The following is a 144,179-nucleotide window of genomic DNA, read 5'->3' on the forward strand; positions in this document are numbered from 1 at the left end:
TCTTGCTTTAAAATATACCATTGGAACAAAGGTAATGATTCACAACAGTTTATGCTGATAGCTAAATAAAATATGACAATATACAGTAGGCTTCATGTATGTGCAAGAGATTGTTATAACTGCAGTTATGCAATCTGTAACTGATAAAAATGCTTTTGTAAAGTTATGTGTACAAGTTTTAATTTTTTTTTTTTTGCTTATACTTCACTTTTGTAGGAGTTGTAAAGTTCTTTTGCATCTCATTGCTTTTATATAAATAAAAGTCTTTATTATGTGGAAACTCAAGTATGTGAATTGACATTCTAACTGTGGAGGTGAAAATAGAGTATTTGCTCCCATTAAGCTGCAGTTTCTGGGCTGTTAAGGGAAGAAGAGACTTTTTCGGAGTGTTCAAGCACAAAATCCACTAATCAAAATGAAAAAAATAACAACAAACAGAAACAATCAGCCAAATAACTGGAGCTAATACTGATAGGAAAAGATTTGTTTGTTTGTTTGTTTGTTTTTTCACACGTGAAGATGTATTTTTAAGTATGTTACATTTCATTTATTTTCATTACTCGCTTTAAAACGTAAAGAATGTAGTTGCTCTTTAACGCTGTTGTCAGTGACATGGACAGGGATATTCTCCATACCGTTTGTCTTTTCCTCCTACCCAAATTGTATGTATGGTTGGGTAGATTTTGGAGAATATAAGAATTTCCATGGTGATAGATTTTTTTTTTTTATTTCTGATATCTGATGAATGGTGGTGGTGGTTTTTAGTGTTTTTGAAAGACTCTAGACTTTGAAGTTCATTCTTTTTTAATCTGAAACCAAATAATTTGTTCAGAACCTGGTGCAAAGCTCACCTCTTTGCTTTTGGGGAGGGGAAATAAAGTTAGAAAAAGGTATGTATGGGTGAGGGGTGGAGCCCCGCAGGTTCACTAGGATATTTTCTTTTGGTTTTGGGAATGCTGTCAACAATTATGGCATTTTTATAAACTGAGATTACTCTTGCCAAATCTCATGTGTTTGTTTACTGGTGGTATTTGTGTGAACATTCTATCAACAACACAAATAGATAATACTTTCTCTGCTACAATCTTACAATTTTTATAAATATAAAAAAGTACTTATTTGATTGTACAGTGTTTCTTTGAAAGTCACAAAGAAATAGTCAGTTCTACCTACAAATAAACTTCAAATGACTTTTTAAATCTCACACGTGGATTGAAGACTAGACAAAGACGGTAGTGTAAAAGTTCTTCATGAATCACTCTAGAGTGAAATGATTGAGAGTCACTTGTAGAACAGTTTGAATGTATCTCAAACGTTTGCTTTCCCTTATGTGGTAATGCCTTCATTAAACTGAACCTGTATTTTCAAGAGGTTATCATTTTTATCAAATGATGATTGGCTTTGGTTATGCAGAAGGTAAGATCATACTTCTATCACCAAGCTCAATTGGAAAAGAAATTAGCAGGAAGTGACACATTCTTAGGGAATTTCCTATCCACGAAAGGCATCTACTCACAAGGCAAGGCGCTGAGTGTCTTTAATCTCCTTTTGAGTCAAATGTTTTGAGATGCTCTCTTCCAAACAGTCAGAACTGATTAAACTTCTGCTGATCTTCACTTTGCTGTCAGGAGTGCTCAGGAAAAAACTAAAGACAGAGTGTAATAGGTGCTATTTACCATTCTTTTGGGAAATTGAAGAATTTTAATAGGTGAAGAAAACAGCATTCATCAAAAAGAAAGAGGAAAATGAGATGGTCTGTGGGTATTGCTCTGGAAGTCAAATTTTCTTATCCCATGCAAGAAAGAAAATCATGGAGACTTTGAAACCATAACCAACGTAGGGCTGGCAGCTGACACGAAGAGTCTTTCTCAGGCACACAGCTTTACTGTAAAACCTCACTCTGTGGGTAAATGCTTCTGTAATTCAACGAAACACCCACCCTGTGGCCCCTGCTATCCCCAGCCAAAGGATTTCTGCCTTGGTGTTCGCCACAGGGCAAATCTAATTGCTTGTAGTGTTAATTAGGGTGTGCTTGTAGATGATCTGCTTCCGCAGCCCACCTGGGAAGTCGATGGTGAGCTGTGGATTCACCTGCACAAGGAGCAGTCCATGGAAGGTCACAGAAGCAGCAGCCAGGTGGGCTCAGGAGGTGCCAGGGCTGGGAAGCCCCCCAGCCCTGCCAGCTGGGGCAGCAGAGGTGGAGTGGGGGCTATGAGCTTTTATATGTGCATGGATAGTTTTGAGTTGGTACGAGTTTTTTAGGTCTTTCATACTGTTCGTCTCCAGCAGCTGAAAGTGGAGAATTTTAGGAGATACCTCACTGCTGAAGGGAATTGTCTCTTCTGGACTCTTCCCTTGTGCTCTCAATGACTGGTATTCAATTAAACTGACAGAAAATAATTGTTTTTAAAAAATATGAATAGTTTTCTGCTGATCTAGTTAGCATTTTTAGGACATTGAAAACGCATAGTGGCCCTTCTTTAGGTGTTAGATATGACTTCACTGGAGGTAGATCAGCAGCATATTTGTTTTGTTTTAGTACTTTCCTTCTCCCTTCCCACCACATTCCTTAGTGATGGTTTGCTTTAGTCACATGCCCCAGTTCCTGTTCCACAGGAACGTCCCCCATTTGGAACTTCCCCTGTTCCAAAAAGCATGGCTGTACCCGATCCGTACCAGGAACTACAGCTTTTGACTGACCGTGTAATCAGTCGGTTTCTTAGCTGATGACTATTAATGCAGCTAGAGTTAAAGGAGTTTCTCAGGTAAAATATTGCATGGCTTCTGATCTGGCTTTCGTGTTTCTGAAGAGACTCCATCAGATCAAAATAATAAAATCTAAATTAGTTTCAGAAACTGAACAGCAGTCATGCTTCCCTGGCAACTGATTTGGTTTTATAATAATTTCCTTTTTTTTTTTTTTTTTTTTTTTTCAAATGTACTTTTTGTTTGTTATGGAGTGGGAAGTCCCTCAGGGAGAAAATGACAGTCTGAAGAAAATACGAGTATCATTCATTTTATGACTAACTGTTCCTTAGGTAAAGTATGTTTGAAAGATGAATTTTGGATTTTTTTTTTCCCCTTACCATTTATAACCTCATACTAATATGAGGTATTTCACAATAAACTTTCTCTACCCCAAAATTTATAGGGGAAACAGCCAAGGAGTGAAGTAACAATGCTACAGCTGAGCATGTTATGATGAATCAGATTTATGCAGAAGTGATGAAGAAAGAAATTAAGGTGAAAACAATTTGTAATCAGTATTTTGTTATTTTCAAGTTATAAACATCATATATAATCAAAACTTGCTTTTCACAATTCCCTTTTCAAGGCAGGAGAGGTGTCTCAGTATACAATATTCTGGTGTAATGCATACTGGAGCTTTCCTTGGGGTATTTTTTTAACATTTTTTTTTCTGAATTAACTTTTCTGTTTATGGGTTACTGTTCATTTTCTTGAAGGTTGTACATCTTTAGTGAAGAGGTTATATTTTTTCCTTTCTGTCCTGTGAAGATAAACTGTTGCATGAGGAAAAAATATAAAACTAAGTTCCTCCCCTCTCCTCTTCTCCCCTTCCCTCCCCTCCCCTCCCCTCCTCTCCCCTCTCTTCTGATTTTTCCCCTCATTCACTCTATTTTAAATATCTGATGTAGCTCCTAGTTTGAGAAAACACCTTGTTATATCAATGCTTGGAAGTGGCAATTCCTTCAAACAAAGTGCAGAGTTTTGGGTTTAAACTAGCCCTGCTCTTTTCTGTTCTGCTTCTTGAGAACTGCGGAGGCAGAAATCAGATATACAGAATTTTTAGGGATTCTGGTATCAGAAACCACCTGTGTGTCCTGGAATGGGAAAATAAATAGTTCAAACAGGAGGTTTGCCTGGTATTGCACAGGTTTGTCCTTTATGCTCTGGGCATCCAGAAGGAACTTGGAAATGTGTTTCTGTATTGCCAGCTCTGCTTTCCAGCAGCTACAGGAGGCCAAGGGCTTCTGCAGGGGTTGAATTGCTAGGGGATGCCCAGCACTGGTTGCTTTTAGAAGCCCCATCAGAGAGGAAATGCTGATGGCATGGCCCTGCCTCCCCTGTATCGGCTGTGGTAGGATGTAGTCTGTCTTTCCTACTGCCCCAACCAACAGTGCACCAACAGTGCAGGGATCACAACTGATTCTTGGCTGTTCCTGCACTCACAGTTTAACAAATAACCAGGATTAATATCAAATGTTGTAGTATTTGTTTTTCTAGACAAAAGCCTTGACTCACTGAGGCTCAGTGCTGAGGATATGTGCTCTTCGCCAGCAGTCCTGGTTTAAGTTATTTATGTTCTTCTGCTGCTCATTTACCCAGTTTCATTGAAGTCTACGGAAAGGGTCTTGTTTAATTCAATATGGTTAATCTTTGAGTCGTTGTTTTTTTTTTTTTTTTTTTTTTTTTTTTTTTAATGTACTTTCCAACATCTGATTTATATAAAAAGTTACCAAAAAAAAAATCAGAATAATTTTGTCTGCATTACATAAACACTGAAGTTCAAGACTGAAATGGAAAAGAGAAATGATAGCAGAAAAACTTTGATGTACTCCATACTGCCTGCTTCTACAGTTTCAGTTCCAGAAAGACACCTCTGACGCTTCAGCCTGATCTGCCTAAAAATACCCAAATCACTTAAATCACACAAAATAACTCTTTGTTCTGAATAAGTTTTCGAGCTGAATTATTTCCTTGTATAGTTTAGAGTGTGGTTCAACACCCTCACTTCAGCTGAAGGATTGAGATGTCACACCCCAAGAAAGCAGATGTAGTAGTATCTTAAGCCAGCATTGTTGCTGATAAGTTTTCAAAACTTCCTGTTTTTCGGGCCTGCATTGCATCACTTTGTTGATATTGCTGCTCTGTCAATCTTTCCAGACTCCTCCATATCACTGTCATCTGCTGCTCCATGTTTTTCAATGCAAGATGTTTCCCAGATTTTGCGAGAAAAGAAAAATATGATGAGAAGCAGCTTTCCTTCTTTCTGTAACTCACCTCATTTTTATTTCTTCTGTGGTCCTGATGTTAATGCAGCCTAAAAGCAGAGATCCTACCTTGCTGACCTCAGCTAAAATTTTGATAACTGGGAAGGAGTTTTTATTTCAGTCCTTCCACTTTAAGGGTTACTTTCTGTTCTAGAAGCTAGAAGCTTCTTCTGTCCTCATGTGAAGCATCTCTCTGTGTATATTATGACCCAATACTTCAATAACTATTTTATTCATAATCTAATTCATCGATCTCATACCTAATCACAGAGTATCTTTTTACAGAGTATCTTTTTACAGAATAATCACAGAGTATCTCTTTATAACCTCCAGTCTGTCACAACAATGATGCAGTAGGACTTTAAAGGCAAGTTGTAATCTACTCATGGACATTTCAGAGCACAAGGGAATTTTGGAGTTAACCACCTCCCCAGCTTCCCTCCCCACCTTCCAAAACAAAACAAAACACCAAAATTCAAACCAAACCAGAAAAAAAAAACAGGATCACCAGCATGAAGTAGATTTTTTTTTTTTAAATAATCCCAGAAGATTTTTGCTGAGTGTTTTCAATGAAAGCAGCACAACTGAAAAATTTTAGTATCTGGTGAGGTGGAGAACTGAGAGGTTTTGATATAATTGGATCCAACATAGTTCTCTACAGATGCACTTGGGTCTGTTGATTCATGAGTGTCACTCATTGCAATTGCTTGCACTGGGGAGGGTATACTATTCAAATCTTAGTGCCTGCAAGACTTGTTGGCAGGTAGGATTTTGTGCATTTGAGAACAAGAGGGCAGGACTTCAGCCTATGTGCTTCCTAAATCTGTGAATCTTAAATGCACTGGAGCTGTTTAGGTAAGGACTACTTCTAACTTCCTCAATAGCCATATTCTTTCAAGCAGACATATATGAAGAATATTTGTGGGCATGCAGAAAACCACAATCAGATAAAATTAAAAATTTATATTGCTAAAATCAAAGCAACAAAGTATTTCAAGTACTTAGTTACATGCAGAGCTCTGGGCTGGTGAAAAAAAAAAAAAAAAAGAATGATATTATGGGAATTTCATTCCTAAGAACTCACCTTCAAATGCTCTTTCCATGTCATCTAATTTTTGTCTGTTAGGAAACTTGGTTGATATGAGCACATGGTAAACTCAGGACATTGTATTGTATATTTTCAGTGTGGCTTTATTTACATTTCAATTTTATAACATAATATAGATGTCAAAATAAGAGATAACAAAGTCAGTGTATCTATCTGAACTCAAGTAAGGTAATATCTATTTGGGTTTTTAGACAGTTCAACACAGATCTGATGAAATTGATTCATCACAATGTTTATACCCTTCCCTACCTATCATTCATTAGTCAGCAGCCTCAGAATCCAGGCAAAAATATTTTGCATCAAATCTGAAAAATTCTCTCTCTATCTTTTAGTACATTGGTATCAATGTAACTAGTGAGGCTGAATAAGTAGATAAATGTAGTCCCTCCACAGAAATCAGAGGAAACTTTCCAGTACTGCATTCATTCATTGCTGCTTGGATTATGGTTGCTATGTTAAACATAGTTTGGTATTTGTTTGGTATTTCGGATTGGAAGGACTGATGGTGAGGGGCTGCTGAGAAATTCCAATGGTCCTGTGTGGAAAACAGAAGGTACATGTGCCCAAAGGAGCAGAAGAGAGAGAAAGTGGTTTAGCCCTTCATCACCATCCCGTGGTAGCTGCTGGGAAGCCAAAGTCTAACGGGCTAGATGTAGGATATGTCTTCACCTGTTTGGAAAGGTATCTTGGAAGGTCAATGTTAGTAAACGAGTGTTGCTTTAAACACCTACGCACCTTACAGAAGAATTTTCTAATTTGTTTTATGTGAATAAATTCATCTCCTTACTGTTCTGTGGGAAAACCGTGGTATTGAAGACCACGTATGTAAAATATATTATGCCCAGCTTGATTTAGAAGTAAAATTTTGCAACTGGAGCCTGAAAAGTGGAAGAACTCAGTCCTGTCCTTTGGTATAACTTTTTGTATTTTGATGTGGGTAGATGGAACCCTAAGGAAAATAAAATAAGAAGTATCTCCATCAGAGCAAAATACTGGTAGTTCTAATCATAGTCAATGTAGGCAGATGTATATATACGGCAACAGACCTTTGAGTGGCGACTGACCTCATGGTCTCTGTGTTTCTTCCAGGGCCACAGAATACAATCTATGCCCTCTTGAAATGATTTGATGTATTTGGGACTCTTGTTTGCAGGTGGTGTAGTTAACTCCACAAAGGCAGCAGCTGAAGGGTGACAATTTTGTCTGTCCAAGGCTTTGGGATCACAATTCCATCTCTTTCTGTGGCAAAAACAGCATAGTTCCTCATGCTCAAGGTGGAAAAATCAGTTTTGTCTGTGCTCTGAGATACTTTGAACTAACTTGGGTACAGTCACAATGGAACAAACTCAGACAAACTCAGAGAATCAGACACACGACACAGAGCAGGTATTTGCCTGGAGGCTAGCAGAAAGAGATGACAGTAAATATGTATTTACACTGGAAAAAACTTGGCACTGTATAAGTGCAACATGTAATTTTGTATTAAAGGAGTCACATGTAAAGACAGTATTAATAATGATGTGGAGCCTTGATTAATCAGGTGTTGCATATCAGGTTGAATTGAATGGATAAGTACAGAGTTAGCAATAATGGTCAAATTTCTGCTTAATTTTCAGCAGTTAAGCAGTTAGATGATGTTACACAACAACCAAGTCACTATCTGTGGCTCATGATTTGTCTTATACACTTGCAGAAGCCAATGTCAGTGTCCCTGTTATACACAACGAGAAATGGAAGTTCTTTGCTTTTTCTCTAGAAGGGAAGATACATTGTGCCTGGGAAGCACACAGAACTGAAAGAGTTCCTTTGAAACAACAGATCATATGTAGGCAATACAGTGTGCTATATAGTATTTAAAATTAGCTTGAGCTTGCTTCGTAGTCATGATATTACTGCAAGCGCAGGAACACCCAGCAAAAGAAAGATGTGGACCTGTTAGAGTAGGTCATGGCATCCTTTCTTACAGTCAAGAACAAAGAGGTATCTTCATTTCTTACCATCCAAGACTGATATAAAAAGAGAATTTGTATTATGATCGCATAAATATAAGCCCTTGGAAGTTACTAACTGTATGAATGTTAGACTAGAAAGTTATGCGCACTGTTTCTGCACAAAGCCACCGAAAGTATGAACCAACAATCACTTAGTCAGAAGAACATGTTTTTTCCATGGAATATTTAGCTGGCCTTATAACACACATTAAGAGCTCTGGTATATGGGGTCTCACTCCAGACAATGCTGCCAGTAGATATGTTCACCTTGCCAGAGGTGATTATTCACAGATTATTCCCATACTGTTACACCCTTATAAAGACAGCCCAAATCTGAGTTGGATTCAGAAAACTTAGCACCTCATCACATCAAATATAGTCAGATACATTCTGTTGTTTTACTGTCTGTCTTCACTCCTGCAAGAGAATATGTGTAAGCAAAATCTACTATTTGAGATATACTGGTAATGTGCATCTTATCGTGGTATTGGAAAGTACGGAAATGTTAATCTTCAAGACACGTCATTTACCCCCAGGGCCTTTCAGAAAGGTGAGGTAGATTCATTAGTCATTCAGCTATTTAACTCTAGCATTGAAGCATAATTTGCATAACTAAAGAGTTTGGCCTTAAAGATGCATTCCTTTTCGCCGTATGAGAAAAGGATGAAATTTTCTGGTTTTCATAATGAGCTTCTTCTATTAACTTGCACATATTCCATGGCTGTTGTAACTTTTACAATGCATGTGAGGTGGATCAGCTAATGGATCATAATCATAACCTAAGTTTTATTTCAAAAGTGCATACATACTTTTTTTTTGCTTACTTTTCTAAAAGCTATGCTGCTTATGTGTACTAAGGCTGAAAATAGCTGCATCCTCTGACGGCGTGGCCTTTGTTTTTAAATTTTTAGAATAAGAGGTTCCCTGCCACTGAAGGATATTGCTTGAATGACTGATATTCCACGTGTAGCAAATAACTGGTACTGCAAGGAAAAAAGTATTTTCATTTTGTACTTGGGGAGCTAATTTAAAGATGTCTTATCTTATTGATATCACATGCAAAAGAAGATCTGTGATACGTGAATATGCATAACAACTACACAGAGCAGTGAAAAAATCAAACAATTTAAAGGGGTACGTACTGCACTGTAAGCGTAATTTATGGAGTATATACCTTTACGTGAGGCTTGTCCAAAGTTCCATACTCTATCAATCAGCTGACTGGATTATTAAAGCAGCTGATGTTTTTTAAAGCTTTAGGCAGAGCCACCAGTGCTGATTTTGTACCATTAAAAGGTTTTGCTGTATAGGGAGAATATGTTCCTGCTAAGTTTTCATTGTTGGTGAAGTGGAAAATGATCACAGTGTGTAGGATGATCTTAGGAGATATATACAGTCTTAAAAACAAATGAACAAGCAAACAAAAAAACACAGCAAAGCAAACCAAGAAAGCCTCTCTTTTTTTTTTTTTTTTTTTTTTTTTTTTTTTTTTTCCTGGAAAAAAAAAAGGCAGAAAAAGAAGCTTCTAATCAGAATAATAGGTTGTTTCACTGGACTTCCCCAGAGTCTAATTTCCTCCTTTCCAGTAGGGGGATCGTTGTTAACTATAAAAACAAAGATTATGCAACAGTTCAGAAAGTATGGGCACGGATTTACTGTCTTCTAAATGTGCAAGACCACCCATACAGAAGATTTTAAGTGAACGTTATTATTATTATTTTTTTTAAAAGTCATGTGGATGTCATTCTCTCTCTTAAAATGTATTCCAAAGGGCTGAATGTTTGATGATATGATCAAGAGGAACTTGGCAGGGTTTCAGGTTTAGAGATTGATATAGTTCAGACAAAAGCTAGAGTAAGGAGGCCAGTGTCGCTGCCCAAACTGAATATGTTTTCCCTGCTAGTCTAAGAGTTAGTCAAAGGATTGATTTGCCAGTGTTCCATTTCCAGAGGGCAAGTAGGCAGAGGAATTCCTTTAGAGTTATTGAGGTATTGATTAGATTTAATGAAACAGAACTGAGAATAACGTGATTTATTTTTGAAACTTCTAGAATAGAGCAGCTTCTGTATTCTTCAAATGGGTTGTTTAAATGCCAGCAGTAGAATACCACAGGAGGCTGAAGAAAAAAGCAACAAGAGAGATGTGCACACAGATAAAGGTATTTTTATTGAGAAATATTATATTTTGTAGCCAAGGCATAGCTTGCAATTAATATATTTTTGAGGGACAAATACTGTTTTTTTTTTTTTTTTTTTTCCCACTGATGAAACTAAAATGGTTGCAATTTGAATTTATTGCTATCACAGCTGCTTACACAGTTGTACACACTTATAATAATTATAGTATAGTTGCAGTGATATACTGAAAATTGTAGTGATGGAGGAAGAAGTATCAGAAAAGTCTAGTGAGGGTCCCGAATTCCTGTTGTAATTTGCATCTCATTTTTGAAACAAAGAAAGTTGAATACATTTAGTTTGTCTAGTGCATCTAGTCCATTCTTTTGCAATCCATTGGGTCATTTTTCTGATGAGAGAAGACAAGAATTATGGGAACAATATAACTTACCTACTGCTGGCATGTACTGGAGTAAGTCATACTGCTTTATAACATAATGTAGTTGCACAGGTTGCCCTTGGCCTAATTCTATTCCTGCCTTTTGTGTGGCTTCAGTCTTCTTAAAAGCTTATATGTAAAAATGCCTCCCAACTAAGCAAAGTATTCTTTAGAAAGCTTGAGGAATGAAACTTGCTTCCACTGACAGCAGCACAAACCCTTGCCATCAGCTCCAGTTCAGTTAGATCAGGGATGAAGGCTGGGTATTTTAGAGCTGGATAAGCACAGAGACTTGGTGTTTATGCATTTAATCAACTGTACATGGCATCGGTTTATGACCTGGCACTTTCCACAAGATAATGAATCGATTACACATACCTGGGTACTGTGAGGTGAAGGCTTGTGTTTTGGATATAACCAGGATATAACTGTGCTGTTCAAGGATTTTTCAAATTTTCTGGGAAAAGGGGATCGGTGGCAGGTTACTGATATAGTAGATGTCCAGGGAACTGCAGAAATAAAATAAAAATCTACTCAGGAGAGAGGAATATTGATCCAGTGAAGGTCAGGATGGATATCTGAAGAGGTATTTATCAGAAGAAAATTATGAGAAAGAGAGTTTGAACTCCAGTCCTGCCATAATCAAGCGCATATTGAGCTCTTCAATGTTGGATTGCCAGGACAAATTTATATTAATGTTTTCCTAGTGCTAGGCAATCCTGTCTTTCAGTGGATGGTCAGGAAGGGTTTGGCAACTGTGAAGACTGGCTTACGTCAGCAAAATTAGAAACGTGCACAGATAATATATTCTTAATCTAATCGAGCTTCACTGAGTCAGGAAGAGCTGAGTGGATTTTTCACTATTTACAAAAGCTATTTTTATGCACTAGATATAGTCTGTAGTCAATATTGTCAATATATATGCCTCAAGACATCCAACGTGTGAAGAATGGTAAACATTTGTCATGTGTCAAGTGTCATTTTCAGGGTGAAGGATGGGAGTGTGTGGGTATCCCAATTTTTGTCTCAAGTTTGGTGTTGATTCTGTTTTGTATATGGCACTCTCCTTGTGACTTTCAAATTATATACCTGCTTAAACAAATTGTTGAAAGATGCTGTGAACATCACTTTTTAAATGTTTATTTTGAAGGTTCTGAATGCTTTAATGAGAAGAAGGTTGAAGAGCTTCTGGAATACTAGTAGACATTGCTTGTCTTGTGAGTGATAACTTACCTTGGGCAGATGGTGTTAGCAATTCTGTGCAGCATTTGCTACATTTCTGTGTGCATGGGTTGCACAGAAATGCACTCAGAGGACCCCTGGGGCACAGAATTTTTCTTGTTTCTTTTGTGCCGAAGACATTTACAGAGTAGCTGGCTGTTCTGCCATACTCAGTGAAAAGAAATTAATTACTTGATCATTACTATTCTCTTGTTCAGTAAGTTTTCACTGCTGACGCTAACTGCTTTAAATTCAAGTCCTGGCTAGAAATAAGATTAGGACAATGAATAGGACTTTACATGGCAAATGTTTATAAAAGCAAAACAAAACAAAAAAGCATAAAGAGAGATTTTGACTGTTTTTAATCATGTTGAAATTGTTGGTATACAAACTATATATTAAATTTGTGTTGCTGCCATTGTTCCCTTGGGATTTACAGGAGGGGTCTTCTTTCTGAGTATATTACCAAGTATACCATAACAATGTGTCTTTTATGGCAGTTTGCCAAGACCAGGAAGAAGTGAGCTGACTTGTTGCCATCTAAAATTTTATAGTGGAAGATTTCATGTGCTATTGAGGTTCTCGGAGTGCTATATGATACATGCATAGCAAATGCATTATTTGGAGGTTTTGTGCATGCAGCTGAGGCATGTAGGGAAAAAAAGTTAAGTGTAGAAACTACTGTTAACCAGGGATAGATCAAAGTAAGAGGCTTACGCCCCTGCTGGAAATGAGGAGCATAACATTTATCCAGGCTAATGGTGAGTGTAGAGTTTGTTTCCCTTTATATTGGATAAACCCTTTTAGGATAACGTGTTTCACCAGATAAAAAGTAATTTAAGCATCTGTAATTTGGCTTCTGTTGCAACAGTTCAAAAAGATCCATCTGAAAGTCGGCGTTTCTCAAGAGTCTAGAAGAAATAGGTGCTGTTCTGCCCCAAAACCTTGCTCTAAAAGCATGTTTAATGCACTGTTTGGATCAGGTCCCATTTTAAAAGTGTCTGTATCTGCTTTAAATGAAGTGCCGATGGCCATGTATAAGTCTGAGGATTACAGCACTCATCTGAGAGGAGGAATACTTGGAGCCAGTGTTGTTCTCACCTTGGAGGGGTTTTTAAATTTCTGTCTCCTGTCTCCAGACGGTCAGTCCTTTTATGACTAGGCTGAATCGTATGCCACCATGGAAGTGTGTATGTATCTGGTCTCTGCTTTGACACTATTTGTGTGTGATTTTGTATTAATCTAGTCACTATTAAAGCAAAATGCCCTGCCTTTGTTTTTACTTCCATTGTTTAAGTGCCTGAAGGGGAAGATATATTTTCCTTTAAGAGACAAACTGTGGGAACAAAGTGTATCTTTACAGCCATCATCTCTTGAGGTGGCAAAGGGTTTAAACACACCATCCTAGCATTTGCCGATAGACTAGCTCTAGGCAGTTCTGTTCAGGATGCTTGCAGGATTTGAACACTCTTCTCAACCTTTACACTCTCCATACAATAGAAAAGGAGCCCTGGTATCTAACTCAATTTATTATTCCTTTCTGAGGAAAATGTGCCTAAACTGCAGCTTAAGCAGCTACAACATTGAAAGTCTAAGAGCACTCACTACGGGTAGGCTGCTGTCATCCAAGCATATTATGCCTCTCTATAACAAGTACTTTCAAGCTGTAGAATTCAACTGACATGAGGTTTCATGATTCCTTTTTCCTCTTTGAAGGTACGCAGAATAAGCAGAAGATGCCATGTTTTGTATCTGGATGGGGAGAAGTGGGTACAAGGAGAAATACTACATTAGTCACAGGAGGGGCTTGCTTGTTTTTATAGGGAAGCCACAGCACTGGACACAATACCCTGGTTAGTAGTTTAGCCTGGAAGTAAATCACTTCTTAACTAGGCTAGTTAAGACTTAACTGGTGCTACCCTCCACTCAGTACCTGCCCTGGCTGTGCAGACTCACTCAGGGTAGGAGATAAACTGTAAAACTGCAGCTCCCAAGCAGCTCTGAATTACTGTGAATATTTTGTTGTGATGACAGTAACACCCAACCCAGCTCTATTCCAAAGCTTGCTTAACATGTCAAGAAGCTGTTAAGTTATAAACACTCAGCTGTCTTGTGGTTGGTGCAAGCGGCCCTGAGGCGAGGTGTCTGTGGCCTGGTGCAGGCAGTGTGACTGCACACCAAGTTCAAAGGGAAGCCATGGGACTCTGCAGGCCACGGCCCTTGATCTCAGGACAGCTGGAATAATAAGAAGATATGTGTGCCTGTGCTGGTGAGACATGAAAGTATGCAGTGCTGTACCACAGGATACTCTTGCAAAATGTAGCGTGAATGTAGCTATTGTGCCCCGAAGAAGGCTGGGACTTCTCCAGTGTGGATATGACAGGGACATGCCTCCCAGCGCAGGCGCCTAGGCACTGACATATTCAGCTCAACAATGTCAGTACATACGTAGCCAAAGTAGAAGTCTATGTAGATTTCTGTGCCTAAACTCCTACAAAAAAAAAGTCACAAGATCCATGCATGGATGCTTGGATATGTCTGGTGATGTGTCTATCCTAATATTTATTTCCAGATAATGCTGCTTGAACACACTTGAGCAATGGTAGTCTCCTGAAACAGACCCAGTGTGTAGCATGCAAAATTTGTAAAGCCAGAGAGGAATTAGGAAGAGGGAACCTGAGCTGATGGTTCACAGATGAAGCCTGACACGAGAGAATGCAGAATGGAAAATACTGGACTTTGCTCTACACTCCAGCATCTACCTCTGCATTTTATTAAAAACCAAAGCAAACCAAACCAACCAAGACTGAACAGCCAGACTGCCATTCTGAAATGTGCAAGGTCTGCACACAAGCTCTATATGGACTGAGAAGTGTTTAGATTTTGTCTTTTCTATATCCTTGACTAGTGCTCTATTGCCAAAGTGCAAACAAACACACTTCCTATTAAAGTTTCTCTCTCTTTTTTTTCCCTTCCTTCCTTCCTTCCTTCCTTCCTTCCTTCCTTCCTTCCTTCCTTCCTTCCTTCCTTCCTTCCTTCCTTCCTTCCTTCCTTCCTTCCTTCCTTCCTTCCTTCCTTCCTTCCTTCCTTCCTTCCTTCCTTCCTTCCTTCCTTCCTTCCTTCCTTCCTTCCTTCCTTCCTCTTCTCCATCTTTCTTCTCTCTTTCTCTCTTTCTCTCTTTCTCTCTTTCTCTCTTTCTCTCCTTTCTCTCTTTCTCTCTTTCTCTCTTTCTCTTTTTCATTTTTAAGGCTGAGGGAAAGCTGGTAGAAGCAGGACAGAATATTATTTGCTATTATGTGTTCTTCAGTGATGAAGTAATAAAAGTCATAAACACAAGACAAATGTTGACTAAAATGTAGGTAAGGTATAGTGAAGAACAAAGAATAACAGAAAATTGTTATCAAGAAACTTTCTGAGAATCATTATGGACAGTCAAAGTCTCATTTGAGCAGGGAGAAAATAGGTAGTGCCCATATAGATTTCACATGCATAGGTGCTTCTACATAAGTGACAGTTTAAAAAAAAAGCACACATGGTATGGGTCTATTATACTGCCCAACATTTAGTGAGAATATTAGCCTAATGGATTTCAGCAACCTGACATAATAAAACCAGTGAATGAACACTGTAATTCCAGGCTACAAATTATGTAAGAATGGAAAAGTAAATTGTGCCAGTTGAAGCATGGTTTTAAAAAACTATCAAATAAAGTAAATAACAACAAGGTTGTTGCCTGCTGAACCTAGTAGTGGCTATTACAGAAACTTTTGGGATTGAAAGAGAATACTGTCAGAGCAGTGCTACCGACTGCTTTACTCATATGGTGACAGAGGTGTGTTAAGAAACATCAGAGAGAGTAAGAGAGGAGAAAACTTTAATAATAGAGACATCAGTCTTTTCTATGGAAACTGAAGGACTGTTACCTCAAGGCTTGATACAGGAACTTAATTTGTAAACACTATAAATGACTGTTGTTTGGAGCAAGTAATCACAGACCCCATAGGAAGAGAAAGAACTCCTGGTCACTTTCCAAGCAACGACTCAAAAAAACACTCTTCAATAGTGGCACAAGTTCAACATCCAAAAAAATGTGCTATGCTAATCTATAAGGAAAAAAGAAACTATATAAAATGAACAAGTCTCAAAAAGGAAATTAAAAGGAGCAATTGAAAGGGTATAAGCTTTCTAGGCACAAGAAACTTGTTTAAAAGTAATACAGTGAAAACTCAGAAGAGATAAAAAGGTATTCCCTCAAACTCCACCCATAAGAGGACATCTTTTAGCAGCTCTCAGGGTTATATGTCTATCCCATCTATCTATCTATCTATCTATCTATCTATCTATCTATCTATCTATCTATCCATCCATCCATCCATCCATCCATCCATCTATATTTATGCATATACAGGTCTCAATAGTTCTGAGAAAGGTAAATACCATCATTTTTTAACCAGAGGTGAGAGGGAAGACCCCCTAAAAAGACTATAGAGCTTACTTAGTAACGGAGATATGAAAGGACACCTTATGCTCAAGACATTTAATAACAATAAAAAATGAAGCTGGTTGATTACAGGGAAACTTACTGAAGTTGGAGGAAATGTCTCACAATCAAACAGTATTCTACAAGGTCCCATAAATTGCAGTGGAAATTGAAGTTGCAAAACTATTAACGGTGGTGTGTGCTGAACTGACTTGTCTGCAGTAGACATGCTGGTAAATGTCTAAGGGAGAGGCAAAATGGATTTTTGGTGGAGGGAAATTGTGCTGTTGATGATTCAGTCAACATCAGTCTGCTATTGTATAAATGATCTTCAGTCTGGTCACTCCTTGAATATTGTGTGCAGGACCTTACAAAAATCTTACAAAAGCATATAGTGAAAATGCAGAGGCATATTCTTCATCTTGAAAAAAAGAGGGCAGGAGGGAATATTAGAAATCAACAAAAACATGATAGTCTCGGCAAAGGTGAGATGACAATGAATATTCTCCGTTACTTCCAATGCAAGAATAAGGGGGGAGCTCATCTGAAGTATTTGGAAGCAGCTGTAACTCAAAACAAAGCAAACAAACATAGTTTAATTGTGTAACTCATTGCCACAGGATGTTTTGAAAACCAAAAAGATAAATAGATGCAAAGTGTTATTGTACAAATTCATGTAAGAAAGACCCAGAAATAACTTAAAAATAGTGACAGGCACATGGCTTTCAGTTTAAGAAATCCATAAGCTGTGGGTCACTGGAATTTGGTAACATTTATGTTACCAAATGTATATGTATTATTAAAGTAATCCATGGAAGCAATGTATTTAACTTCTTTCTTACTTTGTCTAAGCATATGCTATGATCCTCCTTGTCACAGGAGAGTAGACTGGGTGGATCTTTGATTTGATGTATGACAAAATTTATTATTTTTTTAACCAAAATAAATTAATGACAATTTGTTCAGTACTGTGACAGCATTCATCTTCCAAAAATAAAGTGTCATTGGAAAATTGACATTCTGGACTCACATGACACTATCTAAAATACAAGTATAGTAGATACATTGGCAGAATAGACATTGTCTTCTACCTGTTTCTTAAAAGAAATATTGGTAAAGCTACACCCTTGCAGATGGTGTTAATTGTACATTCCATACTGTAAATGAAACAAAAGGTTCAACTTCAGCGCTGAGGACTTTGGTTGTGGCACTGATCTGCTGGAAGATCTCTCTCTCATTTTTGAGCAAGCCTTCTATAGAGGAATTCTTCTCTGCTCCACATAACACACCATGTAGCCTCTATATGAACTAGAGAGTGTGGTTTTCAGAGTACTTCTTCCTTGTGATTGGTACTGTTTAAGGTAGCTCCAAGGAATGCATTCCTGATCTAAGTAGTATTGAGGTGCTGTAGCCCTCATACCTTGATTCCAGAGCTGGAGGCACTCTGCTTTTTTGGCAAAGCACTATACTTCCCAAGCATGATGAAAATCCAAGAACTGGAGATAGAATAGAGAATGGAGATAAACAAGAGGCTTCTGTTGATAAAATCAAATAATAAAAAATAAATTCACAACAGATTTCTGGGATAAAGGAGCTGGTTTTCTTGCTGAAGAGAAAGAAGAAACCAATCTTCCATGAATACTGACCTAAACACAGATATGTTTTTATTTTTATTTATTTTTATTTCTATCTTTATTTTTATGTATTTATTTTTTAAAATTCATTTGGTGCATTAGAAAACCAGGAAGATAAACAAGCATAATAATGCATTTGGATTCCAGTGAACCTGTCTGCTACATCACTACTGGAAACAAAATTCTCATTTATATATGGAATTTCCAAAAAAAAAAAAAATGAAAAAGAAATTTACTAAAACTCATCCAAACCAGTCATGATGAAAAACAGAAGGAAAAGGCTTTTATTGTGATTGTCAGAAATTCATATTTCCCACTTTTCATTAAGGAACACAAGAAATGAGTTGAACATGATTTTTATTTCCCACAACTAGCAATTTTCTGTCTTTGAAAAAAGTTTTAATGGGGAGGAGCTCAGAGGTATTGTGGGAGGGACTAAAATTCATATTAAAGTTTTGGCATGAGAGAGAGAATTGTCAGAGTAGAAGACTTCTTCTGAGGTTTTGATTTTATTTCTTTCTTTTTTTTTTTTTTTTCAATTTAGGATGATAAATATTCATGTTCAGATTCTTCTAATAATTCTTTTGTGGAATTCTGATTGTCAAATTATTCCCAGGATTGAAGAATGTGGACTTTCATGTTCTCAGGTAATCTCTTACTTGTTCCTATTTGTTATTGTTTAATATAATAGATGTATGCTGCTAAAATAATTGTAAGCAGAGAAGGAAAGCAAAAACAGAAAAAGCCTTTCAACTATCCTGGCCATTTGATTTATATTCCTGTCATTCTCAATTAACTATATAAAGTGGCAAAGATGACTGTTAGTAAGGGAATAAGAAAATGCATTTCACACAATTTCCAGCTGCTGTTGTTGTTAGTACCTTTTAAAATCTGTCTTTTGTATTTGAAAAACGGTAATAAAAATTATTTAGTTTATATGAAGTACTTTGAAGATTAAGTTTTTACAATAAGATATGGTGCCAAATAGATGACAGGGAGGAACGGGAGGTTTCAGAAGTTGCTCATTATGTTAGGAATATAGGAAACACTGACTTTTCAGTGAATAAATGAATTAAGCTTGAGAAAGAGTAAAACGTGTTTTTCATTTTGTGGAATGAATGTAACTGGACTATTAAATTTAATGACTTATGTATGTGCATAAAAGTGGAGTGTGAGCCATACCATCTCTTTAATGGCTTTGAATTTTGAATGTTTCCAAATATCCCCACAAAGGGGCAGTATAGAGATATTTTGCTTCTGTTGGCACTCCGGACGTTCAAGATGAGAATATATTGAAAGATAAATAAAAAATAAAATAAAAAGAGTAGGGTGTCTGATATTTTCAGTCTGAGTAGGGGATGATAAGTATGTAGTTACTTTGGGGAAGTGGAATTCATAGCATGAGAGAGTTTGGCTGTATGTACAAAGTCCTGCTTGAAAATGTCACAGTCCCTAGGACAGGCAACCGAGACTTTGTCTACATGTGGTGGTACTACCCAGATACTAAGTTAGTATGTTACAGCATTTTATTCTATATTTGGTGTGTATCCTAAAATGTAATAAAGATGGAACAAAGATGCTTATAAAATACTAGAGTTGAGGGGAAAAAATATTTTAAAAGTTTTTTATATTTCTGAATTCAAATTCTTCACAGTCTCTCCCCACTTAGATAATGATTTTAAAATAATAACATGTAGTAATGAGAGATTAATCTCTTGATGTACCCAAGCACTCTTCAGCAACAGTTATGTACTGTTTATGAGTGCAATAACATAAGCATTTTAAGTAATTTATTCACCTTGCAATGCTGCAATGGGTCTCCTTGATCTGCTGCATTGGGTGTTTAAAATAGATCTCTTTTACCTTTCTAATTTATTTCTCTGGAGAGTGGTTAAGTCTCAGACTCAGAATGTAAAATGCAAGAACAGCTTCTAAGGTGGGTCCAGTCTAGGGGACAGGTTTTACCTCTGTGGACCTTGAAAGGCACAATTCTCTGTTGTGTCTTAGGTATGTATGTTAGGTAGACAGATTCACGAGTTGCCTAAGATGTTGGCAGAGTTGTGAGGTTAGGGAGATTGGATCCCTTTCTTTGCTTTCAAGATACTATCTTACAACTTTTTCAGCAGTGAAGGCTGGATAAGTAAGAAATATTTTTTTGTTGTTGTTTTAAATTTTCAGGGGAAATGCATTATTTCCAGTATAATAGAATGAAGTATCAATATAATTTCTGATTGTAAAAGACAGAATACAGTTTATGTTCTGTATGTAATATTTCTGCTAGATGTATTCAGTGGAATCTTGAATGCATTAATGACTTTTTAAGACAAAAATGTTTTCTCACTGGAAACAATAATGATCTCAACAGGGCAAATTACTGCCAGCTTAGGATTTTCAATCCAGTGTAAAGCATTTTAGCCACATGAATGTTAGAGTCTCATGACTAGGTTCTTAAAGAAAACTCCTTCCTTTTCCATTGGAAGTAACCTCAGTTTTCCTACATAACCCATCACAATCCCATGGCCTTAATCCCATTCCTACCTGAGCTACCTTAAAAGGGAGCAGTTTACCTTCATAATTCACAACTAAATGTTCTTTATAGGGGCACTAACCAGAAGTTACAACTTAGCTCTCAGTGTACGCACAATATATCACAGAATCACAGAATCATAGAATTTCTAGGTTGGAAGAGACCTCAAGATCATCGAGTCCAACCTCTGACCTAACGCTAGCAGTCCCCACTAAACCATATCCCTAAGCTCTACATCTAAACGTCTTTTGAAGACCTCCAGGGATGGTGACTCCACCACTTCCCTGGGCAGCCTGTTCCAATGCCTTACAACCCTTTCAGTAAAGAAGTTCTTCCTAACATCTAACCTAAAACTCCCCTGGCGCAACTTTAGCCCATTCCCCCTCGTCCTGTCACCAGGCACGTGGGAGAACAGACCAACCCCCACCTCGCTACAGCCTCCCTTGAGGTACCTATAGAGAGCGATAAGGTCGCCCCTGAGCCTCCTCTTCTCCAGGCTGAACAAGCCCAGCTCCCTCAGCTGCTTCTCGTAGGACTTGTTCTCCAGGCCCCTCACCAGCTTCGTCGCCCTTCTCTGCACCCGCTCAAGCACCTCCATGTCCTTCTTGTAGCGAGGGGCCCAAAACTGAACACAGTACTCGAGGTGCGGCCTCACCAGAGCTGAGTACAGGGGGACGATCACCTCCCTAGCCCTGCTGGTCACACTGTTCCTGATACAAGCCAGGATGCTGTTGGCCTTCTTGGCCACCTGAGCACACTGCTGGCTCATATTCAGCCGACTATCCACCATCACTCCCAGGTCCTTCTCTGCCTGGCAGCTCTCCAATCATTCCTCTCCTAGCCTGTAGCTCTGCTTGGGGTTATTGCGCCCCAGCTGCAGGACCCGGCACTTGGCCTTGTTGAACTTCATATGTCTACTGCCTTCTGTTCTAGCATATCAGGTCACAACTTGGAGAATTTAGAGTCAAAGGGATTGTCTTTTCTAGCAATTTACTTAATGAGATAGTGAGATATTGTAATTTTAAAGCCACCAGAAGCTTTCTGTAGCTACTATTATTATAAGTGTATGTTACAGGGTTTTTTCCTTCCTTTATGAAGTTTTCCTGTAAGTCTATATAGTGAGTTTCTGTTGTGCAGAGTCAATCCTGAGGTTGTATGGTTCTTCATAAAAAGAATAGGGAAACTTTTGGATTTTTTTATATTTTTCAAACTCTAGGTGTTGCCAAGGGGGATCTTGAGCACGCTTAGTAGCTGAAAATGTTGAGTTTGATCATCAGACTAGATTTTAAGGTGACTGTGTCCCTTGAGTATTTGTAAGCAACTTCTGGTACTTAGCAGAGTAAAGCATTAGTTGTACGTAATAGGGAAATTGTGACATAACTGTTTTGAGGTATGTGACCTAATAAAACCTTCACACTCAACTGTTTAGATTTTGGATCCTATTACAACTCAATGAATCATTCTTAGTTTACCAGGAGTATTCAGCAAGACATCTTTGCATTGGCTTATAAAATATCCAGGTTTCATTACTCTACCACAAATTACTTTGCTCCTATCCAGTACAGGAAAGGAGAAAACAAAAGATCATTGGATGTTTATGTAAGCATCACATAGCAATTTAAACAGCATGAAAATATACAATTGTGGATTGAATGTCAGCAAAGGAAACACCAAGATTTCATCATGTACTATGTCTTTTTTTTTTTTCTTTTTTTTTTTTTTTTCCCTTCCGTATTTTAATGGCTTAGCTTTAGAACATGTATGGTATTCTGGTATTCAAAGGTTAACTACAATGGGTTTGGTCTCCAGGCCTCATCCAATAGCAAATAGAGTTATCAACCATGCTTCCCTGTAAAAGCATAGGGGAATCCCATACTGCAATTGAAATTGGGTTTGTGCCCTACTCACTTTACAATACACATTGTTTGCAGGCTGTACAGAAAGAAACAGACCTACGCCAAATTTGACTCAACAGCTGGTAAAGATCAAGTGCACTACATTAAAAAAAAGAAAAAAGAAAAAAAAAGAAAAAGAACAACAAAAAAAACCCAAACCTTTCCAGAAAACTATGAAATAGTATTTGTATTGTCTGCCATTAAATGCAGTAACATTTCCAAAGTCTATGAATAAAGAAGAAAACCCTGAACTAAATGTGGTATTCCCCTGCAATTATAAAGATTATTGGCAACAAATTCTTGATATAGCTGCTGCCTGCTCGTGCTATTCGTAGGTGAAGTGTGTAGTGTTTCTTGACTGGATATTTATGCCATGGATCAGACCATTCTGACTGAATACTACTCATTGCAAAACCAGTGTTACAATACAGCTCTCAGGCTGCTAACTCAGCTAACATAAATTGGCATTCGTTTTCTTTATCATGGTAAGCAAGACTTTAAACAATGCACATGAGAATCTAGGTGACATAATTCAGTTTTTCTCTAAAAACTGTTTTTAGACATGGTAAAAAAACCTGTTTTTAGACGTGGTAAATGGAGATCAAGATCAGAGACCTGTTTTTCTCAAAGCGACCAAGTGAGGGAGATACCACTGTGAAGTCCCAGGAAGGGAAGATGGTTTACCACAGGTTTTTTTGTGAATGCCAAGATATACTTAATCACTGGAGGAAATGCATGAAAATGTAAATCATATCCTCTGCTAAAGTTTGCAGTGATGCAGTGCAATCTATGGGAGCCTAAATACAAAGCCTGGGTTTTGCATCCCTGCCTGTCATTGACTTACTTGTGTGGGCCTATTCAAGTAATTTAATCTCTCCAGTTTTCACAAGTACAAAATAGTGCTGACCTTCCTGTGTGATATGTCTTAATTACAGGTTTTAATTAAGTACTTTGAATACTATAATTAAGTATTAAGTTTTCATTAGTCAAAGCAGTCATACTTAAGGGGCTCAATCATCTTGAGTCACTATATTAACCCATTTGCTTAGATATCCTGGCTTGTCTTTTCTGCTGGTAGTCAGGAGAGTTGCAGTTTAGCAAGTTTAGGTGATTTATCTCTAGGTCTTTGTTTTACATGGTCAAAAATAGCTTGGCAATAACATGAGACACATAGCTTTAATGTTTCCTGCTGTGTCCTATGCCATTCATTGGTTGCCGTCCCATTTTGTCACCCCCAACTAAGAAAACAGCCAGTAACAGATACAAATAAAAACTTAAACTCTCCAATGTTCCTCATAGTTACAGCAACTACCACCACTTCTTTCAGGAGAGATGGAGATGGAGAAAGCTCTGCAATTCAGGACTTGCAAAAATTGCAATAGTAGTTCTTGTTTTTTCTTTCCCACTTCCCCCTTCCTCAAGAACTCTGGAAAAAGGTTGCAAGGTCTGGAAAGAAATGAGCCACTGGACTACCAAAAGCCAAGGCACTACAGATAGTCATGCAAGTTGGGGACTAAAAGTCAACCGATGTTGGCACTGGACTTGACAAGGTGTCCTGAAGTTCAAACACAAGGCAGTGTTAGAAGCTTTATCACCATCAGACATCAACACAAGTGTGTGCAATCAGTACCTGTACCAGGAGATAGAAAAAAAAATATATATATATATATATATATAAGTTCCGCAGAAGATGGGAGCAGATGGTCTTTATTATTGGCAGGGAATTCTAGCTCATTAATATATTTGAGTCCTGAGCTTAGGGAGGGAATATATGTTTCAGTTTCATTTGGACTCAAATTTCAATGGGGAATATCAAAATTCAGGAGCAAGCGCTTTCCACATCTGTGTAATATTGCTCATTGAATGACTACTTTGCAGTTGGAAAGCTACTTGTAATTGGTCTAAACTGTACCTTCTAATCACAAAATCGCAGAATGGCTGAGATAAGGAGGGACTTCTGGAGGTCATCTTGTCTAAAACCCCCTGCTCAAGCAGAGTCATCTAGAGGAGGTTGCCCAGGACCACATCCATGTGTCTTTTGAATATCTCCAGGGGAGGAGACAACATAAGCAAGAAAAATTGTGCAGAGAGAGGTAATAATTTGTACTAGACCAGGTGATGTTACCTTGATGGAATTCTTGCAGAAAGGTCTAGAATTGACTTAATTTGTACACCTGCTGGAGCTGGAAATGCTGTACCTACTACTTTGTCTCATGGATTTATACAGTCTCATTCTCCTACTCTTGCCAGAATGCCTCTGCTTGTGGAAGAATCAGGAGTGATCAAAAATGAGAAAGACCAAGAGGATGTTTTAAATAATTTATTTCTAAGGATAGTTTTGGATAGTCTCCTGCCTGTTTGGTGTTTGCCTCAGCATTGAGGATCTGGGCCTCAGTCCCAGATAGGTGGGTAACTTGGACCTAAGGAGGTCCAATGTTTCTATCCCCGACTAAAAATCATTTGAGTTTTGGGAACCAGGAATTATGAGGTGCAATGGCTACCAAGCTGTAAAAAACAGGAACACATTTAAAGTTATATGTACTATGTTACCATCATCCCCATGAGCTGCATACGTTTTATACATCAGCTTTGGCACTGATCAGTCATAGAAGCATAGAACAGCCCAGGATGGCAGGAACCTTGAAAGATCATCAGGTCAATCCTTTGGGAAAGGGAGCCTAAATGAGATCATCTAGTACTCTGTCCAATTGCACATTGAAAACCTTCACTGATGGGGACTCATCATGTCCCTGGGGAGGTTATTGTAGTGACTGATTGTTCTCATTGTGAAGTCTTTCTTATATCAAGGTAAAACCTTTCCTGGTAAAGCTGTACCTGTTGCCCCTTGTTTTCTACATGTGGCTCCTTGTGAAGAGCGAGCCACTCTCCTCTTTGTAACCAACCTTTAAGTACTGGAATACTGTGTTGAGGTCCCCCAGGAGCCCTCTTTTCTCCTGGGCTGACCTAAATCTTTCCTCATGGGATGGTGTCTCCAGCCTTTTGATCATCTTCATAGATGTAGTTTTTGTACTTTTGTACTTTCAGGAAAATATTTTTCTTTGTAAAACTTACCCCCTATTTCCAACACCCAACACCCCCCCCCCCCCCGCTTTTATTAACATTTACTTGTTGCTTTTTGAAAACCATAGTTATCTGCCTTCATAAATAAAACACAAACTGGAAAATGTTCCCAAGCAGTAGTTTGTTACAGAGGAAGTTCCAGAGTAGCTCTGGCTAGGAATTGGTATGCTTTGCTAGGAATGATCCCCAAACCAGTAAATTCATTTATACTCGGATGTGATATGGACACATCACAACCCTGACCCTGCCTTCACAGATATATGAATTTACTGGGCCAGAATTTTGAGAAGTCATGAATGAGCTGGAAAGTCACAGTAACTAATGATGCTGAGCACTAGAATAGATTGCCTGCAGAGTTTATAGAGATCTCTACACATGCTTGAAGAGTATCTCTCAGATATGTCTCAGATAAAAATAATTCCTCCTAAGGCAAAAACTTAGAGTAGATGGCATCTTGAGTTCTTTTCTAACCTTAATATCTCTTCTTTTATGTGTAATTTCCTCTTTTTTGATCTAAAGATAGTCTTTCAAGTCATATTTAACTTACTGCTGCTTTGGAACAGTCAACGGAGCCAAAGACTTGCCTTACTGTATTGGATATGCTGTCCTTTCTGTATGCAAAGTATGGGAAAGTTCCAACTTACTGGAAAACTGTATGAAACTTGCACTTTCATTAAAGAAGCATCTGTGTAAAAATGAGCAGAGTTTAAGTTTTACAAAGCAAATGATCCGTGGCTCTTTCTCCTGCAGAAAAGTGTTTCAGCCTTGTTGCTTTGAATATGTGTGGTAAATTTCAATCACTTCTGGAAAACTGATGGTCTTGGAGTTGCCTCTACTTGTCTGCATATTTTCAGAAAGTATGAATCATATAAACACCATTGTATGGTGCTAGATGTACATTCATTGTCTTTTCTTGGAAAAACATTGAGGAAATAGAATTTATTGCAGTTAATACATTTCACTGTGCTCAGTTTTGTTTTCCCCTTTCATTCCTAAATATGCAAACTTCCTTGATCTTTTTCCCACTTCCTCATCTCCCTGACCTGCTGTTCTTCCTTCCATGACTGCAACGACAGGTCTCTCCACTGCTTTTTAAATGTCGATATTGTTGTACTGTAATTTTCCCTGTTCATAGTTTTTTCTTGCATTTTAGCAATTCTCATTAGAGTATCAAGCTTCATGCTAAGTTTTGGTCAGTAGCATGAGCTCTTTTAATTTTCCCCCTTGTTTTTCATATATTATTTTTCTGTAGGATATAGTATAATAATTTTACAGAGTGTGATCACATTAGTGTTAGCATTCAGTCTGCCTCTAGTTTATTTCTCTCATCCACTTTGGGAAAAAAAAAAAGAATGTTTTTTAGGAGAACGTGTGGCATAGGTGGTTTTTAGTAAGTAAGGGCTATCATTAAAAATGAGACATAGAGTGAAGCAACATATGAAGGTACTGAACACTGATGGGATTATTAAACTGAGGCCGCGCCCAGGAATTATTGCTGCCTCTAGGGACAACTGTGTGATCAGGAGAGTCAGGTGAAACAATGTGGCTGTTGTAAAGTTGGTGGAATCCTGCCTCTTTGGAACCACTTCTTTTGGACCTTTGCCACCTTTAATTGGACCAGTGCTAACTTTAGCAACTACAGTTTGTGAAGATTCAGAAGATAAACCTAAACTAGATGATTATCCCTTAGGTTTTTTTTAGTCCCCCTTCCCTCAAAATTAAGAATTAATAGTTAAAAGAGAAATAGACTATGTAATGACTTTTAAAGTGATTACTTATTATTTTATATTTTATAAGATTTATTCTTCCTTAGAATCTCTAAATTTATTTATAACTAGCTCCTATATTAGTTATCTCGAATTACAGATATTGCAACTAAAATTCATAGATTCATAGTATAGATATTTTCATTAAAGCTTTTCTACACAGCAAATTTATTTGTTTATTTATTTATTTTCATTTTCCGGTACTGACACAGTTTCAGGGGAATATATTTTTGGCTTTTGTTGCTCCTGACAAGAGAGGCATATATGCAGGGGTTCTGGTATAGGTTTCTGATGTAGGATTAAGAATTTCAGATGCCATAAAAATCCAAATATTCGTATTTAGGGAGTAAATCCTTTATCTCCAAGATTTTCAAGTGTAAAACTAAAAAAAAAAAAAAAATGTTTTTCATCTACATGCACTAAGACAATTTTTCTCTCTCTGCTGTTCCTAGAGAAAGAAAAGCAAGCACAACTATAACTACTCATATATTTTAGATGCTGTCAAAAGGGAGCTGGACAAGCTTGACAAGTGGGCCCACGTGAACCTAATCAGGTTCAACAAGGCCAAGTGCAAGGTGATGCACCTGGGTCAGGGCAATCCCAGACATGAGTTCTCTAAGTGGAGAACTCATTGAGAGCAGCCCTGCAGAGAAGGACTTGGGGGTTCTGGTGGACAAAAAGCTCAATATGAGCCAGCAGTGTGTGCTTGCCACCCAGAAGGCCAACTGTGTCCTGGGCTGCATCAACAGAAGAGTGACCAGCAGGTCAAGGGTGCTCTGCCTTTGTGAGGTTCCAGTTTTAGTACTGCATCTGGGTCTGAGGCCCTCAGCACAAGAAGTATGTGGAGCTGTTCAAACAGGTCCAGAGGAGGGTCATGAAGATGATCAGAGGGCTGGAGGAGCTGTCCTATGAAGAAAGTCTGAGAGAACTGGGGATGTTCCGCCTACAGAAGAGAAGGCTTTGGGGACACCTCACTGTGGCCTATCATGACTTGAAGGTTGCTTATAAAAAAGATGGACAATGACTTTTTACACAGCCAGATAATGACAGGTAAAAGGGGAATGGGTTTAAACTAAAAGAGAGATTTAGATTAGAATTTAGGAGGAAATTCTTCACTCAGAGGGTGGTGAAGCACTGGCACAGGTTGCCCAGAGAAACTGTGGATGCCCCATCCCTGGAGGTGTTCAAGACCAGGTTGGATAGGGCTTTGGGCAACCTGACCTAGTGGGTGGCATCCTTGCCCATGGCAGGTAGGTTGGAATTAGATGATCTTTAAGGTCGCTTCCAACCCAAGCCGTTCCATGATCCTATCATGATGATTTTATCATCTTTATCATGAAGTCTTAATGGAAGCAGTTCCTTAACTGATGATATGGCACCAAGGAGGAATGCAGTGGCCTGTCAGGACTGCCGTCTGAGACTACTCTACCACTGCTTCCAGTATGGCCCGAGGGATCATTTGCATGGGCTTACATCCTTACACAACTGCATAACAAGCTAAGGCTAGAATAAAAACAAAATCAACATTTAAAAATACTTTTTAACACTAAGAGCTGTAATCAATAGTATTTCTAATCTTATTTCAATTTAAAATTTTTCTGTGTCTAAGGACAAGAGGGAGAAACACCATTTTTATGAGAGCTGCAACCAACAAAAGCATGTGCTCCTTTGTTTCTCTCCATGACATTGAAGTGTGTCTCAGGCCTGACATATGGCCTCCAAAGTCTCGAAACTTTTACAAGAAATTTTGTCAAGTCTGCTTTCTTGTTCTAAATTTTGATATGACTTTGTGAACCACACTGGCAGGGTTGGGAAGGGATGAGGAAGCTCATTCTTGTTTTTAAGAACTACTCCCCACTCTCCCCAGTTAAGATAAAATAAAAAATAAAAATCAGTATAATATCTGTGCGACATTCTCACATTCTGTGACCCTGTTCTTTTCCTATGGCTCTAGGTTATTAAATGCAGATAAAATGGAGATCATGAGATAGCATTAAACATTTGTCAGGGCAATATGAGAAACCTGCATGCTCAGCGGGGTTCTGCCTCAAGTGAGCCAAGGGAAAAAGTTAAGCGCAAGGTTAGTTTTAACTCAGCTCTCTGGAGCACAGATACCCAAGTTAGAGTAGCATCTGAGAGCCACTCTTCCAAAGTTTTTTTTCCTTATTTTTTTCTTGATGAATGTTTAAAATAAAATGTAAGTAGCCTTTGAAGTAGGAAAAAGATCTCCCATTTCAATGTTGAAAGCACTTGACTTTAAAATCTCATTCTCTATTGCCTGTCCTTCTCTCAGACCATTAGTCTTTCATTTCATCTCTATACAGTATCACTGCTTTGTCAGGAGGCCTGGGAAACTCTCATTTACTGGGCAATATGGTAAAAAGAAAACTTGTGTAGAGTTAGAGCAGCTTCAGGTTAAGGAGGATGTGGCTTCTCCTTGAGGTTTGGACTTGAACAGATAGAGTATAACAGCTGGAACATGCCCTTATTCTGCTTTTCTTTTCTAATGCTCCCATTCTGAAAGGGAAGCTAGTCTTGAGCTTTGCTAGTTTAATCTCCACTACCATGAAATCCCTTCCAGCCACCTGATACACTGGGGGACATGGTTGTCTCACAAGTGGATGTATGCTATCCCAAATAACTGTGGCATGAGGTAGGTGTAATTCCTGCTCTGTATGGGTCTTGAACTAGATACCAAGTCCCAAACATCCAGGTAGTTCTCAGGTCTGAAAGAGAGCTGCCTAATAAGCTTAGGTGCCTCTAGGGTTAGGTGGCAATTAATGGGGTATTATGGATCATGGTGTTTGGCTGAGATAATTACAGCTTGCTTAAATGATGTTTCAGGCATCTAAAGCCTCTTTTAGATTTGGAACACAAAGCTGACTTAATCTCATTTTGCAAATGACTGCAGACCATGGCTTCATTTCACTACCAGTAGTAATGTAAAATCCACAAAGAGAAATTGACTTACTTGGAAATGGTGTTAGTGGCACTTTTCTCATGAGCAGAGTTTTTATAGGCAAAAAGTTTTTATAGGCAAAAAGTTTTTCCCACATTTGGATCTGATCCAAAGTTTATTCAAACGAGTGGAAAGATTTTAACTGACTTTCAAAGGTTTGGAGTTAAAACCAGTCTTCCACAGTTTGTGAATGTGAGGAGGATGACATTTATCATCTATAAAGGCCATAGTGTACTTCAGGGCAGTGTTCTGCTCCTGGAACTGACTCTAAGCACAAGAAAAATGAATAGCTGCCCAGAGCAAAATGGTGAGGGCCTCGCTGTGTATGCCAGAGCACGGGAAAGCCAGGCCTGCAACATATTGCTTCTTTTGCGGAGGAATAGTGCTGGGATGTATGAGAAGACAGTAAGTGGAATATAAAAAATGTTAAGGCCTTCCAAAAGAAATAGCCACTGCCTCCAGCAGCAGCAAGAGGGGCCAATCTAGCCCACGGGGTCTCTTAATAATTTTCAGTTCTTGCTCTTTTCCTTTTCTTTATTTTTTTTTTCATTATTTTATTTCTTTTTCCTTTTCTGTGGAATCTCACTGCCCACTGGTTCCAGTGGCTGCAAGTCACAGTGATGTCTGTGTTGCTGAGGGATCTGTAGTAAACTTTTCTTGTACCTTCTTCTGGGCAGCAGAGATCATTATACCATCCTAACTTCAAAGTACTGGTCACCAACAATTATCTGGAGAGGCTGTGGAACCTATGTCCTTTAGTTTTTCAAGGACTGGTCAAATTCATGCCTAACTTGATCTAGTATTGGCCATAATACTGCTTCTAGTAGGAGGCTAAGCTTAGTGACCTTCAGAGACCTTTTCCACCCGAAATTTCCTTGATTCCATTTTATCGTCCTCTGTATGAGAACTCCAGTCATTCATTGAAATAACCATTAATGCTGTGTTAGAATGTCCCTGTCTCATTGTTAGACTGGAAGTGCTGATTTGGTAGATTAGTTTTCCTTTCAAGTAGCTGAGTGGTCTGAAATTTTTGACACTCTATGTATGCGATGGTGCTGATTTATACCAGCTGAGGGTATGGCATTCAAAGTGCATTTTAATTTTACTTTGTCTATTGTATGCAATTTTGTTTTGTTAACAACTTGTATTAATATTTTAGGAAACATGACATCAAAATGTTTGACTTTATTTATTTATTTATTTATTTATTTTAAAAAATAAGAAGCTAGAGCATGCTGTTGCTCCAGGCAAATCCTGCTTCTAGTCCTGGAGTTGAAGCACACAATAGATCAGGCAGCTTTTATTTCAGACTGTCATAGCTCCCTTTGGTCCAATAATTTTAAAAGCAATTGGTTTGCGTGTAGGCCCTTTTAGTATCACAGCATTATTTTTATGTACAATTCACTTAAACAAAATACAAGGGGGGAACATTCTTCCCAGTTGTGAGACCTCAAAGCAATACCATTCTGACTGGACATTCACTTATAGGATGAATGCATGCCACTGCAAAGAGTTCCCAGAGATACAATTTCTGTGCTGCCAACTCTCACTTGTTCTGTCCTGCAGTAACGGTCAGGGGAAGTTATATTCCGCTTGCAGTCCAGTTAAAATATGGGGAAGTCCAGTTAAAATATAGGAACAAGGTTCTTCTGCATCAATACAATGCAGGAGGAAGTATATGCTGTCTTGAACACACAAATCTCTGTTACACCTGAATAGTAGAAGTTAAACAGACAAAAATCTAAGGAGCCTGAAGGTCTTGTGTTAGTCACATGCTCCTGCATTTCTGAAGTACTGGTAGGCTGTAAGGGAAATGCTGGCCTTCAGTTTTGACAAACAAGAAGTAGTGGGCTCATTGCCCATTTGTGTATACTAGTTAAAGGGCAAACGGTGCAGCATACAAAGATTGGTGAGATGCTATGTCTTAGATCCTTGTAAAGCCTTGACGAGGACTGTCCAGTATTCTTCAATAAACCCAATTATCTCTTCCCTGTTTGTTCATTGCCATCTCAATGTTTATTTGGAAGCATGTCAACATGATGTTAATGCAGGCAGAATTTAACTTGTGCTGTTGGACATGGAACAGCTCTTATCCAAAAGATGTGTGACTTCAATTAGCCCAGTTCTGAGGCTGAGCTCATTATTGCACTTCTCAGTTGTGCTTATCCTCTCAGATTCATCACTGCACCCATGTGATTGGAAGTTTTTTGTTCAGTTTGGTATGCTCGTAGAGAGAGTTGCTGCTCAGAGTCGGAGAACATGTAGTCATGACTCAGATGTTTTGTTTTTAGCATTCTGTAATAAAATCTGGCAACATCCAGGTGGTCTTGTAGAAACAGTAGTCAAAAATAATGCTTTACCTTAACTTCTAGTGCCTGTTTCTTTTCTGCATGTATAACAGTCCAATTGTTTTCTTAGCTGATTCCACTCTATGCCATTGATGTGTATCTGATTACAGTGTCAGTAGAAGCTGAAGAACCACCTTGTTTGCCAGAAAGATAGTTTTTCCTTGGCAATGAAAGTAATTACAGATGACGTCAAAACAATAGAGATGCTCCTTTTGTGAAAAGGTCTTTCAGGGACGGCGTATCAAAACTAACTATGAATCCTTAACAGTTCTAAGCGTTCATATTAAGCATGTTAATTCTTATAATTCCTCTAGTTCTCAGTAAATATCCTCACAATTTAATTCAATTTCCAAGTGTATTTTTTTGGCCTATTATTTTTAAGACTTTTTTTTTTTTTTTTTTTTTTGGGATGGGAACTTTTATATTATCCCTGTGCTTTCTCTTACTGTAAGGGTGATATTTAAACATGACTTAAAATGAAATAAAATAGAATGTCCTCTGAGTCCTCTGAGGTTCCAGTTCTCACCAGCATCAAGGATATGTAAAATGCAAAGTCATTATCTCCTTTGTGTATGAAAATAGCTCTGTGAAAATCTAAAGCATATTAAGTTGTTTCCATTTGTGAAGTTTTCCCCAGATTACTTCTGTATCTGAAAGTCTTTGTAAGAAATTATGGTAATGTGTTGGAAGTCTGAGGAGTTCATGACACAGCTCTGTTTCTATCCAAATTTCTCAGGCTTCATGGATACACAGTACTTTGGCTGTGACTGTCCACCTCTCAAAGACCTTATCTTTATGGAGGTGACAGATCATCTTTGTCTGGTTTTTCACTAAAGGCCGTGAGAAAACATTTGGGACTCTTAAAGCCCAGAACATCTGTAGGATTGTCCTTCCACAAATTGAGTGGGGTAAGCTGATGGACAAAAGCTGATACTGGATTACTTACATGGAAACAGGTCAGCAGCTTTCTGTCAGTATTTCAGGATGGCTACTGATATAACCATATGGTTGTGGTGCTCCTGGTTGACACAAAGAGCTACTTTATAAGGCACCAAATAAACCCTCATGGCCCTCATGGAAACTGTCTTCAGAACTGTACAATGGCTCTGGCCACCCCATTAGGGGAATTGAGTGTAATAGGACGGATAATGGATAGGATAGGATAGAAATAGAGTAGAGTAGAGTAGAGCAGAGCAGAGCAGAGCAGAGCAGAGCAGTTGGAAGGGACCTTCTCAGGTCATTGGGTCCAACTGCCTGGAATCAGGAAATACATGTTAAAATAGAAACAAATGGTGAGGAGGAGGATGGTAAGAAGGAAAGGCTATTTTATTACAATAAAATAATACAATAAATAAGAAAAAAAAAGAGAGAGAGAATAAAATAGTTTGGCTCTTGCAAAACAAAATCTGAGACAAGATGTATTACTGGTTGTGGATCAATGGGAAGTAAATTCCAGGTTAGAAAGCATCTGTTTAAGTGAAAAGGTAATAAACACAATCAGAAGTCAATAAAAACTAACCATTATTACATTTGCCTTTGAAAATAAAAGTTTTGTTGTTGTTAGAGAACAGGGCTTCCAGAAAAGCTTTGGCATTGGAGCAGTACACACAAAAGCCCGTCTTATTTTAAAATGTTTTTGAAAGGTATAGGTGATGTGGCACCTGCAGTTTTCAGGGGACTAGGCCCAATGATCTGAGAGATCCCTTCTAATTCCATGTAGAATAAGATGAATTTGTGCAGAGTATCCCCTCTTGACAGGAAATAATAATAATAATAAACAACTTGACTAGATTTGTCATCTTTATCAGCCTTTTGGCTACTATTTGGGCATTGGTTCTTGCAGACCACACTACATTAAGACAGCTCACTCACTGTGTTGTAAGATGACATACAGCCTCTTGCTTGCTTTTAATGGTGATCAAGGAACACAAGTTGCTGGAATAGAGGGAAACTTCAGAATATGGTCATGTTCTATTTTCTCAGCCCTCTCTGACAATTTGGCTTTAGATAGTAGTGTAGGTAATAGCTTTTTCTGCTGAGGATATCTCAAAAGGGGGAAATTTTTTTCACTTTACATTCACTGACATTAGTGTAGGTATTTTGAATGAATGAATGCTGAGTATCTGTTGTCAACATGGCCCCAAATTATGATCAAAATATATTTTAAGGCATTTTAAGGGATATTACTACTCCTTACAGAATGAACCTATGAATAAGGTACAACACAGCTGGCAGGCAGACTGTGAAACCAAATTTGCCTCAAACTCTTTCCTGGGTTGACAGAACATTCAGGGAATAATTTTCACAATACTGCTTTTGCTTCAATGCCTGGAGGAATAAGAGAAAATGGAAAGTAGGTCTAATCTTTGTTTCTTTCCCTCAGCAATTTAATTTCATGAAAATACCCCCCATGCCCCCAAATCCTAGTCTTCCTCTGTTGGTCTCACTTTCTTCTCTACAGTCTTTAAACAACACAATGTGATATTACAATTGACTTAGATTGAGAAGTTGCTGTGCTAGCTAAAAAGTTGGCACCACACCTTCTATTCAGAATGCTGCACGTTGGTGGTGTCTGTTCAGATAACCTCTGGCTACAGTTGAGTAATACCACAAATGGGGAAAACCCTAGAGAAATAGGAAAATCCCTAACTGTTTGTACATTGTGTAAGTATATTTTGCTTAGGCTCATTGCCAAAGCAGATATGAATCAAAGATGCTCTCTGTATTGAACTAAAATGTACTATCATGTTCAGGATCTCATTTTTGCATGAAAAAACACCCACAGCATTTGTGAAAGGGGAAGAAAATTTCCATTCTGGGTTTAGTGTGTTATGTTTTTCTATTGCATTCATCACTGAAAATTCCTGAAAACAAAAGATATAGAAAGTGGGAGAGGAACTTGTTTAATTTATTTGAGTTCTTCTTTGAGACAAATGGTCTAGTTTGACTATTTTGCAAAATGACTATAAAAGAGAAAAAAAAACAAAACACTATGGTATTGTACAATAAAAAGAAATCACTTATAAAAAAAAAAAAGGAATTGTGCTGTGACCAAATGCTTGCTGTAACTGGCAAGTGTTTGTGCAAATGCTTGATTATTTATGTAAACCTTCCCAACAACTCCGCACCCCGAAAAAGCTTAAGTGCCCAAGATCCATTAAATGTTTCCCTATCAGAATCAAAATCAGTGCTGGATATGTTTATTTTATTTTTTTTATTATTTTTTTTTTAATTTTTTTTGAGAAGATGTGAAAATAAACACTGGATGTTACTGTGTGATCAGAGACCAAGACTGATATGAGCAGCAGTGAAAAACGAGAATTAATTTGGACATACTAGAAGATATAGGAGGTTTTCTTGAACATCCTATGGCCTCACAGAAACTGGTGGTTTGTTTTCTTGTCTGCAACTTAATTGATTTACATATGATTTGCATTTTTAAGGTCAGATCTTACACAGGGGATCTGAAACATTGGTCTTCTTTAAGTGAAGGTTGGATCTTCCAAGTTTTTTGAGATTTATATTGTTTACTGCTATGGAATCTTGATTTTTATCTAATACATTTTTATGATGGTAACCAGAAAGAAGGGTTAAAGAGAAAGTAATAACCAACTATTTCGAAGACAATCTAAGAAATTTTGACTGGCAATTGGGAACTCTCTCAAACCACCTGACTAGAATATTTTCAATAGTCTGGCTGTAAAATGGCAAATTAAAAATATGGAAGTAATTTGCTAAATTATCAACCTCATGAGAGATTAATTCCTTCCAGTGAGCAGTGGCTCAGCAATTAGCTGATCCATTAGTTAGGTTTTCTTACTAAGAAAGCTAGCTCCCTAACTCACTCACTCACTGAATTTTTTTGCATTCAGTTTGTGTGTTTGTCTATTCCATTCCCTAAGGCCACTGAGGACCTCAAGTAAAAGGCACTGAATTCAGATTGTCCTTCTGCATACTTGTGCAGGGTCTGGTTAGAAATAACTCACAATTAGATCTTTGAAACTGCAGTTAAAATTCCAGTGGAGTTTTATATGAGCTGGCATGTTCCACTTTTATTGGATTAGTGTTGAACTGAGTTAGTCAGAAAGCTATAGTCTTCCTTCTACCGATGAATCTGCATCAGAAAAATTAGCAAACTACAAATGAAGCTTTTCTTCAGAAATAATATATAAATGACAAATATTTCTATGAGCTCATTGCAACAGAAATGAGGTCACATCAGTTAAATTTTTCAGCCCTTCAGGGAGAAATGAGGATTCTATGAAACCATTGAAATACCGTTTTAGAACAGTTATGTAAAGAAGTTTGATTTTCTTTAGATTCCCTTCTTTGAGTGTAGATGTAATGTTGTATAGAAGCAGCCAAATAATATTTTTAAGAATATCACAGATAGTTTTTGTAATTTGCAGTTTATAAAAATATGTTCCATCTCTGTCTTATTATAAAAAGTGACCATATTTTATGCCTCTACAACTTTTATGGGTCATAGTGACAAACTGCCAATTATAAAAGATGATAACCTACTCACAGAAGAGATTATTAAATATAAAAGTTCCAAATGAGCAAATGAATAGAAGAGAATGATAACTAATACAGGTTAGATACTGGCCAGTGGTGTTCTAAGGGCTTTCTTTGAAAACAAACTTATTTAGCTAAAAACTCAAATGCAGCCATGAAGGATAGAAGTTTACGTGGAGTGTGCACATTTCAGCTAACCCAGGGTAAGATCATACACATGTGCAGCTGTAATTTCACACCTTCAGAAATAATATGATTTTGCTCTACAGCTGTGTTTATGGGGAGGACAAAACTACCTGTGGATGATGGCCACGTGGAAGACAAAGCAATAGTTATTTTTATGTCATGCTACTACTTACCCAGGCTGCCAACTCTTGTATTTTACTACAACTTGAGAACTTCCCAATGTCCACTAAGAGACTTTTGCTGACTCTAAAACTCGCAGGCTGTTGGCTTATTGACAAGGTTGTGAAATGCTTTAAGAGGACTGAGAGCTTCCTGTCCATTTGAGAGCAGAGGAGTCAAGGTGGTACCTGCTCCTTTTGTGGGTGTGGCAAATGCATCTCTGTGAATGAGACGCTGATTTTTAAAGGAAAGTAATGGGGAATATACTTTATGCCATATAGTAAGGAACACCAGTGTAAGTGTTATGTCAGATGCTTGAATGTCAGAACAGGAGAAAAAAATATTTGTTTAGTTATAGCCTGTATTTAGCACTTAATGCAGAGTATTCAGAATAAGATTTGCTATTTTTATATTCTATAAAATTTTAGTTCGTGGTTGAGTTTTTATTTTACTGGGAATGGTCATAGTTCATCAGAAAGATAGCTGGAAAACTGTTCAAATCTCAGTTTCAGCTCACTTTGCCTCTTACAAAAACACTTGCCCACTTGAACATGGTAAGCACTGTGCCTGAGTAATTTCATTTTCAGGATCCTGAGCCAGATAGTTCTCAGAAATAAAATGACAACTCTTATTCCTTAAATTCATTTGCAGTTGCCATAATAATTCTTTCTATTGGCCTAGTGTGATCTTCTAAGACTTGTCTAACATTCAGAAGAGCTATAGATATCTTCCATTAAACAATCACTTAGCTTCTTTGCCTTGTTGTGAAAAAAAAAAAAAGTCAGTGTAAATGGAAGTGCATGATAAAATTATATCTTTATTTGATAGAACCTGAGACTTGTTATAACAGTTACACCTTGGTTGAAAATACATGAAAATAAGATTAATACTGATCTTGTGTCCCTAAACTTATCAGGCCATCATATGGGGTAGTAGCATGCATTTTTACTGTATTTGTAAATCTTTTTTCATTTCAAAAGTGATTTCTCTTATGGTCTATAAATATGCTTACTTGTTTAAGGTATGTTTATATTTGTTTATAATTATTAAGTAATGTTTATTTTTTTAATTTCCTCAGAACAGCTTTTGTAATACTTTTGTTTCTGTTTGCAGGGGGTTCATTGTAAAAGCAAACCTTCCAGTGAGTATACATCATTCACTTTTTACTACATTTGTTTTCTGAAAATAAAGATAATTTATTGCTAATAATAAGTCTGCTTTCCTGGTCATGTCACATCACTGTGCCATTTGACAGGGTATTTCCTACAAGTTTCCTTGTACAAAACACTGGAAATTGGTAGGCTGCAGTAAATAATAGGTTAATAATTGTGCATCATTGCTTTGTATTTTTCCTTACCATAGCTTTGATAAGGAAAATTTGGGAGATTTTGCTTTGACATTTCACTCACATGTTTTCATTGCTTCTACTTATTATGTTTGGCTACAGTAATAATGTAGGCTCTTGAATTTCCTAAACTGTGGAGCCTCCATCAATCACTCTTCCAGTGTCCATATTTGCTTGACAAGGAAGTATGAGGCAGGTGCCTTACAGACTGTTGCCTTTTAGAGGACAGTTGTACCTGGAGTCCCAGCTCAGAGTGTTGCTTATCTCCACCAAGCCTTTCCTGGATCCACATGGCAGAGAGTCCACAGAAAGGGAGAAGTGCTGGCACTGAATTGCAAGCGAGTGAGATTCTAATGCTGTGGGGTGGAACAGTGAGTTGGATATCAGCTGTCCTAAGCCTTACTCCAAAAGCATGATGTTTGTGGAACATGTACTGTTGAGGTGGAGAGAAAGAACGTGGCTCTGAAAGGGATGCAGTCAAAAGTCCCACATGGAAAAGTCATTAGCTTTCTACTGGTAAGCAGAGTGAACCATCAGTGGCTGGTTCCAGGACTGCGAATGAGTATTATTTGGATTAGACAGGTGAGCTGCTAGTTACACAAACTGCATGGAAGAGAAGAAAAGAGAAACAGGGGTATTGATCTTTACTCCGCCAAGCTGAAGCATGTCTTCATACCTTTGGGCAGCACAGGCTGAGGAAACCTAACCCTTCAACCATGGCCTGAAAGGGAAGGACACTTGCAATACTGTTGGTTATGAGTTAAAATCATTGCTAGGTATTACACAAATGCAGATCTAGATAATGGGGACTTACTACTGGTACCACAAGGTGGTGATTCATTCCACCTATCCTAAGACAAGGTGAATTACGTGCTGGGATGGAAGTGAGAGGGGTTCTCCCTCTATCTGACTGCCAAAGGTTCTTAGGTGATGCACATAAACTTAAACTAGATATTTAACTCCTAGCTGGATATAGACTTTAGGCACTTAAGAATCTGTAAACTGAAGATCCTTATCTTGCAATATGATGTACATGAGGCAGGGCTGGTTGTGGGTTTTCAGTGCTGCCTGAAAATGACTTATCAGCTATCTTTAATACAAGTAACATGTAGGATGACTCAGCCTTACAAGAGTGATGAAAAAAAAACATTTTTTTTTTTAGTTTTTATCCTAGTTCACTTGTGCAACAATAGGTGTGTACTAATTTCCATACTTCCTTTTCTACAGTCATGCATTTTGTTTATTTTTGACGCAAAATTACCTCAAAAGACCTTAACCATGTAATAAAACATCCTTCCAGTATTCAATGCTTTTAGCTGCACCAAAAAGATGACTTTATTCTGCAGAATGTGCAGCTATCAGCTCTCTAGCTTTTGACAATGGAGCTTTGACTGCCTTTTCCCTCCCATTTTCCCAAAGTATTAGTAGTACGTAATGGCTACTGTAGTGTTTGAAATTAGCTGTACTTTATCAAGACCCGCTGATTTAAGAATCACTCAGAAAATATATTTGGCACAGTATAACACCATGTCATTCACTATCCTTGCAAGTTTGAAATGCTTTCTGGATGCACAACTTTAAAACTCTTTGAATTTACTGTGCATTGAAATCTATTGTAAAAGAGAGGCTGCATTTTAATTTGTTTCATAATGTGCAAGTAATTTTAAGTTGCAAATGTTGGTATTTGTTAACTGAAGTGCACAGTGTGGTTATCTTAGGACAGTATATCTAGTTTGTTTATGAAGATGGTTAAATCATCATAATGCACAGATGCAGCAGATAACGTGGTAAATCATATGCAAATAGGTTTAAAATGCTACTGCAATTTATACTCATGGAATGATGCCCCAGTGAAGCAATTTTAGTGCACAGTAGATATTCTAACAGATTTAGCACTGTCACTATCCTAAGTAGTTCAGATTCTTACAATTCTTGTAGGGTACAAATACCAGAAAAAAAAGAAAAGAAAAAAAAAAAAAAGTTAGGAGTTTCTAATGGGAGTTGCCCTGGGCCTGTTATTAATGGGGTTTCACTGCATTTTTTTTCCTGTTCTCCAATTTCATCTTCTTTCCTGAGGCTTCAAATTATCCATCTAATCATTTCTATTGCGTATTCATTGCTCAGCTCTGGCTTCTATTATACAAGGATACACAAGGTGTGTTTTGCTGTCATGACAGTTCTGGGTTGATTGCTGCATCATCAGATAAAAAAATAATCTGCTGTGGTTAAGCTGATGGCAAAAGTACAAGGAAAGTGTCTACATGCTGAATAATATGAAAGAACATATTCTTTCATATTATTAGGCTTCTTTATGCCTGGGTTTATATGTGTCCATAATTAAGGATTCTTTTATTACAGCAACAATCCCTCTCTCATGTAGGGCTAATTACAGTTATAATTCACAAACATAAAATTTAGGCAAGATTTATTCAGCAGATGGTTTGTGTAGCAAGATACACCTTTATGTCTACTGAGGTGTAGATCAAACTACTTGTGAGAAAAAGAAGGAGGTGCGTGCTCCAGAGGAAACTATTTAAAGGGGGTGGGAAAGCGAAGGGATATTATAAGGTATTAATGGAAGTTTACTGAAGAAATAGTCAGAAATGAGTCTTCTTTTGTGATTCCAGAAGTGTCTGTGATGTTTTAGAGAAGGGAAATTATTTTCTGTAAACTCTTCCTTGTATTATGTATTAACTGAGATCCAAACTAATATGTCCATGCATGATCTGACCCATTTAAATTATTATTAATGAATTTTGGAGCATCTTTTGCAATTCTCAGATGTATCCTAAAATTAATGGAAAGAAATTCCAAAGTGAAAGAGTCTTTTCATTTTATCCAGTGTATTACTTATTTGTTCTTGGTTTGAAGGTAAAAATCATGACCTAGAAAAAAATGTCCCTGCTTACAGTCAGGCACCTGTCCCTAAAAGTTTGTGCTCCTGTACAGGTTAATATACTTTAAATCTTTACATTTATAGCACTTTCCTTCATGCTTGAAGGGATAAGTAAGGATGTGTTTTATCGCTCCATCCTACTGTCCATGCATCCTTTCCTTTGGGAGAACTGTGAATGCATCTTCTATGTGAGTCAATGGGCATCTGTGTTTGACAATAATTCTTGTCTAGATGTTGAGGGATGCACCCTTTCCTCATGATTTGAGGTAGGAGTGTTTGAATGCAAAGAAACAGTCTCAAGTTGTACGACGGGGGGCGTTGGACATTAGGAAGAGTATCTACATGGAGATGGTGGTCAAACATTGAAATGGGCTGCCAAAAGTAGTGCTAGAATCCTGATCTCTGGAGGTATTCAAGAGACAGGTGGGCATAACACTAAGGGACATAGTTTAGTGATCGGACTTAGTAGGTGTGGTGGTTTTACTCAGGTGGGCAGCCAAGCTCCACAACAACCTCTCTCCCACTCCTCCTCCTCAAAGGGAAAGAGAGAGAAAATACAACGAAAAGGGCTCAAGGGTTGAGATAAGGGCAGGGAGATCACTCAACAATTATCGTGATGGGCAAAGCAGACTCAGTAGGAAGATTAATAAAATGTATTGCCTATTATTAGGAAGCTAGAGAAGTGAGAAACAAAGAAAACAAACTAAAACACCTTCTCCTCATCCACCTTCTTCCACGTCCTCCCCTGCGTGGTGCAGAGGAATGGGGAATGGGGGCTGCAGTCAGTCCCTAACGCTTTTCCTCTGCTGCTCATTCACAGTCACTCCCTGCCCCTGCTCCATGTGGGGTCCCTCCCATGGGATGCCATCCTTCCCAAACTGATCCTGTGGGGGCTGCCCACAGGCAGCAGCTCTTCAAGAACTGCTCCAACATGGGTCCCCCGGCAACTCCCCCAGACGCCCTGCTCCTGCGTGGGCTCCTCTCCATGGGCTTCAGCTCTGGCCCGGGGCCCGCTCCTGCGGGGGCTTTCCATGGGGTGCAGCCTCCTCCAGGCCACATCCACCTGCTCCACCAGGGGCTCCTCCACGGGCTGCAGCGTGGAGATCTGCTCCATGTGGGACCCATGGGCTGCAGGGGGACAGTCTGCTCCACCAGGGGCCTCTCCACAGGATGCAGGGGAACTTTTGCTCTGTGTCTGGAGCACCTCCTGCCCTCCTTCTGCACTGACCTTATTGTCTGCAGGGCTAGTTCTTACTCCTTGCTGTCCCAGCTGCTGTTGCCCAGCAGTTCTTTTCCCTTTCTAAAATCTGTTCTCACAGAGGCTCAACCAACATCTTTTATTGGCTTCTCTCTGGCCAGCAGTGGGTCCCTTTGGGGACAGCTGGAACTGGTTGTTTTCTGACATGGGGCACCTTCTGGATTCTTCTTACAGAACCCACCCCTGTAGTCCCCGCACTACCAAACTCTTGCCACTTAAACCCACTACAGTAGGTCAGGTTGGTGGTTGGACTTTGTGACCTTGAAGGTCATTTCCAACCTAGATGATTCTGTGATTCTATGTTATCTTGTATTTTATGGTAAACACAGTATCATGCCGTTCTGGTTTCATACTAGCTCTTCATAATAGTTGAGCACTTTCTAGGAGTATGTTAAACAGTATGACTAATAAGGTCAAATGTCTTTTTCTTTTTTTTTTTTTTTCCTTTTTTCTTTTTCTTTTTTCATTTTCTTTTTTCTTTTTCTTTTTTCTTTTTTTTTCCTTTTTTCTTTTTTCTTTTTTCTTTTTTCTTCATTTGTTTTTTCTTCATTCTTTTTTCTTTATTTTTTCTTTTTTTCTTGTTGTTCTTCCAGCCTCTCCCCAGGGGGAGGAGAATGGCAAGTGAAATACTTGTTTTTACTTAGGTGTCTTTTAACTTTCATGCTATGTACTGAAGTTAATAGGGTAGGAAGTATTTCAAAGAAACTGCTGTCACATTGTTGCAGCTAAAGTGAGGCGTTCTGCATTGTAAAACACACAGCCAAGGGACAAAACCCAATTCCCTGGTTATTCATTAAGACACTCTCTTCAACTCTACTTTTGGGACTACAGACAATGTATATGAGATCGATAAGCCTAAGAAATGCATTGGGGCTTAAATCCACTGTATTAACATAAATTCATAAATGAATGAAATAAATTCATAAACGATTTCTTTGCAGAGCAGCCTGAGAAGTAGAAAGAGTTGAAATATGGCTAACTGATGAGATCTGGAGCCTTAAGACTTTTGTTTTTTCTTTTGCATTAGTCTACAGAAATCAGCTGTATGAACCCATGTCCCAAGCTTTTGAGCATGACTAAATTGGCATAGGAAAATAAGATGATAATCAGTAGTTCTGTTCAGAAGTTCTGTTTACACCTTAAATAAGGCCTGGATAATATATATATATACATACACATATACTATATATATATATATATAAATCTCTTGCTGTGCCTGTCTAAAGGGGAAAACAATTTCATAGGTGTGAGTGATTTTTCCATGACTAGGAATGCAATGGTGCCCTCTTGTGTGAAAATTATATTTTAACAGCATCTGAGACCATCAGGCAATCCCTCCTAAAATTGAAAATTGCCTATGAGAGTGCTCACAATATGCAGGTATTTTTTTTTTTTATAAAAAAAAAAAAAAAAAAAAAAAAAAACAACTTAAATTATTAGTCTAGTCATGATCTAACAGATCTGATTACTTAGAAACAGTATTAATCTAGCTACACTCTAGACTTAAAGTATGATTCCTTCCTGTTTTGGGTTAACACTTCCCTAAACCAGGAAATTTATTATGAAACCCCATCTGTAATGTAGTTCTTTCCCACTGCATTGCTAGAGAAGTCAAGCAGCTATGTACTTGCTCTGGTCCCTTGATATCTTTGGTAAAGTGCTGGCTTTGCTGAAGTCAATGGTGACTTTCCTACTGATTCCAGTAGAGCTGGAGCTTAACTTTGGTGTTTTCTGCCACTGAAATATCCTGTACACAATGAGATTTCTCTGTCTTTGTGTTTTACATTTGCAGGTGACATTTTTAACAGCTTCTGCCATGCTGCTCCTACATCTTTATCTTCTACGATACTGAAAAGCATGAAGATCTCAACAGTGATTAAATGTGTCCAAGGAAGCCCATGCTCTCTTCATTTAAACGTTAAAGGATCTCTGAGTCTGGATGGTAGGAAGCAGATTTGCTACTGAATCATTCCTGCTTACTTTTTGCTTATAGCTTTTCAGCCAAATTTTGTTCCACAGTGTAATACTTGTGTCCAAGGTGTTTTCATGTAGTTGTGTCAGAAAGATTTTTTGTGTAACTGTTTAACTACAAACCAGGATAAAGGTCATGAATTTCCCAAGGGAATGAGAACTGAGATGAATTCAATGCAACTAATTTTTACTTCTAACATACTATACTTATCCTCTACCAGTGCCCCAAGAATACTGCTGTTATTTCTTGCTCTCTCACATGCAAATATCTACACACATACACAAACGCAAATTCCATCTGCTCCAACAGAAGAAACAGTTTTTGCTTCTGAAATTACAGTTCCCTCTCCGGGAGGGAATTGTAAGGAAATGGGAGACCTATTTACCTGGGATATGGAGAAGGTTGAGGTACTCAATGACTTTTTTGCCTCAGTCTTCACCAATATGAGCTCCAGTCACATAGCCAAAGTCCATGGGACCTGGTGAGATGCATCCATGGGTCCTGAAGAGAACTGGTGGATGAAGTTACTAAGCCACTGTCCATCATATTTGAGAAGTTGTGGCAGTCTGATGAAGCTCCTACTGACTGTAAGAGGGGAAACATAAACCCCGTTTTTAAAATGGAAAAAAGGAAGAGCTAGGAATCTAGAGGACAATCAGTCTCACCTCTGTGCCCAGCAAGATCATACAGAAGATCCTCCTGGAAACTATGCTAAGGCACATGGAAAATAAGAAGGTGACTGGTGACAGCCAACATGGCTTCACTAAAGGTAGATCATGCCCCCAAAATCTGGTAGCCTTCTATGGTGGGGTTACAGCATTGGTGATAAGGGAAGAGCAAACGATATTGTCTGCCTGGACTTGTGCAAAGCATTTTGCACTGTCTCCTGTGATATCTGTCTCTAAATTGGAGAGACATGGATTTGGTGGATGGACCTTAGTGGGTAAGGAATTGTGTGGATGGTTGCAGTCAAAGAGTTGTGGTGAACGGGTCAGTGTCCAGGTGGAGATCAGTAATGAGTGGTATTCCTCGGGGGTCAGTATTGGGACTGTCGCTCTTTAACATCTTTGTTAGTGACATGGACAGTAGGATCCTCAGCAACTTTTCCAATGACATCAAGCTGTGTGGTGTGGTTGAAAGTGCTGGAAAGAAGTAATGTCATCCAGAGGGACCATGACAGGCCTGAGAGGTGGGCCTGTGCAAATCTCATGAAGTGCAACAAGGCCAAGTGTAAGGTCTTACACTGGTCTGGGTTGGGACAATCCCAAGCACAAGCACAGGTTGGTGGAAAATGTATTCAGAGAAACCCTGAGGAGAAGGACCTGGCAGTTTTGGTTGATGGAAATCTCAACATGAGCCAGAAATGTGTGCTTGCAGCCCATAAAACCATCCATATCTTGGGCTGAATCAAAAGAAGCGTGGCCAGCAGCTTGAATGATGTGATTCTCTCCCTCTACTCTGCTCTCATGATACCCCACCTAAAGTACTGCATTCTGCTCTGGAACCCCCAATATAAGGACACGGACATATTAGACTGAATCGAGAGAAGTGCCACAAAGATGGTCAAAGGCTGGCGCAGCTCTCCTGTGAAGACAGACTGAGGTAGTTAGGGTTGTTCAGCCTGGAGAAGAAAAGCCGCTGAGGACACCTTATAGTGTTCTTCCGGTACCTAAAGGGGGCCTACAGGAAAGCTGGAGAGGGAATCTTTGTTAGGGAGTGCAGTGATAGGACAAGAGATAATGGCTTTAAACTAAAACAGGGGGGATTTAGATTAGCTATTTGGAAGAAATTCTTTACCATGATGGTGATGAGGCACTGTCACAGGCTGCCCAGAGAAGCTGTGGATGCCCCATCCCTGGAAATGTTCAGGGCCAGGCTGGATGGAGCTTTGAGCAACCTGATCTGGTGGGAGGTGTCCCTGCCCATGGCAGGGGGGTTGAAATTTGATGGTCTTTAAGGTCTTGTCCAACCCAAGTCATTCTATGATTCTATAATTCTGCATCAAAATAAAATAAAGGCACTGAAATGTTTTGGCATAGTTTATTTTTACTAACATCCTGCCATTCATGTGCTTAGTGCGTTACCATTTAGATATTTCCTGGTGTGATTCATGCTTAATCATTTGCATAAGATTTTGCATAATTAAAGCTTTAATTTATAGTAATTTTTAATCCTTGCTCCCACCTTCATTTGTGTGTTATATATGTCCCTCTTTTTTACAGTTAAAATACATGTGCCTTTCACTTGGAAAGTTTAAGATACACTTTGTTTTTTTGTTGTTTTGTTTTTGTTAAAGTTGCTCAAATTACATATTTGAAATCTATTCTTAACTCATTTCAGAAAATATTCGTGGGCTGGAAATATGTTCTCTTTCACTGGACACACAGCAATCTCAGTGCACAAATGTGAGATTTGCCAGGAAAAAAAGCAAGATGCTTAATGGGAAGAAGGTAGACGTCAGTTTTTTGGGGGGGATGAGTTGTTTTTCATGTAAATGTTTATGAGCCTTTGGGAAAAAAAATGTATTTCTCTTTATTCTCTGATTGACTTTGTGGAAAACTGCAATGAAATATATTCTTCAGCACTGTCAAATCCATGACTGTCACTCCATGACAAAATGTCCTTTTGTAACCAGACATTTGATTTTCTACCATTTTCACACTTCTTCCACTTTCCTTTTATCAAGAGAAGCTGTTTCTGCAAAGCCTACTTTTCAAATCAATTTTGTTAGCTTTCTTTTTGTGATCACCAAATTATGGGGAAGCTTTGTACCTCCGATTGCTAAGAAGCACAATTCCACAGGGACCATTAAGTGCATACAGATTTAGTTCGGTCCAACCATGTCAATAGACTTTACACATTTAGAAGACAGCCAAGTGCCTAAGCACTTCTGTCCTAAACTCATGATAATAATTGCAAAACCAGAGTAGAATTATGTGCTAAACTAAACGCAGAAGTCTTTGTTAAAATTTGCAACTGAAAAAGAAAAAAAAAAGCCATGCTTGACCCACTCTTTAAAATAGAATAATTTTTGTTTTCAGTTAGGGGTGGATAACTGTTATTAATCCCATACAAAATGTGTTACTTCATGTGATCTGTCACGTTATATTGATTGCATGTGTGAAACAAAGTTCTCCCAAACTCCAGTTTCATTTTACACTCTGTATCACTTGATGATCAAAAGTCCTTATAGACAGTGCAGGGCTGACAATAAACAACTGGTAGCTTTCAGATTAAGGTAAGTTTTATAGGCATGGCTCAACAAACATATGTAGTAACATTTTCTTAGTTTCAGTTGAATGAATATAAATGTGACTTAATGTTACTCTCTAAAGGCATTTGTACCAAATAGAAGTATATCCAGGTGAAAGTGTAGGGTAGTTAGTTACCACTATCAGTGAGGTAGTAATTGTACTAGTTGTACCAGGTAACTACTACATTAGTGAGATGTACTACTAGTAGTAACTAGTAGTTACCACTATCAGTGAGGGAATGACCTACTGTAATTGGACCTCAACTTTTGCCTCCTAAAATACTTTATACTTTCTGTCTCAGAAATGTACTGGAATTAAAAAATCTGCTGAAGTTGCTGTTAAATGTTTAAGCAGCTTTTTTTTCCTTCTTTTTTCTTTTTTCTTTTTTTTTTTTCTTTTTTCTTTTTTCTTTTTTCTTTTTTTTTCTTTTTTCTTTTTTTCTTTTTTTCTTTTTTCTTTTTTCTTTTTTTCTTTTTTCTTTTTTCTTTTTCCTGTTCTGCAACTGTTTGTGCTTGTAATATGCTTGCAAAACTAGGACATCTGGTAGTACAAAAAACTTTTTATCCTTTTGAAGTTCATTGAACATTGGGCACCTGTATTTCTTTTAGGATTATGTGATAGTTTGTAGATAGTTGGATTTCTGGACGTGAAGAAGACTAGAAGTAATGATTCTTTTTGAAATCCTTTAGTTTAATGTCATCTGCTTCTTTTACTTTCTTAATGCTACAATATCTGAAGATGTTTAATGATCCTTGTAAATATAAATCAATTTAAATGAAGAATATTGCTTGCTTAATTCTAATAACTAGTACTTTTTATGTATTCTGGAGTTCACACACAAACCTGGCTTTATAAATGTTTTAAACAGGTGCAGGTACAATTCAATTGCTTTGAAGTCAATGTAGCACAGCACATCTATGTGACCATGAAAACAGTACCAAATTACTGTGACGTCAAGATGAGTCAGGAATACTATGTTGAAGGTAGGAAACCATCTTTAAACAGATTTTTTTTTCAAGAAATATCTTTTCAAAGAGAAAAAACAAAAACAAAACAAAACAAAACAAAAAACAACCAACCAAACAAATAAAAAACCCACCCCAAACCCAAATGCAAAGCCAACTCACTTTCTGGGAGAGGCTGATCTAAATGGTACTACACTATGTATGCCGGCATCAATTTTATTCTATATTTTCATAATTTATTTAGTGGATGTAGATGTCTGACTTGGTATAAAAAAAAAAGAGACTAGAGTTCATATCTCAAAATATATCTTAAACTACTCTATGCATTTGTACCAGTTTGCTACCTTGTGACTGACTTGTGATTGAAGAGTGGTCTTTCTCTGCCTGCAGGTTCAACCCTGCATGATCTCTGCACATAGGCTGTCTTCTGTTAGGCCCCAGATAATTTCAGAGATTGAGGAAAGCTTAATAAGAAAGTGTTTATTAGCTAGCTGTTCTATCACCTGTTTTAATGTAAGCGGGTAAGATAAGATAGCATTGGTCCTTTTTTTTTTTCCTTTTTGGCGCACAGTGCCTACCATATAAAAGTTGATTTGGCACTGTGGTCCAACCAATGTGGCTGGTGCAGGAAAGTGGTGGTGCAAAAAATGAAGTCAGACCCTTTGCTCAATCCACTGCCCATAATTGTCCTTCCTTCCCATCACCACAGTAGGTGGGCTGCTCTTGCTCATGGCCCTTGGTACAGGATCATCCCTCACACAAAGTATCAGGCATGTTATGGCTGCTCAAGAAATCCTTCCATTTTCTTGAATACCCCATAATTCACTACTGAAGTAGATATATACTTTGTGAATGAAGAGGAGAAAAATAAGGCTTTATAAAGCCTAGTTTTAAGCCACTTTACAAGGAGGAAGAAGCAAATGAAAACACAGGAAAATATTTCCTCAGGGAAACGGCAATGTGGGGAAATGAAAGCAAAATACTGGTCTGAGTTAAGAGCACTTATGAACTCATTTAGTTTTTTAAAATCAAGATTTAAATTTCAGATATACAAATATTAGATATTAGTTCAGAAAATGTTGGCTAGCCTCTACTTCTGGCAAGCTCCCTAGGAACTAAATACAGTAATACTTTGCAAGCCTGGAAGAGAATCAGAATAATAAAAATACACAGTTGTTTATAGCAGAGGAATGAGTCTGGTAAACAATTGGAGTGACTTTCAAGGAAAGAATAACTGAAATTGTTATTACTTATATTATTATTAGGTATTGGGTAAAGAAGTGCATTATTGTATCCTAGTTTGCCACATTAAACTGCTGATGAAATTTTACAGTAGAAACCCCACACTAGTGAAATAGCTCCTTAATGCTAGTTAAGGTGTAATCAGTGTGTGTAGTAAAGGTACTTTTGCACTGCCCCTCTGCCCCTACACCATTTGTCTGGAAATTGATGTAAATCAGTCTTTAAAAAGGGGTATATGAGATAGGCTTACTGTTGGTAAACTATTGGATAATTTGGCAGCCTTAGTTACACATCTGTATCAATAAAGCAGCACTGAAGAAACTTCTGGCTTCTATTTTACAGATTGCAAAAACAGTGACGTGGGAAAATATATTCCAGCTTGTTTGGGTGAGCTGATCTTTTATATAACTGGAAGCAGTGAGATATTTCTGGTGACCTGTACAATGATATGTTTCCATAGCTGAATAAGCAGAAAAAAAAAAAAAAAAAAAAGACAATTTACATCTATTGCTACTTATACATTGGATTGTGAAAGTCCTGGAAATGTTTGTTGTTTCTCTGTATAGACTTGGAAATGCTAGATAGCAGGTAAAAATATTTACAATCTATTTAATACTTAAGTTTTTGAAAATAGGTTTATGTCCTTATCATGCACTTGGTATTACTAGTTTCATATTTTGTCTATAGACAGATTTCATAATCAGGTTAATTTGCAAAAATGCTATCCTAATTTTGGGGTACTTGTGAATAATAATAATAATAAAAAGATACTAAGAAGAAATTTTATTTATCTGACATAATTGCACATATTTTCAAAGAAACAAGATTTCAGCCTTAGGATAATCAGCTTTTGAAGTAGTTATTAGTGTGTCTGTTTCAATTATTTGTATATGATCTACATAATATTTCTCATACTGAAGCTGAAGTACAATCAGCAGATGTCCTGGCTTCTCAATATTGACAATGTTAATTTAAAATTAGTAATATTGAAAGTTTTTATCTTGAAAATTATGATATGTTATAAAATAAGGTGACCTCTAGGAATAACAGTATACAAAAAGAATGAATTCAAATATCCTAGGTAAGAATCTATAAATGTTGAGTTTCATCTCTATCAAGTTACAAGATTCATTCTGTATCTTCTATAAAGCAATAATGAAGTCAGAAATATATAAAGCAATACAGAAGCAGGTGTAATAATTCTACCTTTGACTTCTATTTTTCAGCTGGAAAGTTAGATTATAATGTAGAAAGGGCAAAGAAAATCATATCAGTGAATGTATCCAACTTTCTTCGAGATCAAGATTATTATGTTCGTTTGTGTCACAAATGGTTTACTTGTGAAGATGTGGGACAATTTGCTGTGGTGAGTTAAAGCTTGAAGCATTCCTTTCTTGAACTTGTGTGAGAATTGTATGTAGGAATGTTCACTGAGATCATATGTATAAGAAATAACCTTCTATGTATTTATTTAACTTTATTGAAAGTTATTTACTGTCCTGGATTCATGACCATCTTTTTCATTTCAGATAAAAGGGAAGGACGCTTTAAAATCAGTTTCTCTGAAATATTCTCAGCTACTTCCTTGTCTTTGCATTGAGGTAACAGTCTGGATTTTATATGTACTTGTGTTTCTGATTAAAGAAATTTTATCTGGTATTTGTGCTAAAAAAAAGGAGGAAAAATCCGTACGAAAAGGCTCTAGAGATATGTTTTTGACTAAGGTTCATCTGACCTTATAGTTATGTAAATGCAGAGGAGATTTTTCAGAAAACACTAATTAAAAAATGGAGATAAAAGGAAAAATGAATACAATTTACATTAATTTATGGAAAGTATTGTGTAAGGCTAATTTGATTTTTTATAAGTAATGGAAAGACAGCAAATTTTATCTGAATTTGATGTAGAAACATGTGAAACTAAAAGATGAACTGAGGAAGCTGGGGCTTACAAGATTCGTATGGTAGATAACACCTCCATGGAGGGCTAATTAAACTACTTCTGTTGAATGGGGCAGTACTAGTAGAAAGGTTATTTAAGGATCTTAGGTCTGTCTATATAAGGTCTATGTAAGACACTTAGGTCTATATAAGACACTTGGGTCTTATATAAATATTTTGGGTGATCACATGGGCACAGAAGGTGGGAATGTGTTAATGAGATTTGCTGAAAATGCAGCTGAGTGGTGTAATTGAAGAGAATCAAGAGACTGGATATCTTCATATGTGAAATAACTGAAGGAGGATGAAGTATGAAGTGCATGTTCGTGTATGTGGTCTGATAAAACAACTTGTCCATTGTGAGTCCTAATTTAGAACTAACTGTGGAGGAAAAAAATCTAGATGTAATAGTTCATCATACGATGATTAAATGAACATGCTTACATGATGTAAATTTGAACAAAGGTCTACTGGGCTAGATTATTGTAAGCTAACACAAAAGTAAAGGTAAGGCTTTCTATGGAATAATGCAGGCAAATCTTGCATCTGTATTCAATAATGATTAGCAAAAATGGAATGATGTCCATTTTTGATGTCCAGATGTAGATATCTACATTTGTATTAGATGTCCAAGCTCTTTAGTCAATGGTAATCTGGCTAATGCAATCAGCAGAGCCTATAAAGTTACTCAGTGAACCAAGAGTATTTGCTTATTGAGATGAGCAGGATAGCACTGTAGACTCCACTGGCTGCATTGTCTACATCTTCATATGGCCACTGTAATAGGAATTTAGGCATTTAATCTACATTCAGATATATATATTTTAGGCACCTAATCTCGCATACCTTGATATGCGAAATATGCAAGTTGAACCAGGAGGTCTCTTCCAAACCTAGTGTATTTTGTTTTATTTCACTCTGAAAGGTGGGAGATCACTAGAAAGATATTATTTCTCCTATCATATATATAGAAAATCCCATAATATGACTGCTGAAAGAACAGATGGGGACTGTGAGTAATAAATATATTTGCACATGAATCTAAATAATTAGGTTATAGTAGCAGACATGCGTTAGATACTTGCAGGATTGGGTTAAGTATTAGTCCTCAGATTTTAGGGATACATTCTTAACCATAACAAAAGCCATGAGATCTTGTATTATGATTCTCTATTGTTTTTGGTTACCCCTAGAATATAATGACAGTGTAAGAAACAATGAAAATCAAACTGTAAGACTTCCTAAATGAAATCGGGCTAAAATATATGATTTAGAAATAGAAGGAATATAGGGGTAGAAGAAATCACCTTAGTTTATGAGCTCCATAATGAACCCCATAATGATGAACAATAAAACAGATATCTAGTGCAAAATATACTTTAAAAAAATGCTTCCCCAAACTAATAAACATAGCATATGTGTCTTTGGTGGGATGTTTGTTCTGTCGCATTCTTTCTGAAATGTTAAAAACTCATGTTCCTGAAAATCTCTAGTTAACGGAAACTTTTTGGGTTATAGGGTTGGCTGGCAGTTCCAGATGCAAGGAGGATACAACTTTGTCCCTTTGAAAATGGCAAGTATTTTGTGATTACTCTTTATCTGACTGTTTTTCAGCAGTTCCAGTAATATGTCACAATTTGAAATTAATCTAAGGTGAAAACCAGGCATTGCAAAACTGCAAGGAAATCGTCACATTGTTATATTGTGGGTAGATGAAATAACTTTCAGAACAAATTGTTCATAAAATTTCTGCCAATATAAACACTAAGTAACTTTCTAGTCATTTCCCACATTTTCTGAAGTCACATGCAAGGAATGCTGACGTGAGGAGAGGGCTTTGAAGAAAGATTTGAAGAAGGTTCCTGACACCTATCTTGAAGGAGAGACTGGAGAGATGAAGAAAAAGTCACTCTTCCCCCCCCCCCCCCCCCCCCGTCAAGAGGAGCATTTTTAAAAATTTTTCTCTAGTGTCAGTTATAACACATAGGAGAGTAGATAACCAGGCAATAAAATCAGCTTGCTTACTTATTTATTATAATAGATATCTCAAGCTAGCTCATTACGAGCAAGAATAAGAAATGAATGAAGGTGAAAACAAGTTTTTAAACACATTTTGTTATCAAACAGGAAACCAGTAATAAATAGAAGATTATTGGGAATTCGGAAAGGGAAGTTAATGGGAATTGAGAAAGATGACAGTTAACTGCATATGGAACATTGTATACATAATGGGAAACTATTTGCATAAATTGTTCCAACAAAGTCAGATTTTGGTCTGAGATGACAGCTGAAAATGAAATTCTCATATTGTATAGGTCTTTACCAGAAGTTCTACCAAGGAGATAGAAAAAGTACATCCTGACGAATAGTTTTATTTTGTTTAGTCCAGCATAAGTACTAGTATATTTTTGATCCAGATGATGCTGAGTAGTAAGGGATTTTAGTATTTGATTAAAAAACAAACAAACAAACAAAAAAACACAACAAAACAACCTCTGAGAGCAATTACAAACATCAACCTCCAGCAGTACCTCCAAACTCCATTAAAATACATAGATATCCACTGCAATGCTTTCACGTTCTTGCAGGACCAATACATTTGTGTTAGAATGGAAGCAATTTCCTCCTCAGTTAACCCAGGCTTCACTGTTGGTTTATTTTGTTGTGGTAGAATATAGTATCTGTGACAGTACCATCCCTTTGCAGCAATGGAGTGCAGTTTGACTAAATAAAAAGGGAAAATACACTATTTATGCAATGGAGAGCACTTACAGGAACGCTCATGCTCTTTCTATAGCTTACATATTCATTGCGCTACGTGCATGTAAGTTCTTCAGAACACTCATGGAGCCTGAGCCTCCAGTGCCAGGACCTCCAATCATTAGCGTATGAATTCATTTGAATCTACCATATACTGAAGGTCCTTGGCTAGAAATGTACTTGCATTACACTCCTTCTATGATTGATAGTCAAGGAATGCAATTCCAGGAGGTTATGTGACCTACTTAAGATCTAAAGCAACATTCCCTGGTGATGCCTATCTGTCATCATAGTAGGAGACTGACCAGGCTAAGCTCTCCGGTTGATGAGATGATCTGTACAGCAAATGCCAACACTTCAGTGGGATGAATTACTGTTTTACACTGTCACAGCATGAAACACTCCTGATTGGTGTAAATGACAAGGGAACAGAATTGCAATGGTTTTAGTTTTAAGCACATACATATGTACCAATTTTAGGAAAGGTTTTTATTCATTCTTTGACATTTTGAACAATGTTTCTACTTTTTCTCACAGATACAAAGGTGCTATGGGATAATATTGTTTATAATCCAGCAACACAAACCCTAGCTTGGGAACCAGCTTGTCCTGTGCTTGTCACGGTTAACCTATGCAGATTAACAAAGTCTAATGACCACTGTGAAGATATACAAAACTCTTCCAAACATTTTCCTGAGAAGGTAAGAGCTATGCAGATATATTCAACCACTGAGAGTGAAGGCCATGACCAAATCAATGCATAACATGAACAGCTAGACTTTGGAATAAGAGCAGTTGCAAATTCCTCTCTTCTTCTCTGATACTTAAAACTATTTATAACCACAGTCTCTTCTTGTACTCTAACCACATAATTTATTCAGAAAGCTCAATAATGGCTGACTCACTACTAACAAATAAAATGTGGAGATGACTATAAAGCTAGTAATGTTTACTAAATTCTTTGGGGTCGATAGGGTCTGCTTTTCATTTATAGTAAAGACATGATTCATCTTCCCTGACTTTGCTGTCTAAAAGATAGGTGTTCAAATCTGAACTATTCATCTCAGATTCCCTTTAAAGTAAGCAAATGAAGCAGACATACTCAAAGGACAACTCTTCTCATCTAATGATGGGTATCTAAAAAAGTCCAGAGGGATACATCTCTGAAGGTACCCATTTCTCTTCACTGAGTTTCTCATTTCACGTTTCTCTTCACAAATGACAAGGGTCTATTGTGATTGGATTGGATATTTAACATTTAGACATCTAAAATATAATTGAGATGAATCTAAATCTCCTTAGATCTTACTGGAGAGGTAATGGTATCTTGATAGGTCATGGTAGTTTTATACTCTATTAAGATCTCTTTGAAATGACTGCCTCAGCCTGGGTTCAATGTCTTGAAATTGTGGGCATTGCTCAGTTCCTCCAGCATTTATATTCTAAAGTTGAAAAGGAATTTAAATGCAATTATCTTGAACTGCTATGTACTTCAACCATAAATCTCACAATACTGAATGTATTGGATTTATGAGGATGGTTAGAATTCCTGCTTTCATCCTGAAAAATAAGTTTCAGGCTTTCTTGATTGTGAAGAGCTAGTAAACTTTATGTAACAATTCAAAAAACAAACCAATCAAATACAAATTCTTAATTTTTGAAACTTTATGAGTCTTATTCTGATGAAATGATCTGGGGGAGTTGACTCAAAACTTTTGAATGCTTTTTTGATTAGGAAAGTGTTTTGATTGGCCAAGTGTTCAGTGATTGTTCAGATTCACCATATTATGTGTTTCAGCAAAGCTTTGATCTTGCAAAAACAAATATATTTAATTTTACACATGTGAATGGTCCCTATGGGATTCATCATCTGCTGACAACAAGCACAGCTCATTCATTGCAGTAGAAAAAAAAAAAAAAAGGAAAAATAAAGAAGCATATAATGAGATTTGACTGGTAATGGTCATATCTATTACTCAGAACACAGTGCAAGGTTGGTTTATTACAGACAATGAGTGTTTTCCTGTACTTATTGCTTTTAATGGCTGAACAAATATTATTGGAGAGGATGAATTTTTCTATTCCATTGCAAAAAGTTTGGTATTACAGAATCACACATTAAATTTAGTCCATTTCTTATACTATAAACCTTGAAGAACATTTGTATACTGTGCTGGAGACAATTGCAGAGATTCCTCCAATAGTACCAGCTTCCCAGTAAATCCACACAATGCTGCACACTCTAAAACTATGCACTTTTAGGCCCAAATGCTATGTAACTGTTCTCTCTAATGAGGATGGGGCTTTCTCTATCAATGGCAATTCTGTCTCCACTTCTGAATGGATTCTCATGGAAATATCTTCTGTGAACCTACTGTAGATAAGCCTAAGTACATCCGTTGTGTTGTCCTCAAAAAAGCTACATGAAAGAGGTGTTACTTTGGTCATGATACTATGTTTTGTGTGTTGGATCCATTGTGCTCAGTCACGTGAGCAATGGTGTTTGTTACAGTAACATCACTTAACAGGTACTAATGGCTTATATGAGAAAAGGCTTTTTATGGCGAAGCCTTTGGGGAGGTAAACAACTGCTAATCAAGAATGTGACTTTTTTTTTTTTTTAGGTTTCTAAAGTTCAGTCTATGTTTAAGTTTTTTCTTGAATAGGGATACTGAAAATTGAGAATTTTCTAAACTGAAGGTGGAAGTCTTAATTCAACAACAATGTTGAGTATATGTTTAAATGGTCTGCAGTACTGTTGATCGGTGGTAAAAAAGGGACTGGAAGGAGACAACTGTGTAACCAGAATTTTGTACGAGTCACCACAAAATCAATTAATTAAACTCTAAAGGGTCAGGCTGACTATAAAAATGCTACATTACAGATAAAAAGAAGATAATTATTCATTAACCCAATTTTCTTACTATTTTATGTGAGTAACTTACTAAGATGTTTATAAAGCAAATAAACCAGTTCCTTTCTCAGTAATAAAACCAAGAAAATTTGGGGTAATTAATTTTCTGAAACTAGCCAATGAAACTAGCTAATGACAAGTGCTGTCTTTTCAAGCAGGTTAAGTATTCTCGTGTGGACACTCACCCGAGGCTTTGCATGAAGGTACAGTGATTTATTTGTACAAGATATCTTTCCTGTCCTCTGTCTGTCAGCTTTAAAAAATGAATTGCTAATATTCTTTAGGATTAATGTTTTGTTTTATAGCTCTGATGACTAGGAAGTAAGAATGAAAGAAATGTGAAAGATTAAATTAATAACAGTGTCGTGGTTTTACCCAGCTGAGCAGCTGAACTCCACCACAACCACTCTCTTATTCCCACTCCTCAGAAGCAGATGGGGAGAAAAAAGTGTGCTGGCAAGAGAAAAAAAGCTCATAGTTTGAGGTTAAGATAATCTAATTAAAGGGGAAAGGAAGAGGAAGAAAACAAGACAAGGCTGCACAGAAGCATGCAGATAGAAAAAAAACATTATTTTATATTTCCCATCAGTGTTTGGCCACATCCTGGGAAGCAGAGCCTTGATACAGTGGTTGTTTGGGAGGACAGACGTCTTCATAATGAGAGACGTCCTTCTCCTTCCCCCTTCCCTCCTTTTACTGCTGAGTGTGACACCATCTGGCATGGAACATCCCTTTGGTTGGTTTAGGTCAGCTGCCCTGGTTATGTCCCTTCCCCACCTCTTGCCCACCCTCAGCCTGCAGGATCAGGCGTTTGGAGGGAGTCCTGATGTTGCCAGCACTGCTCAGCAATAGACACAACATGAGTGATACCAGGGCTGTTCTAGCTACAGGTGTACAGCACAGCACTGTGTGGGCTGCTGCAGGGAAGGGTGACTCCATCCCTGCAGACCCAGTACAAGGAGGTTCTTTGGAAGTGCAGCAGCAACGATAGGACATGGGTCAGATTGTGCCCTCCATTTTCACCACTTAAAAAAAAGGTCATATATGCAAACTCTGAAGCTTGCATTAAACTTAATGTGGAATATTGCCCATATTGAATATTCAATAATAAAAATGATCGATACACTACATTTGCTGGAGTACTGTTTATTATTCCAGGTGAGAAAAAGTGCCACGTAAGATTAATATAGGCATATTATTATTTTCTTTTAGGCTACTTTTAAGTCAATGGAACTACATGTTTCTGTAAAATTTAGTGTGTGTGTAAATGTCTGAAGAATTGTGGACCTAATTTAAATCAAGTATTGGAAGATACTATAAAGCAGGAAAGCTGTGAATTCTTTTTCTGCACCTTTCTGGAATGCACTGATTATCTCTACTTGAATCTGTAGCTACAGACTGAAATTTAAAAATCAGTTTTCCTAACCAATTTCTCCGGTTTCAGTTTACAACCAAGCAAGGCTCTTGGGTTAAATGTCCATTCGCACATGGAGAATTTCCAGGTAAACACATTTTTTTACTACATATTATTAAATTAAAATAATAATAATAATAATAATAAATCACTCACTCGCCTTCTCCAGTAAGTAACCTTTCACTTTAGAAATGTATTCACATCACTGTAGCTTATAAATTATAGCAAAGAGATTTGACAGCTTGTTAATTGTATGTATAAACTTCCCAGTAGGTTAAGTGTTTATCAGTATGAAGAAGTAATAAGAGAATAATAATGAAAAAGTAATGAGAAAAGTAATGAGAATAGTTACTTTCTCATTAGTTACTCAACTAATTAAAAAGGTTTTGTTTTAAATACACCAATTTGAAATATAAAATATGGTCTTGCACATCTAAAAATAAGTATTTCCCCCCCTAATATCAGCTTGGAAAATGAGAACTGCTGCAGTTGCTGATCAGATACAAGTTTTCTTCACGTCCCAAACCAAGGCACACTTCTCAGTGCTTGTGTGTAACAAGACGCAGCTGGCCTCATGTGACTCACTTGGGATGCACCATTCAGTCTCTGTGGTTTGTATATATTATTTCTTCAAGACTGGGATACTTTTTATGAAATCTGTGTTTGTTTATTATTCCATTTATTGCTCTGCAGCTTGAAAGCATTGATAAACACATGCATGTACTTATTGGAACAATTACCAGAACATTTAAAGCACGTAGTTCTAATTCTGACCTCACTCTGTGCAAAATATAAATAAGGATGCTGAAGTCAAATAGGTCACATCAAAGAAAGTGACTATTGAGTGGAACCTTCTTATTCTTTTAACATCGTTTTGGTAGTGCACTCTTTGTATTATGTATATATAAACTATTAGCTTTTCATATATTGGTCACTGATGCAACTGATCTCAAATCTCACTCATGAAATAGAAGACTTGAGGCATACTTCCACAATGATCTTGAGCCACTCTAAATCTCATGGCTGCCAAAAAAATCTCAATACAGAAAAAGGTGAGTAGTCAGCCAAATTAACTGTACGAGCCATCTGACTGTGTGAGTACACAACTGCTTCTTCCAGCAAAAGGAAGGGAGAGAGGAGAAGATTGTTGAAGGGTGAGACTGCTATTTCAGGCAGCAGCTTGTCATGAAATGGGAGCCTCATTCCTCTCCTGCAGCTAAGCATGTATCCCATATGTTTTCAGTGCAGCACTGTGGCTTGCCCTTGCCCTTCAGGCCTGCGTACCAATTACCGTGTTGGCCTGACCTGTGATCTGTTGGGAGGTACATCTGGAAGGCAGGGTCAAAGAGCTTAAGAGTGTTCATAACATTATTTTTCTATTAGGAGAATATTAGCAAAATAGTCTGTAGGAGCTGTAGGCACCCTGCTGTTTCAACTGCCAGCTTCTCAGTAGTCTTATGTCCACCCCCAAAGGTGTGCTCTTGCCATTGCCCTGCCTACGAAGCATATGAGATGTTGCATGACAGATTTTGAGAAAGTTGAGAAATCTGGATCTTATGATTTGTACTGTTATTCCTTGTTGTGTCCATTGAATTCTCTTCATGGGGTTGTGTTATAGAAGACACAAGCATACTGTAGTTCCTACACCTGTCCTCTTTAGGATATATTCTAGCTGTAGTTTGTCACTGTCTGCATGTATAAGCTGCAACTGATTTTTGAAGTACCTCTGATCCTTTCAGTGTGCAGGGTGCACATACCAAGGGGTAGTTGACAAGCAGGTAACTATGAAGCAGGCAACTTCTTAAACTCAAAGGGGTGGACACTGAATTTATTTTCTAATAAATCAGTTTTGGTTTTTATTACATCTCTGGTTCCAAGTGTAACAGACCAGCTGTTAAAAGCAGAGATTTCCAACTCTGAGTTTTGTTGCACAAGCTGAGGATGTGCTGAAGTGGTAACTGCACTGTCAAGAGATTTCAGAGCTGAGAGCACAGGTGGAACTATCAAGAGTCTGTTCTAACAGGGCAAGATATCTGGGGAAGTGCTGTATTACTGGCAGAAATGGAGATCTTTACAGTACCAGAGTTGTCAAAGACTATGTTCAGTGAACACTTAGTAGTGGCACTTCCTTTCAGATGGCTTATTTCAAATAAAATCTGTGGAATGTAGACTTTCAGTTTTAAAGGTTCCCTGTGTGAATTGCAAAGTAAGAAAGGTAATGGTAGAGCACTGATAAGTCAGAGCCAGCTGTTATACTGTGTCTTTCATGAAGGGCACTGCTGCATTTAGAAATGCTTTTTCCTTCCCTCTGGTACAAAGCTGTGATTTCCTCTGCTACTCTGACACTATGGGAACCAATGTAAATTATGTACAGTTCCTGTCTTACCACTGTGAGCAATACACACAAAATTTTCATCATGATTTAGCTTTGTGTTCCCAGAAACCGATGTTCCTTCTAGTAATCATTGTTCAGTCGTGCTTGAGCAAGAACACATTCACCTAATTTACCCCAAATTATTTTAGGAGTTTGCCACACTAAAGAAAACGGTGTAGGATGCAAAGTTATTAGTGGACAAACTAACACTGTTTTGAGGACAAACCATAAACAATCAAATGTTAAGTGTCAGGACAGTCATTTAGGACAATTTTACCCTAAGGCTGAGCTTGTTCTTGGCATACAATATGATCGGAAACCCACAAGAACTGCAAAGAAAGGGTCATTCCTTCAACTCACATACACCAGGGGATAGAAGTGAAGATGTTCAGTGGCTAACATGGTGTCAGCAGGCTTAGCAGGGAGTTTTAATACTCCCTTTTTTAATACTCCTCCGTTTTAATACTATGTACTTCACAAAATGCAGGAATATTAGCTCTCTTCCTGTGCTGTCCAAATTGTATTGAGCAAAATGACACCAACTGCTGATGGTTATAGAGAGCTAGAGGTATTTCTGAAAATAAGTAACCTTCCATAATGAATGTATACTTTATTAATTTTCCAGCATAGTAGGACATGTACTATTATTGGCAAAGGAACCAGAGAGGTGGAAAGAAAAATACATTTTCTTTGTTCTGAGGTGTGGAAAATAACTTCTTTCTTTCTTACTCATTAGGGTGATTCTGTATCAATCACTATGTCACAGGAAATGTGTGGATCAACAATTTGCATTCAGGTATGAGTCTTGATTTTGCCAAGTACTATGTACAAAATAAACACATCATCATTAATCCCCTTCCCTCCATGTTCCCCCTCCCCCCCCCCCTCCCCCCCAATAAAACAAGCAAGCAAACAAACAAACAAAAAACAGCTGGAACTCCCATAGCTTCCTCCTCCTAACCAGATCTGATCACTGTGCAAATGGAATTGGCAAAGAGCGTTATTTATGGCTTGATGCGCTGCCACCACCTCTTGTTGAGATGATATTAATTAACAGAGAAGGTGCTCTCCACAATCTTTCCTCTTTGTAAGTGCCAGATAAAGGAATATCAACGGGGAATTGTTAATCCTGTCTTTATAGGTTCCTTTGTAATAGTTAGCTGAAAGATCCAAGCAAATCATAGATGAATCTTTCAAAAATTGACATTAGCTAGAAAGGTTAGGCAGTTAGCTAACAGTACACTAAGTACAAAGTATGCTGGAATTAGCACTCCTGAAAGCACAGCAGAGCAAATTTCTGACATTTACGCTACACCGCTGTAGCTAAACTACTTTAAGACAACATTAATAGAAAATGATCATGAAGATGATAGGTTTATTCCTCTCTGGAGTTAATGTTCTCAACAGACACCAGACAAGAGTGACTGGCAGCCAGACCTATGAGGCTCCAGCAGCTGCCCTGGAGGGCCCTTGCCAGCTTCACTTTTTGCTGTTAGGAAGAAAAGGACAGGATGAAAGTGAGATTGGCAAAAGCCTTCTTGGCAAGGAGAGTTATTTTTCTTTCCCTGGTGGAAAGTCAGATTCGGTGATAAAATTGATATTCTCCAGTATAAATTGTTTATTGTGTAAATAATACATTGTTGGAGTATAATTCTCAAAAAAAAAAAATAAAAAATCTGATTAGCTTTATCCTCTGGAAACCTAAAAGTGATTGCGTCTCACTAGACCACAGTCTCCATATGCATTTATTTAAAAACAGATTAAGAGTGCAATCTGTTGAGTAGACTAATAAAGCAATGCTTTATTATTTATGTCAACAGAAGTATTTAGTAACAGTACTGCTGAAAGTGGAATAAGACTCAATTATTTCTTTTACAAGGGCTGGAGGACAGATGTAGATTATTCAGTTCCACTGCAGATCTGTGATATCCACTGTGGTAAGTATTAACGATAACAAAAGAAAAATTAGGTCTTGATTGTATGGAAGAGAGCATCTCAGGTGAAGCATGCTTTCATTGAGAAACTGAGATAGGATTCCTCTGACTATATGTCAATGTCTACATGTGAACTAGATATGCTCAGCTTCCTTTATAGACAATGTACTCATACCTGAAGTAGTTTTTAATTAGCTACTGCAAGGGCAACTTGTGTGGCTGTGTTTTCTCTGCTTCTTGGTTGAATTTTCTAGCCTGTGCCAAGTTCTGCATACCACACCTATATTTACCTTGCTGTTGGTACATGAGTTAACTAGTTAAGAACAATCCTTGGCAAGTAGGCACACAGTTCTGTCACTGTAGTGATTGCAGCATAGCCCTACTGTTAATCCTCCACCTCTGCAAATGGGATGGTGGAAGTTCTCTCCACTGAAGCACTCTGAGGATATTACTATGATTTGAGGTGCACTCAGATATGCTCACGATGCCAGAGGATTCTGAATCTCCAAATCCTAAGAGTATGTCACTATAAAAGCTAGTGAATTTGCAGTAAAAGCCTTTGGGGTTTATAGCAATGAGCAGAGGATTATATTGATTTAATTCTAATCAATCTAATCAAAGTCTGAAAGGAGTCAAGCTGAGAGAAGGCTCAAACTGAGCCTTCTCATTGCCAAAAAACTCCCCAAACCCACCCAAGCAAACACTGTCTCTCCCGGTTCATTATAAAAACAGCAATTTCTATGACATATTTTCTGATACTTAAAAGGAGGGGGCTTGAATTTGTAGTCTAACTGTATATCTCTGCAAGCACTGGCATACCACTGGTTCCCTTTTTTCTGTACTTACAAACTCATAACAAGCCCACTCAAGGTGAATCAATTAAATACTGAGTGATGTGATTCATGTAATCTGGATGCATTTTCCTTATTCATAGTTTCCTTTTAACAAACGCGAAGGATATGACAAAAGCATCTAAAATAACAGAAGGCTCCAGAGATGGCAGCCTGGGAATTCCCCGCTGCTTTATAGTATGAAAGAACAGGTCTGTGTATTAAATGAAAATGGTGGAACACTGAAAATCGAGTAAAGAACTTTTTGGACGTTATTTGATTAAAATGTGGAATTCGTCATCCTAGTCTCTGTTCTGATGAAGAATTTGTGGAGATACTGTGAAAATTGATATTGTGAGGAAAAAAAATAAAAGATAAACTGTGCATATCAAGTACATCAGAACTGTAATATGTGATCGCTTTTTTGTATGAAGGATACATGCAACACATTTTTGGCTTCTGCCAAAATTCATATTTTTGGGATAATGCCATCCATATTAGCAGGGGGATGAACCAATCTCTGCCATCTGATCAGGAGGGGATTACTGAAACTTCCCTCTGAGACAGGTGGAGCAAGCCAGCATCAGTGATGGGACACTGAACTGTGTGGGTCCAGATCATTGACGTAATTCTTGTGCTCTTAATAGCTCATTGGGAGTCAAAACTGCTTGTTTTGTCATGTGTACTACTAAGAGTTTTGAATTCTCAAATGTTTATTTTCTATAACAAAAATGTTCACAAGTATTAGCTTTTCAAAATCAAGAGATGATGAAAGTTTCTTAAAGACTATTTCATCTAGGGTGTCTTTGAACCTAAGATGCTACGAGAAACAATCCACACAAGGACAAAGGGAATATTAAAGATGGGATCTGTCCATAATTTGTGACAATTTAAATTGTATAAAACGTCAAAGTAAATGAGAAACGATCTTATGATACTTACTATATACATTTTTTGTGAAATAGAAATCGACAGCATTACTACATTATGTTAAAGGTACCATGCAGCACCAGCATGCCTGAAAGAGCAGTGATGTTATTAACATGCATTTTGTTATTCAAAACCAAAGGCAAAACTTTGCTTTCCTTTCCATTTTTTTTTTCTTCTGCCCACTTTTCTGGATTCTGTTTAATGCAGCCAAATATTCTGAGACATTAGTTCACCCATTTAGGAAGAAACATATATATTCTAAATGCAAAAAATAACCTGAATAAGTTAATGTGAAAATAGATATATGAACCATAAGGAAAACACAATGGCAGCTTACATTTGAACTTGTTTCTTTAGGTTTTCGTGGACACACATATGGTAATGGAAGCCCCGCAAAGGCCATGACACACAGGTATTCAGCCATTCTCTTTAATGCATTGTTTAAAAACTCTTAGTAGTTGACAGAGTTGTTAATCCTGAAAACATACCATTACTCTTGCTAAAGAACAGAAACAATGTCAAAGTGAAATTTATACTTACTGTCAGGAATATCAGGTTCCTGTCTGTCCCCTCTTCCTGTCCTCTTGATCTCTCTATATACAGTCTGGCATCAGGGGTAGCAACCTTGCTGCCAAAGACTGAGGACTAAAGGAGACAATTAACCACTGAAAATAAGAAGGTTGTAAAGCGATGAACTTCAAGAACCCTAGAACAATCTCAGATTTGCTGAGCATGACCTTCATATTATTAGCATCTGTTTCCTGCTTTTTCCCTAGCATTTGCAGGGAGATCACAGTCCCCTCTGTGCTCTCACTCATTGGATACATCTGCTCAGCTGTTCCACTGTATCTTTTCATTCCCATAACTCTTTTTGAAACAAGGGCATTTTTTTCCTATGCAGTAAAAAAAATAAATCGGTAATTAATGCAGCCAATGTATGTATGATCTTGGAAGGACCCTGAGATTTTCAAAAACTTTTCCTTCAAGAAAGTCCTTTGAGAGGCAAACTAGAACAGTAAGAGCAACCTAGAGCTCCATAAAGAGTAGAGATGCTCTGAAAAACCTTTGTTTGAAGACGAGAAAAAGATGCAGTCCTGCAGAACATATGCATCTTTGATTTGAGGCAGTCTTTGCCTTTTGCCTTGCCAGAAGATACCATTCAGAAAGAACCATCTAATTTTTGTTCATTTGTTCAAAATGACTGAGTGATTTGGATAGTGACAGTCAAGTCCTCAAGGTAGAGGTAAATTGTTAAGTTTACTGTTAACTACAACAGTATAAATGCAATGAAATCTCCCACAGTTCTGAGAAAATGAAAAAAAATAAATCTCACCTCTTCTGTTTCTCCCCCAGAATGAAGAGTATGCATTCCTTGCATTGAAGTTAACAACACACTTTCAATTTCCATAGTGGCTTTGCAACATCAAGTTGTATTTTGGTGTAACTTGCAAACTGTTATCTCTCACCTTAATAAATTCCCCAAATTACTGTGGGATTATTCAAATGGGTGAAGAATTTAGCAAGTTATGCCTATTTTAATGTGTCCAAAAGAAGCTGGATTATGATTCCTCATTTCCCAGTATTTCAAAACAAACCGTGTCTTAGATCATGTAGTTAGAGAACCCTTAGATCATGTAGTTAGAGAATCAGGTTCACATTTTCCTTTGAAATTGATGTTTTTGATATCATATACTATAAATAAATACTTTCACAGTACCTCATGTACCTATGGAACAAGAATTTCAGACGTTCTTATTTGTAACTTCCCTTTTTAAACCATAAGCAAAAAATTTTTGGGAAATGAAGAATAGAGGAAGTTTTCTCATCTTTGTTACATTGTCTTTCTTTGTAATTTCCTTCATTTTCTCATGCCATGACCTCACCATGACAGACCATATTCCTTAAATATATCTAACTGCTTTCTGTGTTTGCATTTGTATTTGAATTGGAGATGACTTTCCCATTTGTCTGAGGAGGTACATGTCTTCAGTTTGATAGCTATTTAAAACTGTCATGTGAAAATCCAGCCTACCTAGAAGGAAACAGTTTGGTGGAAGTAATTGAAGTATTTTTTTTCCCATTATATCAGTATTTATACTTAACAGTTGAGAATAATATTACACACTGTACTGATTATCAAACATTTGGGCTTTATTTCAATGAATACTCCTGTCAAACATACTTACTTCCTGTTGTGTAACAAGGAAATAAAGTCAATTAAAAGATGATTAATAACAAATCCTGAAACCATGTGGAATTGCTCATGTGGGATCAGGAATATGGGTGGGGAGCAAGGGTCTGGAAGAAGAAGCTGATCAATAAAAAATATTTTCCACCTGAATGTGTTTTTTTGTTTCAAGACTTAAAAGGAACAATTTACAGAAGACTTACAAATGGTGTAAGAGATGTAGCTGCTACATTGAAGCACAAGTTTTTTGAGTGGCCCTCAAGAGGCCAAATGGTGCTTGGCTCTAAAACTTAAATACTAAAACTTAATTGTCCACAGTGCATACCTCCTAGATATATTCTTATTCCATTCAGTGCCACAGCTCCAAACGCAGAGGCGGGAAGGCATCACCTCTAAAGCATTTGGTTACTTGCTTTGGCTGTGAAACAGAAGCACCGATCTAGTCAGACATCTGCTTTTCCTTTAATACCCTTCCAATTGCAGCCAGAAACAACACATTAAACAGAGAGATCATTGTAACATTAGTCTCCTCACTTTCATCCAGTGGAGAAGTATTTTCTGTAGGAAGGGTTGGTTTACGTGGCAAGGGTTTGGTAGTGGGGGTGGGGGACTGCAGGGGTGGCCTGTATGAGAAGAGTCCAGAAGCTGCCCCATGTCAGATAAGGGCCAGTTCCAGCTGGCTCCAAAAGGGACCTGCTGCTGGGCAAAGTCGAGCCAATAAGTGATCTGCTCTCTGTGAGAGCAGATTTAAGAAAAGCAAAACCAAAAACAAACAAACAAAACTGCTGTGCAACAGCAGCTGGGAGAGAGGAGTGAGAACCAGCCCTGCAGACCCTCAGGTCAAGGCAGGAGGAGGGCAGGAGGTGCTCCAGGCAGGCAGCAGCAGTTCCCCTGTGGCCTGTGGAGTGGCCCCTGGTGGAGCAGGCTGTCCCCCTGCAGCCCATGGGTCCCACATGGAGCAGATCTCCACGCTGCAGCCCCCCCATGGGTGGAGGAGCCCCCAGTGGAGCAGGTGGCTGCGGCCTGGAGAAGGCTGCAGTCCATGGAGAGCCCCCACAGGAGCAGGCCCCGGGCCGGAGCTGCAGCCCATGGAGAGGAGCCCACGCAGGAGCAGGGGTCTGGGGGGAGCTGCTGCCTGTGGGAAGCCCCCACAGGGTCAGTTCCCTGACCCACAGGGTCAGTTCAGGAAGGAGAGCATCCCATGGGAGGGACCCCACACTGGAGGAGGGGCAGAGAGTGACCATGAAGAAGCAGCAGTGACCACACACCCCATTCCCCTGTTGTGGTGGTTTTACCGTGCTGGGCAGCTAAACCCCACAACCACTCTCATTACTCCCCCTCCTTTAGATGAGGAGGGGGAGAAGTAAAGCAAAGAACAACTCACGGGTTGAGGTAAGGATAATTTAATTAAAGGGAAATAATTATAATAATTAAATAAAGACTACCATGAACTAAACAATTTAACTAAGGGGAAATAAAAGGGAAAGGGGAAAAAGGGAGGAAAACAAACAAACAAAATAAATGAAAGCTATATAGAAGTGCAGAGGAAAGAAATTACTCTCTACTTCCCACAAATGAGCGATGATTGACCACGTCCTTGAAGCAAGGCCTCAACGCACGCAGCCGGTGTTCAGGAGGAGGACCGACGTTTTCCCAACGAGAGCCCACCCCTCCCCTCTTCTTCCTGTTTCCACCTTTTATTGCTGAGTGTGACACCACATGGTATGGAATATCCCTTTGATTGGTTTAGGTCAGCTGCCCTAGTGATGTTTCTCTCCTCACTTTTTCGCCCACCCCCTAGGAGGGTTAGAGAAAGGCCCAATGCTGTGCCACTGCTGCTCAGCAGTAGACACAACACTGGTGTGATAACACTGCTGTTCCAGCTACAAGTACAGAGTACGGCACTGTATGGGCTGCTGCCGGGAAAGTTAACATTCCAGCCAGACCCAGTACACCTGTACAGCTTAGGAGGAGGAGGTGGAAGAAGGATGGGGGGCAGGTGTTTTTAATTTGCTTTCAGTTTCTCAGTCCTCTAGCTTGTTAGTAATAGGTAATAAATTGCATTAATCTCCCTATGCTGAATTTGTTTTGCCTGTGATTATAATTGTTGAATGATCTCCCTGCCCTTATCTTAACCTTTGTTCCCTTTTCATTGTATTTTCTCCCCCTTTCACTTTGAGCAGAGGGAGTGAGAGAGTGGCTGTGGTGGAGCTCAGCTTCCCAGCTGAAGTAAAAACACCATGTTTTTGTCTATGTCCTCAGACTGAAAATGAATCAAGTTTGTACAGCTGTGGTAGGATCTGAAAACCAAAGTGTATCCATGACAAGATATGACCTCTGATGACAAGTTCATATAAGGTCCTGAAGTAACAATATCTGTACTGGAGGTTGCTGGATCCTTTCAATTTTAAGATCCTGTTTTGGCTGTACAGATGCTAAATCAGATGGTCAAATCTTCCCTTGTTGGCTGCAGTGATGGTAATGCCAAACAGAATGGGACCTGGTCCTGATCACTTTGGTGCTGCTTCACAGTAAAGCTTGAATGGTGAAGGTAGCAGACATGCCACTTAAATGTCTGAAAGTTAACAGTTCACTGATAGGTAGTAGTCCAGACTCCCATGATTGCCACCGCAGTGATAGCTACTTCCTAAGTTTATTTAACTTAGTATATTCTACTTTGGCACTTGTTTTTGAGGGAGCCTAGACAGCTTAGCCTAAATGCTTACCGTTGACATTCCTGCCTATAGCAATGTTTGCAAGTAATCCCTAGCTGTATTTCCATACTTTGGCTCAGATCTGCCTGTTTGCATTTGTATACTGAGAAAATTGCGGATAGCTCTTCTGATTGACTCCCAATGTGAACCTCAAGAATTCTGTTTCTAATACACCGCTTCAGGTAAACATCATCTCTTCTGATTACAAAATTCTGGCTCCACCTGAAACTAGCTCTTTCAAACAGGACTGCATTATACATGTAGTGGCCTGGAAGGAGTTGCACTCTGATATTGCTTTTTCTAGAGTAGTTAGACTTCCGCATTACTAAGCTACCAGACACTAGTATACTTGTGATGCTACAGATGCAAAAACACATTTTTATTTTTATTTGTTAATTTTTCTTTTTCACAAAACATTTTCGACATTAGTAGGCCAATCCTGAAAGAATCAGGTATGAGAATATTTTCCAGCCCTAAAAGCATTCACTTCATTCAGCTGAACACTGAAATGTGAAATGTTTTCTTTTTCTCACCCAAACTATGCAATAGTTTTGCAATATTGACCAATGCACAACTCAAGATACTGCAACAATAGCCAAATCCCCAAATCTCCTATGTGAGTGCCTGTAGACTTGACTAATCCTGTAGTGCCTCCATGTTTATTAAAGGAAATTCCCTTCTTGCTGATTGTGAGCCCAGCTGGACCACCCTGTTTTGAAAAAAATCACAGTTACTTGCTTTCCATTTCATATGGACATCCTTTCAATTATCACAGAGCATCAATGTCCCAGTTCTTCCAAGATATTGGCATATATCAGATTACCATTGAGGTATAGCAAAAGGGATGATGGATGCTCTGTAGTAATCTTTTCAAAAGACTGTCAGTAATGGCTAGTACATTGCACAAACTTGAAACTATCATTTAAAGATACCGCATAAATTAAAGCACTTTTCCTCCACTAATTAGGAATTTATTTTTACTTGCCATACCCCCATTTAGTCTGGTGTGGGAAACCAGACTGATCCTGCTGCAGTATTTTTGGATGTCTTTTGTTTGCATTTCTGGATACATTTCCTTGGTAGCAAGCTAGAGTTGAGCAGCATACTTGAATTGCCACATCTTAGTGAGTAGCTGTATATTCACTAAGCCATAGTAACAGCCACAGCAGACCCGATCCAGTGCTCTGCAGATTGTGTTCCCCACCCATCTCTTTTCTGGCCTTCTAGTAAACTGCTGTTAAACCATTTCAGAGAAATAAATGAGAAAAGAAATAATGACTACTTTTGTATGCTTAGTTTTCTGCTGATTTGAGTCACTGAACTGCAAAGTCACACATGTGAGCCACCGCAAGGGAAGCAACCCAGCTACAAGGAAGTGGAAGGGATGCTGCTTCTCTTAGTTCATTAGATAGCAGATTGAATGGCAGTGTAACACTGCAACCTGATCACTTAGCTGTTCTTAGCTAATAGGAGAAGCTTGGTGATTTATTTCAAGAGGTTTCAATGAGCTATTTCTCCTTTGCTCATATCTTATTAAAGGCTGGCTTTTAAAAATGGTGATTTTGTCTTATATCTCATATTGTCTGCAAGTTTTTTGTTGTCACAGAAATATATTTCCTGTATTAAGAAGACAACTTCTCCCTCTTGTCTGAAAAGTTCTTTAGAGAAAAAACAATGCTGCAGTGTTCAGTGTCATACTGGAACAAGTCCAGTAGCAGTGGTGAGAGCTATTACTCCCATTCCTCTTCTGTTTTTCTTCTGCTCTATGCCATTGGCTCAAGTTGCACTCTTTTATGTGGCAATAGGTGTCACTTTTTCAAAACTTTGACTAAATGCACAAGTATAAGTTCCTGTATTTGGATTCACAAGAACTATTGGAATTACAATTTCCTAGGAGCCGTTGGTGTCAAAACAGTTCTCATCCACTTTTCAGCTTACATTGGACCAAATGACTCCTTTATATGTGCCTGATGCAATACAAACAGGACAGTTTATCTACTAAAAAAACATATGATCGTTTATCTAGCCCACCTCTTTAAAGAGATGGAATTTGTAAGATACATTTCTTGCCAACAGTGACATGCTGACTAATGAAACCTAAACCATTTATTAGCCTTTAAGCTATGGAAGTCCCTATCTAGCTTCTGAAGGTCTGGTTTTCAAAATCATATCAGGCTTCTATCGTGTTCCTCATTGCTGTCTCCACAGAAGTGCAGTCAGGTGTTGGACCTTTTCATTCTGAGGTCAATATAATCACAAAACTGTTGTCTTTAAGCCAGCGGCCACTATTCTCATGTATTTCACAGTACATGTTGAGTGGCTAAACTCCTTCTGCAGAGGTTTCCAAGCTTTTCCCTCGTAGATCATGTACATTCTGAAGCTGTTTTGTGCTTGACCAGCAGTTTTAGCATGAGTTTGATGGCATTCATCTGGAAGAAGAAAGGATGAAAGGCAAAAGAAGGCCCAGAGGCCCAGAGATATGATGACTAGCTAAAAGATGGGGAGATGGTACTTCCAGCCATCTCTGGGCACAGGCAGGCAGAAACACTCAAGAGGAAGCAGTGTATGTGAAGCCTGCAGAAGGAATCCGATAAAGGTTGAAGGCTGAAGTGGACATGCAACAACAGAAGCAGGGATGATGGGAGGTGAGGTTGGAAAGATGGACTGGAGGGACAAAGAGTGTCAGGCAGGAGAGGGGAAGGTGAAGCCAGCCAGCCAGGTGTGATTCACATTTCTGGGTCAGACCTGCTTCTCACTAAGAAACTCCATGTAAAATGGGAATGTGAGTGGAGACAAACCAGACATGTCCTGCTCTGCATCCAGCGCTTGCATTAGTCCTACCTGGTTGCTTCTCACCTTCCTTGCTGCCCTGTGTTATCTTGTCTTGCCTTCATGGGGCGCAGCATCATGGTGAATGGCAGGTGAACAGTCCCAGAACATCTTTGTCTGACAGAGTTCCCTTCAGCATGCTTGTGGGCTTACCCACAAGGCTTCAGGGTTTGCCAAGTCCTTGGCAAGTCATCTTATGCCTCAGTTCCTAAATGCAGAGCATGATTTAGAAGGGGCATGGAAACAACCTGATTTTTTTTTTTTTTTTTTTTTCTTCAATAATAACAGTCCTAAAAGTAGGGAGAGAAAGCAAGGGTGTAATTCAAAGGGGTGGAAAGAGTTACACAACAGCCATATATTTGAATAGGGTTTATTTTGTGTGTGATCATTTTCCCCTTAAAGGCACTGTCATTTGGCAAAGCCGTTTCTTTCATTTTTTACATTACTGTCAGTTTCTCTTTATTTTTAGTAGTAGAACTTTCACTTTCCTTAATTACTTTTTATTATCATGAATCTCTTCCTCTCTTGCAGTAGTGCAGATATTATGGTAGTCATCTTCCTCTCCAGTGGCTATTCCTCTTCTCTCTATTCACATTTTTTATTAAATCCAGAATCTGTTCCTACATCTGTCTTTCTATTCATTGATTTTTTTGTTTTGTTTTGTTGTTTGGTTTGTTTGTTTGCAATACCCTGGCCAGCTGACTGCCTTCATATTGCACTGGAAGGCATGGTTCTCTATGTCTGCAGATACCCAAATTGTAAAAACCCTTAAATGTTCTGCATGGTCCATTGATGTATGCTTTTACCTCTCCAGTTTCTTATGTGTGCCCTGCCCAGGTGATACTGCTGAACCTTACAACCATGAGTGTCTGAATGTCTCAGGTTATTTCTAGATCATAAAAGATTTTTTGTCTGTGCTCTGAGATGGTTGTGCGTTAGGGTCCTGGAAGACATTTAACTACATTTGTGTGGCAGTGTGCCTAAACTAATAAGACTTACTGAAAAGCAGGAGAGATCAGCTTGACCACAGCACTGCAATAATATGGTTTCCAGATTGAGGATATCTTGCTCTGGCCAAGTCAGAGTACAGGCAGCTATCTGGTATCTATCCTTACCTTATCATATAAACACAGCTTTAGTCTTTTTTTCTGGATATACCACTATATTTGATAGTGTTATTAGAGCTGGATTAGCTGGATTTCCCAAAATAGCTTTTTCTGTCTTGTCTTATTTAACATATGAGCAGAGCCAAATGGCCTACCTCATTTGGGGTCCCTTCCTTCAGAATCTTTTGTATGTGTTTGTGTGTGTGATTCAAGCTGGGGTATCTTTATTTTATTTTAAGTTCCTGTGAGTTAATGATGAGCAGAAAACTGTCACAAACAGCTAGTCTGACTCAATTCCTTTGGCCAATTTTCAGGCAGCTGGCTTCTGTGATGCTGCCAGCTGTGACCCTCAAGTTTCTTTCTAGAGGCCCATTTCAAGCTCCTTGAGGGTCTGTTACAAATCACATTTGTTTGTAAGCTTCAAGGTGATCAGACTTATCTTCTGCTTTTACCACCAGGAGAATATTGAACAAATAGCTAGAGTACTTGCTGGCCAGCTCACCAGACACCATCCCCACTCCCAAAGGGAATTGTTGCAAGAGGGCTTCCCAGCCTGTCTGTATATACTGCAGTCAAATCCAACCCTTGGTTTTCTTCTACTTGACTTCATGTCCTTCAACTCTTGCTTCAAATACTTCAAAACCTTCAGATGCTGTCCTGTTGCATTGCTTTTCAGTGCTGTTTGCTAGTTCTCACTCCTGGTTGCTGCTCCATTGCATGCTCCATCTGGTCTCCACATGAAAATGAGCTCAGGAGTTCTTGCATTGGATACCTTGAGGGGTTTAGGCCTCCGTGGCATCTCCAAAGTCTGGCAAAGGCCAGGGGCGAATTGAGAACCCATGCTTTCACAGCTGAAGCCTGTATTTGTTCCTCGCTGACAAACATTTTTTTTTTCTCCTGTGAGCAGAGCTCTTGGAGTTCAGAGTGACAGCTTTGTTCTTCTGCCTTTCTGTTGTCCAGAAATGGCAATGGAGATCTGTTCTTGTATGTATTATTAATCACTTTTTGTCTTTCTCTCTTGGCCTCCTGTTTTGTCCATCTGCAGAGCTAGAAACTTGTCCCTTCTCTCCATGTAAAATCTTGCAGATATTTCCTTGTGTCCTGGGAGGTGGAATGCCTCTGAGGAGGCAACACTTTCAATTGCAGCCAGCTGGATCTAACTTAAAGGGATACTTTGAAGAGACAAACACCAACAGGATGTTGAGGTAAATGTGTTCCAGTTGCTACAAAGGTCTTATCAGGAACTTAATGATATGGGGCCAACTTTAAGGAAACTGGCTCTTAAAGAGCATTGTGAAATGCCCCTCAGTCTTTGGGCAATACAAAAGTTTTGGGTATTTTTTTTTCATTTGTCAACGAAATATTTTCGAGTCCCTCAGATAAAACTTCATTGTTCCAGTTTACTTCAGGGTTTTGATGATCCACATTACATACATTTTAGTTGTCTCAAAGGCTTTCATTTTGAGCAAACCAACTTTTCCCATCTGAGACAAGGCTTGTGTACATCTTTGGCTCTAGGGCACTTTCCCTCCCCTCAGGGAGTGTGGATATATCCAATCTGCTCTGGAAACAGCCCCAGAATGCAATATATGCCACCTGGTCTGCACAAGTTGGTACTTCAAACCAAGACTTACTCCTTGGCCAAGATGACAAAGACAGTGTAAACGTATTTGTGAGAGCTGTTTAGCACTTGTCATTATCTTATTGGGAGAGAGACATTGTGTATCATGGTTAAATGTGTATACCAAAATTGTTCCCATGGTGTTCTTGCCTCAGATGAGAGAGAACACTGTGACTCCTGGATGGGTGCTCTGCTGTACTGCAGCTTGGCAGTGCTCTGGCATTATTAGAAGAGAAAGGTAGTCACTGTGTTTGAAGAACATGAGCTACGATCTGTGTTTCTGGTTATTTATAAGTCTCATGGTACAGTCTAGTTTAATTCAGGTCCCCACTAGGTTAAATTATCTTTCACTGTTATGCACCCCTAAATTTTGGTTACAGTGCACAGAAATGAAGAACTTTTCAATCAAGTCTTTCCTGGAGATAAGTTTGTGTTAGATGCAGCATACGGAGTAGCAGCATCCCTTTATCTATACCTTATGGCCTGTAAAGAAACTTTTTTTGAATTTAATAGGCAATTTTATGCAATTCTGAAAAGCTCTAGCAAAATGGAATGGACCCTTAAGGAATGTTCATTGTAATATAGTTCACAACCGCAGTTCCCATCCCTAATCTGGCAGTTGTGAATTTTTGTGAAGGGTGTGTGTATGTGCATTTGTGAGAGAAAGAATGAGCTTCATCGGGAGAAAACTCCTCTTGTGATTTAACCTCTGTGAACCACTGCCTGACAGCAACAGTCGCCGTGCCTGCCAGAAACAACAGTGTTCACTGCTCACTTAGCATTGTCACAAAGAAAACAGACTTGGTGCAGCCCAAGGAAAGCACACCTCTAATCTGTACATCATCTGCAGCAATTAGTAGTAAATCCCAGTCATGTGTGAATTCCAGTTGTTTTTGTGCTCTTTTTTTTTTTTTTTTTTTCTTTTGCTTGGAAATATACGCATAGTGCTCGGTTTTGTTTCCCAGGAGAACAAAATGTCTTATTTCTACAGTGATGTTCAGTGATTCATTTCCAGGTAAATGGAAATTAACGCACTTTGAGAGATGATGAGACATTCTAAATAGCTTTTCAAGTGTGAGTAATTATAGGTTTTGTCCAGAGGGTACAAATGATATGTATATAGTAAATAAGAATGAGAAATCTAAGACTTTTCCTTGATAAACAAACTTTGATGGACACTGGATTTGGATGTTATGAGCTTCCATGCTGTCATCCTTGCTAGTTTGCCTAAAGGCTTGACTTTATTTCCCCATTGATACAAGTCAGGGCAGGATGCAGTCCTGATTTTATTTATTTATTTATTTATTTATTTATTTTATTTTTATTTTTATTTTTTTTTTTTTGCGGGGGGCACAGCTACTTTGTCACATTTGCAAGGACTGTGTCCTGTGATGAACCTGCTCCTCCATGTTGTGTTGTATGATGAGACGGGTACCTTCCCTTTTTGCTATCTCCAAATCAAGTCTGTCTTAGGGGAGGACTGTGGGGCTGGAGCTAGAGCTTTTCCAACCAATATGATTGTGCTGTTCTGTTGATAACATGGAACTGTTATATATCTGAGATATCCTTTCTTAGTGGTTATAGCTAAATCAGAGTTTAGTGCTATGTAATGTTACAAAACCCATAGCTTTATGCTGTGACCTTGCTTCTTGTAGACTAGACAAAGATAGAAAGGCTTCAATATTATTTCTTTAATTAAACAAAAGCAGAAAGGGAAAAAGAGAGAACTGCTGGAACTTACCTTGTATTAGACAGTTTTTTGTAAAACACGTGTTAATATATTTGTGTGTGCAAAATGCAGGGAAGACCCAGACAGAGGATCCTGTGGCATCCATGCACTGCTATAACTCTGTGCTCTTTATGTATTCAGGTTTCAAGAGAAAATGGTCCTGATCTTCCAGTTCAAATCACTTCTGCCTAGAGCAAGCTTTGCAGATGCAGTAGGCTGTATGTGAATATACCATGAATGGACTGTGGACTGCAATATTTTTCTGCAAGATGGATAGCTATGCAAAAGTTTGGCAACCTACTCATTATGGTAGCTTTTGTTCTCACAAATCTACTAAGCTACTATGAGCCAGCAGAGGATACATTCTGTAAGTATCTAAGGTTTCATGGTAGGGGTGGTAATTATGACGGTGTGGTAGTCTCAGTGGAGTTTTCTGTAGCTTTTAAGCTAGGATTTATTATTTATTTATTTATTTATTTATTTATTTATTTATTTTTTTCCACACACATCACTTTATTTATTAGCATTGAATGTAACCTACCAGTTTTTCATCAGCTGCTCACTGTTGCGAAACTCATTTACAATTTGTCGTATTTAGCTTAAATATCTTAGGATGAGCAGCAAATGGTTTAAATCAGTACCCTGGCTATTTACAAGCCTGTTGAACAGCTGAGAAACCAACACATACCATCTCTAAAGCAGTAAAATGTCACATCAATGAATTCTTCTTAAACTGCTGGATATCTTTTCCATGCTCTCCATCTCATCTTCGTTTTTTGGTCACTAGAAGATATCACTGTCTCTAGATAGATTGCTTAATAATACAACTGGGGCCAAAAATGAAAACTGTGGAATGGAATTACTCTGAGTTGCAATTAGCCATGAAGTGCTCCAAAGGGAAGTGATCTGCAATCTATAATATGTCTCCAGGTATTTATTTCCTAATTTATGCAAAGTACTGTTTGCTTTGGATTAGTCATTCTCCTTCACCTTTTCAGACATGATTTTATCAAGTGTTTCTTAACAGCTGTATAAGTTTAACATTTATTTGATTAATTGTGAAAAACTGAATGCAGCATTCACCTGTAATAACTGGTAGGGAAGGAGAATACCTGTTGGGCCTAGGCTCAGGTTTTGCTGCTTTTGGAGTCTGATAGGGGGAATTTCAATCTGAATTGAAATGTACTTCCACAATCACACAGCTCCTCTGAAACTGTAGAGCAAAATTTTGCATACAATATCCAGGACACCTTGTTATTCATTTGCTTATTCATTTGCTCATTCATTCATTCTTTCATTCCTTGTCAGCCTCTTTGATTTTCAAGACAGGCTATGTGGAAAACTCTGGACAATATTTCTCTGTGTGCTTTCAAGGACCAGTGAGACTCCTCAGCAGTGACAAACTCTTTTTCCTCTTAAAACTGACACGGAGAAGAAGAAACAGAGACCATCCCTCTTTGGGGCACTTGAGTATTGAAGGTGACAGTATGATAGTTTGGAAGTTAGCTTGTTTAGTAGGATGTACAGCCAGGTGATTGCTAATGCCAGTGTGTCTCAACTGTAACATCAGGCCTTGTCTGCAGCTTGACTTTTTGCAGTGCCACACCTCCACCCCTTGGGAATTACACAAAATACCTTTTGGGTCTGACAGAAAATAGGAGGAGGAAGAGGGGCCCCTATGCAATAATAAATGAAAAGCAGGGACTTGAAGTACAGTGAGAACAAACAAGGCAGGCAATTCCCTCTGGGAAGTGATGAGACAATCTTAGAGCAGATTTGTAAGGGCCAACACCTCAGCATTGCTGTGTCTCTGAGCTGTCTTTGCCCTGCATCTCAGTAACTCATGGGAAGGAATGTGAGTCTTTCAGTCAGAGCCCAGGAACTGGCCCCTGAGTAGACGTCTGTGCTGTGGTACCTGCAGCTTTACTGGGAGTGACTCTTGGGAAGGTGAGGAGAGCGAAGTTTGTGCTATGTGTGCTGAAAATAGACTGCAAAACCTGGGGCCTGGGCCAGCTTGCAGGCTGAGAGAACCTACTCTGTGCCAGGAAAATGTCTCTGAAGCATTTATTTAGAAAAGAGGATAGATAATGGGTACATGAAATGCTCTATCTTCCTGTTCTAACATGCCTTTCATAAATCCAGCACATACGTATGCAATTTCAATTAACATGATGTACAGGGAACAGGCCCAGGTGAGGCTTTTTTTTGTGGGCTGTTACTGCTGGAGGAGAACTTGTTCATCTCAAGGTGGAGGGATTACTTTGGAGGCAACTTCCCTGCTGCTTCATTGCAAAAAAATACAGGTTCGTAAAAGCAGATGAAAGCTAATTACAGATCAAACAGTTATATTGTGGGGGGTCACGATATTATTTATTGGGAATTATTTTCTTCGTGAAACACGGTGGTGGCTTTGCTGTGATGACTGCAGGGCTTGGCTGCATGCTCCATAGATGTGGCTCCTCTGGTTTCCCTAGAGTTACTCCACATACAGCTTTCAGAGGAAAAACGAGCACATGGTGGTGAATCATCGTAACAGTTTCTGCATAGCTTTAAATCCACAGTTCCCTGATATTTTTCTGTCAAGGCATCTAAGTAAATTTCTCAGATCCCTTTTGTTTCCCATCGCTCTTCAAACACCCACTTCCTACTCACTTCTATCTACTGGAGATGACCCTCAGCGTCATCAAATCTTCTTTTCGCGATGCTTCAGTTTCAGTTCCAGTGTTCCCAAAGCATTCTCCTCGTCTGAACAACAAACCACATTGAGAACAGCGTGTACTGACGTTTTTACTTCACAGCTTTTAACTCTAAGTTTTTGACTAACTTGACTTTGGTTTTTAATATAGCAATGTTGGAGGCCCTGAGGGAGGTCCATCCGCTTTGCAAAGGCAAGAATGGGGAACTGAATGCGAGTTTGCACTTTTTTCTTTTTCTATACAAACCTCAATTCCACTTAGGTGCACGGGGAAAAAAAAGAGAAGAATGCTAAAATGACATAAAAGAGAAGAATGTGCAAACTATGACTAATGTGGTACCTTTTGAAACAAAATACAAAGGATCTATCTGCTGTCAAATTATCCCTTCCTATGAGGTATTGACTGAGGTATGAGTTGCAGAGGCAAGCCTTCAGGGACAACACGTGCACACATAAAGAGGTAATTTCTAAGGAGTGGGAATAGCTGGACTATGAATCCTGACATCAAAAATTAGCTGTCTTTACTTCCTTCATGTTCTTAGTTATAAAAGAATTAGTTTGTATTAATGCTTCTCCCTGTATTACACAAAGAAATATCCCCTCTTCTGTTCACCCATGGATCCACTCATGCAGCCCAAAGAGTTGCTTCCATCTCTGCACACTTTCTGGCTCTTCTATTAGCTTCCACTGGGGGAAGAAAAAGCCCACAGACATAATATTGTTTTATTACATTGTGATGACACCCTCTTTTATTTAATTTTTGTTCCCTTCTTCCTTTATTTTGCCAGAGATTTTCAAATGCTTATTTTACTCTATTTGCTCCTTATGGTGAGAAACTGGCTTCAAAAGTAGTTTCTGTATTTTATTCTCATCAGTTATCTTTTTTATTTCAGTCATTTGCATCCTCCAACTGTTTATGTGGAAAGACATAATAAGTCGTTGAGTATGAAGAGGGTCATAGTATCTGTGTTTGTCTTTCAGGTGATTTTTAATTTATTCAAGGCTGTCTTTCAGAATTGCTTCATTATCAGTCAGGAAGCTAAAACTTGAAATCATTAATCTTTCCTTATCTCTTCCCTCACTTACCTTTTTCCTAGGCCTCCTTGAAAGTTGTTCCAGTCCTTAAACTGTGCTAACTTCAGGCTGAATTGATGGATTGATTTTTAACTGGAGCTTCATCACCAACAACAGCCACTTCAATGTAAATTCTTGTTCCAGAATTTGTTTTTTATCTTAACCTGGTAGTATATGAGGATGCTGAGGTATTTCTATGTGCTCTTTCAAGTAGATTATGTGAGCAAGAAAACTATGCGAAATTGAAATTAGGGGCAAATACATATAATCAATGTCTGTGCCATGGTGGCTATATCACTTCAGGGAACTGCCTAGTGGTGCTTCCAGGTGATAATGTTAGCTGGAATAATATTAATAACAATAACAATGTTTGATAGGCAATAAAGGTCTGAGCCTGGACTCAGAAACTGCAGTCACCGAGGTTATGATCTGATACACCACCCTTTACAGAACTGCTTATTCTTGTTGACCTTCCAGTTACAATACAGCTTCTCTTTCTCTCTCTCTCTCTCTCTCCTCTCTCTCTCTCTTTTTTTTTTTTTTTTTTTCCCAGACGACGTAACCCAAGGAATGTAAACCAGGTAATTCTGAAAGCACAACCTGCACACAGTTTCCTATAAGAAAACTATGCAAATGTAATGTAAGCTGTAACACATGTAGGTTTGTTCAAAGTTGGGAATTTCCACTCCACAAGCATTTCTGAAAACTGGTGCAATAATCATGAATGATGAATTCTGTGAAGAATACTAACAGGAATGATAGCTTGCAGTAATGTTTTCATGATAAGAACAAGTCAGCTTGTGCTGGGAACCCCTGATGGAACCGGAGAGCAGTACATTGTGACAAAAGGAGAAACTACAGCAAATGCCATTAGTGTCAATCATCTTTTATGTGGGCGTGTGAGGAAGCATGACTTCCTCTTCTCTGCTGACTATGGCTTGCTTTGGATGAGAAACCCCCTTGGAATTTGCACAGATAATACCGAGCAAATTTTGTCATTTAAAGGCTGGGATCCTCCTGTGCTCCTTGAGGGACTGCCATTACTCAGACTATGCTCATCTGAATGGTCTTCACGGTTTTTTGGGAGAACTGAAAAAAATCACTGCACCTAAAGACAGCTCAGATCAACCTGAGAGATGTAAATCACTGTTATTTTCCATGCCAACAAATCCTCTTCTCATTATTATTAAGTGCTAATAATTAATTAGCAGCTTCTCAAACTGCACGGTAGTGAAATGAAATTAAAGAGGAATAAAACCAAATTATTGTCCAAATTATTTTTCATTTATATTATCCCATGAAGTGAGCAGGATAGGAAATCTCCAGAGGAGGTCAAGAAGATGGTATCTCAACTCCCTAGGTATTTGGGGCATCTGGAAGAAGAAGAGGAGTCCTTTAGTGTAGCGCTGTCTGGCCTATACCCTATGGTTGTAAACTACCCTTCCAGTAGGTTGCTTTCTGCATGGTAGGTGGAAAGCTTTGCAGTGGCCTTTCTCACCTAGTGATGGTTATGCATCCCTGGGTCCTGAAGGAATTGGCTGATGGAGTTGCCAATGCCTCTCTTCATCATATTTGAAGGGTACTGGCAGTCAGGCGAGGTCCCTGGTGACTGGAAAAAGGGAGACATCACTCCCATTTTAAAAAATGGTAGAGGGGAGGACCTGGGATCATGGAAAAGATCCTCCTGGAAGCAATGTCAAAGCAAATGAAGACCAGGAAGTCATCCAAGACACCTAGCATGGCTTCACCAAGGTCAAATTGTGCCTGACCAATCTGGTAGCTTTCTTTGATGGAGTGACTGCATTAGTTGACAAGGGAAGGATGACCAATATCATCTACCTGAATTTCTGTAAGGCCTTTGACATGGTACCACATGACATCTTGGTCTCTAAATTGGGGAGAGGTGGATTTGATGGGTTAAGGAGTGGATAAGGAGTTGGCTTGAAAGTCACACCCAGAGAGTGGTGGTCAATGGCTCTGTCTCCGGGTGGAGGCCAATGATGAGTGCTGTCCCTTAGGAGTCTATCTTGGGACTGGTACTGTTTAATGTCTTCATCAATGACATAGACAGTGAGATTGAGTGCACCCTCAGCAAGCTTGCAGACAACACCAAGCTGAGTGGTGCAGTTGATACAACAGAAGGAAGGGATGTCATCCAAAGGGACCTAGACAAGCTTGAGAAGTGGGCCCATGTGAATCTAATGAGGTTCGACAGTCCAAGTGCAAGGTGCTGCACCTGGGTCGGGGCAATCCCAGACATGAGCACAGACTGGGAGAAGAACTCATTGAGAGCAGCCCTGCAGAGAAGGACTTGGGGGTTCTGGTGGACAAAAAGCTCAACATGAGTCAGCAGTCTGTGCTTGCCACCCAGAAGGCCAACTGTGTCCTGGGCTGCATCAACAGAGGAGTGGCCAGCAGGGGAGGGAAGGGATTGTCCCCATCTGCTCTGCCTTTGTGAGGCCCCATTTGGAGTGCTGCATCTAGATCTGGGGCCCCCAGCACAAGAAGGATGTGGACCTGCTAGAGCAAGTCCAGAGGAGGGCCATGAAGATGATCAGAGGGCTGGAGCAGTCAAGCAGCTGTCCTATGAAGAAAGTCTGAGAGAGCTGGGGATGTTCTCCTTACAGAAGAAGACGACTCTGGAGGGACCTCAACTGCAGCTTTTCAGTACTAAAAAAAGATGGAGAGCAATTCTTTGCTCAATCAGATAGTGACAGCACAAGGAAGAAAGGGTGTAAAGAAAAAATATTTAGATGTTAGGAGGAGATTCTTCACTCAGAGGGTGGTGAGGTACTGCCACAGGTTGCCAAAGCGAAGCTGTGGATGCCACAGCCAGGTTGGATGGGGTTTGGAGCAACCTGGTCTCGTGGGAAGTGTCCCTGCCCATGGCCAGGGGTTGGAACCAGATGATCTTTAAGGTCCCTCCCAACCTGAGCCATTCTGTGATTCTATGATTACCCTCTCAGATTTAACCCTGCTGGCATTTTGATTCAGAAATCTGGAGTTTGCCAGTGGATCAGTAACACATTGAGCTGTTGCTCCTAAGCCGCAGTCAGGAGATACCATAATAGTTCCATTTCCAAGTGATCTCCAGGGAGCTCAGATCCGGGTTGCCGAGGACAGTCATGCTGAATGCACTCCAAACTGTGTGGTTTATCATTACTCCTTTCCACATGGGTGTGAAGGGAATGAACCAGCATTTACACTTGTAATGAAGCATATTAACTGTGTAAGTTGAGAAAGAAATCAATCACACTCTGGATACGCTCTGTTTGTTGTAGGTATTTGCTTTTTTGCAGGCTAGCTCATGCCAGGTTGTGGGATGGTGGGTGACACACCAGTCTCAGTTATGGAAACACTTAACAGGAATTTCTTGCTGATAAGTAGTACGCCAGATGAGCGTAAGCAAATCAAAGGTGATAAGAAATAGCTACTTCCTCTTTTGGGTGAACTTCTCAGCTTTCATGTGTTCGCTGAACTCATTTTGCAATCCTTAGCATTAAAACATGTTATTCCTTGGCTAATATACAGTCTAATGACTTTTTTTTTTTTTTTCTTTTGAAAGTAATTATGTACGAATACATCACCATGACAGACTTACGCTAAACAGGAAAGGGTAACAATTTTTTTTTTCTAGATTTTGAATCATGACAGACTTGATCATGCCTATAATACGCATTTCAACATTGGTGTAGAGAGGAAAGAGGATTTTTTTTTTCTTTTTTTTTTCTTTTTTTTTTTTTCCGAATTAAATATTCATTTAGGTGCACTTTCAGATCTGATGTTGTGGTCAGGAGTCCTCCCTGAGCCAAACAGATTTGTAGAAGTCTATTCATAAAGTATTGCCTCTATAAAGGACCCTTAATGCAATTTGTTATATTATAGGGTTAAATAGGAAGGAATAATTTTTTTGTGAGCTTCTTTTTCAAGCAGGAGCAGCCCTATCTCAGCAGCAGCAGAAGAAACTCAAAAACTTCTGTACAGATTCAAGCTGTGAAAAGTCCTCTGGGGACAGGGAAATAAAAATAGAGGTTAAGGCCATAGTTGTTTCATTCAACAGGCATTTTAACAGCCAAGTATGACAGGCTATTCTATCTATTCTGGTACAGATAGCAGTGCCTATAAACAAGGAAACACATTCTGTGGAGTGAATGCGAATTTACAAAGTGGCTTAGATGGGCATAGGCTTGGGGGTCAGAGTGTGGATAACATCACACTGCCATGCTGGGCAACATTTCCTTCCAGCAACACTAGCCCCATGTGCTGTCCAAAGGTTTTATAAGGGGTAGCCTCAGGCAAGCAGTCTTTTGGTGTTTTGTATGTGCTCTGTGCGTCTCTTTTTCTGTACCTATTTCCAGTAAGGAACTGTCTCCTGCTGCTGCATTTTCTCACAGAGTGATGATTTTTTTTTACAGAAAATCTTCTTTCTCTTCTCTCAGGAGCATAATATCTCTACTTCTTTTTCAACTTTTCTTCCCTTCCCTTCAATGCAGTTTAAAGAAAGATGATGTTCAATATATCCCTCCTATATATCCCTCCTGTCAAGACCAGAAGTTTGTAATTTTTAAAATGGGAAGCCCAGCTTTGGAAAAAAAAAAAAAAAAAAAAAAAAAAAAAAAAAAAAAAAGGGGGGGAGGGGGGGAAATAGGAGAAAAAAAAGGAGAAAAAGAAAACTATTTTCGCTATGCAAACTCTGAATTACAGGAAAACCGGAGACATTTCACGCCATTCTAGCTAGCTGCTTTGATTTAATCTCGATAATAAGAGTGGGACATACATGGATTCAGGGGTGATAAAACTGAATTACAGAGACACAGTCTTGTAGGATTGGTAAAGAGTGTTTTTGTGGTTGGGGATTTTGGGGATGAGGAAGAGGTGAAGACAAGTTATTTGGCAGCTTGTTTATTAACTATACAATATAATAAACAAATCTTACAGCCTCTGTTTATGTTTGGTTTCATGTAGCTGTCTGAAACTGAGCACTGGGGATGTTCAGCCTGGAGAAAAGAATGCTCCAGGGAGACCTCATTGTGGCCAACACTTAGAGGGGGCTTGTAAAAAAGATGGAGAGCAACTTTTTACACAGGCAGAGTGACAGGACAAGGGGGAACAGTATTAAACTAAAGGAGGGGAGATTCAGATGAGCTGTTAGGGGGAAATTCTTCACTCAGAGAGTGGTGAGGCACTGGGACAGGTTGCCCAGAGAAGCTGTGGATGCCCCATCCCTGGAGGTGTTCAAGGCTAGGTTGGATGGGGCTTGGAGTAACCTGGTCTGGTGGGAGGTGTCCCTGCCCATGGCAGGGGGTTGGAACCAGATGGTCTTTAAGGTCCATTCCAACCCAACCCATTCTGTGATTGTATTTACAATGAGGGATTATGCATGTGACTAAGAACTGAGACAGTCTGTGATGGTGGGAGGCAGTAAGCGTGGTACTGAGAGGTGCCAGTAGTAGGAGGGCCCAGTATTAATAGGCATTTTGGGTGATGTGTAAGAGAGGGTGATACAGTGGCATACTGGGGATTTTGGAGGTAGGCTTCAGGTGCAGATGAGGGGTGCTGAAGCTGTCTGGGGAAATGGGGTAATCCAGGGGCTTGTTCCTGGAGGTCAATGTCTCTGTGTGCCTTACCAGGCAAACGGAGTCCCTGCACACCCACCCCCCATCCCAGGGACTGGGCTAGGGCCTGCTGTGCATGAAAAAAGAAGAACTTATCATCATTTAACTGACAGAAGATGCTATCACACAGATCCAAAATGATTTCACATTTATTACACTCTTTATTGCCATTGCTTTGAAATATGGTTCTCTGTGAGGAGTCACCAGTCAGGCTAAGCTTTAAACATAAAAGACTGTGTGTAAAAAAAAAAAGTGATTCCTCAGGGTGTTTCCCAGTAGATTACAAACCTGTATCCACAAGCTTTTGTACAGAGTCTTGGTTATAGTAATTAGTGTTTTTACAAAGACAATGAAAATAGCATGCTTGTACAGTGCTGGAATTTGGCTGTGAAACACCAGTCCATCTCACAGATTTATTGGTCCATAAAAATTACAGGCATAAAACACACTTTCTTTCTTTTCCTTTCTTTCTTTTTTCTTTTCTTTTCTTTTCTTTTCTTTTCTTTCTTTTTTTTTTTTTTCTTTTTTTTTTTTCTTTCCCAGAAATCTTATTAAAAAATCTAACACTATAAAAATGTGATATAATTTGTGACATCCCTTAAATTACCCAAAAAAAAAAAAAAGACTGAATCAGTTCAAACCAACTCAAATTTAAATGTGCTGTCTATGCTACTGCCAAAAATATACAATCATGCTTGAGTGCCACAGCCTTATTTTATAGCACATGCCTGAAGATGAATTTTATGGTTCAGATAAGGCCTTTTGAAAATAGACATTTATGAATCCTTTATTATAGGGGACTCTTCACTGGGCACTACCATAATAAAATCATATCTCTGCAAAACAGATAATAGCCTCAGTTTGTTACCATGCAACACAGTGTTGTTCCAAAGCCTGGCTACAAAAGATATGCAAAATTTCTCCAGTTTGGATCAGCAAAGGTTTATATTATCCTTCGCACAGAGATAGTGGATTCCCTTCAGCTCCAGTTCTTCTAAATTTGAAAGTGAATTTTGTTTTGACACTGGAAAGTTTTGGCGTTAGGGAACCTGAGAGCTGAGCGTGGTTTGACTCTTGAATACAATTCTACAGTCCATGGGGACTTTCCAAAGGTGATGATGGACAATCGATAAATATGTTATTAGAACCTGAAAGTGTATAATGCTGAATGCACAAGGGCAAGGGAGAGAGACTTTGGCCATCCACTCTTTTTAGCTGTGAAAGGGAAAACTCCGTGCCTCTGTCTTGGACCTCTCCGACCTGCTTCAGCTGGGATGAAGCCCAGACATAGTTCTGGGGACCACTCTAGCCTCTTTTCCCAAAAGGTAGTATATATGACATTACCTAGGCTCTGGCTCTCAGTACATTTTTTCCACAATACCTTGGCATCTTTGGCCCTCTCACACACCTCCATGTGCTCCTATAGCATATCCCTGGGCATGCAACGCACAACCTACGTTGCTGGCTATGAAAATATCCTGATGGACTGCAAAACACCTCTAAGACACCCTGAACTGAAAACAGCAGACAGAATAATAACAGTATCTGAGAACCACCAGAGGACCACATGATGGGGTCCATCTGTCAGAGAAGAGGAAAAGCATCTTTGTCTACAGGCTTGCCAAGATGATGAAGATAGTTTTAAACTAAATTTGCTAGGGGAAGGGAATGCTTTTATTGGTTTGATGCCAGTGCCAGTAATAGATGTCAAGAGCCAAGAGAGGGATTAGAGGTCAGCAGATGAGCAACTGAAGAGCAGCACAAAGGCCTATTTCAGCCTATAAGCCACTTTAAGCCACTTCAGCCTATAAAACTGTCTTGTCACCTCTGTGCACTCCTTGTCCTCACCAACAAATAGAGGCTTGTGGGGATTGTGAAGGTCAAAAGTAACCTTGGCTGTAGTGAGCATGAAATGGTGAAGTTCAAAATCTGCAGGCCAGTGAGAAGGACACGCAACCCTGGACTTCAGGAGAGCAGACTTTGACCTTTTCAAGGATCTGCTTAGTAGAGTAACGTGGGACAAAGCCCTGGAGGGAAGGGGAGGCCAAGAAAAGTAGTTAATACTCAAGAACCGCCTCCTCCAAGCTCAGGGGTGATGCATCCTAGCAAAGAGGAAATTGGACAAAAACAGATGAACAAGGTGCTCCTGGCCAAGCCTGAACACAAGAAGGAAGCCTACAGAGAGTGGAATCAAGGACAGGAAAACTGTGAGGAATACACAGGCATTGTCTGAGCAGCTAGGGATGAAGTTAAGAAACCTAAAGCTGAGATAGAATTGAACCTGGATGAGGACATCAAGGGCAACAAGAAAGGCCTCTACAAGTACGTTAATGACAAAAGAAAGACAAGAGAAAATATGGGTCTTCTCTAAAGGAAACAGGAGACTCAGTTATGTTGGACAGTGAAAAGGCTGAGATACTGAATGCCTTAGAATGCTTCAGTCTTTGCCAGCAAGACTGGCCCTCAGTAATCCTACATCCCTGCTGAGAATCCCCATCCAGCTGAATGGCTGGAGCAAGGAAGTTGTATCATGGATGAGGATCAAGTCAGGGAATACTCGAGCAAACTGGACATTTGCAAGTCCTTGGGCCCTGATGGGATGCACCCACATGTGCTGAGGGAGCTGGCAGATGTGATTGCAAGACCACTTTCTATAATTTTTGCCTGATTGTGACTACTTGGAGAAGTACCTGACGATTGGAAGAAGGCAAATGTCACTCCTATTTTCAAAATGGACAAGAAGGAGGACCCAGGGAGTTACAGGCCTCACCTCAATCCCTGGGAAGATGATGGAACAGCTAATCTTGGAAACCATTTTCAAGCACATGAAGGATATGAAAATCATCAGGAACAGTCAGCATGGCTTTACCAAGGGGAAATCATGCCTGATCAACACGAAAAGCATCTATAATTAAATCACCAGCCTGATGATGAGAGGGGAGCAGCAGATATTCTCTTCCTGGACTTCAGTACAGCCTTTGACACTGTTCCCCATAAAATCCTCATAGAGAAGCTGAAGTATGGGCTGGATGAGCTGTTTAAATTAGAAGTATGGGCTACAAAGCTGTTTAAGTATTGTAGCTTCTTCTTTACTGTAATGTCCTTTTGTAACTTCATGACCTAATTGGCTGAACTTAATGTTTTTAGCACAGTTAAAGAGAACCCAGTTTCAAACCCAAGAAAAATTCCAACATTTCAACATGTGTTTCTGTTACACATGAAGAAAAAAACGTGAGCTTGTAGTTCTTCACAGCACAGATCTTCCCACAAAAGTTTAATTAAAATTATAGTAGTTTTTACGCTGTTTTCAAAATCTAAATGAAATGTTATCGTAGTCCACAATCAAAAGAATCCACTTTGGTCTATTGAAGTAAGCCCAAATGATTCATTTTCAGGTCTTCACTTCCCATTGTACACCCAGCATAATGAAGTAATACGACTATGAAGAGTGATCAAAAGGAAACAAGTATTCACAATGAAAATTGTAGTGATTGAGCATCCTCTAATCTAGTAGTTGGGGCAATGATTTGGCTGACAATGGGATTCATTTGATCAGGTGTAGACATCTACCACAGAGCTGGTTGTCTGCTCTCTTATTACAGTCACTGGAAAAAAATAGGCACTGTTTGGAAAATGAACAAGGTTCAGTTTCTGAATGTATCTTAATCACACGTAGACTGAGCTAATGATCTAATTCTAGGCAATTTTAATGAGTAGAAACAGGCCTTTTGGGGTTAAATCTTTTGTTAATATTTACTTTAGAGAGAGACAGAAAAGGACCAAGAGGCAGACATAAAACATTTAACTTGTATTTTGTATTTTATCATGCTTGAGTACATTTCTGTCAGGTATTTTTACTGCATGTATTGCCTGAGACACAGGCGTTCTTTGTGAGCTCCTTCAGCACTGGAGCCAGAAATAGTCTGGAAAACTCATGAATGATCTTTGTAGCATATCTCAGGTTAATCAGGATAAGTAATAATAGACAATGACAATGAAAGAGAGAAGCAGTAAGATATTTTATGAATGCCAGGAGGTAGTCAAGCTTTTGAACTCAGGCATCTGGCATCAGATCAGTCTGTGTTGCAATTATTAGAACAGTCTGGTGGATAACTTCATCAGACGTCTTTAAACATCAGGAGTGAACAGTCACAGATTCTGAACAACAAAGCATTCTTTCTTTCTTTCTTTCTTTCTTTCTTTCTTTCTTTCTTTCTTTCTTTCTTTCTTTCTTTCTTTCTTTCTTTCTTTCTTTCTTTCTTTCTCTCTCTCTCTCTCTCTCTCTCTCTGTCTCTCTCTCTCTCTCTCTCTCTCTCTCTTTCTCTCTTTCTCTCTTTTTTTTTTCTTTCCTTTGCCCCCATTTTTTTTTTCTATTCTTAGCAGCTCCTGACTACATTGTTTCTATCTGGACAAGCTATTTCTTAAAAATCTACTTTGCTGAAAGTGGTTGGAAATTCTTAGCTAAACTTAAAAAGTTCAGTTATATATTCTTCCTCAAATCCCACAAATCCTATATAGGCATAGTAGTCTAAACTCTAGGTGACGGACATAGCCTATTCTTTGCATTTTTGATCGCATATTTTGGTTGTCTCCTTGCTTTGCCATGGCCATAAGGGAGGTGGAGGGTATGTCAGTCTCCAACCATTTAGCAACTCTCTATAAGGATGGTAGGTTGCATAACCTACAAGATAGTCAAGTTTATAAGAGTATTTTTTATATTTTAATGGACCATTTTCTGTTGATGTTATGCTTTTTACATTTCTTATTTATATGCAGTGTAAGAGAATATCAAAGGTTTCTATGCAGTCAGTGAAAAAAGACATTTGAAAGATCAAACCTAAATCTCTGATGACACATTGATTTACAGAAGCCTCTGGACATAATAGCTGGCAAAGCACTCCTGTAATCATTGCTCTCCTTCAGTTCTTCACATTATGAGTTTGCTCACAGCAGAAAATCCCTCAAAAGGGAAGCCCTTTGAGGGATTTTCTTAAGGTAACTCACATGAAAGTAGCGGTAGTTTTTCAGTGTGAAGCCTACCCTGATCTGTCCTGTTGTCCTCAGCAAGGAAAACTGCTATGGGCACAGTCTGTCCTTTGTCTACCCTTGTGGGGTATGAACCACCACAGAGTGCATGCCTGCTATGTATCTATATAGAATATCTATATAGAAAGGAATATTTATATATATATATAAATAATATAAATAAACACACTGTTATCTGTCCAATAGACATGGCAAAGAGACTGTAAGGCTGGGTACGAGGGCCATGGAGATGCCAAGAGCTGCTACATAGCTCCTAAGTACACAAGCAGCTAAAATGACTTCTCACTTCTAAAACTGTTTTTCTTTTTCAGTCTCACTGTTGACTGGCAGCCCAATGAGATGGTAGTTCTGGTATCCTCACTCACGTAAATTTTCTGTCAGGGGTTGACTGGCCAAAAGGAAGGCCCAACTCAGCCTCTCAGCTAAACTCAGCCCCTGGGGATCCCTAACAAATGAGCACAGGCACACACTGTTTTGCACTCCCATGTAGAACTGTGGGGAAATTAAATTACATTGAGGAAATTAAATTAAGCTCTCCAGGCTTTGAAGAAAAGGTTTTTCCTCAGTAACAAGCAATGCATTGACCAAATGGCTAAGACAAAGAAAACACGGGAGGGGGAAAGAAATAAAATACATGTCAAAAATAACCCCAGAGGCAAACTACCACCGCCAGAATATACTAGTGTCAAACTAAATCCAAGTATTCCCCTATAATTGTGGAAGCAGGAGGTAGGGGATCACCTCAGACAAACACAGCAGCCACCACATTGTGTGCTCACTAATTTGGATGATTGTGCTCTCTGCTTCTGGAAATTATTTTTCAGATCATCACTGAAAATCAAGGTTTTTTTTTGAGAACCATACAAAATTCTTTTTCTCCAAGCCGGTTGGCAGTGGATAAGGAAACCCCTCATCACCTGTAGCTATGCTGTATACTAGGACACCTGGACAGACAGCAAGTCACTTGAGCAAATTATTAACATTTTGTATGTTAAAAAGAGGATGAAAGAAAACAACACAACAAAAAGAGCTAAAAAGTGAGTTTGATGGATAAACCAGCTTCCTGATCTAATTTCTTTCACTGGAAATGACAAAGGGTAATGCCCTTCATAAGATCTATTAACCAGTATTTTTTTTTCCTGGTAAAAAAAATTGTGATGTTGCTGTGTTGTCTGTCAGACATGGGAGAAATAGGGTGTCTGCTGGGTTCCCAGGAATAGGAAATTCGGCAGTGTTAAGCCATGGCTGTCTCAGCTTATGTACAGGAATCCCAGTGACAGTGGAATCCCCCTCTGGAGTTTTCATGTTATGTGGTGACTAGAAATTACCTGGTTGACTTCATAATCATCCCAGAAATGGTTTAAACTTGGGAGTTCCTCTTCTGCATTTTGGCAGCTGCAGCATTTTCTCTCTGCACTGTCCTACATAGGAACATTTGCAATGGCTTGTGCACTGCAACTTGCTTACATGGTTTGGGAACCCCTAACCAGGGACCAGTCTGAGCTGCCTCCCCGCTTCTCCCAGCCTCTCACACATATTCCAACACTCTGCTCAGAACAGATATTTTTGGTTATTTCAGAAAGCTGTGTTGTTTATTCCAAGAACCTCTCTCAAGAATTTACACATCAAAGTCTATGCTGCCAAGAACATGGAAATTATAGCTGCAATACAAAGGATGGTTAATGAAACCAAGACACGATCCTAATGAAACAAATGCTTATTGCATCCACTAAAGCATGCAGGGGATCTAAATATGTGCAAAGGTATGGGACAAAAATGCTTGCACTTAAGACTATGGTATAGATTTTTATAGATACATATCCTTATAATAGGTCAAAAAGTAGGTGAAGACACAATTAGGTCATGTAAATGAGCTCTACCTTTCACAAGTGCAGAAATTGCACCTGTGAATGACAAGGCAATGTTCTTGTGACTTATCCATAAAACATGGACATGCTCCCACAGCAGCAACAGGGAAGGGGCCTATGCTAGCCCCTCTGCTGGTATTGTCATTTGCTCAGCTGAGCAGGGATGTGCGTGAACTTGCTGTCTCTATTCTTCAGCCCACACTGCCAATATTCCCATTGTTTCTGCAGATCCTCTCTGGTTGATATTGCCTGTTTAAGTGTACATCAGATCTTAATGAACAGCCAGTGTCTTGACAATTGACGGTGCTAGGTGCAGTCATATGGCTATGCAGAAGCAAAGGGTGTTCCTCCTTCTGGTAGCTGGTTAGTACTGCCATCCAAGCAAATAAAAATGTCACTCAAGCAGGTTAGTGTCCATGTGTGAGAGAATGTGGCTTTCAGCAAAACTATTGCATTTCTGGAGGTCACGGTTACCATCACGAGAATCCATGGCATTGCCAAGTGTACTACTGTCTTCCAAGAGAACGTGAGATGGTCTTGGTAGAAACCCAAAGGATTTCTCAAGAATGGTTAAGAAAAAAGCCAAAAGCAAGAGTGTTATGTGCTACCCTTCCTGTGCAAGCAGAATTCTGAGGAACTGGAGAAAAATCAAAAACAGGAAGTTCCATTGCAACATGGGACTACTTCATCCAGGAGCAGTGAGTGCTTCCATTTATTTATTTATTACTGTTATTTTGAAAATGGTTTAATCAACACTGTTCTGCCATCAAAGTGGGGGGAGAATATATATTTAAAGTCAGGATAATTTCACGTACTTGGGGCCAGGGTAGGTTTTATTTGCACATGAGTTTTGTCTTCTAATAGGTGATGTCAAGATAAGACCCCGTGAAAGGACTGAATATTATAGTCTCCTGCTGACATCATTTACACCTTTAAGCAAAGATAACCTACAGAAGGAAAGTTGTTCAGATGTGGCAGGCTCCAAAGCCAATCCTCACTGATGGAGAAGGAGGTTATATAAGCAGTTTTACAGCTACTGGTGGCGAAATTAATGGCTGAGGATGGCTTGGATCAGTCATCATAGCTGAAGGAGCATTTCCTGCATTTCTTTCCTCTTGCTTCCCCTTTGCATGATCTCGCTATTCATCTTAGCATCATTTTGCGCACATAAGACCCTGAGCTGATTTAACATCCTTACTTGTCAGAAAAGTGACCCATCAAAAATTAAAAAAAATATATTAAAAAAAAAAGGGCAGAGACCATATTTCTTTAGCCATTTTGTTTACATTTATTTGTGCTTTTAGAGGGGGGGTTGATCTCTACACTGAGAAAAAGATCAGTCGCCAGGGGTACTGAACATAGTGAATGAATTCCTGGTACCTCTGAAATGGCAGGAATTGGATTTAACATAGTATTACCTTTATATCTGCCATAGGACTGCAAAGATTTCAAATTAGAATTAGTATCCCAACCTGATAACAGTTCTTTTCTGCCTTTGAAAGACAAGTTTTCAAGGTTGTTATCTTGCCAAAACAAGTAGTAGCTATGAGATTCAAGCTGCACGATGTAAAGCATCAAACTGTATGATGTGGAAGGGCATGAACAGCTGCAGGTGCTAGTTTAGTGTTTGTTAGGGCAGAAGACAGGAATTTGGCATGTCTGAATTGCAGCTCGTGACTTGGTTTATGACCTAAAATGAGGCACTGAACCTGTCTCTAGTTTTGTTACCTCATGCACAAAGGACAGAGTTCATATGATTTCTTTGACATCAAGTAATAAAAAAAAAAAAGTAAATTATAAGTAGTGTAGTGTCGTATCACGCCTGAAGCTCGTGTCTTAAGGGGAAATGTATCTTTTTGTAAATTAGCAGCTTTATGAAACCTATCTTCATTTTTTTCAAACCACAGAACTTCTGTTTACTCAAGCATAGAAATTCTTGCAGGGGTTTGTCCCAGAGACAGTCCCCTACTGTTGCAACTCATGACCACAGTTTGATTTGCACAGTATCATTTGGCAACAATCTGAAATGGTATTTCTGGGATTTCATCTGCTCCTGCCCAGGAAAATAAACCGAAAGTCTCAGCAACCCTAGTGAGGCTAACTGCCTTTCCCCAGCTACATCTTTATTCAACATAAATAAATAAAAAAATAAAAGACCTTTCCCCGGATTCTCGCTGACACAGCAGCCAAGTGGAGCTAAATAAACGCCTTTCCCAGGTGGGGCTGGCCAGCTCCGGAGGGACCAGCCCTTTCCACAAGCAGGCCGGAGAAGCCCCGCGGCCCAGCACAGCCAAGCCCCGGGCACCCCGGGGCCCCTCCGCCGCTGGGCCCCGGCCCCGCCTGCCCTCGGCGCGGCCCTAGGGAGCCACCTGGCGGCGGCGGGGGCAAGGGGAGGTGAATCCAGCAGCCAGGCCCTTGTGTGTGTGTTTATTGGGGAGCTGACACCCTCCTTAGCTCGCCCTGTGGCCATTGACCCTCCCAAAGCGCTGCTGCTGGAGGGTGATCAATCTCAAGCCCGCTGCTGGCAGTCGCCCTCCCGCCCTGCATCCCCACAGGGCTGCCCGCCGATGGTGATTATGCTGCTTTCGCTCCGCGGTCGGAGGGAGACGTGTGGTTAGCAGCTACGGGCAATGAAGATGGATGTCTGGATTTATATCATCCCTTGCAGATTTGCGGTGAATTAACCAGGAAGATTGAACAGAAAGCACGGGAAAATATCATGGTGTTCACTAGAGAATTGTATTTTCTATGAACTGTTAAATAAAGTAGAATTGTGTAACGGACAGTAGCAGCTTGCCTATGTCCTCTCACTTCACATTTATCTTTCCCAGTGCAGTGCAGGCTGGTGGCTTCCAGGGGCTGGGAGTGGTGGGGGCTCCCTATGAGGGTGACTGGGCAGGGCCAGGCAGATGGAGCCTGTCCCATGTCCCAGCCCTGGTCCTGGGCATTGGGCATGTCCCTGGGGATGGACTGAGCCTCAGCCAGGATGTGGCCTGCCAGTGGGCCCAGCTTGGTGGGGCCCATGGCCTGGTGGATCCGTGCTGCAGGGAGCTGGAGACCAGTGCTGGGACAGGGACTGATGGTCCTAGGGTTTGAAATGAAGTCCTGGGCCATAGGCAAGGAAGGGGAGGCTCCAGGGTGTCTGGACAAGGACAGTGGGGTCCATTAGTGAGGCTCTGACAATGTGATTTCTTTGGGAATTATGTTGCCTTCTTCAGTGTCTTGGAGTACACATCTTCTGGACCTTCCCATATCTCGGAGAGGTGATGTTATTCTACTTTACAGATGGAGAAATAAGAGACAAAGACCAGATCTGTAAAAGGACTTAAGTGCCGACTTCACAGTGCAACCCAAGTTTTAAATCTCCGTGGGTGTACCCAATAGCTTCTATTGGGTTTACATGGCAAGGTTTTAATAGTGAGGGTGGGAGGGGGCTGCAGGGGTGTCTTCTGTGAGAAGAGTCCATGCAGAAGCTGCCCTGATTTAGATAAGAGACAGCTGAATGAAAAAGGAATTCATCACTGGCTGAGCCAATAAGTGATGTTGGTTGCACTGCTGTGGGATCAGATTTAAGAAAGAGCAAAAAAAAAAGCTGCGCAATAGCAACTGGGAGAGGAGTGAGAAAATGTGAGAGAATCAGCCCTGCAGACACCAAGGTCAGTGGAGAAAGAGGCAGGGAAAATGCTCCGTATGCTGGAGCAAAAGTTTCTCTGCAGTCTGTGGAGAAGAACATTGTGGGTGTCATTATCTCAACCCATTAACTTCATTTTTTAAATTATATTTTCTCCCTCTAGGGGTGTTTAGTTACCCACTGGTGTTAAACCCCCCACCTAGCTTTAGATGTCCATGTTGCCAGCAGTAAACTGGCCTAGCATCATATCCACCAGAAGTAACTCTTGAAAGAACAAGTCACAAAGAAGGTGCTTTTTGGCCTCCAACCTCATTTCCTCTTGTCCTCAAATGAGATTTCTCATTCCTATCAGAATAATGATATTCTAATTTAACAATTAAGACTAGGAGGAGAGAAAAATCATGTACATTGAACAGACGCGTGGCTCTGCTGGCCAGAATTCACTTGGGAAATGAGGTCTTTATCTTCAAGCCTCTTCCACAGAGCTTTTCATGGCTCTTTTAAGTCTTAGAGAACAAAATCAAGGCTTACTGCCAGATATGTTTCTTATACTGTTGGCTAGAAAATCATATTCCTTTGCTCTGGACAAAATGCTGGACTCAGGCCAGAGAAACCTGCTCTAGTTGATCCTGCGTTGATCAGGGAGGTTGGACCAGATGATCTTCAGAGTTCCCTTCCAACTTCAGCCATTGGGATTCTGTGATTCTATGGAAAGAGATCTTCCCTCTTTTAAAAAGAAATGTGAAGAAAAAGATAGCAGGAGACAAGATATCTTTTGCTCTTTAAATCCTAAAGACTGTAGAGATAAGAGCTTTTTCTTTTTTCTTTCCTTTGTTGTTGAATTGAGTTGGGTGGAAATGTGAATAAAAATGGGAAGTGCACTGGTAGACATAATAATTCTCTTATTATTCACTGAAGGGGATTGAAAGCCTGATAAGGATTTTCTACTTTATTATTATTATTATTATTATTATTATTATTATTATTATTATTATTATTATTATTATCATACCATTTCTGACCTGTAAATCAGTTGGGAATATGCTCTGGTTGGCTGCCTTTTTCAGCAAGGCTATCAGCAGTAGATTTTATTTGTCTTCTCCAGGCTGGCCTAAGCCTTTGCCATTTGGACAATTTGTTTGGGCTTGTTCATTACAAGTTTTTATAAAAATTAATTTTAATTGTATATTTTGAATACCACATAAATTAAATTTAACTTATAAAGTATAGGTCTAGACTTGGATTTAGAACATCTAGGAATACAGAGTGCAGCAATATGCTCTTGCAGTCCAAATGGAGGCTCTCTAAAACGGAGACAATTAGCCTCTCTGTTAAACTGCACACTGCAACATCTTTACCTAAGGAAAACCTCAGCTTCAGTTTTTGGATAACTACTAATCCTCTTATAACTTTTCCATAAACCATACATAGTTATTAAATACATGGAATTGCCTTTTGATCTAGCTTTCAGCTTTCATCTTTTATATGATCTAATTAGAAAATCTATTGGTCAAATGCTGCTGTTGTTGCAAATTCCTAAATCCATCTGTTAAAACACTGAGAGATGGACAAAAAGTCTGACAGCAATACAGTGGAAAAAAGGATTGTTAGATATTTTGCCTCTATTCATGACATGCGTTATTAGTCTATTCAGGGAAAAATGTGAAAAAAAAATATCTAGGAAATCCAGCTATGGAAATCTGGCTGCTGTCCCCCCACCTCCCTTTTCCAAGTTATTATTATTCAATTATTATTATTTGTATGAGTTTGTTTTCAGTTTTATGTACACATTTCAAAAACTTTGCTTTCATGTTTGGATTCAAGCAAATCTAAGAACCTAAAAGGAAATTAGTCAAAATGTTGTTGAAAGCAAATGTCTGTATGTGCATCTTGGAGCTTTCTCTGTAGGAATGCTGTCTACTTACTTAATTTATATACTGTTATAGTCTATACAATTTTACCCCACATTAGGCAATGTGGTAGGAGAAGTTGCAATGTTCCTGTTGCAGTGCATTCTTACTATTTCCATTAAAAAAATGTTCTAGTTTCATATTGGCCTCTTTAACATTAATCACAACGGACCACTGAATAAAATAACTTTTAAATTTGAAAAGCTGAAAATGTTACTGAAGTTCACCATTTGGAGGATTTTTCTGTTTCTATAGTTTTAACACAGGTAAAGCAGTTTTAGCTTTTCACTGAGGTGAAGAGAAGGGAGAAATCACTTTTGCCTGATTCTCTCTCAGTTGCTTCTTAATCTAGAATACTTGAAGAGTTAGTTAAACAGAAAATAGATTTCCATGTCTGGAACAAAGCTGAACATATTTACAGGTCAAGAGGCTCAAAATAAAATTAGTGGGAATTAGCAGATTACCAAAACATATGGTTAAATGCATATATGTTTAGCTGATAAACTATTTTGGAATATATCCATTGGACTTAGGATCCAAAAATGTTTAAACTGTAACAGTTAAATTTAAATATAGGGCCTCCTGGATTTTCAGAGATACTTGAAATTACTAGGAGTACTTCCCCAGATTAGTGCATTCCCCAGCTCTGCTCTGTCCACTTCCCTAACAATATAAGAATGCTTGTAACTCCATTTTTAAGAAGCTTGAAAATGTTCAGGCATATTATTGAGCAAAGTCAGTGGAAGTAAATATTCATAGCTTGGATAAGAATAATTTTTCTATAAAATGTATGTTGCTGTGTGTCTCATTCAGCTTTCCAAAATGCATTACTCCTCTTGAAGCCAATAGGATTAGGGTAAAGTTGGAAGATAGTTTTTACTCTTACTCTTAAAGAAGCTATTTAAACTAGAATTATCTCTTGCCTGCAGCCTATAAAGGAAATCTCCTAGGTGTTAAACCATAAACACCTTTAGGAAGACTGGCACAATGTGTGCTATACATATTTATAGTTAAAATGCCTAAGGTCTGTATTTTAAACATGTAGCTCTGATGGAATAGTGTCGGTAAACTGTAGATTAAATTGTAGTTTGGTTTGGATATGAAAATCAGGCTACATATCTAGAGTTGGTAGCAATATATTTTATAGCTGGCTGCCTGTTCTGTATAACATGGCTTTTAGTACTGTTCCAGCATTTCACATGCTCATTTAGTGGAAAGACCAACATTAAAAAAAAAAAAAAAATCTCTGATGTGGAGCAGAGCAGTGAAATGATGGTGCAACGCCTTCCTTCTTGTAAACAAGTCCACTAGATGTCCCTCCAGCTCTTTGTGATGATAACACATGGCTGATTTACTCAGACCAAATGGCTCTAAGGTGGAGAGCACTGTATTTTATATCCCGTATCTTGCATATGTAGCTCTTCCCAGTTTCCTACAGAAGTTATGAGTCCAACATAAATTCAGTTTCAGCAGGTGAAGGTATGCATCTTCATTCCATCTGTATATGCATATAATTTTAATCTTTTAAATTCTTTTAGTCCTTCTAACTTTTCTTTGTAACAGATTTTTTGCAATAATTTGAACAGAAGTAAATGCAATCTCACTACGTGAATGATGAGACAGTAGGCAGATAAAACACTCGGGTGGAAAAGTGAATGCATTGGTAGGTTTGGGCTGGCTTTTTACAGGCAAGAGACTCAGTTTCAGAAAGTTTTTACCCTGCAGATGAAGACTAGCCCAAGATTTAATCTAACATGACAATCTAGTTTGGTGGACTGATCTGCCATTCTGTCTTACAGTGGCTAGCTCAGACACCTCAGAATATAGTGAATTCAGATTCATGAAGATTAATCACCTCTGAAATGCTGTAAGCTCTTTTCCATACTTCTTATACTATCTCTGAACATATAATCTCCTTTTCCATCTTCCTACAGTGCTGGTCTTTGTGACATCTGGAAGTGTAGTTCTAGAGTTTGAGTAAATATCATGTGAGAGGATATTCTGTTTTGATTGAAACAAATCAAAACAAAATTTTGTGCTTTGACACTGATCATCTCTCAATCATGCTTTGTATATTTTAATCACATATCCTTTTATTCACCTATATTTGGAGGAAAATAATCATTGTATTTTTACTATTTCTACCTACATGTTTTCCTTGTTTTATTCTCCCTTAATTTTTCTCTCTCTCTTTTTTTTTTTTTTTTTTTTTTTTTTTTTTAATGAGTAGTGTGGCATAAATTTCTTTAGTTGAAAAAAGCACAGGAAATAGGGCTAATATACTGATAACTTCTTAGCAGTCACTAGTTCAGACACAGATTCTCCCATCAACAAGATTTGTGTGGAATGGTGTGTCTGTATGTCTGTTGGCAAGATAATATCCTAGGAATATCAGATATAGGCAAAATAAATTAGTTAAGATACAGAAAAATAGCCCTTTGGGTAGCTTCATCTGCAGCACTACTCATATAGTGATTACATAGAATGATAGTTATATTTAACAGAGAGAAAATTGTGTTTGAAATAAAGGATGTTGCTTTATAATTAGGAGGTGCATCTGTTGTTAATGTGACCATTCCTTTATCTTCTGTTCACTGTTCATCCCCGGTCTCTCAAAGCACATCTCCTGCACAGTGACATAGCAGGTTTTTCTAGACAGACACTTAATAAGTGCTCTGTAGAAAGTCTTGCTGGATGTCAGGGATGTAAACAGTGTAGGGCAGACTCCTGGGTTTTAATCTCCTGCTGTAGGTTTATACTATAATCTCAGAGAGAAGAAATGCTTGGATATGTGATATGGTAACTAAGAAAAAAAGAGACTGCAGTCAACAAAAAATAGTGATTCAGACAGAAAAGTGCTGTTTAGAACCAGAGCAATAGTTCCTCAAATGCTGTAGGATGCTTCTTCTCCAGCAGTCATTGGCATAACATGGTTATGAAATCTATTGAGCTAAAGGTGTGGCTAAGACGTGGGAGAGAGAATTATTTTCTCTGTGTGCTAAATGCCTTGAAAATATCTGGCAATGACAGTGTTTTGGAGTGAGGATAGGGGAAAGAGACTATATAAAGAGGCAACAATACTGCTGTGCTGATTTACATCAGAAAGTCAGACCACTGGACTGTGAATCATCTCTGACACAAAGTGCACTACTTCAAGCCTTTATCAATAAAAGAGGATAGCCCATATCCAAAACAGAAGGTGGTAACACTACATCTTTATTAAAAGCAAAGATAAAGCAAAGATAAAACAAAGATTCTCTGTCTAGAACTTGACACAGATTACATGGGATCTTTTTCTCTGACTACAGAAACACAGGACATTTGGAAAAATGCAAGTTAATTCACTGTAGGAAAAACATCCCCAGTTATGTATACTTAAAAAAGATAAAGAAGGAGGAAAAATTCAAATGGCCAGTCAGAGAAGTTATCTGTATGTATGTAGGACTTCCCAGAGTAAGCAAAAGTAGGGAAGCTACCCGCTACTTCCTGTATTGGGAACAAATGTGGAAGCATCTGTATAAACATATTACAAAGGGGTAGGATAGGTGTGCAGCTCTGAGGAGGAGGACTTGGGGGTGTTGCTTGACAAGAAGCTCAACAAGAGCCAGCAATATGTGCCTGCTGCCCAGAAAGCTGACTGTATCCTGGACTGCATCAACGGGGAGGTGATTCTCCCCCACTACTCTGTTCTCATGAGACTCCACCTAAGTACTGCCTTCAGCTCTGGGGACTCCAGCACAAGAAGGACATGGAAGTATTAGAATGAGTCCAGAGGAGTGATATGAGGATTATCAAGGGGCTGCAGCATCTCTCTTATGAAGACAGGCTGAGGGAGTTGGGGTTGTTCAGCCTGGAGAAGAGAAGACTCCAGGGAGACCTTATAGAGGCCTTAAAGTACCTAAAGGGGCCTACAGGAAAGCTGGGGAGGGACTCTGTCAGGGGGAGTGGTTTAAAAGTAAAAGTGGGAAGATTTAGAATAGCCATTTGGAAGAAATTCTTTACTGTGAGGATGATGAGATGCTGGCACAGGTTGCCCAGAGAAGCGGTGGATGTCCCATCCCTGGAATTGTTCAAGGCCAGGCTGGATGGGCCTTTGAGCAACCTGGTCTGGTGGGAGGTGTCCCTGCCCATGGCAGGGGGTTTGGAATTATAGCATCTTCAAGGTCCCTTCCAACCCAAGACATTTTCTGATTCTGTGATTCTATTTTCCTATCCTACTATTTCCCTTGTTTGCCAACTGCTGGTTTTAGGGCTTATATAAACAACGATTATTTGTTGGTTAGTTAGTCATATCCAGGATAGAAGTGTTCAGAAGGGCTATATTCCTCAAGTTCTTTGCTGCTGAAGGTACTAGTTCATATTTTTATGAATATGCATTGGCATGCTAAGAGTCTACATGAAGACAGATTTCAGGTTCAAGTCGTTGTCAAAATTGGCTCATGTTGTTCAGGTAGTAAATAGCATTATTTGCACCAATTCTTTTACTTTTGGTCGGGGTGCAAGCTGATGTAGTACATTGAGGATGCTATTTGCTATCTCAGACACATAGAGATGGATGAATAAACTTCTGACCTTGCTTTACTTTGTAAGAGGAGCTGTACTACTGATCCTTGCCTGGACAGATGGTCATCATTTATCAAGTAAAAAGAAGCATCAAACTATGTTGGATTCTTCATATAATATTCTTTAGGGTGGTTTCCACAGGGAAATAATTCACTGTTATTTATTTAGAAAGTGTCTTTTGCTAAATCACTGCCTGTTACACCTCATGTGTTCCTTGCAAAACATAAGTCAGAGAACAAATCAACCAAGCTAATAACATATATTAGATATTTTTTTTCCTGCTGGACTGAAATGTCCTATTTTAGATAGACTGACAGGAATAATATAATCTGTTCCTTATTTATTAGTATTTTAAAAATTAGGTGAGAGTAACATGATAATGGAAAATCAAGAGATAAACATCCCTTGTTAAACATTGTGAAATCTGTTTTGCAGTTCAAATGGCATAAAAGATAGATAATTCATGACAATAAAACAAGTAAGAGCACTATTAATTGTTCAAGATGGAAGGAAACATTTCCATGATCAAAATTGCAGTATTTTCTATCTCTGTCTGTTTTCTTTATCTTTTAGAAATCTATTATTTGAGAAGTCAACTCAAATTCACAGCAAGTTACATTTTAGCACTTTGAAAGATGTAGGGTTGTTACTGCCCAAATCCTCCTGAAGTATGTCTATTTGGAGAAGTTTTTTACAGGCCAAAAGATAGGCATGAACAGGCTGTTAATGATTTCAGACTCCAGACCTGCAATCTAGTAAATATTAGTCTGATACGAGGCTATCACAAAGTTCTAGTTCTCTGATACCACCATTTCAAATAATACAACTGAAAAATGCCTGCTTGTCAGGGATGGTTAGATGATCCCTGGAAGTTAGTCCCATATTGGAGAACATGAAGAAATCGGATTGCAGCTAGTTTGTGTCTTTGGGATTGTTGGTCCATGGAAATTTGATTTGTGCTTACTAAGCTCATGCAGTGGCTATGCTCATGGTTACTTGGCATAGTTCTGTAAGGATGGAGATTGGGGACATCATTTGTATGTACTCAGCTTTCATTGTGAAGGACAGCTTCAAGGACAGCTTCATTTTTTAACAAAAATTAATAAAATAATATTGGTAAATTCTTAACCCATAACTTAATTACCTTGTCATTGGTATGAGAGAGGCTATATGAAGATTTGGATTTATTTTCCTTCTTCACTTTCCTTCCCTTTTTGGTTGTTAATTCTTCACAGAAGTAATACATGACTGGAAGTGAGCTTAAACCTCTCCTGACTGCTGTCGGAGAACTTGTCACTCGTAGTTTTTAATGATACCATTTCTTGCCTTTAATAAGCTATCAGAAAGAGAATCTACAGTTTGACTTGTCACAGCTTGCATGGAACATAGGGCTTTATACTATAGATGGTGACAGTGTTAATAAATTACTTGGTTTAGGAACAACCCTAATAAAATACTCCATTCTCATAAAAATAGCATCAACTTCACCGCTGTTTTCTGATTTAAATGATCTTCTCTTCACAGTAGAATCTGTGGATAAATGCTAGAGGCAGACCTCAGCACTTGGCTGTGTCTAGCTCTGCATTGGAGGAGGATTTGGGTGGCACCGTTTTTCCACATTCCACAGGCAGCAAATGCAGGCAGGTAAGGGATGAAATGAGGTATGATGGTGTGACATGCTCCCATAAATCCCACAGGGCAGAAGGGGGATCATTATGAAACATTCTGATAATATTTAGGAAAGAAAAAAGGGGGGGGGGGGGCAGCAAAATGGGTTTATCTGTAAAAAAAATACCTTTGCTCTCCTGCTCTAAAACCCTTATTTTACACTAACATGAGTTTAAATTGAAAGTGTAAGGCATATCCTGAGATACTTGTGCCCCTTATAAAGTGATGAAAATGACAGTACCAATTATGTAGGAACAGATCACCTTTACCCCAATTTCATCAAATCAAAAGCTATCTCTTCATAATTTTATGTATGAGAGTGGTGTTAGCAAATGCAGTATTGCTTTGGTTATTAATGGAAATAAAAGATGTTTATTGAAAGATGTAGTTCATTGAACAGTGTCCGAATTGAATTTCTCAGAAGTCAAAGATTTGTCTTCTGCGCTGAATGTCATGGAAAACACTTCCTTTTTCCATTTTAGTCATTCTATTTACTATGTTCTGCTTCTCAGATCTGTCATCATGCTGTTCTTGCTTCATGTTTTCATCTTTTTCTTTCTGTACATTAGGTTATTTTGATCTAGGCTTTTATTTTCTTTCAGCTGGATAATTAAGAGAGCTGGCTTAACTCCTTTTTTTTTTTTTTTTTTTTTTTTTTTTTTTCCCACAGCTGAATTTGCTTCATTTCTATTTTGCTTTTCAATTTATACGTCAGCAGAGATCTCTAGTTACAATAGCTTCATGTTTCCTGGAAGTTCTGCGTCACGGGGCCAGATTTATCCCTGTTGTATTTTCCATTGACACTGAAATTACACCAAGAATGAATCATCCCCTGGTGTTTACGCTCATCTGGTGTTATTTTTTTTCCTCAGACATTGGTAGCTTATATTAATCATGCAATACAGCTAGTCATTTAATGATATTAAATCAAATCATGTTGTTTTGGGGACTTAGCAAAGAGAAGAACAATGAAATAAAATTACAGAGGTCACAAATCCAGGCAAAACCTATTTTTCACATAATGTATGTAGCACTTATAGTAAGTACTAAACCATCTTGCAGTCTATTTTTCATTGTACTGAACGAAAGAAATCTAAGATGGAAAAAAAGATTTTAGGGATATTCTTGTATTTGGGAGTACAGAAGCTTTAGATACCTCTGACCCCATACAGATCCCAAAGATTACTAGCAGTCAAATAGCTTTAAGATGATGCACACTTAAAAACTCATACATCAACCCTTGTGAGGTCTGATATGGGCAAGTAATATGGAGTTAAATGATGGAGCTTTTCTTTGTGTTTGTTATTAATCCTAGAAAACTACACATACAAAAAAAAGTTAATATACTACCAAAGCTGAAAATATTTAAATCTAGTGGTTTCCTCCTCAACCCTGTTTGGCTGTGAGCAGTTGGGAGAGACAAGAGTAAGAAAAATGATATTTTTTTATTCTCAGTTCAGTGCCTGTCTTCACTGGCCCTGCACAGCTGATAAATAAATTGGCTACATCCCTCTGTCTCTTGGCCACAGTACAGTCACTGAGGCTGTGGGGATGGTCCCTGAACTACTGACATAGCAGGAGGCGCTGTGAGAGTGTAGAAGAGTTTCTGAAGTTGTTTCTTTGATTTTTCCCTGATCTGAGAAGCAGCAGTAACTAACTAGTTACTATATATTCCTTGTCAGCTAGTCAATATTTCAACGCATGGTGGTGAAGCAGGTCCTGGCTGCGAGGTCCTGCCCAACCAGGGAGGGCAAAAGGGTTCTGGGAAGTACTTGGGGTTTTATCTGGATCTGCATGATGACAAATGCTGTTGTCTCCCACTGTACTCCCTTTGCAGGGAGTACTCTGCAAAGGAAAGCAAGTTGTAACAGTTTAATTAATGAAAGCAGAAATCTTCACACATTAGTAAAGCTTATTCTGGAAGTCTTTTCTGCATCTGCTCTTCAGTTATGCATATTGCACACCAACCACTTGTTTCTTAAGTCTGTGTAGACTGGAAGTAAGAGGTAGGTCAGGCTCTAATTACAGAAGGTGAAATTATGAGATCTCTGGAGACTGCTTTCTGATTTTTAACCTCACTCTGAGGGTGATTCTGCCTCAGTCCTATAGCAGAACTATGAGCTGAGGAGAAGGAATGAGCTCTAACTTCTGCATCTCCAACAGTCAAATTCTGTGATGGGCTGGAAACTTACTCTTTCAGCTCTGGCATAGAAATACAGCAATTTGGTGCCAGGATAAATATATGTATGGATGCTGGAGTGTGTCAGTAGGTCTTTGTTTCAAAATGGCTGCTGAAATGTGTCCCAGACTGAGGTAGGCAAAGGAAGAAGATTCTTGGTCCTTCAGAGATGTGAGGAGAGCCGGGCAGGGAGTTGAGGTGAGAGTCATTCGCAATGCATATGTTCCAGTGTCCTTACCTTCATACACATTTTTGTAGAAGTAAAATTTGAGATATCTAATCCTTGCACACTTTCTTTTTAATAACATAAGTGAAACGAGGAATAATATTTTGGGGTTTCATTTCATTTGTCAGATTTGGTATTGTCAAAGCTATCAGCAAATTTAATCCCAGATTCACCAAAACATTGTGTCCAAAAGAAAATGACAAGCTTTGACAACTGTATCTTTGCAAATTTGTGATAAAAGCATGAAGAAATGACATACATTATTCAGTAATCATCCAGACAGTGAAAAGACTCTCTTGCTTCTCCCTACCTAACCATTCCAGACTGTAATGCCTGTTGAACATGTGAGAAATGCAGATTCATCTCCTTTGCAGTTCAAGGGGATTTGAGCCTGTCTCTCACAACAGTTTGCAAACCGCTGTTGTATGTGTTACTCCAGAGTGGATTTTTCTCAAGAACTCTTGTTAATTATGTTCAGGGTTGCACAGAATACTAAACCTTTTGGAGGAGAAGGGACAGGAACTGAGTTGTCTTGTTTATTTTTTTTTTTCTCTTTTTTACCTTGGTGGATATTTGTTTCATGTAAAACGGACCTACTCTAATAGGAGAGATTAAGAGCAACACTCAAGGATCCCCTGGAATAGTTCAAACTCTCCCTGGGAGACAGGGGACAGAAATTTAACTGGCCCTTGGAAGCTCAGGGATCTTGTATCTTCCAAATAATCATAACTCCAACTTCCATATGTTTCAAATACTCTAAGTCTGCAATATGGGGAGGAGGTGCTCATTATTTATTTCCTTGAATCTACTTGTATTGCAAGTACAAAAGCTTGAATGCTTTGCTTGATGTTTCAAGGATGTTAATCTGCGAGGGAATGAGAGCGAAAGATGTAAAACCTCATTGTGAAAGGTGTAAGACTTCACTCATGAAAGCCTTTAAGGAACAGATGCAAGTGTCCATCACAACCTTCTTGTAGCAACCACACAGGAGCAAACAAGCTGTTTTAAAATAATCCTGCTCAGCCTTAACAGGTCCTGCAGGCATATCAGCAGCACCTCCACATCAGAGACTGAGGAGAGGTAAAGTAAAATTGGCAGGAATGCTTACTGTTTTGAATGATAAATAATTATAATGGGGAAATGTAAAAGAAAGCAGGGGTAATGTGCAGATCTACAAAGGCTAATGTGGACATTTGCACATGAATGTGACTTGCAGTTCTTTATTTCTCAGTATGTGATCTTGCACAAATTCAGACCAAGTACTGTCTTTGTTCACTGCTGTAATAGCTGCAAACCTCCTTAAAGGAAAGATGCTTTTACTTTTATCATTTTATCAACTTCACATGAAATAGAAGCTGGCTTTCTAATATAGCCTTGTGTCTCAAGGTGCTCTACAAAGTGGGAGCTTTGTAGACACTGATTATGCACTGACATAGGAGCAAATGGAATGGACAGGTGTGTTTGACAATAACTTTTACACAGTGTTTTGTTTGAAAGCCTAGAAGAGCTGTCCAGCTGTGCTGCATAATCTTGTTACATTTTTTCATGTCATAAAGTCGGTCTGACAGAACTAGTATGTGATGAAAAGAAACGGCTCTTACCCACACTTAAGTGGACCTCTAGTTTATCGGGCTGTTGCTAAACAATGGTAACTTGGGTTATGTGCAGATGGTTTCCATGTGGTGATAGGTCTGTCTTTGTCTGGTTTTGACATAGGAATGCTGTTTTCAATATGAATTAATGTATAACAAACTTTTTGTTGATTAAAGATTTATGTCTTGCAATACAAGTTCTGCAGTGTTTGAAACAATTATTGACACAACGATGGCAGTTCCCAAATGCTAATATTCCCCCACATCAGCTCATATCAATGCTATTTGTATAAATATTTAAATCTCAATTTTAGTTCAAAAATACAGACATAATAAAAAATAAGATTTTTTTTTTTCTTAACTGAAAACACAGGAGGGGGGACTGAAAGTACAATTTATTCCTAGATTTAATTCAAAGAGGCTTCCTGATTAGGACAGTGCATTTCATTTCAGAGAAACACTTTTGTTCTGCTTGCAGGTTTTGGAACAACATGTCCATGTTATGAATTCACTCTGATAAATATTTCTTGTCTCTCTCTTTCAAACACAAATCCAATGCACAGCATGAGCAAATGTGAATCTCATATTTGGAGAAGCATGATAAGCATTTAAAATTAAACCGAATTGCCATCAAATATATTTCTCATTGGAAAAAGACTGTAATTAGACTACTAAAGCTTTTCACTGTGGATGATCACAGTTGCTTTCATTTCCTTTGGGAGAACATCCTTGGAAATATGTGTTGTTTTAAACTATGGATAAAACCTAGTGGTTTGTATTTTACTTTGAGAAGACAGACTTATCATCAGATTCAAGAGTGTGCCTTCTCAGAGATACCTCTTTGTAGGATACTCAGATTCTTTTATGAACAACTTGGGATATACATTCTTCTGCATTTGCATTCCAATAAGGACACTTAGCTACATATACAGGATAACATGAATTCTGTCTTCCTTGGCTCTATGACTGGCTAGTATAAGCATGTTGGAGTTTACACAGAAGCTTGAAACTTGTGTCTGGGCTACTAGGATTCTTTTGTCCCTGTGGATTCTCTTTAAGTAACAGCTTTCACTACACCTAGATACCAATAGTTACTTGATAGCAGGTAACATTCCCTGACATTGGCTTTTTGTGATCATTTTAGCCCAGAATAACTCTAACAGTGACCTTGAGATTTCTGTCAAGTAGCCTGGACCCTCCCATTGGAGGTGGGATGGTATAGTTTATTGATTTTCTTTCACTGAAGTATCTGTGTTACGGTTTAGGAAATATGCTTAACTTGGCATACCTGCCATCAACGTTAACTTCACAGCACCTTATTTTCCATTCGTAGTACTGCAATTGTTCTTGTTAGTTTAGAGGCTTTGTTGGGGTAGTTTCTGATGGCTTGTAATTAGGTTGCATTCCTACTGATGCTCAAAGGTGATTAAGCTACTCCTTTCAAAAGAGCACACAGCCTTGTATTTTTCCTGTATGTATTTTACTCAGTAATCATTTTGTGCAACAGTAGCTCTCCTGGGAAGGAATGGCAGAAGCTTAGGTTCTTCTTGGGCAGGTGAACAAGTGGTCTGTAGTGTTAGGGTCCTCCTTGGTCTCTTCTTCTGGACTCACAAATTATGAATTCCATTCTTCCCAGCAAGTCAGCTGCAGTCAAGCAAAACCAGCAAGTCATGCTGCAGGGAGATATGTCTAATTTTGGGGGAGGTGGGATTTCAGAATCCTATTTATTAGCATTTTCTACTCACTAATGTAGATATTTTCCTCATTATTTTTCTCCCACTTTTTTTTTTTTTTTTTTTTTTTTTGTGTGTGTGTGTGTAGTGCTGCAAAATGTATACAATCTGAGATTTACTCTTATCAACAGTCTCCTATTTCCCTGCCCAGGGGAATGAAGGTGTCCCCACCTGTGTTTAATCAGAGTAAAAGGGTGCTGTATTTATGTCTTAAATGTGCAACTTGTAGTAATGCTAGATGCTTCTTCTCTACAGAGACGTGTAATCCAAGTCACAATACTGCACAAAGTGAATGTTGCTCACAGCCTTGTGTCTTAATCTGTGCAGAGAAACTCTAATTACATGAACAATTACCTCTCATGTAATAGTATATCATAAGGTCAGAGTGAGTGTTCCTGGATATTCAGTTTTGATTTAGCTCACAGGTTGCGACTTCTTGCAAAGTATGAGCCGGGTTCAGGTTCCTCAGCGTTGATGATGTTGGGGAGCTGGGCTCACTGTAGCTCTGATTCCAGTGAAGATAGTGGGGAGCATATCGCACTTCACTTTATGTTGTAGTCCCAGAGGAGTTTTTGTTACAGGCATTCCAATGATCTTATTCAGAGCACATATCTAATTTCGAGCAGTCTCTGCTAGTCTAGTGCCGTTAGACATATTGTTTGCACAGTTGGTAGAATTTTGAGGAGTGTTGAAAGTAACAAGTGGATTCACTTGTGTCTGTAAATTGCCAGGGAAATACAACCATGCAATCAATTTTTCCTGTGACATTGCCATCCTCAGCCAGCTTTGTTGAGAGTATGTAGCTTCAACATGTGAAGCATTGATGACTTTAGTTATTCTCTATTACGTTCAGTGTGAATAAGAGCTCACCATTTGTGTTTTATAGCAACTAAAATTCTGCTGGGAAATCTCCTGCACTGTGAATTGCAATCACTGATGTCAAAAGGAGTTTTCTGTCTACTGGAGCAGTAACAGCACCTTTAGCAAGGCAGAAGGATTGGATGTGGGACTTGGAATATTCCAGGAGGAAAGGTAGATCAAACCTTGAGGTGGTTATGGGGAAGGAGCAACAGCATTCAGCAATCATTTAAAAAATATGCCCTATCTCTATTAACAGAGGAATCTGACTTGTTCATAATCTGGCTAGAAGGATTTGGGCAAGAAGCTCAATGAAGCGATTTGGGAGTGCTCCATTAAGGCAGCTGAGCATACACACTCAGGAGCGAGTGTGACTTCTGAATCATCAGTGAGTGATTCAGAAAAAGCAGTAAGTCATGTTACTGGCAGAAAGAGTAAGCCTGATTTCCGTCTTAAATTGTATTTATTTAAAATATTTTAGCTTTTTATCAGTAGCCAAATTCTTTGCAATATAATGAATGTATATACATTATTTATTTATTTATTTTTGTTTTTGACATCACTCAGGATTTGAGTAAATGGTTCAAGGACTGATGTCACTGACATGGCTCCCAGAAAAGTAGTCTGTTTCTGCTGCTGTATTTCCCTGCTCTGTTAGAGAAGAGATTGTGAAGAATTTTTGAACCTACTATATCTTTTATTTGTATTTAGTTTTTGTATAATTTTATCATTTCTATTCCTTTGTCCTAGAAATTGTATTCACACATCTGTGTCACAACTGTCAAGAGCAAGGATCAAAAATCTTCCACTTCCAGGAGAGCACCGGGAGATGGTGGAAGTAGTGAATGCTCTGTTCACAGTTTTGTTCCTGCACTTGTGGTGTCATTGCCATCTAGAGCTTTAACTGTTTCTTAGTACCTCAGTCAGGAGCTTGTTGGTCCTTGCATTTAATATAAGAACAAAACTCATTTTTCAACATTTGTCAGGCTATGAAGGATAAAATGGAGCTTTTAACCATAGCTGACGCCATGTGTGTCTCATCTGTAACTTCTGGAGCTGCTGGATTCCAGCACCTGCATTTTCTTTTGCAATGTGGGAGAACTGAATGCTGTAATGTCTATTTCCCTCTATTCTACTCTCTATTCCCTTACATTGTAGTTTGTGTCTAGAAATGCTTCCTGATACTCAGTAGGAGATTTTGGTTTCCAGACTTGTGTTCAGTGACTGCTAGGAGCCTAATACCCATACTAGAACTGAAAAGGCATGTAAAAAGCTTGGAAATCTGAGACACTGGTTCAGAACAGGGCACAATCTGGCTGTAAATGAGATACAGTTTTCAGAGGCTTTAATCCAACTAGCTGAGAATTTCATTGGCATGGTTACACAAAGGAATTGAGAACTGGTCATCTGCAAAGCGACTTTATTATATATATATGCTTTTAAACAAGCTAGCTCATTTCTGTAAATGCCAACAATTACATGATTTTTGTGGTGCTTTAGGAAGCTGATCTGCTTTTCCAGTTTATTTTTTGTACATACTTTTCCTTTTTGCCACCAAAAAGGCTGAGAAATTGTACTGCGTCATTTAGAAAAAGCTTTGTTTAGGCTATGAAAATGCAAAACAAGACTGCAGGAGCCCCCTTTTTTCAACATACTTTGAGGCTGACTCGTGATTTGGCTTTTTGTTTTTTCCTCAACAGATGACCTCCACACACAGCTATCTCTCAAAGTGAGCTTATTCCATTTGCTCTAAATTATCTGACCAGCCCAACTCTGGTGTACAAAGCTTCATACAGAGCAAGGATTTTCTTTTCTGGAAAACCTTTCATCAATCAAGAGACAGAATGAATGTATACATGTTGTTCTGAAATTTCAAGGGGATAGATTTTGGTAACAAAATACTTCTAAATACACAGTCTCACTCCAGTTGCCTTATGTTATAGTTTGCTGCCCACAGCTTTTGTTTTCCATAACAATATTAGAATGTGTTAGGGCTCCTGTAGCCTAACTTCCCATTGTAAATCTCACACAGAACAATCTGTCATCTGAACTGCTGCATACACTAGATATTTATAGAGAGAGAAGGATACGGTAGCATCCTTCTTATCATAGCAAAGAAGTCTTCTTTACACAGAGGAATTAGTGTCACATACAGATGCTTACTAGGATAAATCAGATGCAAGTTCAGTGCTGAAACCACAGTTCTGTGGATCACTAATAAATAGCTGCCATCTGCTAAAATGTATGGGTGCTGCATACGTTTCTTTTTAGTGCCACAAACCTTCTCTTATTTTCCTGCAAAGGGCTAATTTTCAGCTCTTCTGTATTACCCTCTGCCTGTATATCTTCTCAATTATAAGCACAGTGCCTATTTCAAACCAGGGCCTTTGCCTATATTTCATTTTTTAGTAAAAAGAAGGAATTGCTAGCATAGTGTCTGCCTGATATTTAATGAGGAAGAAGTCATTAAAAATAATCCAAACCTTAGATCTCAGTAAAAATCTCCATTCCCGAACTTGAGAATTGAAAACATTTATGTGGACACCTGTATAAATCATTTGGGTGTGTGTAAGTAATTTAAAGGGCCTGAATCTCATTCTGCTCCAGCTGCTGTGCCTCTATGAAGTCAAAACCAAAGCTGATTTGTAAAAATCAAAATCAAAATTAAATAAAAACTCTGCAAGAAGTAGTAGCTAACAAAATTGGTATCCTTTACAAATGTTTTAATTCCAAGGTGCAATAGCTGAATGCATTATATAACAGCAGGACAGATCTGAACATACGCTATTTGCATAACTGAAAGATATGATATTGATTAATGGAATCCTCCTAATGTGATGTTTAAATTTCCTTTAGTTTATAGTTTGTCTCGCCTATGGGCTTTGCAAATTACCTTCTAGGAAAATTTAAAGCATGAACATAAAGGTACACCATTTCCAAGTTTCCAAGATCTGTTGCTTTGCGTGAATGTGTAAAATATTTTCAGAATAAGAGTATTTAAAACTGTGTATTTAAATCCTATAATGAATTAAGTAATGGTCAAAAAGCAAAAGGAGAACGGATTCAATTTAAACTTTTTTATCTGATATTGTCATATTAATGGTGTTCTTGACTGGCTTCTTTTTTCTTTCCTCAAGTTGATATGTCCCTGTGGAAAGACACACATTTTTGACAATAGTAATGATGAATCAGTGCATTTTCGAAGGAGGAAATAGAATCTCCAAAAAAAGTACGTCCATTTATTTATAGGTTAAGTTTATGGTAGGCCAGAATGTCAAAGAAAAATGTTTGAAAGTGCACTTTTCCCGTCTCCTTTAATGTGGGATTAGTATATGCTTATTCCATATGCATTATTCCATTGATGACATTTTATGCAGTCATTCCAGTGGTCACTAGGAATGTAAGATTATGACTTATTTCACTTGTATTGGACTTAGAAGTATGAATAAATACAAATGAGACAATTATGTGGAAGATTTTGGCAATTATTTGTCCAAATACTGAGATGCACTGCAGGTTTTAATCTTCTGCACAGATCTAGTTTTGGATGTTGCTAACAGAAAAAATATGTGCATTTTTCTACCAGAAACATTTGTATATGTTTGAACTTTTTAGATGAGAGATGATATATTGACTAAAAAGGGTGACTATGCTGTTGAGCAAAGAGAAAATTATTTAGTGAAATCACATAGTCTCTGTATGTATAACTGCCTGTATTTATAATGGGTGTTTTTCTTTTTGCATTTCAACAACAGAAATATATACTTCTAAATCATTGCTACTCGTATGAATGATAGGATTTGTGGATAACACTGTGACATTGTCACCATTTTGAAACATTTACATGTATTTCTGCAGAGATGGCAGAAATTTGGAGAATAAATAAGTGGGGATAACCCTTGCTAGCTAGGAGTTCTTAAAATGCCTGATTAAGCTCATGAAAGGTCTGCATAATTGACTTAGAGACTATTCCTGGCTAAGAAACTCAGCAGTAAAAAATTATGTGATCAAACCTACTATTGATTTCAAAGACATTGCTGGAGAAGGAATTCCAGAATCTCTTTCTTCCTCGTCACATATATTGTTTTGGTATATTTGTGATCTACAATAAAATAGAAGCAAGTTTTCAGATTTGGGTTTTTCTAAAGGAGAGGGAAACGTGGATCCTAAATGTAAGTATTATGACTACCTTTCCATCTGGGTATACTGAAATCAAAGTGTTTTTTTTTTTTTTTCTTTTTTTTTTTTCCTCTCCTCCTAACTCTGCACCCATGTCTGTTAAACAAATATTGTATCCAACCTAACAGTGAGTAGACTGTGCTTGCTACTGTTTGCATTCTTTTTATCTGTTTCTTAGTTTACAGTTAATGCTTTATATATATTTTTATATATTTTATATAGATGTTAATGACTTCTGCTCTCCTACAGTTCTATTTTTAGGAAAGAAAATGAAGGATCTTATATTTTATATCATGATCTTCATTAATTTTAAAATAAGAAAATATATTTTAATTTTAAATTGACCCTTCCTGAAAAAGTACACTCAATTTTTCTCAGAGTGTCAGGACTTTTATTTAGACAAGGTTCCATGCTCTAAGTATCTGGATTGATATTTATGTTTTCCCTTTGAGTGCCCGTAGTTATTTTTAAGATTTTCTTCATCTTAGGAATATTTAACAGGGCACTTGCTTGTCTGTTCTGAATGTAAATTGATGGCAGAGCTCAGTTTTCCTGTCTTTGGATGGGGTTTGTCAAGGACAGACAATGAGGACTCATAGCTCAGAAATTGCAAAACATGTGTCTTAGCTGAAGAAACATTGTCTTCCATCACAGCAGGATTACTGCCCTATTCGAAAAAGTTAATACTAGGCAACTCCCTTCAAAATTGTTAGTAATAGTGACACTCTTGCTACAAATATGTATGGTACAAAGCTAGTGTTGATTCTACTTGACCAGAGAAGCCGTGGATGTCCCATCCCTAGAGGTGTTCAAGGCCAGGTTGGACGAGGCCCTGGGCAACCTGATCTGGTGGGTGGCATCCCTGCCCGTAGCAGGGGGGTTGGAACTGGATGATCTTTAAGGTTCCTTCCAACCCTTCCCTCCACCTCCTACCCTCTTAATTTTTATTTTTTATTCTGACGATTCAAGTCTGTACTCCTACAAGACTTGGGAAGTGTTTCTGAAACTTTATGGAACATTTCATGTACCCCACATTGATATTGGTAATGACCTTAAAAATGAAGTTTTGATGAACTGGGTGCTACTGTTATTCAACAGTATAAGGACTAACTATAAAATGCCAAAGACAATAATTAGACTGAAAGTATAATCACTTAAACATTTTACTTGTGCAGTTTTATGCATTTTATTTCTGTGTGCCCAATGGTTCTGAGTTCTCCCTCTGCTGCACAATCTACTATCTTTGCTCCTAACTTCCACATATTTTTTGCAATGAGCTTTTGACTCCTGCTCTATTCAAGCTTGTGAGGATGCTGAAAGCCTACATGTCATTTTAGAGAGAAAACTCAAGAGAACTGTCTGCTTTCTGCATTTCCTTGCCTCCGGGGTAAAATGACTGAATCAGAACCATAGAATGGTTTGGGTTGCAAGGAATGTTCAAATATCATCTAGTCCAACTCCCCTGCAATAGGCAGGGACATCTTGCACTTCTTGCTCAAAGCTCCATCCAACCTGACCTTGAACACTTCCAGTGATGGGGCATTTATGACTTCTCTGGACGACCCATTCCAGTGTCTCACTACCATCATGATGAAAATTTTCTTCCTTATATCCAATCTAAATCTACCCTCTTTCAGTTTAAAGTCATTGTTGTTTGTCCTGTCACTGCAGGCCCTGCTAAAAAGTCTCCCCATCTTTATTATGAGACACCTTTATATGTTGGAAACATGCAGGATGGTCTCCCTAGAGCTGTCTCATCTCTGGGCTGAACAACCCCAACTCTCTCAACCTCTCCCAACTGTTTTCTTACAGAAATGTTTAGAACAACACAGAAATACAGGATTATCTATCTATCTATCTATCTATCTATCTATCTATCTATCTATCTATCCATCTAATCTATCTATCTATCTATTCATGTTCCTGAGGAGAATAGTGAAGCAAGTGGAAAGAGCCCAGAATTTGGGAAAGTCTACTCCCATATTCTCATGGAAAACACATTGCAATTAATCTGCTGTTCCTTCCTTTCCTGCCTCCCCTCTCTTGCAGTGATGTGAAAGCAAGAAGGGAGAACTCTCTCAGACCTACAGGTTTTACCAAGCAGAAGCAGCAGGAAGGGCTGAGGAGCAGCAGTGTCAGACACACCTGCCCTAGGGCTAGTGAAGATGCATGGGGTAGCCTTGTCCTTGACCTGCACAGCCACTAGAGAACACCCCCAGGGATGGTGACTCCACCACCTCCCTGGGCAACCCGTTCCAATGGTCCCATTCCAAATCACTCTTTCTGAGAAGAAATTTCTCCTAATTTCCAAGATGAAACTCCCCTGGTGCAACTTGAGGCCATTCCCTCTTTTCCTATCAGTAGTTATCTGTGAGAAGAGGAGTTATCTGTGGTTATCTGAGTTATCTGTGGTGAGCTGGGGGTCACCCCCAGCTCACCACAACTTTCTTTCAGGTAGTTGCAGAGAGAATGCTAAAACAAGTAAAGCTTGTATTCTCTCACAGGTTTAATCTGTAAACTGGGATATTTCTGATTAATGTCTTTTTGAGTAGGTGATTATGAAATACTATTTATTCCAGTCTACAGATCCCTGCTCTGAACTGCTTACTACCTCGTTTAAAAGCATAAAAACAAACAAACAAACAAACAAACAAAAAACCACAACTCTAGCTCTCCATCAGTGTGTCACTTTTTTTCTTTCAGGGAAGCTGCATGGTTTCTGAGGCACTCTGGGAGAGCAAATGTCAACACTGTGTGGAAGATTTATGTCCATTTAAAAACAAGGTCTGTTGAATCAATTATGAGTGCACATATTACATATATCACTCCAAATCTGGGTGTGTTGTTTTTCCATGCAAGATTCAGTTTCTTACACAGTGCTTCCAATTTCAAAGTTGCAATTCTTTATTCTGCGAGTCCATAGTTGCTGTTATCTGATATTTTCACAATGGAGACTGAGCAGTCAGATGCATGGGACTGGGAGCAATCATTGGGTTAGCTTTCTTTTCAGCCCTAGTGAGGCCACAGCAGAGCCAGTCTCCAGCTCCCCGCAGCCCTACCCTGTCTGGTCATGGGCCCTGGCCAGCTGGGCCCACACGTGGGCCCATGTCCCAGCCTGGCCTTGGCCTGTTCTCCTCCCCAGGGAGGTGCCTGGTGCCTGGGGCTGCCCCACTCCTGGCTGAGGCCTAGGACGGGCCCTGGCTGCCAGACCCTGCCGGACCCCATGGGCAGCCCCTGCCACCCCCAACCCCACAGGGACCAGACAGCCTTTGAGTCTCCTTGACCATGGAAATGTTTATTAACAACATATTCATTCATTCCTTCAGTCATAAAAGTTAAAGTAGGCTTTTTTCTAACTTTAACACTTCCCAGAAGGAAACCTTCTCTTCCAATTCAAAGCTCATGTTCACAGGACTTTTGTCCTCTCTCACAATTTGCATTGAATTCAATACTGCAAACTGAACTGTGAATCAGCTGCCACATTGAATCATCAAAATACTTCTTTATTATTAGCAGACATTAAAACTGTCGTCTTGTTTGAATAGGAAGAGTAATTCAGGTTGAAAGCATCCTTGTAAGACAGTGGTGTGTGTAGGAAACATAGGGGTGTTATGCAATGGAAGAGCAGCCTGGAATCAATTCTGCCAGCTTTTCCTGGGGAAAACTGCCAGGGACTTGAGCTGTTAAGTCAATGTTGCCTTTTAATGAAGTTCCTGGCACATCTGATGCTAAAAGTCCCCTCAAGGGAAAATATTGTAAATCCGGCTGGTAGTGCTAGAAACAAAGTTCATAGGCTGGGAAGGAGATTGTTTCTTCTAGAGTTTGTTGGGAGCTGGGGAGAAGTGCTGTTTCCCATCCCACAGGGCTAGCCTGGGGGAAGTGCAGCCAGGAACGACCACCCAGTCACTTTCTGCCAAGGGAATGCTTGCTGTGACTGAGGGAGGTGGCACCGAGCCCTGGATGTGAGCAGGGGGCCAAGGATGTCCAACAGAACCCCTGCAGAGAAACTCATGCCAATAAATGGTATAATATATGAAATTAACTATAAGTAGATAAAGAGAATATACACACACCAGGAGGCTTGTGAGTTTTGTGTGTTTCAAAATAGGCAACACTTGAAAAACTTCATGACTTTATGCACAAGCTTGAAAGGAAGCATTTAAAAAGTATTTATACTGAAAAATAACATTTTACTTCAAAGACTGCTTGTAGATATCAGTCAGTTAGGGAAAACACCTCTTTAACTTTCCTTACGAGTTTCAGAAATAAGTTTCAAAGATCATTTCCATGTACTTACACTTGAGAAATGTAGGCAAATACACTAGCGCAGCATCTGTTGCATATCTGTTTAATAATAATGAGGTTATCACTTGAGACTGATGTATACTGTAACATTAAGTATGGGAGAGAGAGACTGAGACTGGACTGCAACTTGAGCAGCCTAGGGATCTGCCATAGTCTGCTTTGTTGTATCTCCCTATCTTCATTTCTGATATACTTCTGTGAAATTCTCCTGCTTTGAAGAAATAAAATATTTAGTTGTTTAGTTAAAATTATTATTATGTTTTTTCCTCTTCTCTCTCTCTCTCGCTTTCTTTTCTGGAGGGAGGTGCTGTTAATTAGCAGTGGGCTTTCTTCATATTTGTACTTATTCCATCACTGCCTACTGCACAGCCTGGCCTGAAGCAACAGGATGATCACTTATCTGATATAGATAACTTGATAAAGTGCACTGGTGGTCTTATGTGAAGCATGTTCTACATTTCATAATATATGAAGCTGATTCAGCTATGAATAATTTCTTCTGTTTTAACAGGTAAATATATATTTAACAGATCTAACACATTTATCTAATGAATAAATATATGTTTAACAAATTCAGAAGGCAATGTGAACGTACCTGATAGGCCATAGTAGAGGCTTACAATCTTTCCTACATGTACATTTCTTAATGTACATGTCATTTCTTAATATATGCATTGCATAATTAGTCTAAAGAGCTGTTATTTAAAGCAGACATCTTAATTGGTTATATAGCCCACACTTAGATATTTAATTGTATCTAAACTGTAATGTCTTTTTGAAGACATTCATAAAGAATAGTGTGGTTGTTAGCATAAATATATTTTTAAACTCCTCATTGTTAAATGATTATTTCAGTTCTTGAAAGTTTTTTCTGTGGAGTTAACTTCAGGTTACTGGGAAGTCCTACTATGCCCAAGGTATTAATACGTACTAGTGTGCATTAGCATTATATACAATTGCATAATTTAGGACTGCAGTAAAATGCAACCTTAGAAAAGTTTGGAAGTGAATTTTTCATTAGGCCTGAACAAATACTGCAAAAGAACTTCCACAAATATTTGAATCTTTCAGTAATTTCAATTTTATACTCATCACATCACTTTTTGTAAACACTGTAAATTTTCTCTTTGAATCCTCAGAAAACATGAGGAATGTCCATTTGTTCATAGACACTTGCAAAACAGTCAATTTGACTCAATCTAAGTATGAATTAATCATTCTACTCTAATTACCCTTCTCTTAAAATAGTCTGTGATTGAATTCAGCTGCAACCAAAGAGATCAAAACTTTTTCTTACTTACTTTAAAGAGTTTTTCTTCAAGAAACTGTGCACAGCACAATAAAATAGCATTTCAAAAAGCTTTTAGTTTCCTCACTTTCTGGGATGCTCCTAACTTTCAAAGCAACAGCCAGTTCTATAAAACTTCTTTGGGCTGACTTATCTCACAAACCAGCAGAGAAATGATTACTTTGGATAGTATATAAAATAGACCCCCTGTTTTGGAAATCTTCAACAGCTGTAAGGCCGGGAAAGGCACACTGGGGGATATTTATATAAACAAATTTCTTTTTATTGAATGTAGCTGGCTGTTCTCTGCATTCTCCTTGTATAGTCAGTACAGGACATGAGCAAGAAGGTTCCAGGGGCAGTTTAGATATCTGCTTTGTACTCTGGATTTCCCTTTAGAAAAAGCTGTCTTTTACTATAGGCTATAAGTGAGACTAGGTGGTTAAATTAGGTGCCTAAAATTGCAGTGTTAATGATTTCCATGGCTTGTATGCAAATCTCTATGTATTGCACAGGTTGTAGCCTATGCCATATACACTTCTCTGTGTTTGGGTTCTCTCTGCTATTTAACCTTCCTGAAGAATTCCACTGCAGCAAAACAAAAACACTTCTGTCCCTCCCAGACTGGGACCCAGGTACTATCTCACTTCTGTTAATTTATTATGGAACTGGGCCAGCTCAGCTACATTTCTCTCCTTCAAGATTATGAAGCCATTTAGTTTTACTGCAAATAGAAGGTTAGTTTACCAGTGGAACAAAAGATCACTTTAGAGAGGTGATGTTATAACCTTAAGTGTCCTATAATTTTGTCTCTTGATCTTATATGTTATCAAAAGCTAATTTGGATGGGTTTCCCCTTCTGAGATAAAGGAAAGGAACAGACCCAGCTTGCATTCCTCCATTCCTCTGGCATTCCTTGAGGCTTGGTGTGGGCTTTGTCTCCCAAAGAACACATCCTAAGTCTTTTTTTTTTTTTTTTTTTTTTTTTTTTTTTTTTTGTAGGTTTTTCTCATCATATGGTTTGATGGTTTTTGATCATCCACACTCCCAGATAAGGATTGATTCTCAAATCACACCTTTTCCAGAGTTTTAAAGACAAAACACAGAGGGGTTGTCTTGCAAAGAACATCTACAGATATGGTGGCCATCTTACAGTATATTGCCAAGTCTCTCTTTAGATAAGTAGAGAAACTCTACTTGTGAGTATAAACCATTTAAGTGAGAACAAACCATTTAAGAGTGGGAATGGCTGTGACAGATCACAGCTGCTCACATCAGTGTGGAAGCTTATGAGATCTTAAAAAATGTTTGAAGGAAAACACATTTTATGTGGAAGCAGTGTTCACTGCTCTGTGCCGTGAATCAAACACTGATAAATGGGGATGATTAGGAAATTCCCTTTGAAAGCTCCATCCTGGTCAAACCTAAAACACTTCTGTAGACATATGCTTTAAAGTTCCATCTGCTGTCTAAGTCCGCAACCTTTTGAACACTCCTGACTTTTAATGAAGCCAACAAAAACTGCTGACATTTTTCACACACAAAAGGTGCTCTAGTCTTTGCAGCTTTGACTCATTAGTGAACTATCGTACACTTTTGACACCTGCAAAAAGGACACTGGAGACCATGGCATCTTAATTGCAAGCCAAAGCCACTACATTCTGCTGCAGGAAGCAATCAGAAAACTGCAATGTAAAACATTGTATAAAGCTGTAAGGAGAAAGCAGATAGGATCATGATGGCTGTTGTTTACAGGACAGAACCTGTAAACGTTTATACGTGATTTCCAAGTTTGCCAAGACAAAATTGCAATATATATGAAAGATGAGCTGAAGCCCACACACTTCCTAAATTCCATTGCAGGCAGAAAGGTGGGGAAAATAGACTTTATTGACCATTTCTATATGAAAATAAGAGTGATTACAGAAGTTTCAAGAGACCTGGCTATGATATCTCTCCATGACTAACAACACTAAAATAATATGTATTTTAATGTATACTATCTGTATGTGTTTGACACACCACCAGACAAATTCTCCAATTTATCTGCTTTGAGTTGCCATACTTATATTTGGGAAGAATTTGCAAATCTGCGTAAATCAGCTAAATTCTGAAGTATGCATGCAATCTCATTCTCTCTGCTGGACTGTCCCCCAACATGTTTTGCTTATGTGAACAAAAGCTATGGTGTGACACCTGCCCACCTCCATTCAAGATATCTGAGTGGAAACAAGAACAAAAAAGAGGAAATAAAGATGTTAAAAAATGTTCATAAGAAGATGACAGTATTTTTCATAAAATGATAAGCCACTGCTGAACATTCTCTCTTAAAACAACCGAAGAAAGTGACTTACATTGCCAAAGTCACCTGGGGCTCTCTGTAGTGCTTTTAGAGACATGAGAATTAAACATAAAAACATAATCTTGATGATTCAAGCAATTTTTTCCTTTCATGTGAAAAAAGGACTGAAGTACTTTTATCCTCTAAACTGTGAGCAATTCCAATATAATCATGAATTCAGAAAAGATCACTTTCAAGAGCTGGACTGGTATATCCCAGTTGAGATTTTCAGTGAGGCTCAAAAAAGAAGAGCTAAGGCTCTTACAATAATAAATCCAGATTTTATTAGAATATAAAATGAATACTTTTTTAATATAAAAAACTCAAATTAGCAGCATAAGATAGTTTATAAACTCTCTTTATTTCTATTCTAGCTGTCTTCTGCCCATTATATCCCTGCTTGAGCCCTCTGTAGCCTTCTGAATTGCAGCTAATGTTGCACGGGATGCTTCCTCCATTTTTTGGTTTATTTATTTCTTTTTTTTTGTTCAGTATTCTTATTATTAATATCTTCACTTGTTTCTAGAAGTGATTGGATTCAGCTATGCTAAGCTGTTTGTTTGCTACATTGAAGGGAGTTTCTGTAATCTCCTGTTTTCAGGGATACATGGCATGGCATAAAGCAACTCTTCTGTAGTGCTATGAACTCAAAATTATACTGCAATCCTTTTACTAGCTTAGCATCATGTTCAGGAAAGCTTGCCTGTGTTGTCAGCCATTCAAGATGCATAAAAGCTTGTTTCTGATATGCAAATATTTTTTTGGTTTTGGAATGGTGTCTCCTCCCCTTTTTGCCTGTTTTTACATTCTTAGAATGTAAACATGCAATCTGTAAAATACAAGATGTAGAAAAGCAGACTAGGAAAGTTCTCAGAGTTGTACTTCACAGTCCTTGGATATTTTGTTGTTAGTGTAGTTGTCAATTTTGAAATTTACATTTGTCTTTGTTAATGAATCTCCTCAAATTGCTTCAGTTTCCTTCATATTTAAGTTAATAAATTAAACAACCCTATTCTTCCACCTGTTATGATATTCTCCATATATTTCATATCATAAAATTCAGTAGCAGTGCAAAAAGTTTGCTGTCTTACAACATTTGTTAAATGTATTCCGTGTTTGAATCAATATTGAGGTTTGCAATGTACAGTTGTGGTCAAATCCATGATAAATGAACTTTTCATCAATGTTATTGAAAACAGTGCTTATAGAGTATTTATCTGTTAACATGCTGCCATCCTGGAGGATTTTATATGAAAGTAGATTATACTTGCATAAAGAATTCCTGTAGTTTCCTCAGATTCTAAAAAATTACTTTTAGGATTCTTTTTTTCTCTTTGGTCCTCCCACCCTTCCCCCAACAACTTTTTCCCTTTCCCCTCCTTCTCTGTTGATATACTCATTATTTTCTGAATGAATGCCAACACTCTAGCAGATTTTTCAAAGGCTCTCATCATAGCAGACATTTTGAGCTATGGCTTTGACAGATTGCACATTTTGAAAGTGCGATACTGTAGCAAGCTTTTTAGTAAATTTGGCAGACTACATACTGTCTTGAAATCCACTGATGAAAAGTGAAAAATCTATTAGATGTAGGTTGGCAGGATACATGTGACCTGCTGACAGGCTGTGCACATATTTTATTTGATTCCAGGAGTATGGAGTCCAATTCTCCAGGGTTTATGAAGAATTGCTGTAAATGTCACTTACAGAATGAAAAAAAAGACAGTCTTGGAAGAGGTAGGTTGTAGGAGATGACTGAAAAAAAGAGTTGTAAAAGCCTTTGTCTTACATAAAGGGGTTTTACTGAAAATACAATTGGTAGAGAATAGATAGGAACTCTGATAGTAGTAGTCATACTGCTAAGGAGCTTATTCAATTCTCTTTTCTTGTTGGAGAAAGAATTTGAAAGTAGAGGAAACCCTTTAATTTTCTTGTGCTCAAAATACAGGCTTACAGTTGTGACCTTGACTCTCAGTTTTTGATGCTAGGTCTGGGACACTCAGCATGTCATGAGTTTTTTGCAGGAAAGAGCTCAGCTTCCTGAAATAAAGGAGTTTCAAAACAATTTATTCACAGACTGAAAACGTGCTCTGATGAATTTCCCTTCTGGCTTCAAAATCTCTTAACTTGCTTGGTGGTCTTTTAAAAGGTGTTTCTGTTACTCATTGCCTTGTGTGAGAAGATATTGAAGCTAATATTCAGAGAGTTTGGATAGAAGGAGCATCCTGTGCATACCTGTGCCTAACCTATAGTGTCATGAGTTTGAATCCTGAGGTCTTGATGCTGCCCAAAGGGGTTATAGGACCTTCTTCTCCATCCCTGACTACATATTTCACCTTTGCTTTATTGGCATTGGTTTTTGGAAGCCTGTGGTTAGTTGACCTAACTGAAAACTAATCACAGCACACGAAAAAATGATATTGGATCAAGAGGCTTGATGGACATATGGCTACTAGTATTAATGCAAAGAGGTGAGGAAACACACTTTTATAGCAGGTAAAAAGGGCAGAACTACATTTTTGGCAGCAACTTCACCTTGTAAAATTTTAATTCAGTAAAGTCTAATGTAACCCTATGGAGAAATAAATGATTTAGCCAATTCTCTCCAAGATTGTGGTTAAACTTATATGCTATTCAAAGTGTCACAGGTAAAAATTGGAGGCATCTACATTGCAGCTCTTTGCTGTGCAAATGGATCTTAACAGCCACTTTTTTAATCCTGTCATAAAATTCCTACATTAAGTAACAGTTGTGTAATATTAAAACACGTCTTACCAAAATAGATAAATTGGCTATCGGATTTTCAGTCGTTTGTGGAAATATGCTTCAGCACATATTTATACTCATTTCGTTTTTTCAGGGGAATTGGTTGTACTACTTGCATGTTTTGGGATTTTTCATTGCAGAAATAATATGCTTTTCTGAGTCTTCTAATATTCAGTAATTAATATTCAATATTCAGTAATCCCCTGGAAAACATATAGCATTAGAACTGATCATATTGTAATGTACTAATACAGAAACATATACATGTACATATCATTACACGTTACTTATTAACATTTGCACAGGCAAGGCAAAGCAGATGTATTTTTCTTGTCTATTCATTTCTTTATATTTTTTAGGAACAATAAACTGGGGAGCAGAAAGATAAAGAATGAAAAAGATGAAATAAAGATTTTTTAACAAGAGAAAGGAAACTAAATTTTTTTACATATAAAGACTACAGAGTTTGGAGTCTATAGCTTTGCTTTCTAGTATTCAAAACTGATTCTGACTTTTAATACTTTTGTGTTACAGAATATGAAATAAGGAAAGTACTTCTCAGGTAAGTAGAAGAAAGTAGTGATTATGATCCATACTGAGTTCTGTAAGTTAAGCCTTACACTCTTCTATCTTAGACTTGACTTAGAGACCGTAAGACCTATTCTGTTTTAGCAAGATCAATACTGGCTCTGGAGATAGACAGTAACATGAAATGTCACGTGGGATATGAGATAGAAGTATCCTAAGGGGTTGGAAAGCATGTATAATTTCCGTGAGCAGGACAGGATGTCAAGGAGAGAAATTACAGGCTTATAATGATGCTTATAATGATATTCATAAAGCTTTTTGCACAACTGATATGGCTAAATGCTGATGCGCAGTGTGGATCTGTCCCACGAGATAGTTTTATATAGCTGCCATAAATCCGATAGAGGGGTTACACAATTTGTAGCCTGCTGAACAATTGTCTTGGCCATGAGAAAAGAGTGGCCAGATTGTCCAGCCAGTCACTGGCATGTGAAGTCACCTTGCCGATGTATTTGTCCTCCCAGGTTGCCTCAATCCCACATCAGAAACTGCATAATAAGCATGGGTTAGGTAGGCTGGTGCTGATGTCTGAAAACTGGAGAAGGAAAAGAGAAATAGGTTATATAGGAGTAGAGGGGATGTGGGCAAGGGGATGGATGTTTGGAAATAAGGGTGAGGAAATAGTGCTAGATGGGAAGTTAAAGACAGTGGGGTTGAAGTGAAATGGGAAGAGTGCAGAAGAAGGTATTTAGGTTTTGGCACCCTTGACCTTTGAAAACAGCAGCCTCTGAGTTGAAGACAACTAAATTGCAGATAACTGTTGTGGATATGGACTCAGAAAATTGGGTCTGACAAGGTAAATAGGAATACGTAATTAACTATAAAAATGAGATGGTATTTGTGTGATTTATGTTATAAAGAAGGCATTTATAAAGAGTTTAGAAAGTATTTTATGTGTTTGCTATAAATAACAGGGTGTGGTATTTTTCTCTGGACTTTTAGTATAGGCCATTTTGAGGGGTAGCATATTGGATAAAATACAACATTTTTTGTTTTTCTCCACTATGTCAGCTCCTAGTTTAAGTATTAGTTTAGAATAACGTACCACCCATCAATCAAAACTTCCATGTCTCTGTACTTTCCTTTGTTGTCATCTTCAATCTTGAACTGGCATGTTCCAAATATGTGTCAGTTTTTAATCGGTGTAGCCAGAATGGCATCCAACCTTTTGCAAGTTTTGTGCACTTTTTCTGAACTGACATCTGATCTGTCAAATTCACACCTCTTGAAAATGTGAAGATGTAGGCAACAGGGTTAGTATAAGAATTATGTAATTGTGAGAGAAAATGTATAAAAGCTTTTCAGTAAATTCTTTTTTAACACCGTATATAAGAACGCTGTCATTTCATCATTTGTATTTTATTTTTTTATTTTTAAAAACAGTCCCCATAATTCAATTATTCTCCAAATATAAATACATGGAATCATCACCCTTAGAACTCAGTCATTAGCTTCAGAGAAAATATAATTCCATTTATTGCAACTCCCTGCTTGTAAGGAACAAGATAATTGTGAACGAGGGTTTAGCACTGATTTCCTAAAGGAGAAAATAGATAACAGAAAATTTTCTGTTAACCGTGGTCCTTTCTGCTTTTTTGTTTTTGACTTTTGCTTTCGCTTTGAATACACACTTTAATGTGTTTTACTGAGCTATGAACTACTTTCTTCAGTTCACTAGGGAGGAATTGACATTCTTGCAGATGCATGTGATCTAGCTGTATAGCTTAAGAAGGAACTGAAAATACCTTGCTAGTCACATGCATTTGCATTAGAAATCATATACAATATCTTTCAACTAATCACTTTTGCACTTGTTAGATATACAGAAGCACTTGTGCTGAAGGACTGACAGCACTACACAGATGCACTTGTGCAGATAGACAGCACTAAAATGTGTTAGGGACTGAGATGAGAGCAGGCACATGGGGAGTACCTGAACCCACAAGTGACTGAAGGTTAAAATTGCATGTGGACTGTTCACTTGCTGTCACGTCACTATTCAGAAATATAAAGTCTCCATCTGAGCTTTGTTGGATCTTGGAGGCAGGAAGAGAAGTGTGTAAACTATGCATAGATCCTTGGAAGGGGTTGATTTATTAAGCATCTGAATTACACTCCCAGAATGATGAATTTAATTCAAAGTAAAGAAATGCTGACCATCTCTTATAAGTGACATAGTGATCAGGGCACTTAGGAAGTGGAAAACCAAAGATTGAATTCATAGTTTTTACTGAAGGCACTTGAATCCTGAACTCATACTCACAAAAAAAATGCTATGACCATTGGGTACAAGCATGTCTAAGCTGCTAGGGTGGATAATTTAATCAGTGACAGTATTAGTTTCTCAGTGTGGAAAGGAACACTGGAATCATGGGATGGGGACATCAACAAAGATCAAGAAAAAACCTGGGTATGGACACTCCTGTGGATGTTACTGCAGGAGAAGGAATGTTCCTGAGGCTGCCTATGGGTTTTGTGGTAAGGACTAACTGGAAGGAGTGCATCAGGCCTAAAAAGCACCAGAAAGCAGGATCACACCCTATAACAGCACATCTACAAAGGATTGGTTTGATTTTCATATCAGTATAGAAATGTCATTTGAAGCATTTAATTACTCATTTACATCACTCTTGTCCTGATCAGAAGCACTCTGAATTTGCTGAGCTTTTCCATTGATTTTTATAGTGTTGGTTCAAGCTGTAAATTTAAAACTGACAATGCCTCTGTCAAAGAAGTATTGTATTACATTTCAAACAGTGTTTACCAGTGATGATATGAGTTGTCATTTTGATTACAAAAAGAGGCTCTGCAGGGAGTTGCTAATAGTAGCTCTAATAAAGCGTCAGGCCATAAAAGACCAGAAGAGCTTGATATAAATTATAATTGTGCCTTAATTTATAATTGTTGTCTTACAAAATGTTCTCTAAGGAATCTTTTCAAAATAAATCATCCATGCAGCCGTTCTTAATGGAAAAGGAATGAAGCATCACATTTTACCTGTGGACAATAGAAATATTCAAATAATTGACGTTTATAATACAGTGCAAAATAAAATATTTGAAATGCCAAATAAAACATTGGGAATTTAAGAATTTGTAGGGACTCTCATTCTAATTCTCTTTTTCAGCAAAATATGGTTTATTCTTTTATTTCTTCTGCGAGTGATACCATATTAACCCCAGGCAGCATCAACCATAAAGTCAAAGTGACAGGACTATATTCCTCAAGGGAGGAAGTTAGGATGCTTCTTACATTTGCATCAAAGATCAAAGCACAGTTTGGGATGGGTGCTGACTGAATGCACAAAATTCAAGGGACATTTAAGGCTAATAGCTCTAATTAGTGGTTTAACAGACTGCTTTAATGGCAGAATAGGAACTTCATGTAGCATAACACAATGAAGGGAGCCTCTATATCTTAAAGTAAATGAAGATCTGAATTCAGCCTACCTTGATAAAGCTTTTTTTTTTTTTTTTTTTTTTTTTTTTTAATCTTTCTACTATGGAATAAGCTTAATAACAAGATTTTTTTTTTTTTTTTTGGGTCAATATATAACAAGTCTCACCTTTCAAAACAATATGAGCAACCTGACAGTAGCAAAGTATTTTTCATATGATGGCAAGGAGCCATACATGTTATCAGATAACTGATAATTTGTCATTAATTAGGTCCTCTTACTTTCTGTAAGGCAGGAACGGGCAAACCATCTTCTGCCCACAGCTCATTAATAGTGATCCTTCTCCCTGGGTGCTGAGCACCAGGAGGGCTTGCTGCAGTCTGTCATCTTGAATTCTCCCCTTCTCTCTGTGTACTGGGACAGTAAACACAGGGATATTAATATTTAGACTGCAATCAAGATATCATGCTGTTTTAAATCATCCTATTATCATATTTATTTCTTCTTGTCTTTCTTTCCTGTGGTGAATTTGACTATCTGCTGTTTATGCAATTTCTTACATAAAACCTCTGTTTTAGTGGTTCTACAACTAAAAGTAAAACACTTAAAAGCACACGCACAACTGGAATGGATAAAATGACCATTTGTTGATGTCTGTTGCTTATACAATTTAAGAAGATGCATGTTGAAAGTAAGGCTATTTAATGCTCTGTGGATTTTCACAGAAGATTGACCCAAAGCTCTATTATATTTTTCCTGTAATTGTAATAAAGCAAAAAATGAGTGTTTGATGACTTCATTGTTTGTGGGCAGTTTAAAACTTATCCCTGAAAATGCAAAAACATTACAAACTCAAAACAAATTTGAGTTAGAGAAATGAGGAAAAAAGGAATTAGACATGGCCACAATCTTAGAACTGTAACATAATAAATATATCTACAAACTTATTTATGTCTTTCTCTACTAACTAACATCTGATTTGTCTTTTTCTGTCTGTCAGCTTTCCCAGCCTCTGTGCTCAAGCTAGGTAGTACTATGGGGATGGAAAAATATGTCTATAAAGGCAACCAGATACCAGATGGACCTGAGAATGTTGTGAAATGAGTGTGTTTCAAAAGAGAAGCCACAAATAAAACAATTGAAAAAATGTGTGTTTAGCACTGGCCTTCGAGTTGGCATGGCAGGACTGGGAGAACTGTACTGCTTAGGCATTTTGAAGGTGGACATATAAAGTTATACAAACCATGAACTGGGATTCTTGGTCTGGAACATTTGACTGTTGAAACAAATGGGGTATTTTGCATATTCAATCCATTAAAAAAATGTAGTTTTGTTTAATTTTCACTGTATGAAACAATAAGTCTGTGGTATAATAGGAGAATGATGTGGAGTGACAGCAGTATAGAAATCTTTTCCTGATTTGAATACTCTTAAAAGACCTGTTCTGGAGACCTGGAATGTCCAGCAGAGCAGTTCTCATTTCTAGCCATTTCTCTGCATTCCTGTTACTGGCTATTACCGGATCTCAACCTAGTGTCTGCAATACTTTGGAGCAGATATTGAGGCTTGTGCTTCACTGAATGTTAAATTTTCTTATTAACATCAAAAATGACCTCAGAAAATAATAGTTTTTGGATCTCTCTTGCTCACCTCATTAAAAGCTGTACAGATATTGGAACATTGCTCTTATGGGAGATCTGAAGGTGTGCATTAATCTTTTAATTAATAATTTAAAAGAAAAATGATTCTCTTTGTGCATATGAGCTTATTCTTAACAGGGTGATCAAAATGAAATGCAAGGGGAAAAAAAAGCAGGTCTGAAATAGCTGGCACAGCATGTTATACCTGTGGTTAGAATTCAGGCACTATCTCTATGCAATTAAAATTCATTGTATCTTTGTACAAGAGCTTATTTAGGAAGTCTGACATAGAGAAATTACTTGAGAGATTTGACACTGTATTTTTATGCATATAGTAATCTTAGAGAGGTTTCCATTAGATTGAGTACTCAGAATTAACAATAGTTTTAACTTTAATTTCCAAATGTAGCAGCAATAAGACAATCTAATGTATTTTTAAATACAAGCCTAAGCATTTCTTATCAATTCAATTCAATTCAGCTCAATGAATTCTTAAAATATGAAAGTTTTGTTTGTTTGTTTGTTTGTTTTTTAATATTACCTTTAAATGAAGTATTGATGTAAAATTTGGGAGTGGTGCCTCACTGATTGTTTGATGTGAGACATTTCCAGTTTTCTTATAAATGAACGGCTCTTTCCTGTTATTATATATCTTGGATTTCCAGACTTAGTTATTATTTTAGGGAATAACCAGCAGCCCATCACCCTAAATGAAGGATGCACTTCTTCCTTTTGTCCTTTCAAGGTGACTTTATCAGCTGTGTTTCCAGATGCAGATGAGGCAGAAGGGGAGGGAAGTAGGGAGAGGAGAATTATATTAGCCAGCCTGTAAATAGCTAGGCCATAAGAAGCAGTCCATACATTAATATATACTAATAGGTTGATAAACTTTAGGAAGGGACAGTAGTTAATTTCATTCAGTTAATACATATTCGATGGCAAATGGCCATGGAAATCAAGATGGTGATACTTTTCTTCACACTAAGTACATTTATTTACATGAAATACAAATATCTGTGATCAAAGCCACATAAGCACTATATTAAGTATGCCTACCAAAGATACCTTACTTAACAGTAGCATCTGTCATAACTTTTTAGGCCAAGAAACTGACTGTGGAGGGCTAAGTGTCCACAACACCCAGATGCTTACTTTCTGGATTAAGAGGAGAGCTATTCACAGCTGTCACAGACAAGCACATTGGAGTGTAACAGTCCCTTCCTCTTTTCCCTCTTTATCTCTCCACCTCCCTCTAGTCTACAAGCTTTTTGTTTATTAAAAAAAGAAGTAATAATGAGAAGCTCTCAGCCCTAAGAAATATGGTCCAAAATGCAGCAGGGCCTAGATCATTATTTTTAGTAAAGCACCCTGACTGTTTTTGTTCTTCTGAAAACACTTATAACTAAGAATTGGCCTCTGAAGTAGAGCCCTGCTGATACCAGATTGATGCTCTCCATAGGAATGTGAGCAGCAGAATTTTGGCCACAAAAGCAGCTGTCATCATGGCTTTTTTTTTTTTTTTTTTTTTTTTTTTTTTTTTTTTGTCTCAAGAGCCTATTTGCTAAGTTGGAAGTTAGAAGTTGTGATTTGTATTCAGAGTTGAAGAGAGAAGAATATCTACTAACTTTCAATACAACTGCCTGTGCTGCTGAGTAGGTTGTGTCTGAGGTGTTTGCAGCAGAGTGATGGTTCTGTAGCCGATTGAGAGAAGACTGCTTGTACCAATTAGGCACTTCTTCTTTAGCTCTGAAGAGGAAAGAAGAATGTATTGATTTCTCCCAATGAATACAACAAACAAAAACCATGTCTTATGCATCTGGGAGCTATGCCTGAACTGAGCAGACTGGAGGAAACGGTATCAAACGCAACAACAGAACAGCCTGTTCAGGCTTCAGTTTAAAAAGAGAATTGAAATATATTTTTATCATGTGACACAAGAGCTGAAACTCTTACTGGTATTAGTTTTGATTTTGTAGAAGAGCAATCTTATGAACAACCAGCAGCATGGTTTGCTCTTGATTACTTTCTTGACTTCTGAGAAACAAATAAGAAAAGGGAAGAACTGATCCCATTTAAAAAGCTAATTCAATTAAAATTGGTAGAATGGAAATGCAGTCATCAAAAGTGTATCTATAGCTCTTCTCAAATGGGAAAGACAAGAAATTCTTTAAAAAATGAAAATAAAGACCTGAACTAGCAAAATCATGAAGGTGTTCCACTACACATGTAGTTAGAGCAGAACCCAGCATGGCTGGCTGTCATCCAGTTGATCCTAGCCTCTATACCTCTATACCTCACTATCTCCAGTTCGTAAAACTATTTATATGATGTGAGCAATAGCAATGATGTCCAAGCCCACCATATTTTACATGTATGGATGTATTAGGTTACCTTTTTTCCCTGTTTGTGGATGTGAAATGGGAAAAACTTTCTACATTTTGCTCACTAGATTGTACTGAAATCTGTAAATTCATTCTGCTGTTTTCAATAAAGTTTGTGAATTATATAGACAATAATGTTGTTTTCATATTAAGTATGCATATAGCCTATACTACAGATAGAAATGGATCTCACCTTAGGGTTAATCACAATAATTTATGACATAAAGGCAAACAGTGGTGGAAACTGCAGCAACAAGACTTTTTTTTTCACTGGCCATTTCAATCGGCAGTGCAAGGATGTCCTTTTAGTGCTCCCAAGAGGTTTGTAAGCATGTGCCGGAAACAAACAGCTGACCTAAAGAAGAGAATTCTCCCCTGTGCATCTGCTTGGGTTATAGGTTTATGGCAGTAACGAGCTGTGGAAATCAATCTTCTGTAATCTCTGCCCTTTATGCTTTACTCAGAGGGCTGCTTTCACATATAAATAATCCATTTGTGGATCTGTTTGAAGATAAAAGAGTCTGGCATACAAAAAAGCTTTGCCACACTCTCCAGTTACTTATCCAAAAAAGAATGTGCAAAAAAAAACCTGGAGTGTTTTGGGTTCACCTTATTGATTTAGATGTTCCTTCCTACAAAATCCTCTTAATGCAGATTGCATTTTCAAGACAGGGCTTGCAGTACAGGCAAGACTTTAAATTTATATTGCCTATAAAATCCTAACAGAATAAATCTGTCCAATTCTATGTTGTAAGCAAGGACCCAGTGAACAGAGGCAGCACAAAGGAAATGTAACAACTTGCAGGTACAACTATTTATGTGCATGTACTTTATTTCCTCATAGCTGTGCAAGACAAAGGAGGAAGGAAGGGTGAGAACATTGTTATAATTCTTATTCTTATGTAGCTAATTTTTTCAGCTTCAACCCTGCTGGCTAATTGAAAACCCTCACAACCTTAAATTGGAAAACTTGAAAAATAGTAAAAAAATCCCTCTTAATATAGACCCCTTTCCAGAATTTCTTACATTATATAATTTGCTCAATGATTTTATGTGTTTTTGTTGTTGTTGTTGATTTTTGTTTGTTTTGTTTTCCCCTCAATGACAGCACATTCTTTTATTTTGAAGCCTGTTTTTCATTTACCCCATTGTTCCGCCTTCTCCTTGTGCCCCACTTGTAAAATCACTTTCCCTTAGTACTGGTCTGTCCAGTGAAAAAATCCCCTGGTATGTAATAAACAGGTTTCACAGGTAGGACTGTCTCTTCCTTGCTGCTTTAGTTCTGCTTTCTCATGAGTGTAGGAGTTTTCTGTATATATCTTGGATGGGGGTTATTATTTATGATTTAGCTACTCCTTATTGTCCCTTGTCTTTAGAGACAAGAGCGACCTGTAGTCAGGCCTCCACACCTTTGCAGTTAAGCACAGAAAGCTGAAGAGACATACAACTACTGATGGAGTGGGGAGAAGACTGTAACACTCCAGCACAATAGCTCTCTCCTTGTGGGTGGTGAAAGGCAGCAAAGTCTTTATCCTGCATTCTCACTGCTGATTGAACTGACCTGCTGATAAATCTGTGTTTTCCTTTGTGTTGTTTTCATTATTCTGAGCATGCTGGATCTCTGTTGAGACAGCATTTGTCATTTTCCTGAGTTGATAGGGACTTCTAACGATGCAAAAGTCCAACTCTTCACCATTTCCTTCACGACTCTGCTTTCCTCTGACTATCCTTGTATTATCATTTCCTGACTTAGGATCACTTAGGAAGATATCCTGAAAGCTACGCTAATATACTTTTTATTATCTGTCACTTCTGTGATTTATGAGCTTGCATTTAAAGAAAAAAGCAACAGACAAAAGCTGTGAAATATACCCCTTTCACCAACAGGTAAGGGCTGGAAACTCCACACGACTGAAGACGATGGGTTCTATGACTCACAGCAGTGCTGAGAAAAGACTGAGTTTAAGGCAGTAATAGTGCTGTGAGGAGCCTCCTTCTGTTTTCAGTTTGATTTTTATCTGCTATTTTGGGTACTACTGCTGCTCTTGGCACAGTTTAGGTCACCATTGTTAATTAAGTGGATGTCCTCAGCTTTCACTGAGGTGGGAGGAGAAGGTCATTTCTGGTTAATTGTTTATTTAGAAATGGAGTGATTGGTCTAGCAACAAGGAGAGAAAGTGCTTTACTGGAAAAGAAGGAGAAAAGAAAAAAGGTGCCTTTACAGCTGACAGTGTGAAAAGATCACATAGCATATTTCTGACTACAGTGAGGATTCAAATTATTCAGGCTGATAAATTGGCTTAAACTACAGCCCGTGCTCTTTGAAAATGTAGTGAAAGCATACATTTGCTTCTATTATCCTAAGTCCTAATGAGAGGTCCATAGAGGTAATTGGACTTGCCATTGTTAAGATGGCAGCAGCACTATCACCCTACATAACTATTGTGTTTAGCAAACGTTGTGTTTTGATTACCATCTTGTGAGGGCAGTCTTTCTTCACCCACAGAATTTTTCACAGCAGGCAACTTAAACCAAGTTCTATTTCAGCTTTCATTCCAGTTAGATTCCTGCCCTTCTTTAACCTTGTCAAAGCCAAACCATAGTGCTTGACATGGGTGGTTGCCTCCCAGAGAAGAGCATCACTCATGCATTCCAGACTTGGACAAACAATTGCTCTTTAAGAAGAGATCTAAAAATTAAAAGATTGCTTACAGAATTTTAAAGAAAATTTTAGGAACTATAGTTTAAAAATATTTGTGTTATTCTCTTGCTTGTGGTAGAGTCGTTCCTTTCAGTGTTCTCACGATATGTGAGATTGGCCACTGGTCACACAGCTGAGCTGTATCACTTTGATGTGCTGAGCTATGCAACAGCAGTAAAACAAACATTGGGGTCCACCAAAAACCATTAATTATATCTGCTTGGAGTAGATGAAACAGTACTGAAAGAGCTGAGAGAAACTGGATAGTGCAGAAGGAATTTCCAAAGAAGATACTCTCCAAACCTACCTTTCATACAGAGAATTGAAGGACAGAGAACATTACCATTTTAAGATGCTCCATGTCGTAGAAACTGCCTGTGAGTCTATGTGTGTGTAAGCTTGAAAATGATAAGTGGGTGAATATCTGCTAAAAAACTTTCTACAAAAGGCTACACAATGTCTTCATAAAACTCCACCTCCCTGATTAATCAGCTCATCATTCCTACTATCTAAAGTATGTATGGGTAGCTGTACCATGTTTTCTAAATCTAGAGGTTTTTCTTGAAATGCTGGAATTAGCAGGTTCTGCCAATCAAAGTTCTCTGTAAAGCTGATGGGAGGCTTGCTGCTGGCAAGAAACCCTGTTTTTCATCTACAAGAAGTGTTGTATCAATATGTTAGGATAAGCTGCAGATAAGAAGTACCTTTTGTGCTTTAACCTTAATGCTGATTTGTAACTGAAACTCCCACACCCTGCTGAAGTTCATTTAGTTTTTGCTTTGACCTTTACTAAATATTTAGTACGGTTATTGGTTTTAATGTCATACACATGAAATAACTGTTTAGAGACCTCATTCTTCAGAGACTATATAATACCCAATAGTACAATAACATCTGGAAATAGAAGACAACTGTAAAGGCTTTAGACAAACATATCTTGCTTTACTGTTGACTTAATGAAGAAAGACATATGGAACTTCATGTCCCTAAAAGAATGTGTTGGACTGCAAATCAAAATGCAGAGTGGAGAAATCCAGGCAGTTAATTTCCATACTACATTTTGAGATTAGAAATATACTGATCTGAATAGAAACTGTAAAAATGCATAATGCCTTTTGACAGAGATAATAAATCATGGGCTTTTTAAGGTTATTAAAATGAATTCCTTCCACATTGGTAAAGCTGTTTTTAAAATAGTTGTGTTAGCTAATGGCTTGTGCTGTGTTTTCAAAAATACAGTCTCCTTTCCCAAATTATTCAAGTTATTGAAATAACTTAATTCCATACTCAAACCTGTAAAGAAGCCCTCAATTCTCTAATGTGATGGTTTTAAATCAGCATGAAATATTAAAGATAATACCTGTATATGCAGTGATATTATGACAGTATCCAAAATGCAATAAAACAGGTATGTAAAAACAAGTATTAATAGTTATTTTTCTCTGGAATTAATAATGTACATCTTTCAGATTTTGTTTATTTTCAGATGAATTATCTGGGAAGATTACATAAAAATTCTGACCCTTCCACTGAAACCTGTTGGTTCAGTACTACTCAACCTTCATAGGAACATCAGAATTTTCTCTAATGAGGACATCGGACATTTTGTGTGACTAAAGACTATTCACATGAGAAAAGGCTTGCAATGTTTAATATGTTTAATTCCTTCTTCAGGAAATTGCAGGCCTGTGGGTATCCTGAAAGCCTGCTAAAAGCTTCTACAATACTTTTACCTTTTTTTTTTTTTCATTCAAAAATTAAGAATTAAGAAAGTTTTTTTTGCATGTTATTGAAAAGGAGGTGAAGTTTCTTAAAATGGTAGTCTGTTTCTTAATTTTAGGAGTTCATGTCTGTAATAATAAATACCTCACTGAAAAATGAAAATGAAGTTTTTTTTATTATTATTATTTTTAATGAAAAAAAAAAAGGATAAAACTCTTTAGAGGTTTTAAAATTTTTAGAGGAAAAAGAAAGGACAGAATGATTAAGTTGAATATTTATATATATGAAGATGGCATTCACAGACTTCAATCTTTTCCCCAGAAATGTCAAGGCCCTTTACAAAAGCTGGTATAACAGAAGCCTGCAACTAAACACCCCAAAATGGGATAACACTAGTACCTCTACTTTACAAAAAATGAAAAAATGACAGAGCAAGCACTGATTTTCCTGGTGTTAAACACAGTCACTGCCAGAGTAATAACAATAACCCAAACCACTAATTTCTTGTCCCTGGTTTTATGCATAGGACCATAGGTTCTCCACTGTGAATGAAGTCTGAGGTTAAAAGTGGCAAATGACTAACAAAATAAAGAAAAAATAAATGCTATTTGTATTTAATGAGAATGAATACTCATTCTTTGGGGAAAAATGTGTGTACAAAATCTGTATTTTGTGGTTGGAGTAGTTTTTGCAGAAGGCTATTTTCTAGAGGCAGTGAATTTGTGCAATGTGTTCAAAACAGTACTTCAGTTCCTGAAGGTTGCTCTAAGTAAAATAGTCCATAAATTTATGTGGGAATAAAATAGTCTAAAAGACTATCCTGCATTTGAAATATAGATTTCTAAGATTGTACCTATTTTTTCTAAACAAGAAGAATCAAAGCTTAGCAGACCTATCTGCTGGCTAGAAAGAAGGAAATGCTTCAACAGACAGGGTTTAGAAACCTAGTATCCATGCTCCACAGCTTTATGTCATCTCTTAGCCCACAACTAAGGAAATATTTTCAGCTAGGCCAGGCTAGCTTGCCTGTCTTGTTGCCCTGGGTCAGTTAGGGTCCTAAGTCACTCCTGGCAGAGCAATCAGCAAGAACTGAGAGTCAACAAGTCTGAGAGTCAACACCTGAACCCCAAATGATCTTCCCTACTTCATCCTGGGCAAGTGCTCCTGGTGCTACAGCCTTCTAGGTCTCTTTTAGCTGTTACTTCCAGACTGGTGAGCTGTCTCAAGCTCCAGTTTGCTTTAGTGGATATTCAGGCACTTTTGGGCCTTAGGGGGAGGTTTATTTTTGTCCTTCATTAATAAAGAAATATTCATCTTACTGGTATTTAGAAGGCAAAGGGATGTTCTAAGTCAGTAAATTCACTGGAGACATGGCTGACATCCATATAGCCTAAAAGAACAGGGAATTTTTAAAAAAGGACCTGTTAGTAAATATGCGATGTTGAAATTTGTTGCTAGATATTTTAGTATCCACAAAGGTTCTACTGTTTGATAGTAATTACTTTTAATTCATTAAGGAGATTAATGAAAGAGTAAAATATCTGAGGAAATGGAGGTTTAGAGATTTTATAACACTAACCTGTTATGCTGTTTAATTGATATTACTGTCTATGTTACCTACCATGCCCTGTCTTCCTTAGTTGTTTTAATACCTCAGAATGTATTTAATCCAGACTCTTGATAATTGAAAATATCCTTAGATTTAGAATTTTAAAATAGCATGTAAATAAGAATATATATTATTTGGAAGGACGGAGTTTTTCTGATATTCTTTGATTATAGTTTACAACTTCTCTACCTTTAAAGCTGATTTTCATATTTTTCATTAAATCTAGTATATTCTTTCTTCCCAAGAGCCCTGCCTCTTCATTATAACCATTTCCATCAATGACAAGATCAGAGAGCATTTTTAATGTTAAAAAGGATAGAAGGGTAGAAATTAGTACTTAAAGGGTGAAACCATTAGTATTTCTGAGTGCTTCTATGTATTCATCACTGCCTGATACAGATCAGTATTAATAATGGGAGCAGCCAGACATAATCCATCTGCTGGATATTCCTTTTCTCTCTATGCACTGACTGCCTTGTCTTCTTTCTCAGACGCTGCCTGCTCCAGTCTCCAGACAGGAAATCCAGACATGGCCATTCATCAATGCTGCTATAATCTGTCTGATTTTATTAGCTTTTGAATTTTATCACCAAAATGAAAAGGAAGGGGTGTGTGTGTGTAGGGGGGAGAACTCAGCAGTATGATTCTCTCATACCTATGTATTTTCCTCAGTATAGCATATTGAGACCAGAGGAAATTAAGAAGTAAAAAGGTGCCAGGTAAATTCCACTTTTCCCTCCCCTCAATCTTTTATTTTTAAGAGGTTGAAGTGTTTTATTTTATTTCCTCTTCAAAAACTACGTGTGGTGTGGTACAGTCGGGGTTTGGGTTTGATTGATTGTTTCTCTTCATTTAAGATTTCATGGCTGCATATAGAATATTCTGTGCATACATCATGGGGGCTGCCTAGGATTGCATCTTCTTTTGAGGAGCAGACTCAAACAGCAGTTTGAAATTTAGTTGTTTGGAGCTGGTGTATTTACTGAAGTGCTCCCATGCCAGTTGTCACAGTGGGAATAACTCTCAGTAACTCCCAGTATGTAGTATCTTTGAATAGCTGGTTAATGCAAGAAGTTTAAGACTTAGAGAGCAACCCTCTGACAAGTGGAGAGAAAACAGGAGTGGTCTTTGATCTTTTCTGGCAAAGTGGCACAAGCCATTTCAACTTAGGGGGCCACAACAGGAAATCACTGAAAGAGATTGAATATTTACTCAAAGTGAATAAAGGGGGTTGTATTTACTCATAGCTTTTACCCACAGTTAGGCAGAAAGGGTAACATTTAGGTTGTGAAAAGGGCCCACGTTTGAGCTGCGTGCAAAATACTAGTTTTTCTCAAGGAAAACAGGTTTTCTACAGATTCTAATGGATATTCTGCTGTGGTGTAAATTGCTGTAAATTGGTCACAGATTCATATACATGTGCTACGTGGAACAAAATGATTAAGTTCCCTACTCATTGCCTTTTGCAAGACAGTATAGAAGTGAAGGAAGAGCTAAGAATGTTCTTTTCCTTATACTTCATACTGGATAGAAAAACAAATATAAGTACTCTTGCATCCTTTTCAACATTTGTGAGCAATTCACCACACAGACCCTCTCAGCGTAGGGTTCAGGAAAAAATGTTCTAGAGGTACAGTGATGCTTTTTAGTTGACATACCTAATTGCTGGTAGACTGAAGAAGAGCTTGGTAAAACTTTTGGCTTGTGCTCTACTTATGGGCCTACCTTTTCTACATGTTGTGTGAAAAACTTTGCTTAATATATAGTATTCTATAACTGAAATCTTTTCAGCAATTTTATACTAGGTTTTAGATCACTACTTTCATGCAATCATGCTAATCAAGTATGTGGATATACAAATGTGTGGGAAGTTGAAATTCAGATTATAAACTATTCCTCAGTACCAAGAATTGTTGTACAAATTTAATAACTTTTAAGGTATTTACCTTTCACTTAATAGTTTGAAGGAGGTGACTGACCAAATTTACCTCTGGTAGCCTAGATGGCAGTTTATTCTTTGCTTCTTTAATGAGAGAGCTGCATAGACAGGTCAGTAATTATCGTTTTTATTATTTAGTTCAATCTTTCAGAGTTTGTGCATGTTGATTTTTCAAAGCAATTCACAATTATTTTAATGAGATCTGTAGGTGTTACTACAAAAAGGCAACTTAAACTGCTCTCTCAGAGATATAAGTACAATTAAGTATAATTAAGGATATTAACACTTCATTGTTTTAGACCTTTTTGTGTATACCATAGACTTTGAGGCAAGGATTTTGCTGTATTTTTCAGTGCTTGCACATATGGTTATAGGTTCAGAAGCTCTCATACAAATGATAATTTGGGACTTGGCAGGGTAGAATGTATGTATCAGCTAGCAGAGATCTAAAGCTTTCATTTTACTATAGAAATGTTATATGCAATTCTAGTTGAAGGTGATTTAACTATTAGTTCATTTTCAGATGCATACAACTTTTTAAGAGTTGTTTTTCTTCTATAAGAAACTAGAGCTTTTTCACAAATCTATTAAAAAAAAAAAAAGTCAGTCAATTTATATGCTGCTGGTGTGAGAGAAAAAGTGCTTTTATTATTTTTAGCATAGCTGCACTTTCAAATAAGTATCATTATTTCTTGGCATACAGATGCAGATAGAAGCATCTAGATAAATACAGCAGAATAATTAGGCATGCCAGTGCATGTAAATAATAAAACTCATCAGATCTTCTGATATTATGCAACCTGTATGTACAATGTAATCAACAAAGCAATACTTGTCCTATTTTTCACTCAGTAAACAGAGCACGAAGCTGTACATATTAAATATAAATTCCCAGTGAACTGCTAATAGTATTTTAAAGTTAGACTGCTCATACATGCCCCCCGAATGCTGTATTGTCATTTATTTGTATGGCATTTAATATAAATCACTCAGCTGAATGTCTGAACAGTGG

The 144,179-nt window shown here is 38.3% G+C and overlaps 1 protein-coding gene across 1 annotated transcript; it reads left to right on the top strand.

Moving 5' to 3' along the window:
* Window positions 1-18,544: 18,544 nt before the first annotated feature.
* Window positions 18,545-66,847, top strand: IL17REL (interleukin 17 receptor E like; the record flags this gene model as incomplete). Its single annotated transcript, XM_084306100.1, has 17 exons — window positions 18,545-18,646; window positions 38,552-38,579; window positions 44,730-44,879; window positions 47,250-47,359; window positions 49,032-49,146; window positions 50,713-50,757; window positions 51,597-51,736; window positions 51,900-51,971; window positions 53,829-53,883; window positions 55,608-55,771; window positions 58,140-58,187; window positions 59,429-59,486; window positions 59,864-60,009; window positions 62,509-62,568; window positions 63,652-63,709; window positions 65,824-65,878; window positions 66,820-66,847. 17 exons carry the CDS (start codon window positions 18,545-18,547, stop codon window positions 66,845-66,847), a joined length of 1,434 nt encoding a protein of 477 aa, XP_084162226.1.
* Between the last annotated feature and the right edge of the window lie 77,332 nt (window positions 66,848-144,179).

The sequence above is a fragment of the Netta rufina genome (assembly GCF_964035555.1).
Source record: "Netta rufina genome assembly, chromosome: 1".
In the NCBI taxonomy this organism is placed as follows: Eukaryota; Metazoa; Chordata; class Aves; order Anseriformes; family Anatidae; genus Netta; species Netta rufina.